Below are 136,501 nucleotides of genomic sequence, written 5' to 3' on the forward strand. Positions count from 1 at the left end.
ATTAAATTTGAAAATTCCCTGATAATTATTTAAACCCATTCCCAGTTTCGCATGTTTTCTAAGTTGTTGCAGTAAATCAGTCATGTAATGGCCTCCCTTCTCTCCATAACGCCATCTTTTCCTCACCTATACAGAAAGAGGTTGATTCAAGGCAATCCTAGTACATATCATTAAATTACAATGGATGTTGTTTTGATATGCAACAAAATATAACAGAGTCTGACTGACTACCGTGCTTTCGACTTATGGGCCGATAAAATTGCCTGATTTTTCCCTCATTTGAGGCATTTTCCCTTGATTTGAGGTATTTTTTTATCGAATTCCCTGATTTTTCCCTGACAGGAAAAAAGTAAAATAATTTTCCCTGATGGGCTGGGAACCCTGTTTTTTCAAGACATTTGGAATGGTCATATTGCACATCCAATCGAAGAGCCAATCACAACTCTATGAATGGAAATAGCAGTGACACAGCTTGGAAATCACTATTTTGCAAGAAAAGTAGAGGCGCAAGGCCAATATGGGAGACACTCTCCAATTGATATGAGTGACAATCTCCCATATTGGAGACTTGCTTTGCAAAAGGACAAAAGAAAGAACACAAACAAGAATGTAATTCTTTCCCCTCAAAATTTTGTCTCACTGAGCCTGAGGTCAGAACTTCTCAGAAGCCCATTTGTTTTGTGTGTGGATGACAAAAATTCTAATGAAAATAGCAGGAGATGAATTTTTAAAGTATGGCTACATGTAAGTGTGGGTGAAAAGGGGTAATTGTTCATGAGTAATCTGCTCATCACATTTCCATTTGCCGCCAAGGCAATCATTTTGCAGCAAATGTAAACAAAGGAAATTGGTCTCCCGAACTGGAGACTGTCGGATGTCCCAAATTCGTTACAAAAGTCTCTGATATTGGAGATAATCTCTCACACAAGGCAGACAGTCAGTCTCCCATATTGGCCGTGCGCCTCTGTTTGAAGATCGAAGAATGGTTTTTAAGACAAATTTCATTTCATTCATCATAACCTTGTTAATTGAATGAGTGTCGGACGATTCAAATCTTCTTCGCCATCAAGATAAAAATAATTACCATTAAATTAAATACAATTACAAAGAAGAAAAGTGTGGCTTCATATTGTAAATTTCATAGGAAACATTAAAGTCATTTACAGTTCATTATCTAGTGTCTAAATAATGAAAAATTCCATGGAGTTTTGCGAGTGTTGTGCCTTGTGTACCTACATGTAGATGCTCGACTCGAGTTGGAGCCTTTGGCTTTGACGGCTTTGTCACTCTAGTCCACTCCTAGTACCAATGAGGTCCAAACATTACATGTATGGACCTCATAGGCGACATCTGTAGTATTTTGTGTCAGAAATCTTTGTGAAGATGATTATTTGTGTATTATAACACAAGTACGAGCTATCGTACTGTCTATTCATTAAATTTTTGTTTAAGAAAGTTAAAGCATTGTTAGCAATAAAAAAAAATTGAAAGAAATGAAGGGGAACTTCCATTTTGACGACTTTTTCCAGATTTTATTGCCAGTTGCTCTTCACTTCTGACTCGCGATCGAAGCTGATATGCAGATCACGTGATACGCGTTCTCGTCAGCTGATCGGTTGGTTATTCTTTTCGCCAGACGTTGATAATTACATATTTCATAATGCTAGCATTCATCGCAAATTTAGGTGAAAGAGATTGAATTTAAACAGCGCAAGCTTTAATTTTCTCAAAAATAACATTTAATTGATTGCACAAGTTTCGCCTTGGAACAAGTAGGATCATTTGGTCCCATGTTTGCGTAACTACGGGGGGGGGGGGGGGGGGGGGTGGGGACGGGGTGTCCCTACCACTATACACCCACTAGCCAGCAATTATCGTTTTTTTCTCTTTTTTTTAAACCAAAATACCTCCCCCCCCAAAAAAAAAAAAAAAAAAAAAAAAATAGGGTTAAAGAGAAAGAGAATTGAGGAACACAATATGCTTTATTTTTTCTTCTTTTACTGTTTAACGAGACTTGTAATCAAATATTAAATGGGGCTTAATTAGAACAGCCTTTTTTTAAGTCAATTAATAAAAAATATTCCTCCTCGGGATTTGAGCTTTCATGAAATATGAATCTTTTTCATGACTACCGAAAGCGCTAAAAATGTCCACATTTTTAATTGGTATATAAAGCTTTAGCTCATGCGTTGCGCCCGTCTTATTTTAATGTTATACAATTTTATGCTTTTAATGAATTTCTAATTCTCAGATCTTGTCGCAATCCGATTGGTAACTATAATGAATGATTATTATGTTTCATGAATTGTTCAAAATGTGTCTCTCTATCAGTTTTGAATATTAAAAAAAATGTCAGCTCATGCTTTTTGCTCGCAATATTTTGATTAGTAAGAATTTCTTCTCTTGTATATGCGAGTTTGAGTAAATAACTAGAGAGAGAGAGGGGGGGGGGGTCCCTCACCTACTTGTCCTCGCTTATTCCCAATTTTTTTTTATATTATACTCGTGTTCAGAGTGTTTCAAAGTCTTTTCTGATTTTTTTTACACTTTTTATTGTCTCGGAGCTTCCCTCTATTTCTTTTAACTATGATGTAGCCCTTTTAACTATGATGTAGCCCTTTTAACTATGATGTAGCCCTTTTTACTTGTTTCAATTCTTTTATGTCTCATTTCATTGAAAACATAATTATTAAACTGACTGACTTTATTACAAAATTTTGATATTATTTTGTCTTGTTTGTTTGGCTTTCTTTTTTTCTTCTTATCCTTCTTCTTACTTTTTCCATTTCCTTATTTTCTCTTTTATTTCATTTCATGAGGCATCCGCCAACTTATATACAACAACAACAAACATATTTATTTGGTGGTGTGCCCCTCTAAAAAGGGAGGAAAATAGGAAGGAAAAAAAGAAGAAGGGAAGGGGAAAAAAAAAGAAAAAAAAAGAAAGATGATGATGATGAAAATTATCTTGGTGATGATGATGGTGGTGGTGATGGTGGCGGTGATGATGATGATGATGATGATGATAATGATGGTGGTAGTGGTGATGATGATGAGAATGAAGTTGGTGATGATGGTGATGATGAAGACTAGATGTAATTTTGTTATTTTGTCTTTGAAAAAATTAAGTATTGCATAGGTGAATTTATTTAAAGTTAATTATGAAAATAGCAGAAAAAATAATTTGAAAAATTGGTATGCGTTCAGGAAAAATCCATCCCTCACCAAAAAAAAATTAAAGGTGAGATTTTTTAAATAATTATTTGTGACGGCGTAGGCCTTTGCGAGCAGCTATATCGGATATAATTATGGTAAAAAGTAAATGAAATGTCAAGAAATACGTGATAATGACTTTTATTGTACATTCAGTATATCAATAGATAACTTCATACTCTCTCCAAAAAGAAAAAAGTGGGTCATTACGGACCATTAAAAATGGGAAATTTTTGCATTTTGTATTACATAGAATATTGAGCAACTGCTCGTTTATGACGTCACAAATCAAGCATTCGAAATTCTACTAACTCCATTTTTTTAAAATAACACCTTCACCGATGTTTTGAAATTATTTTTCTTTGGCCTATATTTTCACAATCTTTTTATCAAGGTGAAATTCCCCTTTACAAAACAGTATCCGCATGATCAGTGTGTAGCGGTAAATTATTCACTATCTATAATTCATGCGGCTATGTTTAATAATATATTGCTGTGAATAGAATGAATGTCATTAAAAACATAATCTCACTGATCACTAATGCCAGCTCGACGCGCGAACTGAAAAAATATATTTTCTGCCCCGATAATTTGATAACCCTAACCTAACCCAATTTCTAAGTATTTTTATCATAAACAGGATAACTATAGACAATTAATTGAAAACTTGATATTCTTTTGCGAAAATGAATATGAAGGACAACTTTTTAATAAAGAACACAGTTTTAGAGCGTGATTTATATATACAACCGCTTAATCCTGTCACTGTCGGTATGACATGAAGCAGTTGGAACTTTCTGATTCCATCAGCTTAATAATTTTTGCAACAGGCGCCAGTCCAACAAACAGACAGACATTTGCCCAAACAGACAACATCTCAACCTCTGCTCATTTCTTTTTGCACGGACACATAAAATCTCGACCTACCCATCACTTTTCTCACTATTTTCTCCTCCCTTTTATTTTCCATTAATTTTTCTTTCGTTCACTTTTTTTCTGTCCTCTTTTTCCTTCTATTTTTTTTTCTTGTCTCACCGCTTTTCCTCAACCCCCAGCCCCCGACGCCCACGCAGATTCGCAAACAATATCAAGTGTACTGTTAGGCAAGGGCGGAAATCTCTCCCTTAAGGTAGCCGGGACCAGGGGCTGGAAAATTTGACAAGAAAAAAACAAACAAACAAAAACAAAAAAGAAGGTTTATCACCCCAAAAAGAAGGTCATCTTGACCAAAAGAAATTTGATAAGCAAACAAGCAAAAAAAAAGGGCACCCCAAAAGTAAGATCGTCTCTTCCAAAATACATATTTTATTTCGATTTTGAATGAAAAGACCCAAAATAGTAGGGGGATGACATTTCATAATGTGTCCCCCTACTATTCTAGGTGAGGGGGACATGTCCCCCTGGAATTTGCACCCCTGTGGGTGGGGGGTGTTGCGCTTCCCTTTCGGAATCATTATGGAAGAGTGTAAATACTCGCTGTGATTTCGATCTCATACCTATAAAAAAAAATAGAACAGCTACGCCTTGAACACAGGCCAAAATGCCTAACGATTTCTCCGCGGCATTAACAACTATCGTAAAGGGCGCTCCATTTATCAATAAAGATGGATGTTAAGCTGTCTATGGCGACAAGATTTGCCTCAAATATTTACGAAGAATTGTGAGAAATGGTCTGAAAATGCAACAAAAGAACCGGTGAGTACCGATTAAACATTATCAATTTATTTAATAGAACTAAGCTTGTAACCGATTTTGCAATCGGCAACCGATTCCATTCGATTTCACCACAATCGGCAATCACTTGCCGATCTTCGATCATGCCACTTGAAGGAAAAAATCGAAAATAAAAAATCGGCGTAGATCTGGTTACAGTGCGTGATCGCTCAGAACATATTTCAAGATTGTTTTTGAGGTGCTAGCTATTTAGAGGTCGCATTATTCAGGGAGAAAGACGCAGTATTATCTATGGCGATGTTTAAGAGGATAGATGTGGGCAATTCCAGCGTAACGGACATGACGTTCAGACAAATTTTTGTAATTCAAAGGTTTATACAGTAGAATTAGCAGTCTTTTGATAATTGCTACTGAGCTTATCAGACACATTTAAGTATCAGTTACATACACATGAAATTTCAAATCGTTTCGTTGAACAGTTGCGGAGAAATTGTACTCTTTGTGAGCGTAACGGACATGACACGAAATGGACGAAGCATTTTTACCTCCTATTGCTTATCAAAATTCCTGTGAATTCTTAGATTGCATGCACCCGACGCTGGTGTTAATTTAACCTTAAGATCATGCTCTATCCATAAAATGGTGTTTAACAAAAGTTTTACAGTGCATTCTGTATTCATAGCTCAAAATGTAGCGTAACGGACATGACACATGAAGCGTAACGGACATGACAGTTTCGTCCACTTTTTGTAAGCGAATATAATTATTTTATTACAAGATATGGTACAAGTCTAATTGGTTACTTGTTAAGGCTAGAGGTTAGAGACACACATCATAACTGGTAATCTGTAATATCTCCTATTATTTTGCAATTTGAGAGGGGGGCTTTGCGTACAATATTTATAAAACAAAAAAATATTTGGAAAAATTTCTTTTACACCAGTTAACAACAGTTAATGATTATTTTCCAGTTACTACCATCCGCCACATCTAATTAAAAGAGAAAAAGTTGATAGTAAAGATTATTTTTTATTCATGGCTTACTTTTTGACAATATACACTAGCGTAACGGACATGACACCCTTCCGAAGTGAACTTCATCAGCACTTCTTAGTTGCAAAATGAAAGAAATATGAATAATGAATGTAATTATGTAACAGCAAAGTACCTTTACTAACATTCTTAAGAAAAAAATGTAGATATTATTGGCACTTTTGGCAGGTATTATTAATTTAATAGCTATAGCCCACATGATAATTTTATATAGAATACAATGCTTTAATAGTACCATAGGCACACTGAGAAGAGCAAATCAGATTTTTTGTGAGAAGAAAACAAAATGTACCAGACCTGATTAAATCCAAGATGAACATACACCTGTATTATAAAATGTATTTTATGATAAAGAATATGTACTAGTATTAATGTCAATTTCAAGATTAAAAAAATGATATTAAAAAGTATTTTAAATTTTAATAGCAGTACCTGGAAACCAGTCTTTCATTATCGATTATGTACGAGTTATAAGGTAATCGGAATGTTTGTAAATCGCTTCTGAGATTTTTTTCATTCAAAATAAAGATCCTTGGTATAATCATCCTTTCATCAAATCTTGGATGTACGAAATCTTACGATCTTGCTTGCTGACAAATGTGGCTGTATCTAATTTCATTGTATTGTCTGCGCTGCTTGTGTACAAACGAAGATACATCATTCAAATCATGATTATGGCTGACCAAAATACTATGATGACATAATTTATTGATTGCGCCACATTCCTTCCACAGCCTCTTTGCTTTGTGATATGAAGAAGTGCCACTGTAGATTCATGGATTCATAGAGCTACATCATGTAACACAGATATCTGAATATTTACAAACTTGTTTTAAATGTGAGCCAGTGCCATCACTGAAGAAGTTGAGGGTTGGTGAAAGTCAGATACTTTGAAGCAATGTCATCAAAGATCTCATGAATTCACAAGTTGGAGTTTTATCATGCTCCAAACTGTCAGTGCAAACACCTAAGATAATCAATTATTGTTCAAACACAAATGATGCAGATTGTGATCTGAGTATGTTTTAGCTGCATCTTATCCTAATATTATGTGGCATACCGTTAATTCTCAGAAAAATATACCAGAACAAGAGCTGAACTTTCATCATTTACCAACTTCTAAAAATAGCTAGAATGACATGCAGATTCTAGGAGTTATTACATCCAGCTATCCTCAAGCAATTGAGACTGACCACAGTCTGTGACACTGAGCCTAATATTTTGTTTTTGTGAATGCTGCCTTTTGTCATATATTAGGTGTCATGTCCGTTACGCGAATTGTCATGTCCGTTACGCCATTTTTATGAAAATTAGAAGTGGTCAGGGAAAATGATTGCTACACATGGTAGGGGGTTTAATTCTAACATAGAATCTGAATCTGCAGTACCTTCAGACAAATTTCCTGTAAGCTGTGAAAACTTTAAGTGAAAAACGTAACGGACATGACACTGATAACGGTAAAGAAATCACATTAATCTGAAGATCGATTTCTCTAAAATTGATGAATGGCATGAAATATAACAATGATTTTCTGTTGATTTAAACATTAATCATCGATACAAAAGTTAAAAGAGACCTGTGGGACCTTATTTGCTTTTAGTAGAGACAGGAAAGATGAATTGTTTAAAAATAGCCACATTTTTTAGATTTTGCAATTTATTATTTTATTTTTTTGATGATGGAAAAAAACACAAAATTTTATCAATATTGTGATTTTTCTATTGGAAATTGAAACTTTATAGATTACTTTTTAAGAAAATTTGACTGCTTAAGTGAAATCTGAAACTTCATTTTTTCTCGAAAGTGAACATTTTCCATGGAATTGCCCATATCTTCTCTTCCAACTCATGGTGATAGCGGATGCCGCCGTGAACTTTGAAAGGTCGTATTACCGACGGAGCTCACTGCGTTACTCTCTTACATCGTTTATGATTATATACAATTTATTTTCAACCTCATGGTGATAGCGGATGCCGCCGTGAACTTTGAAAGGTCGTATTACCGACGGAGCTCACTGCGCTACTCTCTTACCCCCTTTATAATGATATAAATCTTCTCTTCAACCTTGTGGTGATAGCGGACCCCGCCATAAACTTTTAAAGACTGTACTATTGACGGAGCTTATTGCGTTACTCTCTTACATCGTTTATGATGATATACATTTTATTTTCAACCTCGTGATGATAGCGGACCCCGCCGTGAACTTTTAAAGATTGTGCTACTGACGGAGCTCATTGCGTTACTCTCTTACATCGTTTATAATGATATAAATCTTCTCTTCAACCTCGGGGTGATAGCGGACCCCGCCATAAACTTTTAAAGACTGTACTATTGACGGAGCTTATTGCGTTGCTCTCTTACATCGTTTATGATGATATTCATTTTATTTTCAACCTCGTGGTGATAGCGGATGCCGCCGTGAACTTTGAAAGGTCGTATTACCGCCGGAGCTCACTGCGCTACTCTCTTACCCCCTTTATAATGATATAAATCTTCTCTTCAACCTCGTGGTGATATCGGACCCCGCCATAAACTTTTAAAGACTGTACTATTGACGGAGCTTATTGCGTTACTCTCTTACATCGTTTATGATGATATACATTTTATTTTCAACCTCGTGATGATAGCGGACCCCGCCGTGAACTTTTAAAGATTGTGCTACTGACGGAGTTCATTGCGTTACTCTCTTACATCGTTTATAATGATATAAATCTTCTCTTCAACCTCGTGGTGATAGCGGACCCCGCCATAAACTTTTAAAGACTGTACTATTGACGGAGCTTATTGCGTTGCTCTCTTACATCGTTTATGATGATATTCATTTTATTTTCAACCTCGTGGTGATAGCGGATGCCGCCGTGAACTTTGAAAGGTCGTATTACCGACGGAACTCACTGCGCTACTCTCTTACCCCCTTTATAATGATATAAATCTTCTCTTCAACCTCGTGGTGATAGCGGACCCCGCCATAAACTTTTAAAGACTGTACTATTGACGGAGCTTATTGCGTTACTCTCTTACATCGTTTATGATGATATACATTTTATTTTCAACCTCGTGGTGATAGCGGACCCCGCCGTGAACTTTTAAAGATCGTGCTACTGACGGAGCTCATTGCATTACTCTCTTACATCGTTTATAATGATATAAATCTTCTCTTCAACCTCGTGGTGATAGCGGACCTCGCCATAAACTTTTAAAGACTGTACTATTGACGGAGCTTATTGCGTTGCTCTCTTACATCGTTTATGATGATATTCATTTTATTTTCAACCTCGTGGTGATAGCGGAAGCCGCCGTGAACTTTGAAAGGTCGTATTACCGACGGAGCTCACTGCGCTACTCTCTTACCCCCTTTATAATGATATAAATCTTCTCTTCAACCTCGTGGTGATAGCGGACCCCGCCATAAACTTTTAAAGACTGTACTATTGACGGAGCTTATTGCGTTACTCTCTTACATCGTTTATGATGATATACATATTTTCAACCTCATGGTGATAGCGGACCCCGCCGTGAACTTTTAAAGATCGTGCTACTGACGGAGCTCATTGCGTTACTCTCTTACATCGTTTATAATGATATAAATCTTCTCTTCAACCTCGTGGTGATAGCGGACCCCGCCATAAACTTTTAAAGACTGTACTATTGACGGAGCTTATTGCGTTGCTCTCTTACATCGTTTATGACGATATTCATTTTATTTTCAACCTCGTGGTGATAGCGGAAGCCGCCGTGAACTTTGAAAGGTCGTATTACCGACGGAGCTCACTGCGCTACTCTCTTACCCCCTTTATAATGATATAAATCTTCTCTTCAACCTCGTGGTGATAGCGGACCCCGCCATAAACTTTTAAAGACTGTACTATTGACGGAGCTTATTGCGTTACTCTCTTACATCGTTTATGATGATATACATTTTATTTTCAACCTCATGGTGATAGCGGACCCCGCCGTGAACTTTTAAAGATCGTGCTACTGACGGTGCTCATTGCGTTACTCTCTTACATCGTTTATAATGATATAAATCTTCTCTTCAACCTCGTGGTGATAGCGGACCCCGCCATAAACTTTTAAAGACTGTACTATTGACGGAGCTTATTGTGTTACTCTCTTACATCATTTATGATGATATACATTTTATTTTCAACCTCGTGGTGATAGCGGGTGCCGCCGTGAACTTTGAAAGGTCGTATTACCGACGGAGCTCACTGCGCTACTCTCTTACCCCCTTTATGATATAAATCTTATCTTCAACCTCGTGGTGATAGCGGACCCCGCCATAAACTTTTAAAGACTGTACTATTGACGGAGCTTATTGTGTTACTCTCTTACATCATTTATGATGATATACATTTTATTTTCAACCTCGTGGTGATAGCGGATGCCGCGGTGAACTTTGAAAGGTCGTATTACCGACGGAGCTCACTGCGCTACTCTCTTACCCCCTTTATGATGATAGACATCTTCTCTTCAACCTCGTGGTGATAGCGGACCCCGCCGTGAACTTCAAATTGATTTGAAAATGCTAGCTACCCAAAACATTTTAATAACATATTTCAAATCATCGTGCGTGCTTGCGTCTTCTACTTCATTTTAATTGCACTTGCGACTTTAAGATGATGCGTCGTAAGAGATCATTCCAATAATTCTAAATCGCTAGCACCTAAAAATACTTCTAAAAGATGTCCCGCCGATCGTTCATTAACCTGTGATCTATGAGAAATATTTTCATTTGATTTTCCTTTGCGCCTTTGCTCGGAAGATGCGTCTTTCGTTTATCTTTCTAATAAAAATCACTCGGTTTATTTTAAAGCAATGAATAACACCTCAAAACCCCTGGCTTTAAAACATGTTCCAAACGATCGCGCATGTTGGCGACTTCCATTCCAATGCATTCGTCTTTGTGACTTTGTCAGGAAGATGCGCGCGACCGCGAACAACATTTTGATGTATTCCTTTGTTTTTAAACATCGCCGATTCGATTTTCGATTCGATTTCGATTTTAGAAGCTTAACTGCCGATCCGATTTTCGATCGGATTTTTGATCCGATTTACAACATTAAATAGAACATATTTCATGACTACAATTCAACAATTTCTAGATAATATTGCTTAGTTCTAAGCTAGGGCGGCCCAAATGCGCGTGAGTGGAGTCCCAGTTTATTAGCACGGGTAAGTATTGGGGTGTCGCCTAGACTGCTAGAGTGCTCTAGTCTGGGCTTGAGACTTTTTGAGTGCCCCCGCCCGGGCATAAAAACGAGAACACTTAAATTTCACCAGAAATTGATGGAAGAAATGTCACAAAAGTTTATACAAATAATTTCTTTATTCATGCAGTGTAAGGCCTTATCGTGAAATTAGTCACCTCTCTTCTCATGTGTCTCAGTGTGTGTGCACTTGTTGTGTACTACAAAGTCAATCACTCAATTATCAATATATTATAGGCCTAGGCCTATGTGGAGTTGAAAGAAGTCACCAGCACTGTCACTGACGAAATAAACGGCAATGAATGGACTGGTGACTTAAACCAGGATAATGCCCAGACTCCAGGGGCCGATTGCACGAAAGGGTCTTTCCAAGGACCGTCTTTCGTGTCGCCCATCTTTTATGATGCGCTATAAGCGGGGTGTTTCTGAAATTTATGATAAACAAATAAAATTCGTAAGCTTGCTTTTAAATCAAATTTTATACAATTTCATGTAATATCATATCATTTTATAAACAAATATTTTGTTTATTTTAACGGACAAATAAAATATATTTGCAGATAATTTATTTGAAATGCGTTTCACATGGCGTATCATAAAAGATGGGCGACACGAAAGACGGTCCTCGGAAAGACCCTTTCGTGAAATCGGCCCCAGAGTAATATGAGATTACTTTAAACAGAATTTAGTTGCTATGATCACTATAGATCTATCCCTTTAACTTACCGCCATAGCCCACAATATCCACGTCGAATTCTTCTGCGGCCAGCGAGAGCGCGTGATACTGCATGCGGGGACTTCTCCCGATATCTCCCAGCACCAAAACGCAAGCTCGGCTCCCAGTTCTCGTTGTCCGATAACCTGACGCCATGTACACGAAAAGTAGAGAAACTAACATGACGCTGTAAAGTTCTTGATAATACAGATATACTTCCATAAACACCACCAAACCCCCTTGGGTCAAGAGGTCTAAATTTATCGACGTGGGGCTCGACATTATGAAATTTCAATATTTCAACCACAAAATTTCCAAAGGACCAAGTGCATATGCGCACGTAGACAATTTATGGCAAGCCATGCGAACCAAATTCCTGAAAAAATTTAATTGAATCTAAATTCATTTTTATATCTACACCTTCATTAAAACAAATATGAGGGGATTGGGATCACTGAGCCCCCCCCCCAAAAAAAAAGTTCAAAACCAAGGGGAAAATACAAAAAGAAAAGAAGGATAAGAGGGGAAAGATAAAATGAGATTTATGTCAAAATCTATGATCGAAGCTGGCTGCATTCATAATCATCATTACCATCATGGCCTTGGGCCATGTGAACGATTTTTGATATGGGGTGCTGGTTAAAATTTGACCAGCAAAAAATCAATAAATAAATTAAAAAAGAACGAAAAAATTATTTTGGTTCAATATAGCATAACCCTAACCCCAACCCTTGGAGCGCAGCTGGCTTGTGAAAGTGAATTAGACCGTTTTTTTTTTTTTTCTTGACAAATTTTTCCTCGGAAAAATGTGCCCCCCTTTTGGAAAAGCCTGGAGCTGCCCCTGACCCTCACCCTAATTTTGGAGGGTGCTTCAATCATCATTCCCAGCAACCCTGCTTCCCAGGCTAGGGCCATGATGATGATCATCATCATATCATCATCGGCACCCTCATTATTTTCTTCTTCTTTTTATTATTATCATTATCATCATCATTGTTTTTGGCTGCAACCATCGTCAATTATCACCACCATCATCATCATCCTCCTCCTCCTCCACCTGGAGGATGATTATTTTGCAAGCTATAGATTTTTAAATGAAAACCCATGTAATATGTTGCCATGGTAACCAAATATACAGATAATAATTTTTACAAATTCTGGATGTATACACTGCTGGAAGTTGTGTGCAGTCATGGAAATTCATGGGGTTGCGATGAGATTGACCACGTGAGAGAATATTTTAATACCCCTACATGCACCCAAACTGACAAATATTATTTGAGGAGGGGGGGGGGGGGGTGGAGGAATTTCACAGCCATGGAATGAGTAACTTTTGAAGTTGAATTTAAAGGACAAGTTCACCCCCAACAAAAGTTGATTTGAATCAAAAGAGAAAAATCCAACAAGCACAACACTGAAATTTTCATCAAAATCAGACATAAAATAAAAAAGTTATGACATTTTAAAGTTTCGCTTAATCTCACAAAACAGATATATGCACATCCTGGTCAGTATGCGAATGAGGGAATTAATGACGCATCCACTCAATATTTCTTTTGTATTTCATTATGTGAAATATGAAATATTCAAATTGTCTATTTATTGTCATGTCAAACATAGATTTATTCTTTCCTGAGCATGTGGAATTACCAATGTTTTAACATTTTTTGTTTCAGTCAAGTTGGACCTATAATTCAAACAATAAAAAACAAAAGAAGAACATGTAGTGAGTGAGGGACATTATCGACACTCTCATTTGCACGTCACTGAGTTGTGCCTACAAATACAATGTATAACTGTTTTGTGAAAAATAAGTAAATGCGATAAAATTCTTATTTTACATCCGATTTTGATGACATTTTCAGCGTCATGCTTTTTTAAATTTTTCTGAATTGATACACATCAACATTTTTCTGGGGTGGACTTGACCTTTAAAGTTATCTCTTCTACTTGATTTTGTTTGCAAGATGAAATTGAAAGCTGAGTCAAAAGAACAATGGCACATGACAAACTAAATTACAAGATGATACATCCAAGATTAAAAAGAGCTAAATTTAGCTAACTATTGGTGAGAGACAAAAAATTACAATTCACAAGTTCAGAAAAGGATTAAATGTATGTGTCAAAGAGAACATTTTATTACAATGGTATATCTATACGAAGGAAACAAAGAATGAAAATAGAACACTGAGCAAAAACATTATACAGAATCTGTATATAAAATATTATTATCACTAAAAACATTGCATAAATTTGTTAACAGTATACATAATCTGTAGACCCTATATAAAATATTATCATTAAAAAACATTGCATAAATTTGTAATTGCATTTTGAACAAATGACTTATTTCCATAATTGAATGCATAATATTTCATTTGCTACATATATAATTTCATATCCTTAATTGCTATATTTTTCTGGTCCCTTAAAACAATTTATTGCTTCTTCCTGAGATTCAGCATCTTGTCCAAGGTACAATGTAATTATGCAATGATAATATGGATTATAAATAAGTACAATTACAATGTTGACCCAATTTTTGTTTGTGTGTTTTCCTTCAGCAAGACATTTACCCACATTGTGCTGCACTCAACCCAGGTGAGGTAAATGGGTACCCAGTAGGAAGAAATTCCTCGAATGCCAGCTAGAGCACCTGTAGGCAGTACGGCTATAGCTGGGGTAATACTAGCAGCGCTTTAAAAATCCAGCTATTATTATTAAGATGAGGATCATTGCTGGATCTCTAGGTACATTAATGTAGAAAGCTAGCTTGCATCTGATTTCAAATGTTGGCTTGGAGAAAATTATGCAGCAAGATTGATAACATTAAATATTACGATATTCCCCTGATCAGGGCCCTGTTTCACAAAACACAATTCTGACTGGTTTCTGGTCAGTGTTTGAAAGCAACGAGCGTGTAATCTTGACCGGCACTGCCTATAGGGATTGATCGTAAACCTTTTATGCAGCCCTGGGTTCCGCAGCACAAAGGTTAGTGATTAATCATACGCTTGATTTTCACAATTGATTGTACACTGTAGTCATTGCAATCAATCATTAAAAAAATGTTGCACGCTGATTGCTAAGCTTTATGTTATTGGCCCAGGGGTCCGTTGCAGAAAGAGTTGCGTTTAAACGCAAGTCAAAAAATCAATCGCAAGTCCCAAATGCGCGCTGTTGATTGGTTGAAAATCAAGTTGCGCATGATTTTTAGAGTTGCGATTGATCGCAACTCTTTCTGCAACGGGCCCCAGATCTTTTCATCTTTCTTTCCTGTTATAATAATGACATCTATTTACGAATTTCCCCATCCCTTAATTTTTTATTTCAGACTTCTTTGTGAAAAATTTGAAATTCTGTTTATTTTTCAATTTTTATCACCCTTTCTCAATAATGTTTAGAGTCTTCTGTAAATGCGCATTTTGAGCTTGCATTTCACATGAGTGGGTATCAGACTGATGGAGACAAATATTGCATCCTGAAATTTCCAGCCCATTAGGTATATATGTGTGGGCATGTATATAAAAATATACAGATAATATTCATGTAGAATTGCAAAATTTACCTTGAAAAGCAGAATTTTATGTCATAATCCTCTACATCATAATTGTTTTAGGGCATGAGCATTCATATTACCTAGTAATGAAGTGAAATTGTGACATGCACTTTTGTGATATTAACTAACAATAAAAATATGATTTAAATATATAAAAAAGGAAATTTCTGTTATTGCACTAAATACCAACAACTAATAGAAACAAATACATACATTTATCAACAATGTAACCTAAACCCGACACACTAAAAATAAAACATTGTGATTAACTGGTATAATCATAGTTTTTTTTAATATAATATGAGAAAGGTATCCACTCTTATGACAAATACAAGTTTACATCAATGGATTTATGAATAAAGTTGGTACAACTTTTTCAAGAAACTTCTTAAAATTTCTAAAAATACAATTCTTCTCAAATAAAAGTTCTCAAAATATTTACACAAAATATGTTAGTATTAGGTAAACAACGTTAGCTTGGCACCAAGACAAATAATAGAGAACAACTATTTATAAACAGCAACATGTTCATGATTACTGTTACATATTCAATATTCATGCAAAAAAATTGATCCCAATAGCAGAATTGGTCAAAGAAACAAAATTGCTACTCCTGATTTTACAACTATGATAGTAAAATTTGGTCACTGAATTCTTTTCAAAAACATCATCTTGCACTAAACACAACTTGCTTGCCCTCTCTCTCTCTCTTACCTTTTAATCCCCATTTCAAATCATCATCTCTCTTCTACTCTCAGTAAATATATGACAATAACCTAGTACGTGGGTGTTTCATAAAGCTGTTCTTAAGATATGAGCAACTTTACGAATGACTACCGACCCATTGTCAGCAACTAAATCAGCGCAAATGGAAATCTGGGGGGGGGGGGGTGTTTCACAAAGTGACTTAAAGTCATGCTTAGTGCTGATGCGCACATGATATATAACACACAATTTTATTGATTAATACGCAGGAGCGCACGCCCTACTACCATGATTTGACCAATGCAGTGATGACCTGAACAGCACGCAACTAGAAATTAAAGTATGACTCTAAGTCATACATAACTCTTTCAGAAACACTGCCCTGGTATATATCATTAACACTTGAAAGGATCACCTGTTGTTCATAAAGTCGCTTGTAACTTATGAACACCTTTATGAAACACGCATCCAAATTCATTTTTGCTCATAATGTGCATAGTACAGATGTACTTTTCTTCTTCAGTATTATTCATATAAAAAGGCCACAGTTTGCTCCTCATATACATGTAGGTATACAACATACTAGTATTTGACTTTGAGTATTAATATACCAATAAAATTATGCTTATCATAATAAAGATATGTCATCAAATCTATTTCAGTAATGTTCAATTATACAGTTATGCAATCAGATAAACATATGAATATATAATATCATGTTACAATTTAAGAAAATGCATACTTCATGTAAATTGGAAGTCATGTTTTGATCAAAGCAAGGTGAGTTCACAGTCACTTTTTATGATATCAAGTGAGCACCAATCAAAGTATTAAAGCTGTGGCATAGTAAGAATCAACACATCACATTTTCTCAACAGTTAGTATAACCAGGTCCTCATCTACTTTCTTCACTAGCTTAATGGAAACCAGTTTAGATGAAACCAGTTTTACGTGTAATGGGAAAGCTTGAAGTGGTCTTGGAAGAGAAAGTGGTCTTCCAAACCTTCTTCCTCTTCTCCTTCTCCTCCTCCACCTCCATCAACTCGTTTCTCTCATCAAAACAATTCAAACTATAATTACAATATTGATTAATATCACAATGGATTCATGATTAAAAAGCCAGCCATTTCCTGTGCCCGATGATATGAAGTTCTAATGCTGTGCGATGAGTGACCCATCGCTGACCTTTCACTTTTCTTTCTTCACAAGATGGTACAGGTCTTACTGGGTGAGGCCTCTCCGTCATAAATTGGCACAGAAACCAGATACTGCATAAATTATACAAAGATAAAAAGGATTCAAAAACAAGGTTATGACTATTAAAATCATTTCTCTGCATGTTTTCTGAAGTCCAGTTTAACTTAGGCCATGGCCTAACTTTGTGTCAAAATTATGGGAACCCCAAAAACTCAAAACGGCATATAACTTTTTATGTTCCCAATGGTAACTTGGCTCTATCCTCATTGAAAAACGATAACTATTCCAGTAATTATTCCCAGTCTGTTATGAATGATTTGAGTGTTAAATGAGCTGACAAACTGAACTTGTACTGTTAGAGATACCAGAAAAAAATTGGCTTTCCACAGAGCAAGAGTTTGAATTAAACTGGAGTTCAAAATACAGGTTGTAGTGTATTGGTACAGCAACCAAACATGATAAAAAAAAAAAAGTGAAAATGCACTAAAATTTTGACTAAGGGGTAATCTATTCATGACTGCAGATTGGCGCGGTGACCTTGGTTATGAATTCCCTGTTTCCAATTGAACGTGACAGGGCCACTGCTGTCCCATTTCTCTTGTTTCTCTGTCTTATGACCCTACACACTCTCGGATGGCCTTTTCCTCCAAGTTCAGCCAAGGCTAGACTCAGAAGCTTTGCTTCTTTTATCCCTGGCCACAACATTACCTTTCTATACTTCTACCGCTACCCCGACTGATTACTCGAGGCAGGAAAGTAAGGGTAATATCATAAATGGCAAATTTGAGCATCTCTGAAGTAGCTCTATACTCTGACACTGAAATTTAGGGTTGACTATAGGGGTCTCAATCGTGGCACACAACGACGATTTGCACTGATCAATGCTCCAAGAACCATCATCACGCAGCTGTATTTGAAGGGAGCGACACATGTTTAAGAATGGCACAACAGATAACAAAAATCAAACTCATTATTGAATATGTTTAAAAAATCCTAACTTTCATCTTAACAATCTTTGCCAAAGTAGTATCACTAACCTGATCTAATGTTGATGTGCATTCAGAATCTTCTTTGAGAGTTGCAAGCTCATTCTGTAGTTTGGCAGTGTTCACAAGAGCTGGCCGAACACGAGGTGGATCTTCTATGGTGATATTCCTATGATGAAAAAAAAGTAACCAAATACAAATGAAAAATTAAGGTTCAATGATGATGATGATGATCCACAGCATTTACATTGCGCCATATTTCTGTTAAAACCATTCATAGGTGCAGGTTCACCCAATTAAGCTAATTATTTATACACATCTGCTGAAATAAGTGAGTTTGGTACATGTTTCATCAGTGGTACTGGATCGTTTTCATCAGACAAACACTAGGAGGGTCAAACCATTGTTTACACACAATGGCCCATATTCTGAACTCGCGTTTAATTCCAGCTCTGGTTTAAAGGTGCGGTTTAGTTATGGATAGCCAATTGTGACACAAATCTCTATAAAATAAAAAGGGTTTGTTACTTTAGCCAATCTGTCACTCAGGTTACTCATAACTGTCAGAGGACAATAACTGAATTGGTTTTCTGAGCCATGATTGCATGATGATACAGTACTGTGAATATTAGAAACATACATTGTTAACAGAACTTTTTTGGCACCTCATAACTTTATTTTGGCTCCTCATAACTTTAACACAGAGTTTAATAGACCATGGCCTAAAGGCCACCGCACACCTTACGACTGTTCGCGATCCGATTTTGGAACAAATCGCATTTTGCTAATTTTATGAAAATGTAAACGGAACATATCATTTTATTTGAGGTTAAAATTAATTGCAAGAATACTAATATATTAAACCATTTTGAAAGATTGCAAACCTTTATTTTGGAGTAAAGACCAAATTAGTTTCAAATAATAGCCAATCGTACGACAGCTATGACGTCATTACGACTAGATATTAAATTCGCTTTTATTCTATTAAAGAAGGATGACAGCATAGTCACAAATTTGAACATAGGTATTCGTACGATGATTTAGAACATTGCACAGTAAGATATTCCAATTCTCAATATTAGCATCAAATTCTACTACATTTTATTCTGAAATCGGGTCGCAGACCAATCGTAAGGTGTGCGGTCGCCTTAAGTTACACCAGACTTCAGAATACGGGCAAATGGTTCACCTATTGTGTCACCACAGGGCTGTTTTTCCAGATTTATAGACGGCTATCAAGTAAAAGATTTCCATTAAGTTGCAATTTAAATATAACATTTGTTTATTATTGCTATTCCATTAGGTTTAATACAGGGATACATTCTCAAACAATAACATAAATATGATTACAATCACAAAAAAGATAATTAAATGTATTTTACTTGGTCAAGCATAATCATCTTGAAATAATCTTCCAAAATAATGATAATACAGTCAGACCTGTGTTAGTGGCCACCTGTCTATAGTGACCACTAAAACTGATTCCCATGGAGGCAGATTGCGTGTATAAGAACCTGTCTATAGCAGCCACCTGCCTATAGTGACCACTAAAACAGATTCCCATGGAGGCAGATTGTATGGGTAAGAACCAGTCTCTAGCAGCCACATGCATATAGTGAATACTAAAACTGATTCCCATGGATGCAGATTGTGTAAGTAAGTTCCTGTCTATGGCACCCACCTTTCTGTAGTGACCACTAAAACTGACTCTCATGGAGGCAGATTGTGTGTGTAAGAACATAGCAGCCACCTGCCTATTAAGGCCATATTTTGTGCTTCTTTTGTGTGGCCACTATAGACAGGTTTCACTGTAAAAAAAAAAAAAAAAAAAAAAAAAAAAAAAAAAAAAAAAAAATCAAATTTTTGAGTGTGCTTATTGAACAATCTACTCACCTCCTTGATTTGATCGAGGATATGACAACCTGAGCAGCTTCAGTCAGAGGGTGTAGCTCATCTGGGGACACCTTTGGCAAGTTGTCTTTACCAATATCATTGCGTATTTTGTCAATTCCCTCAGGTGATCTGATGTCCTGAATCCCCAAGAGATCAGCCCACATGGTGTCCCAGGTGTTGACTGGGTACCCCACCAGCTGGAAGTAGGTGGGCCGCTTTGGCAGGAGGGCCACCTGGACAGGGACAAGGAGAGGCGCTTCCTCAGGGCTCACACGCTGCCTCCAAAGACCTATGTGGAACTCCTCGACATGCTGAGGTGACTCGATGTACTGCGGCGACAGGAGAGCGATGATAGCATCTGCTTCCTCAAGGCTATCAAGTCTCATCTGCTCTGTCTTAAATTCAGACTTGAGAACAAGGTTAGGGACATACGTCTTGAAGAGCTTCTTGAGGAAGTGGACGAACTTGATGTCAGTCTGGTGGTAGCTTATGACAACAGTTTCCGACTTGGAACTGTTGGAAGTCTTCTCTGATTTTGTTGCACTTCCAGCACCGCTGTGTGTGAATGCAGATTCAACGGCCGTGTCTGCTTTCTCAGCAACACCAACATTCACCAACGGCTTTTCCAGTTCATCAGGCAGTGCTTCATTTTCTTCATCTTTCACTGTGTCCTTCTCTCCATCTTTCACCTCAAGACCCTGAAGATCTTTGCAGATATTCCTTGTTTCTTCTCCACCCTCTACACCTCCTTCACTACAAGTAACTTCCTTCATTTCATCTTCCTTGTTCTTTTTACCTCCCTCTGTATCTTCATAATTTTCTTTGGCCGTGGTCCTATCTTCATCATCTTCTAACTTATCCAACGTAGGTGGGAATATCTTCACGGATATTATGGTTTTCCTGTATTCTGCCCAGAACCGTGCTGCTCGCAGTTTCTCCATCATTTCTGGGACGTTCACTTGATTGTCCTACAGAAAAAAGGAAACAAATCTCTTAGTAGAATCATTATATACATATAGGTGGTAGTCTCAATACTAAACCTACAACTACGAACAGAAAAATCTATTTTTGTTATAAATACTTGGGTACTCGAGATTGGACATTGATATATGGAAGCTCTCTTTCCCAAAGCTAACGTATCATAGAGGGCATCCTCACTCCCAATCTCTAGCCCAGTGAGGGTAGATGAGCAGGGTTCCCAGCTTTCCAAGAAATCAAAATTCCCTGATTTTTCCCTGATGAAGTTTAAAAATTCTCTGATAATTATTTAAACCCATTCCCAGTTTTGCATGTTTTCTAAGTTGTTGCAGTGAATTACATGTAAGAAAACTCCACCATAATCAGTCATTCAATGGATGTTGTTTTGATTGCAACAAAATATAAAAGAGTCTGACTGACTACCGTGCTTTCGACTTTTGAGCCGATCAAAATTCCCTGATTTTTTCCCCCATTTTTAATCAAATATCCTGATTTTTCCCTGACTGGAAAAAAGTAAAATAATTTTCCCTGATGGGCTGGGAACCCTGATGAGGTGAGTCAGCACTGGGCTAGAGATAAAAAGTCACGAGGCCCTCTATGTTAGCTTGGGGAAATAGAGCTTTCATTCATCAATGTCCAATCTGGACTAACACTTGGGCGGCTACAAATCTCTCATTCACAATTCATAACAATAAAATGTCAAAAAGACTTTATTTCAGTCAATATTTATTCCTATACTTTCTTGTCCTGTCATTGCTTAATATTTTTTGGACATATTTTATTCATGGCCGCTCCAATGCTAATGGCTAGTTGTTCTAAAAAAGGGATGAATAGATCGATGAAAATGTGATTGCTATCAGTCAATAATACAAAAGATAAAGTTAATCCAAGGCCATCGAAGGCCATGATGATGGATGCCCTATTGACTTCACTTCATGCCTGTGGCCTGTATTCTGAAGACAGGGTTTGATTCACTCTGGTGTAAAGTTGAGGTTTAACTATGGATAGCCAATTGTCACATAAATCTCTAACAGTAGAGGCTCATAGTATCAGCTCATTTGACTCTCAAATTATTCTTAACTGTCTGGGAAGGATAAATAGATATTTGTTTTCACCATCAAAGAATTATAAGAGCACAGTAAACATAAGAAACATACCATGTAAACAAATTTTGACATGTTTGGCTTCCCATAATTTTAGCAGAGAGTTAGACCACAGTTAAACCTGACTTCAGAATACGAGCCTCTCTTATCGGCCTTGATGATTTGTTGTGTGTTTCAATTTTTCCCCATTTGTGCTAGAATAAAAAAACATACTCAATAGAAAAGTTGCATTGCCATGAAGTTATTCAAGTCTATGGTTTACATACCGCAAATGACATCTGCAGTTGTTATTTTCAATCGCTTTTCCATATTGTTCTTTTCAAGCAGTTTTTATCAAGGCAAGTTCTGGAAATGTTCATCAAAGAAAACATAATGGCTCAAATTTACAATGGTGGTTTCAATTGTACAAAGGTAAAAAAAATGGACTATGCTTCCTTCTTGTATTATCACACTTCATTCAAACATGAATTTATTGGGGGGGGGGGGCAAAAGCATGCATTGATGATTGGACTTTATGCATAGTCCATGGTTTTGTACCAAGGTAAAAACGAAACCACCTTTGTAATGATAGAAGAAAACTAACTGGCTTCTTGTTGAGTAGTGTGTCAAGGTGTAGGAATGAGCTTGTCTCGAGCCAGGACACCACAGCAGAGCAGATGCTGTTGACAGCGTCGTCATAGGCACCAGGGCGAGCATCTAACATGGGGATGTGGGATATCTTAGCAAAGTCCTCCTCGATGCCGTCGCAGATACAGACGGGTATCAGGTGAAGAGGATCCTGTGGGTGATAATGAATCGTTCAAAGTTTCTGAGGACTGGAAATGAAAGTCCATTTAAGTTTTAAGGGGGTGATTCATCCATATTTTGTCTTGTCAACCTTTAGCAAAACATTTTTGCGCAATGCATCGGTGCAAAGGCGCCCTCATGCAATGCACTTTATATGCATGCTGCTAAGGGCGTTTCTGCCCACATGAAAACTAAATGGTCAACAATTTGCATGTTTAATAATTCACGCACCACCAATGTTTATTACGGGCCAGTTTACTGGGTCAACAAGTTACATGTATATGAGGTATGTGTAAATAGAACACACCACGGGTGAGAATTGAAATATTTAAGAAATATATATTTTAAAGGAATTATGTCACAACAATTTACGACTCTTAACACAAAACTTACTTGTGAGAGATGTTTGACTTGGGCTAGACTATACTCCTCCATACACACAGCTGATTTGAGATACTTGGGTGAAATGAGAGCGATCATGCAGGATGACCCGTCAATAGAGTGGTACAGTGTCCGTTGCCATTCATGACCTGTACAGATGAAACACGATATAGAGGTGTTGTAGCTCAGTCTCCGGACTTTGAACCACAAGGTCCGGGGATCAAATCCCAGCACAGCACTCGCGTCCTTTGGCGAGGCGTTTATCTACGTTTGCCACTCTCCACCCAGGTGTAGTAAATGGGTACCCAATAGGAAGGTATTCCTTGAATGCCCGAGCGTCCAATCAGGATAGCCATGCTAAAGCCAGGGTAATAGTATGCAGCGCTTAGAGACATTTGTACTGATCGCTATATAAATGTCAAATATTATTATCCATCTTCCTTCAGCTAGAAATTGATCCACAATGTGCTGCACTCAACCCATTGAGATAAATGGGTACCGACAGGAAGTTGTTCCTAAAAGCTATCTGAGTTCCGGCATTGGTAGATTACATGTCAGGGGCCGCGGAACGATTTTCAAAGTGGGGGGGCTGACCATGCTAAAAATCACAATTATATGGTAATTTTTACGTTTTTGTACACGGTTTTGGAAAAAAGTGGGGGGGCTGAAGCCCCCCCAGCCCCCCCGGTTCCGCGGCCCCTGCATGTAGCCTAGCCGGTGTACATGTAATTAGGAGGGCCTTGATTTCCTAACAAGGAGGATAGGTGTGCTATTTTTTTGTCTATTATTATGAACAAATTTGGTTCTTTCTATCTACATGTACTAAGTATTTGATTTTGAGTTTACTTTGTGTTCGCCTTCAGATTTTCAAGCTTCATAAATGTACTAGTGGCTTTATACCAAACTCTGGCTGCTCCACAATTAACAACCCAGATTTTCCATAGCTGTCGATAAGGAGCTTTAGCATTTAAAGGAATAAATTAGGGCTGAGTAGCCATTTATCCCAAGTAGACTGAGTATAGAAAATATGTAGAACAATGCCTTGCCAAAGGATGTTAACAGCACATTGGGATTCAAACTTGAACTTTGTGATCTACAGTCCAGAGACATATCAACTAGACCATACCACCCCTAAATATATGGATTCTTTGTCTATTGGAGGCATAGGAGAACAGGGGCAAGGGGGGAGGAGCATTTCATGAAACTGTTATAAGCTACTGAAATCCTTGCACCGGATTGGCTCGGGATGAATACGTCTGAAAATCAATAATCATTTACTTCATGAAACACTCCCTGGATCCCCCCATATTTTAACGTCTCGCATTAGTGGTTTGCACAAAATTACGTATAAAAAAAATTATTGCTCAAATAATATCATGTCTCTATTTGTCAAAAGTTAACATGAATATTGCACCAATTTCAGACACTTTGTATGCAAATAGTATCATAGAGTATCAATATACTTTCTTGAACCTCCACCCTCTGGTATGAATTACATATTTGAAAAATCTCATTTTAAGACGAGATTACAAAAAAATATCCAAACTAACTACTTATAATATCCAAGGTTTCTGACACAGCCACTTAATCTCTTGATCCTATTACACAAACAGAATACAGAATAGAGACATCAAATTCAATGTTTCATCAAAAATACAATACACCACAAGACATGTCTATATTAAATTGATAACTCATGAAAAAAGGAAATGCATAGGGTTATGACATTTGAAGTAAATGCACATGTGCATACAACAATGCAGGGTAGGGAATAATTTTTGTTTGTTAGGGGCTATTTTTTTTTCCAAAATGGGGCAATTGCAGAATTTTATACAGATTGCCTACCTAGAGTTTGAATATAACATTTCCTCTCCCTGACGGAGTTATATTTTTCCCAAGGGATTATATTTTGCCCGAAGTGCGCAGCGCTGAGGAAAAATATTCTCCCGAGCGAAAAATATAGCTTCGGAGGGGAATTGAAATGTTATTTATTAAAAAGATAGACCAGGCAATATCTGTTATATTATTTAGTCTATGTGGATTCGCCATCAGAGATTGCATTCATCATCTAGATCTTTGATTTACCCAAAATTCTTGCTGCAGCTCTGATCCATTTACGTAATAATAGAGAAAAAATTTGGAAAATACATCAAACGTGTTCTTCATGAAATTGACGCGTTAATGCGTACATCAAATAAACTACCTGATTACGCAACTTGTAAGCAGCGAGTGACGTCACCTTGTGAATATAACGCCTCAATTGACAATACAACGCAGTTATATTTACTGAGGTGACGTCAAAACCTAGAATATAACAAATGCGATCCTCGCAGCTATGGTCACGTGATGGCGTATTGACCTATCACTGATTCAAATCTACATAGCCTATGTAATATTGGGGGCTATTTCATTCATTTTAAGGGCAACAAGCAATTATGCAGTAAATGAAAATACATTATTCTGCCATACATGTAGTAAGAATATAATCTTGAATATTGTTTTTGACCCTCTATGTACTTCCTATGCTGCAATAGTGTGATGTAATCTAGGTACAATGCATTGATGATATACCAAGACATCTGGGCGGTGTTTCATAAAACTGTTTGTAAAGTTACGCACAACTTTACGCATGACTGAAACCCGTTCTTACATGTAGGCGCTAAATCAGTTTCATAAGGAGATCATTTAGCACAAGAAATGGCCACCAGTCGTGCGTAAAGTCATTCGTAACTTACGAACAGCTTTATGAAACTGGCCCTGCTTTTTTAAAATTAATATATGAGAATGAGAAAGTCAGAGAGAGAGAGAGAGAAAGAGTGAGAGAGGGAGAGAGAGCACCTCCCTCCTGTTTAAGATAAAAGAAAATGGATTAATTTCATGTTTAAAAGCAATTACACGTAAGCAACATAATGCATTATCATGCACATGGGTCTTGTAACACAGGGCTTAGCGAGTATTCATACAATTGATTTTAACAATGATGATTGTACATTCGAGTCAATACAATCAATTGGAAAATGCTTTCTTCAGTGAATCACTAACATTTGTGATAAAGTGCTGAGAGGAAGAAGAAGGCCTAGGGATCTTTAAAAAATATATGCAATGTATTAAATTACATTTCTATTATTTCTCATAGAATATTGCATCACCAATGGTTGTGCCTTGTGGAAAAAAAGACTGATCATGAAAAAGACAAATGGAGAGAAAGACAATTTCAGAATTGGCGGCAACACGCATGAAAAGAGAAAGGGGAAAATATCCACAAACTTACAGATGGATTAGATGTGCATGTGCAAGAAAACAAACTCCACTTTGAAAGACAGAGTCAACAACAGTTATTGCAGTTGGTGAAGACAGCTGGACAAAAGCTGTGATACAGGCATACAGTGTATATGTAGAATTGCATTAAAGGAGCATTGAAAATGTACACCGAGCAGTATAAAAAGTATACAAGGCTGAACTCAAAGGCCCGTATTCTGAAGTCAGGTTTAACTTAAACCATGGTCTAACTCTGTGCTAAAATTATGGGAAGCCAAATGTGTCAAAATTTTGAATAAGTTGTATGTTTCTTATGTTTACTGTGCTCTTTCCTGATTCATCAATGGTGAAGACAATTATCTATTTATACTTCCTAGACAATTATGAATGATTTGAGAGCCAAATGAGCTGAAATATGATATCTCTACCGATAGTGACTTACATGTATGTAACAATTGGCTTTCCATACTTAAACCACAACTTTAAACCTGAGTTTAAGTTAAACCCAATTTCAGAATACGGGCCAATGACAAGTTAAGTATATCATGTGCATTAGGAACACGAAGAGTGAGCAAGTGTAATGTAGTCTAGATAGAATGCAAATGGAAAGACTGAAGTAGAAATGCGGTATTAACATGGGTTATGTTTGACATGATATAGTGAGAGAGGAAAGTGCAGTGGAGGGAGCCCTCACCAGTCTTCAGCTCTTGTATGTCATAAAATATCTTAAGCTTAGGGTTTAGCTTCTGCAAGCGGTTGACGAGGGGCGTGGCCCGGTCTGTGTCGGCATGGCAATACGACACAAAGACATCGTAGTGGTAGGGATCCGTAGAGGCAACCTTGACCACTTTGTCTGTGGCCGTGAGTGATTTGACCAATTGTCTGCATGCCTGAGCAATGCTAGAGTCCATGTTTTCCCTGTATTGTGCAATGTCATAGTCGGGCCACAGAATGAAAACAAAACAAACAAAACAAAAAACAGCTTTAAACGAAAAATATGACTTTCTCCTATGGGTGCTAAAAAGCACAGAATTTGGCATGCAATTTTGAAGGAAAATAAAAAGAAACCAGTCATTAAAAGGCACAATATTTTAACAGACTACATAGTCAGAAATAAAAGTGCATATAAATAATTTTTCTATTGAAAAAAAAGTATGAGGGTAGGGGGCAGGGAAGTGGCATAATAAGCACAATAATACATCATCGATGGTGCAATATACACACAAATATCTCACTACACCGATGCACTTATTTGTCAAACAATCCAATTTTTTTGTATCAAAAGACTGCACTATCAAAGGGGATCCCATTTGTATTTATTTATGAAAATGATGATTACATGAAAATAATTCACCTTCAAAATTACAGGCCATGGACAAGGCATAACATCACTAATAGTGGAAGGCAGAAGGGTATGGATTTATCATGTGTAGATCATCTGATCACCTTTTTTCCACTCTTAACTATAACTGAACAGCCAAATAAAAATGTAATCTTAATTTGCAAAAATTAATGTGCATCAATTGTAGGGTTTGAAAAATAACAATATTTTGTTTTAAAATGCATGCGACATTGATTCACATTGATTTGAAAGGTTTTAAATTAAAATGGTTTAAAAGGTTAAAAACAAAATGCATTAAAAAAGTTTTATATCCCAACCGTGATTGACACTAAAACACATATACCTGCAGTCTGCGTACTGCACAAGACCCATGTAAGTCGGGAGGGTCACTGTCTCCACAAAAAACGGCGCCAGAAGATTGCGGTGCGCCTGTCTGTTACAACAGAGGGCTATATTGTACTGTTCCAAACAGGATTCCGAAGCCAGGTAGTTGGAGCTGAGGACTTTGGGGGTGAAACGAGAGGAACATGCAAGCAAATTACGGTGAATAGGTTTGAGCTGCAATGGAACAATGTATGAGAGTATAATATTTGTTTCAAGGAGCGAGCATGCATTAATTAATGTAATATGCGATTCATACATAATGGGGGTTTCTTATCATTTCGAATCTACCAGAATTAAGTGTACATGTATGAATAATCTTCATCATCTGAAAATCATTGATTTTTGACATTTTCTTTAAAGGACAAGTCCATCCCAAGAAAAAGTTGATTTGAATAAAAAGAGAAAAATCCAACAAGCATAACACTGAAAATTTCATCAAAATCGGATGTAAAATAAGAAAGTTATGACATTTTAAAGTTTCGCTTAATTTCACGAAACAGTTATATGCACATCCTGGCTGGTATGCAAATGAGGGGACTGATGATGTCATCCACTCACTATTTCTTTTGTATTTTATTATATGAAATATTCTAATTTTCTCCTCATTGTCAAGTGAAACAACGATTAATTCCTCCCTGAATATGTGGAATTAGCATTGTTTAATACTATATAGTTCAGTCAAGTTGGTCCGTATTGTCAAATCTGTAAAAAATGAAATATTGTATAATTCAAACAATAAAAAACAAAAGAAATAGTGAGTGATGGACATCATCGACTGACTCATTTGCATGTAACTGAGTTGTGCATATCAATGTTTTGTGAAAAATAAGCAAAACTTTAAAATGCCATAACTTTCTTATTTCATATCCAATTTTAATGAAATTTTCAGCACTACGCTAGTTTGATTTTTCTCTATTTATTCGAATCAACATTTTCCTGGGGTGGAATTGACCTTCAAAGAGAAAAGTGGGTCTCTAAAATTCTAATAGAATCTCAAACAATAACATAGGTAAAAAAATTAAAGAAATTTTTATCCACAAAACTTATTTATATGAATAAACCACATATAAAACTCACAACATGGGCAAAGTAACTATACCTGACCATCTCTTTGTCCTTCCTGAAATCATTTGTCTCTGTGTTTAAGTTTATATGAAAATCTGTTACGTTTTCAGATTTTCATGACTTGAGCAATTCATAAAGTAAAGAAAAACTGGAGAAACTTGGGTATTATACTTTAAAAAAAATTATTTTATGGGATATTTACCTTGTTAACTATTTAACCTTTACTTATTGTAATGCGCCTTTGAGTATGTACAAACAGAAATTGTGCAATATAAATATACAATTATTATCAGTTGACCTGATAAATGAATTATTTGTGATTCAGTTCCAGCCCATCTGACACCTCATAAGATTGTTTTTCAGTCTAGGTACATGAACGTGTACACATGTGTACCTGACATCTTAGAATATAAGTACCAGCAATAATCAGAAATTAATAAAGCGTAAAAGATATATATTTCAACTTACAGATTTCCCAAGGCCTAAGACTTGAACAAGTGGTTATTAATGCTGGTATACATGTATGCAGCTTTCTGGTGAAATATCAAGTGCCTGGTGGAACCTAACTTGCAATTATGTACTATGCTACTTTATTTTGCTTATCTAACAATTTCCCACAATAAATGGCTGAGAAGCAATTTTCAAATTTATATATTCATTTTTAAAAATTCATGATGATATGATGATAACCCAGCGTGGAAACCTGCAACCCGTTTTCGCCTTCCACCACTATTGGACACATGAGATTGCAGTAAGCCTAAAGGCCACCGCACACCTTCAACACGACCCCACTCGTCTACGACTGGCTTGCGACTGAGTGAGGGGGAGATGCGACGTCACAGCTCTTGTCAGCTTGAGAGTCGCAGACCGTTCAGAGACAAATGGGAAGGAAAATTGTAAGGATTTGACATGTTGAATCCTTACAAGCTCAATCCATCTTCCAGCCAATCAGACAGCAGAATACCGATGCGTACATGATATGCAACGCGCATACGTAATAGTAAGCGTCATTTTTCTCAGTTGCTACGGCAAAAAGCAAAAGGCACATGCGTGAGTCGCAGACAGCATGGTAGTCGGATCGCACCTCACTCAGTCGCAGACCAGTTGTAGACCAGTCGGGTCATAAGGTGTGCGGTGGCCTTAAAGCAATCACAGATGCTGTGCTATGTAATCCCCCCTCCATGAGAAGTGACCATGACAGCGAAAGAGAGAAATAAGCATGATTGAGCGAGAGAGCATCCATGCTCACAGCAAGCTCTCCATGTGCCCAGCACATATCGCAATTTATTTCTATTACGAAAAATGATGAAAATCCATATTTTATTGTTCGAAATATGAAATGAAATACTCCGAAAATTTGCTTTGCCCAATTGATTGTGGGCCCGGCAGCCGCTGTGCAGCGCCAGATCAACAAGGCTCTACATGTATCTCTTTAATTGTTGAACGCCCAACAGGGTAGCAGCAACTCCCATCTTTTAACGTCTTTTGGTCTGACGCGGCCGGGGTTTGAACCCCCGACCTCCCAGTTGTGAGACAGATGCTGTACCAACTGAGCCAACACACCGGTATAATAAATATGTAAATCTACACATGAAAATTCAAATAGAAGATGGCTATACTAGATAATTGCATGAAGAAATGTAATTATCTAGTATCTAGGACCCTCTACATACTGACACCCCAGGGTGACTCTCACCTGTGAGGACTCTGGCTGACTTGGAGACCCGCTCGTACATCTGCTCCTGCCAGAAGACCTCTGTATCTACCTTCTGTCTGGCGGTGAAGATACGGATGTCTGGTTTCTCCTCCAGGAGCTGGGCCTGGATCTTATCAGCAATCTCCTGGTCCTTGTCACTGAAGGACAGGTAGACATCGTACTCCAAGGTCACTTCCTGCACACATTGAAATATCAACATTTCAATCATGGCCTGTATCATGAAGTCAAGTTCAACTTAGACCATGGTCTAATTAAGAGCTAAAATTATGGGAAGCTGACAGATGTCACAACTTAGTTTACATTGTAAACAAAACAAAATTGCTATTGCTTCAAGCAGCTTTGCGCTTATAAGAGGTGGCCCCTGTATTTAACCCAACTTTACTTTATCATATGTTACATGTATATGTATAACGTAATTATCAGTCTTGGTCAGTATTATTTATCTCTTCGACTCTTATATTTACAATGTATTCATTTATAATTTTGTAATATGAAGATGTTAAGTCATTAATTGATTTATGAATAAAATGCAAAAACTCCTGCAAAAAAAAAACCAGTTTACAGAATGGGAACTCTTTGGCAGCTGATAAGAGGGTAAATGTCCGAAAGTCCCTTGCTTATTCGTTTTGAGTCTTAAAACCTTGTTTAAAATACATGTAGAGGGGAAATGGTGAAAAAAGACAAGTGTTGTAATCACTTTCTTAAGCATACATGTACCTGTGGGATAAGATTAGCAGACTCATATTTCGACTTGAGCTCTTCAAACTTGTCCAGGATGTCGCGATCCGCCCCTCGGAGGAAGTTGATCTCTCCGTCATCTTTGATGGTCGCGTAGACGACGATCTTGAGGAGCCTGATGGGAAGACCGGCCTTGACCCAGCTGATCGCTGCTTGGATCATCCCCTCCAACATCACCCGCGGGTCATAGCCCTGTCAAGGGATGGAGTGACGTAAAGCAACTTGTCAAAAGTCTATACATGTAGATGCAAAACCTTTCAGCATGAATCCTGCCTTAAACAAGATGGGCGACTTTTCTTGGACATTTTCCTGAAAATCGACATTACTTTGTCTATGACGAAATGTGAGTGGAAATGAAAAGCCGCTTGCAGGATTCCTGCAGATAAAAGTGGCCCTGACTTTTGAAAAGGTGCCATACAGGGGTGTGCAAGGCTATCAAATACACTAGAGTATGGCAGACTAAATTAACTAAGCTATTATATCAAGTCATATTCATGTAAGGAATTATTTTAATGATATGGACAGAAAAATACAGAGAAGAGGGAGCAAACGAGACAGAGAGAGACTGACAAAGATTTTAAAAAGATAGAGATACAATTCAAAGGATTTAGGTATTGGGTGAGAAAGAAGGATAACTATATACTTGAAGGATATAAGAAGTACAAAATGACAGAAGAAAAAGAGATAGTGGAAATTTGGGAAAGATAGAGCCAAGCAGGAGGGGGGTGTGGAGAAAGAAAGACAGAGAAGGAAAAACATCACAATTTCCCAACACACTAAATATACATGTATTTGATGAGCGATTATTCACTTCTTCTGGTCTACACATGGCTTTAATTCATTTTACTCAAGGAGATGTTGATTCCGTTTCCTTCATCTATTTTTTATTTATTTATGGTTGTTTTATTTTTTGCGGGATCATATTGATTTGTCTAAAGAATATTTTCAAATGTACATCACTCTGAAAACCAACACTGGAACAGGATAACATGCATCACCATGACACATGCATAATAATGACCTTCATCTCAATTATCATTATGGTTTCAGAATGAATCATTTCCTGCAATTTTGTGACTCTTCTTTAAACGGGAGGTCTCTTAAGATGTTACATGTAAATCAAATAACGTACAGTAGCCTACATGTACATGTACTATATACTATAAATACATCCTGAGCCAGCTTACATGTACATGTACATACGCGCTAGCATTAAAACAAGCATAAAATTGTCTCAATGGATTTTTTTGTTCAATTGGATTTAAAAAAAAATCAAAATTCTTCTTATAGAGACGTATTAATATCATTTCTTCGTTTGTGGTTCTCAATGCGGAATAAAAAGCATATAATCACCTCTTGATTTCAGGTGACAAGGCAAACTATCACTTCCTCAGCAAGCTGGATGTACTCGATAGCTAAATGTACATCCAGCTTGCCTCGAAAGTAATAGTTTGCCCATCTCCTTCCCCGATGCTGATTATTTGCTTTAATACTATCATTCATTTGATATGAAGTGCTGGTGTTGTGTAAGAAATTGTGTCTTTATTGGACACTTATAATTATTTGTTTGATAAATCACTGATTTTAGATTGCATTTGTGTTTTTATTTGTCATTGTGGTAAACAGTCAGATTGCAGGTCCCAAGAAAGTGGCTTCTTTCATCCAAGTGATATTCATGACTTGAGATGTTTTGCATATTTAATGAGCTTGATGCGGACCAAAACACCTCTTTTCATTCGGTCATTGCTGCTCTAATTATGCATCGAATTTCATGAATTTGGTACCATTGTAAAGAAGAAGAATCATTATTTTAGGTCATGTGTTTGGATTTATTCAAAGATTTTGTAATATAGGTTAAAATTTTGATCTAAAATATGCTACAAAATAAATATTTTCACCTGACAAAAGCTGCTATTTTCACACTTTATTTTTGTTTGAGCCCAAATGATATTTATATCATGATAAAGCTGAATATGTATGCTTTGAAATGATATAGGTTTCAAAATAAGAATTGGTTTAATCGGGTCAAGATCACACTTTTTATTTGCCAAGTACATAAAGCAGCTTGAAAACAAGTATACTGCACTCTGATTGGTCAAAAAGACCACACAATGGCAAATTCCAACGGTTCCAGTGCCTGGGTTCGTGGGAAGGTCACACTTCCCATGTGGTAATCTCCTCAAATACCCCGCGCCTGTTGTTCTGTGAACCTTATCCAGCCAATCAGAACTCTGGATTTCATGCAAGTACACAATTTCAGAAATCTCGTCTTGTACCTTGGTGGGAAAAGTGTGATCTTGACCCGATTAAAAGGTGCCGCATATCAAGAGTGGCATTGTGAGAAAGTACAGAAGTTCAGCTTTATGGTGATATAGATATAATTGAGGCTCAAAATAAAAAGTTTTGCACAATTTGCAAAAGAAAACAGAGGAAGAAAATTCAGTTTTGAGGCACAATTTCAGGCTAGAAATTTACTTATTTAACAAAATATTGTATACAAAATAAATGACCAATATGAAAGAGTAACTTTTACTCTATCTGATGGTGCAATAATATTTCATTTAACTTGAGATTAAAACAGGTAAATTCTTAGAGAAAGAAAATCTCACGAATCACGAGATTTTGCAAGGAGGAGGATTCAGCCACGAGATGATTTGGAAGAATCTGGCCTTTTTGCTCATTAGCATAAGGACCTGCGGTCTGACTGTAAAGCAAGTGATTATTAGAGACCATGCACACAATAAATCTAGGACTAGTGGGTCAGACAGGAGCTTATAATACAATCACATTCACAATTCACATACTAACATTCACATATTCACATACTATACATCAACATCCTGTACACCATTATACATTGTAGCTTTGATTGCCTTTGTCTGCTAGCCAGATACGTGCACTGTTTACTTATTCTTAATCAACGCCTTGATCGCACGTCCTGAGCCAGGAAATAACCTGGAAATGAGCACTACTGAACACAAGGTACTCATTCAGGTCATTCAAATGTGCTTAAACACAGCACTGGCTTCATAACCTTTCTTTGAATTCTTCAGCAAACTTTTGAGACATACTGTGCGTTGCCCGTGTATGCTGTTCCAAAGTTATGCAACAGCTTTAAAAGTTTGTCGGACTTTATACTAAATAGCTCAAAAACATGATTTCATACATGTTCAATTCCAAATGCGATTTAAAAATTGATCATAAAAAGTAATTACTTTTGCTCATGATTGAAATAGTATGGCTGACAATTGTCATTGAAAAAACCCCGATATATTATAAAAATTGAAAACAAATAAATATTTTAAAAATCAATATGATACATAAAACATTTTGATCAGAATCCCCAAAAGAGTCTCTTTATAAAATTTGTAGTTTGTGGCCTTGATTACAGATTTACAGCCAAATTTCAAAATTCACATACTATTGATCCAATAATGAATTTAGCTGTGCAGCCCCAAAGATTGCATTATTTTCTACTATCATGCAAATTTGTTGAAAACATGCAAGTTGAGGCCGATACCCCCCCCCCCCCACCCGGTGGAAAAACAAGACTAAAATACCTGATTGCCAGTGCTGAGTAAGGGAGTGATGACACTTGCATCTTTGTTCTTTAGGATAGGGACCAGGCATCGGAAGGCATGGCCGACTAACTCTTGAGGGCGCCCTGCACGACGTCTGATAACAAAAACGAAGGAAAATGCATAAACCTTGGTAAAACCATTGACTTCTATAAATTATGTCTGTCAGCCCTTAGATACAAAATTGAAAGAACATCAAAAAGACAATAATACTCTACCATTAACTGAAAACTAAAATGATTTGTATTTGAATGAAATGAAATTTAATAAAAATATAGGCCCTTATTCTGAACTCCAGTTAAATTTAATTTTCTGGTCTAAGTTTGGGCTTTACCTATGACGAGGCATATTTGACAAAAGTCTCTATATATTTCACATTTAGTATAAACTACCATAAAATATGTTGTAGTTTTCTTCAATATTGAAGCATGAGGAAATAACAATGTAAATATGTTTCTTAAATATGTTAAAAATGTTTGAATGTATTCAGCATCCCACAATTTTTTTTGCCACATATAATAGGACATGGCCAAAAGAAATCATACTTCAAAATATGGGCCAAAATATTCATTGACAATTTGGATTGCTGAATTGTATTTAATTATATATTTCATTTCTTCATGCCATCTGCAATCTGCACTCAGAATCAGACTGTTGTCCTTTTTTATGAGAAAAAGCAACCATGATGATGATGATGATGATGATGATAGTGGTGGTGATGATAACGATAGTGGTGATGGTGGTGATGATAATGATGGTAGCGATTATGATGATGACGATGATGACGATAGTAGTGATAATGATGATGATGGTGGTGGTGATATTGATACTCTCCTTGGGTATACTAAAAACACTCCGCAAAAATAACAATTATGATGATGTGGATGATAGTAATGAAAAAGATAGGGATAACTGATGTTCATGATGATTAAGTTGATAATGATGGTGATGGTGATGTAGTAGGATTAGGCAGAGATAGTTTCACTGCTTTATGTTACCAATAATACAAAAGACTATTACCTCCTGCTTTCAAAGCAAAGAAGTCTGTTGTAGGGTGTCTTTGAAGGTAGTGGTTTGGACCACCAGCATGAATAAAGAGTTCTGAGATCTTCTTCCTTATTGTCAGCTAGCTTCTTTACATCAATGCCCAAGTTTTCATACAAAGCACCAATAACGGTGCCTGTCATCTTATCATAGTTATCTAGTCATTATGAAAATATAAAAACATAAAATAACCAAGGAGATAAGAAAATATAATAATAATACCAACATGGTTATATAGCGCATATCACTGCCAAATGCGTCCCTATGCGCTTTTAAAGGAGACAGAAAAGGCAAAGAAAAAATAAGAAATTTGCTGGAAAATTGTGGCACTAACTCATTTAAAAGTCTTTTTGAATAAATATGTTTTCAAAGTGGATTTAAACTTGGGTGGAGAAGAGTTCTTTACATATGATGGGGTGGTATTCCAAAGTGAAGGGGCAGCATGGGCAAAGGATCGTTCTCCATAAAACTTGGTCTGAACACAAATATGACTGAATGATTTTATAATATTGACATCCTGCAATGATGCGAACCATTATCAATAGTAAATGGACCAATAGATAACATGGAGGTTCAGCACTGCCACTAGCTGCAAGTACATGTACAAAAGTACAGTATAAAAATATAACTGGACTAGAAGTTGCAAATTCGAAACATTGTTTTATTTTTTAAATTTCTTTTACGCAGGGCTCGACATTAGCAGTGGCCCAGGGCAACCAAAAAAAGAGAGTCGGGCCACCAATCTTCTGTAAAAGCCCACACTTGGTGGTCCAGTTGGGCTACCAAAGTTTTGATAAATTGTAATGTTTTCTATTGTTTTAGGACCACCCTATTTGCTTTACGGGCCACCAAAAATATGAAATTTATGATTTTTGTGGACTGATTGGGCCACCATGAAAATAAGTCAGTATCGAGCCTTGTTTTAAGTACATGTATCATACAAATAATGATTTGTGATATTTATTGAATTTTTGGGCTAAAAGTTTAAGACTGTAATAAAAAAATAAAAGCTAATGTTGAAATAAGTTCTGATTTTCGAACAAAGATGATCAAGAGTCTGCAAGCAATTTGAATCACTGATAATCAGGACTTCACTTTTTATATAAATTACATTAATGGCAAGGGTGCATTCAAAATCATCATAATAAATCTAACATTCTTCTTCTTCTTGTTATTATAGTCATATTACATATAAATTCACAAAACCTTTTTTCTTAGTTTTGACTTTTGCAGATAAAATCTACATTTGAATTGGATAGTAATCATAAAAATCTATAGAAAAATGTCATAAAATAAATACACTATTAAGATTTATTAGAGAGATCCTGAGATGTACTCGTCTTCATCTGCTTGAATTACCACAACAAACATCACTTTGACAAAACCTCTGTTACACCATGAATAACATATTTTGGTAACAATTTATAAATAATACTCACTCCCAAAAGAAGACACAAAAATGACATCCACTTTATCCTCTTGCTTGAGTTTTGTGATGTCCCCAAAACAGAGCTGAATGCTGCAGTCACCGCTTTGGGTTTTCACCGAGATTGTGTCATGAAGGATCAGTCCTTGCCGCCGCTTCGGCATGATGCACACTTTTTCTTTTCACTACGTGTCTGATGCAAATCTACGGATCAAATTTGAGAGGATCACCTTTTTAAAAGAAGGTACTCTTATATTTTCCCTTTTCTTGGCTTTGTGTTGGTAAATTATAAGTAAATTGTGTACAAGTCCTTTTACTGTGGTATGGATAATGGTATTTAGGGATTAGACCTCGATAGGCCAATGGCTTTCTGTCTTTCCCCCTCATCCGCCTTACAGCGGTGATCATTGTTCATTATTCTGCGGTATAAGTAAGTGCTCATTTCATTTGTATTTTGGTATTTTTGTGCATTTTCAAAGAGATGTGAAATAAATGAATTTGAATCTGAATATTACGGCACATATGCTTTATATCTTAATTTAATGAATCTAAATATTATTTGTAATACAGTAGACACAGCATAAGTCGACCTTCCCAAGTCAAATAATCGCCTTAACTGGAAGTATGATTTCAGACCAGAATACATGTATACAAAATAATTGAGTTCTTAACATCTCCTAAGTCAAACTGGGGCCTGCTTCATAAAAACTTGTTAAAATGCAATAACAGTTAAAAGCTACTGAAATACTTAAATCTGATTGGCTGATAGTAAATTTGTTTGTAGAATCTATTGCAACGTGCACAAAGTCAATTGATTTCCGGGTTTCGGAGCATCGCATGAATATGCATGAAATTTCTGAATCTCAATAATTTTTTATCTATACCGAGTGATCCAATCACGAACCGAGACCATTTCATGTACATAAGACTGGATATCGTTCTCGGTAGCGATATACTTCCGCACACGGCCTGAATGAATTATTTTGGTGACCATGTGGTCATGACGTAATCTGTGCGATAGACCAATCAGTGCTTTAAAATGTATGCAAATATTCATGAGTGATATATTATATTTTTTTAGTAAGATTTAAGAAATTCCTTTGGAAATTACATGAATATTGAAAATAGTACAAGGGTTGGTAATGAAATTGTTTTCTTATCGGCAGACACTGAAAAGTTGTCATCGAAATCTAAATTGAACTATTGAATACTTAATCAGTGTATAATTTCCATATATTTGCAAGAATGATGAAAAGACCAAGATTAATGACTAAAACAATTAACATATTACGTGTGTCAAATATTTAGATTATGAGCAGTCCAACAGGAAAACACAAAATATTTGGGACCCAATTTTTCAGGTACTTGTTGGTGGTTCTCATGTTAGATGCCCCAAGGAAGACCGGGCAAGGTGGCTCAATGGTAGAGCGTCCGCCTCATGAACGGGAGGTCGTGGGTTCGATCCCTGACCGAGTCATACCAAAGACTTATAACAAGTGGAATGCCTCTGGCCGTCTCACCTGCATCACGCGATTCAATATAGCAGCAGTGCTGATTTTGAAAACTACTATAACTCGCACAAGATGTTCAGTGATACTTGGTTACTCGTATTTCCACGTTTTATGAACTAGACCAATACACTTATAGAGATATGATGGCTATTCAACAAATACCCCCAACGTGGCCAAAGTTCTTTGACCTTACATGACCTTTGACCTTGATCATGTGACCTGAAACTCGCACAGGATGTTCAGTGATACTTGATTACTCTTATGTCCAAGTTTTATGAACTAGACCAACACACTTTCAAATTTATGGCTGTAATTCAACAAATACCCCAATTTGGCCAAAGTTCATTGACCCTAAATGACCTTTGACCTTGATCATGTGACCTGAAACTTGCACAGGATGTTCAGTAATACTTGATTACTATTATGTCCAAGTTTCATGAATCAGATCCATAAACTTTCAAAGTTAAGATGGTAATTCAACAGATACCCCCAATTCGGCCAAAGTTCATTGACCCTAAATGACCTTTGACCTTGGTCATGTGACGTGAAACTCATGCAGGATGTTCAGTGATACTTGATTAACCTTATGTATAAGTTTCATGAACTAGGTCCATATATTTTCTAAGTTATGATGACATTTCAAAAACTTAACCTTAGGTTAAGATTTTGATGTTGATTCCCCCAACATGGTCTAAGTTCATTGACCCTAAATGACCTTTGACCTTGGTCATGTGACATGAAACTCAGGCAGGATGTTCAGTAATACTTGATTAACCTTATGGCCAAGTTTCATGAACTAGGTCCATATACTTTCTAAGTTATGCTGTCATTTCAAAAACTTAACCTCAGGTTAAGATTTGGTGTTGACGCCGCCGTCGCCGTCGCCGTCGGAAAAGCGGCGCCTATAGTCTCACTCTGCTATGCAGGTGAGACAAAAATGGAACCTTCTGCCTTCTTGCTAGGCGCTCAGCATTTAGATTGGAGAAGGGTAATAATAACATATTATGTTATGCAGGGCCCGCTTGTAGAGCAGTTTCCTAACTGATGATGTGGCTACCCTGGGTAAATAAAACGTTATTATTATTATTATTACTCTACACTTAATCAAGATTTAAAATAGGCAGTTAACAAAATGGCAAAAACACATTTTTGCCATTTTGACCATTCTCTGGCAGAAAATCGCCCTTTTCTGGAAATTTGAATCGGCTGTATCTTGGCAACCACTGGTCAGATTTTGACCATCTTGGTGTCATTTTAAATCATTTTCAAAGGCCTTTTCACTGGCAATCTTGAACATCTGAATAATATAATTTGAATTTTCAGGTCGACATCCCTAATATGACTTAGGCCTATATGAGTCATCACAAGATGAGATTTAGATCTAATCAATGAACTAAAACATATTTCAACTTTCATCAAATTAATTGAGACTGTGTCGTCAGTTGCACTATCATAATCTTTAGCAGTCAAGTTATGAGTATATGACATGCTCAATGGGCTGGCCATTTTGTTGTTGTTCTTCCTGTTGGCTAATGAAGATCTAACCGGTAACCAGGGAGCTCCGGCCCGCGAACTCCCTGGGTACGGTTAATGAAGATATGACTGAGTCAACATAAACTCAATCACAGTCAATCACATCTCAGAATCATTAATAGATCTAACTTAGACCCAAAGTCCAAACAAAGAAATTTATTATTTTCAACTAAGGCCAAAGTAAGGGTATTATTATTAAGGCCATTCCTCAACTTCCAAATATCTCCACTCGTACTTCTCCCAATAGAGATTTATATAGTCACGTATTGTATTACCGGACACTATTATGATTCCGGACGCGCATATTACTGCGTTCTAAAACAAATTCGTACCGTAAGACTTCCGCAATTAAATTTCACAGAGCAATACATAGAACAAGATTGCAAAAACCAGGCGAAAAATCCAACTTTTACCTAATTATCTCTAAAAATGACAGAAAATGCTTAAAATATCATATAACATAGTTTTGTATTAACAATTGATATATTTTCTAACGGAAATATGGGCCTGATTTGCCGAATTTCAATCTCGTCCACTCCTTCGATCGAATGATGAGGTGTGGTGTATTGTGGGTGATCGTCGACGGCTAGTTCTCAAGGTACCCGTGCGCGAGGTTTACCGTGACTCGTGAGTCGAGCCGTCGATCGGGAGCGCATCGACAGAACTTGATGAGCGTCACGTTACGAACGCGAGCATATTATTATTGGAAAGTGCCATGGAACATCAAATGCAGCTAACAAGACAAAATAAAATAAGTTATCAAACACGAATTTATTACCAACATCTGCTCAGATTCGATATAAAAAAGCAAATAATAGTATACTTAGAATTTACTCATGATATGATATAAGAAGAAAAAAATCACAAAAAATTGTTCTTACATCATTATAATCAAGGATATCTTTACCCGTCCGGCGCGCGTCCGGAATCATGATGTAATTTGTCGCGCACGAAAATAATTGTTTTTCGTGGAGGGGTATGCGGCAAGTGCGATGCAAAGAAAATGGTTGGTAAATATAAAATAATTTTATCATATTCATAATTTTCATAATATTTGGAATAGCAAGTGTGAATTTTTCTTGATTGTATTTCCTCTACTAGTTGTCATTTTTAAAGCACTGAAATAAAGGTGTCCGGCAATAGGATACACTGCCATACCTCCAGCTCTTCTTTCTCTATTGTCGGCGTGTGCAATTTATTTATGTACACAGGTACTCTTAAGATTTCATGAAAAATGTATTCAAATTGCACATGAATGAAATCGCCGAACCTCGCAATATGTGCATCAAATCAATTCCGCTGATCAAGACAATAGTCCAGTCTTCGCACTAAGTTCAGTCAACACAGACGGACACTCGTCACTCGACTACAGTCCAGAGGCAGAGCAGAGGATTGTCAGAAAAGTCAGGCAAATCATTTGTTAGGCCTATAATTCAATCTATGAAATGACGGAGTACAAGCCGAAAAGACACTTACTTGATGAAGTCGATGCAATGTTGATATCACCAGGTCCTTTCAAACAAGTTTCCGAAAGAACTATTGATCAGAGTACCGTAATTAATATAGCTTCGGCTTGATACGATTTTTCTTGCTGCTGTGCGTAATGTAATTTCCGTATTTTTATGCGTACAAAATACGTCATACATGTATTAGGGGAATCACCCTGTCTGAAATTTGATAGCGGGAGCCATTCATCGATTCAAAGATTCTTTTATTGGTCACGTCAATGTACGCCATAGAGATATATTAGTATATATCTCTATGATGTAAGCATACAAAGAAATTTGGTTTCCAATGGCTTTAATTATAAGTATACACAAAAATTAAAAGTAGAATACATCATACAAGAATATTGAAAACTTTACATAAACAAACACAGTAAATTAACTTACGGCAATTACCTTATTCATAATGCATGCGGATGATGACAAAAGGTCTGTATGCTGCTATAACACCCCCCTCCTGGTAGGCCCTATATGCAGAATATATTCAACATTAAATTTCAAACACAATTAATGTAGAAGAAATTCATAACATAACACAAGTACAAGACAATGGTGAAAGTAAGTTAGAGAGAAGGAGAGGAAAACAGAGGAAGAGAAAAAGTAAGTTAGAGAGGAGAGGAAAGCAGATGAAGAAGAAATAAGAAGAAAAAGAAGGTGATAAGAAAGAAGTAGAAAAAGAAGGAGGAGGAGGGGGAAGAAGAAGGAGGAGGAGGAGAAGAAGAAAAAGAAGAAGAAGGAGAAGAAGGAGTAGAAGAAGGAGAAGAAGGAGAATTAAGGAGGAAGAGGAAGAAGAAGAAGGTGAGAAGAAAAGGAAGAAGATTAAAGAAGAGAGAAGAAAAAGGAGGAAGAAGAATAAGGAGAAAGAAGAAGGAAGGAAAAGATGAGACGAAAAGTGTTGAGATGATCGACGGAACAGGAAATTACCCAATGAAACATGTATTTAGTAGATGGCACATAATTGAGTGAACCCAACGTTTTCTCTATTCGTCAGATGGGGCGATAAGAGGAGTCAGGGGATGTGCCGGGGGAGGGGGGGGGGGGTGATCTGATTGAATTCCTCCATTAATAAGCCATACAATGATTAAGCCGTGTAATTTTCATAATGAAAATCATTCAGCTCACAAACAAAATATTCTACAAAATTATGGAGTTAAATTTACTACAAATTATCATGCAGGGAATAAGAATTCATCAACAGAAAACAATAAAGGTCCTAATAATAATAACAATAATAATATTAATGATAAAAATAACATGTTTAAAGTATGCCTTCTATCTATTCAGAGGCGCATCACAGAGAAGGGGATTATTTAAAATATGAGAATAAATCAGTCTTAGATTTGAATTGAATGACTACAGACTTCGCATAGCTTAGTGTCAAAGAGAGTTCATTCCGGGAGTGCATTACAGAGTGGGAGCACTATAAGCAAAAGCTAATAAACCATGCTAATGGTCTAGAAAGTCTTTGTGATAAGATGATTACTTCAATGCATTCATTACATTTTTTTTGCCGTTCATTTATATTTTTACCTTTCAAATTGTGCCTTATTAAAAAATGTAGAATATTATGTGTATTGCTCCCTTGCATGCCAGTATATAAAAAGTTGTACGATCGGAACATTGTCTCGACCAAATATATATTTTTTCAGTACCATGTACTTCCCCGATGAAAATAACATTATTTTACTGTGCTATAGGGGGGGATGGGGGTGAGAATGAGAGAGGATGAAAAATTCCTTGGGGTGGGGGGGGGGGGGCAAAAATGGTAGTACGTAGCAAGAAAAGTGGAATCCCGAACAGAAACTAATCCAACAGCAGAATATAGAAATCAAAATCCACGATGTGGAATTTATTGCAATCTTTAAATAAATGTAAATATCATATTTTGCAAACCAAGGGAAGAAAACTTGTGACAGAAATAATCTTGTAATACATATAAATACAATGACCCTATTAAAGACCACATCAATTGGTCAATCATCACAAAAGATAAACATGACTATCAAGCACGCTCATTACTGTTATAAAAGTACTTCATTTATATTTTCCTTGCTCTCAGAACCACACAGAAAAGGATAAAAAAAGGTTAGGTGATAAAATTTATGTGTTTTGAGATTCTTTGTGGTTAACTCTTGTCATACCAAGAAGCCAATGAAATACCACACAGCCCGTTAATTCTACTGTAAGGCAATGCTTCTGTCACAACGAAACAGCCAACTCCAGAATGACAAATGGCATGTCATTTCATCAGTCTCTGGTTGGATTTTTTTGGTGAGACATTGAAACAAGAATTAGATCAAAGTCCACCCAATCAAGAAGGGGCTTTGACTACCAGTATTAAAAGAAAACCAAAAGTAAAAACAAAACCAAACAAAAATACATTTAACACAATAAAAATCAACGTAATTGGAAGTAGGGTGTTTTTTTTTTATATAATGTTTGTTATTTAAAGGTCAAGTCCACCCCAGAAAAAAGTTTATTTAAATAAATAGAGAAATATCAAACATGAATAACGCTGAAAACTTCATCAAAATTGGATGTAAAATAAGAAAGTTATGACATTTCAAAGTTTCGCTTATTTTTCACAAAACAGTTCTATGCTCAACTCAGTGATATGCAAATGAGAGAGTCGATGATGTCACTCACTCACTATTTCTTTTGTTTTTTATTGTTTGAATTATACAATATTTCAATTTTCACGAATTTGACGATTAGGACCCCCTTGTTTGAACCACAAAAAGTTAAAATAATGTAATTCCACGTGTTCAGGGAGGAATGAAACTATGTTCACATGACAATGACGAGAAAATAAAGATATTTCATATTTCATATAATAAAATACAAAAGAAATAGTGAGTGGGTGATGTCATCGGTCCCCTCATTTGCATACCGAACAGGATGTGCATATAACTGTATTGAGAAAATAGGCGAAACTTTAAAATGTTATAACTTTATTATTTTACATCCGATTTTGATGAAATTTTCAGTGTTATGCTTATTTGATTTTCCTGTTTTTATTCAAATCGGCTTTTTGTTGGGGTGGACTTGTCCTTTAACAAAAATAACATGCACATTCTGGTCTGAGCTGATCAGGTCATGCACTCAATATTTCTTCCACTATTTCTCATTTACAATATCAAATATTCTTATTTTCTTTAGCCGAGGTGGTAAAACAGCTCTCAATCGATTCACAATGAATTTTAATACTGATGACTTTTCATGTTCCATGAGAACTTAAACAGTGTCACATTATTGAAAGAAAATAATGAAATATCTGATATGTGAAATAGTAAGATACAAAAGATATACTGGGTGTGTGGAATCATAGCCTTCCTCATTTGCATTCGACCCATGCAGACTGATAGAAAAAATCAAAAAAAAATTGAACGTGCCTTCACTTTCTTATTCTAAATATGTTTTTGATGGAATTTTCACTGTCATGATTTTCTTCTGTTGATTCAACTTCAACACAACTTTTTGTTTGGGTGGACTTGAACTTTGAAATAACTTCATAATGATTTTGACCTCAAATTAGATGGATCAGCCTTAGTACTAGCATGGAGGTATATGTCTCAATATATTTCATGAGACAATTAAAATCAAACATGAACGCATACTCAATGTTCATAGAATTTGAAACAAATGAAACAATCAACCATCAATAATTATATCCTGTTGTCGACATGTCTTGATCATTGTGACAAAGTAAATGAACATCTGAAATATTTAATAAGTGATAAGCATCTTGTCCTTACTGATAAGGATATATCCTTTCCTTATCAGTTTATGAAGTATGAAGATGTTTAAGAACAAAAATATTTTGTTTTCACTCAGCAACTTACAGAAGATTCAATATCAGAGGAATGCATTGTGAATGCTAATCACAAAATGAAGGATGCCAAAGAATTCATTAACAAAAAAATAGTGAAATGGAACCGCAATTTTGTCCTAAATTCAGACCAGACAAAAAAATTGAAAATGCATCAATTCACCCTAAATCTAGTACAAAAAAGCTTTTCCGGTTCACAAATTTTTGACAATTCTCTTTGGCGTTCTTTGTCATTGACAGGGCATTCGACAGTACATTTCTTTGTTTTTGAATCCTCTGCAGGTCACTAAGCGAAAACTCTAAAACAATATATAAACATTACAAGTTTTACATGAAAGAATGCACAGCATCTGATTAAAAAAATAATATACAAGCAAATTGTTCTACATGTAAAATACAAAAAAAATATAACAAGAGTTTTTTATGGATGGAAAATTGAGTGAGTGAGCCTTACTTCTTTCCATTGCAAAAAAAAGATATTTTGTATAACTACATCATAATACCTCAAAGTGCATTTTTCTTGATCTTGGATCGTTCCGCACTCAAGATAATTTTTCTCAAGGTTCGTTACTCAATCATTATGCAATAGAAAACACAAAACTCTATGTGATTTGAATGTTCAATAAATAAATGCCATGTACATAATTATACTAGTACAGCATAAAGAAAAAGTACAAAGGTAAGCATGATTTTCATTTAAAAAATGAAATATTTTCTTTTGCAAATAGCTTTTTAAAAAACAAAAGATACTTTGACCTAAAGTCATAGGTAATGAATTTCCCTTTACAAACTCATATGATTGCGATTTGAACTCATATTTATAATAATAATAGAATAATAATAATATAGGTATATTTACCCAGGGTAGCCACTTCAGTTTCGAAAACTGTTCTACCAGCGGGCCCTGCTATTATCATTACCCCGGCTTTAGCTGAGCTGCCTAGGCGATCAAGCATTCAAGGAATTTCTTCCTACCGGGTACCCATTCACCTCACCTGGGTTGAGTGCAGCACAATGTATAATGCCAAACATTTTCAAAATACCACATTGATTGGTGTACAGGCATGTTTAGTTTGTATCCCAATACAAACAATTTTATCTAGACATGAGGAGATATCACAATACCCAAATCTTGAAATAAAAGAATTTGATTTAAATGCAACTGTGTCTTCATAAGTCTATCCATAAGTCCATTTTTATTCAACACTATTCAATAAGTCAATCAATATTTCTTTCATATTTCTTACTTATCCTCTTCCCCAATTTCTCATATCAATATACATAAATAATTCTAAATTCAATATGATTTTCACTTCAATAAAAAAAAAGAAACAATCATGTACAATTGTTGACAAAATCAATTGTGATTTTTAAGAAAACTACACTGAGTTATTGCACCTACTGATTTCCATATACTCTCCAACCTATGAAAAATTCAAATCAAGCACCAAGAATGCCCTTCATCATCAAACCATTGTTTTCTAAAATGCAATCCACAAATGAAAAATGAATAAAGAAAATATTGATTTTAACCATATTCTGTCCTATTGGCGCGGTAGTAATAGTAACAGAGATTAGAGGCCAATAAAAGTGGTAGTTATTTACCATATTGGCAAAGTTTATTTACCATATTGGCAATGAACCCGCATGAATGTGGGCCGGAGTCTATGGAAAACATGGGTTATATAGCAAAATCATTCAGTCTCTAACGGGAAGAGCAGCTTTTTTTAAAGCTTAAATTCAATATCCACAAAAAATAATGTGGCTGTTCTCCTTTTTTTTCACACTGCTTCCAATCTACTGGTATTTGGCATTTTGAAATGTTACCATTCGTGAAATGAAATATATGTAGTGAATTCTTGAGCTGCTACCTACAATGTAGTGAATATGTTTTCTCCTATTCTGCCACTTACCAAAAAATTGCTATGAAAGGAAGCAGCGAATAAACTTTTGTGCCACTACGTGCATGGAGATTATCAAAACGAACTCTTCTGCTGTTACCTTGTGAAAGTTGTCCTCTAAGACCTTGCTGAAGCTCCTATTAACAGAAGAAAATCAACTTTTGTGCTGCTACCTTGTGAAAGTCGTCCTCTTGTACTCTCCATCATCCCTATTAAAGCGTACATGCACTGAAGAAGAAAATCACATTTAGTGCTGTGCTACCTTGTGAAAGTCATCTTCTGAAACTTGGCACCTTCCTCGGCGAAGCTCTTAAGCGCGTAAAATCAATGTTTTACATCATGAAAGCAATCTCTGTACATTCTTTGATGATGCAGCAAGTTAAACAGTTTTGAGTTGCTTTGTTGTGACAGTAACTGTCTAATACTTAGCACCTGGCTTGAACAGTCCCCATCCGTGGAAGCAGCGGATGAACTTCCAGGGTTCCTTCCCCTTCTTAACTGCAGAAAATTTACGAGGGGCATCTGGCTCCTTGTTCTTCATATGCTGAACATATACCTGAAAGCCAAATACAAATGATTTCATATAAAATAATAATGGATAATTTATATAACGACATCTATCTACAAGTAATCATTTCAGCACATTGTCATTATTATAATTATTATTACAATAATAACTAAATAATAATAATATTAAGCATTAATATAGCACCATCTATCTAGAAGTAATCATTCCATATTCTGTCTCTTACTACTTTCAACATAATAAATTATGTAAACATAGCTTATGATATGTATATCCACACTGTTTAAAGAACATGTTTAAAGTGGACAAAATCTCTGAAACTTTAGAAAAATATTTGAACTCGACTGATGAACGTCCATGATCTCACGAAATATTTTGAGTTCCTAACAGATTGATACCAAATTCAGGTTGTAGATATTTTTTTCATCACGCTCTGCTGAGAAATGGTATAAAAAACCCAGCTATTTTGAAAAAAAAAACTTTTGATGACTTCATTGCTTCAATACCGTATACAATGGGATAAAAATGGAAAAAAAAAAAAAAACTTTACCTGTGAGCTTTTGTAGGCAAGTTTTTTCTCCACATCACTACAGCTTGGTCCTAGCCATAGATAGACCTCATGACCATTATCAAGAATCATCACATCATCATCAGCAAGATCATCCTGGCAATAAATATCAAAGATTAATCAATTTTAAACCATTACACATGAAAATCTAGCACACTAACATATACATGTATGCAGATCAGGCAAAAATTGGTAAATGGTAGTGATTTTTTACCTGACTGCTAAGAAAGCATGAATGCTTGTTAGCAAGCAACCAGAGGACCGACGGCTTAAGGTCCTCTCTGAGGGACCTGGTAATGAGGATTTAAATGCCTTACCAAAGGGCACTAGTGCACCAATTTGGGAATCGAACCCCGGTCACCGGAATACGAAACCCCTTTTCTACCGACTGAGCTATCACGCCTCCTAACTTTGATATTTTATTTCCGGGCTACTTTTCACAACCTACTGCCTAAATCTACAACCTTGCATAAGCTCTATATAACATTGCAGTAAAAGGGGATTTTAGGGTTCTTTGTTTTATTTTCAAGGGCTATTTTGAGCATATGAGCCCCTGTCAATTTCTTCCCTGATGCAGAGCTACAGAAATAACAAAATAGATATTTATTTCATTTCATTTCTATTTTCAGTTTTATGTAATCATCACAAACTGCTGTCCTTGAGGGCCCTGAGATAAAAAAATCAATATATACAATATTTACAAAGAATACTTAAATCAAAATGGCATATACAGGTACATGTATTACAGTATTACTAAAAAAAACCAGATTGATATAATAAACATTAACATGCAATCAAATAAAATATAAAAATTGAATTGCCAGAAAAGGTTACTACAAAGTTAAGACAAAAGGAAACCGCTAAATATGATTTATCAGGAAAAGGAAGGATGACTGGTAACAAAGTTTTGTTCAATTGGTTGAGAAATAATTTGAGATAGAAGCTGAGAATGCTTTGTCCAGGGAAATACCTCATTTTGAACAATCTATAAAGCTAAAACATCACACACTTTATTTTAGTTATTTATAATTGGGAAGCAACACTGTAAAAGGTGGGCTATTTTCATAATTAAACATGATGGGCAGGGTAGATGGATGATCCTCAACCGGAGACACAACATATGCTCCTGCAACATTTGCTCCGGCCTTGATAAGTCAGAGGGCATAGGATTAGAGTTAGGGTTGTAATAGAGTTTTGGGTTCAGCATAATATGAAGATTACGATGAGGGTTTATTTAGTTTTGGAGGTTAGGTTTTATGTTGGCAGATTTTCTATCGGAGCAATTGTGGCCAGAGCAAATGTCATGGAACACCTCAATCCCTCAGATATCAGCCATTGACTGAGTGGTACTCAAAAATTAGTGAACCCCACCAGAAAATGAACATATTTAAATGGTTTTAAGTTCTGACATGTTTTAGATATTTAATTGTGAAGTCAGGGGCCCATTGCATAAAACTTTTGCCATAAAAAACTCTGGTAAATGAACAATGGGCCCAAGGTGATAAAATAGTACATTTAAAATAAAGTTTGTTTCTCTGGGCTCGCCGAACATTGTAGCGTTGTTGTCTACTTACAACACTCGGCATGAAGGAGTGCATTTTTGTGGTGGGGGTTCACCAACTTTCGAGCACAACTGTATATATAGGACATCACAATCCTACAGAATGAAAGTGATGCACAAATGGAAATTTTTAAAACACAACTTCAGCTAACCTGGCAAAAGTCTGAGCACTTCTCCGACACGGTGAAGAATCCCTTCTCATTGGAACACCTGAATAGCCTGGCCTTGTTCATGTAGTCAGCCTCTTGGTCATAATTCCTCTTACCACCCAGAGCCACCCACCAGAAGTTCTCTGGTTCGGAACCCTCAGAGAGAAGCTGATGGCTGTACATGTCCTAGGGGGGGGGGGGGGGGTGAATCACAAAGAGATACGATCAATATTTACAATCGATTCTAACATTTTGTACATGGAATGCTGTAGTCTTACAGTTAAGATTAATTACACAACTGATCATATCTCTCATGTTAAATGGCCCTGGTATGCAAAAATGAATTAAACTTTATTTCAATTATTAGAAATAAACATGATATACATATAATATAATATAACTGTATGTATACAGAATAACTGCTATTAAAATATACGATATGGGGGGGGGGGGGTCCAAGAGGGCATAAAACCTTATACAAATTGATTAAATGATTTACAATTCAATAAATAATGTAAGACAAAAATATCAATAGGAGCAAATAGTTTCAATATAAGTTATTTCTATATTTTGCTTAATTTACGATACATTTTTTAAAAGCACTAGATACATGTAAATATACCAAATTTAAGTTGAAGAGATAATAATACGAATATTACTCAAGATAGTGTAAAAATAGTGATGGAGAAAGAAATACAGATTTAAAGGTGTAAATTCACTTTGTTCTGAATTTAAATATTCTCTTGAAAATAGGCTAAAAATTAGGTTTATAGTGCAAAGATATCAGTCAAAATATTTCAAAGCATTGTATCGACAGGAGAATTAAATAGGCCGAGTAATACAGTAATCTATAAATACTTATCCTTAATATCTATTTATAATATATTAATAAAGGAGCCTGGATAAATGATGACTAACTAAATAATGAAGATTTGTCTTACGTCAAACATTTCATATGCAAGTTCCTCGGCTATCCTGGCCATGTCCGCATCACTCCTTGAACCAATCCACGTGTAGACAATACCTTTACTATCTTGACTATCAAAAGGAACCTCTAATAAGTAGCTGAAAAAAAAAGAATGATGAAACAAAACATGATGAAATATTCATGGTAGTTCAAGTTAAAAAAATTATAAATTAGGCGCAATTTCATGAAAACGCCTTTGCAAAGACCATCATTCGTATTGCAGATAATTCATGCTGCCCAGTTTGACAATGATATTGTAGTATCAATTGGTATTAATACATTTTTATATAGTGTGTCCCCCAATAAGTTATAAATAACAGTGCATAATTACAATTGAATTTGATATCAAATTACAACAAGCTGTCTTCTATGGCATATGTCCTGATGAATTGTGTGAAAATGTACCATGCAAAATTATTTCATGAAACACATGGAACAAAAACATTTCCCTCTTGTACCTCACACTTATTAAGATCACCATATTCAATACTATGTGTTTTCTGTGATACTAATACTATCTTACATATTCAAGTTGACAATAGTTATAATATTGAAATGGAATCTTCTTTAGATTTACCAAAAGAATACAAAGGCACTTTGTGGTGGAACTTTGTGGGGGCAGTATATGGGGGGGGGGGGGGGGGGGCCTTTAAGGGGGCACCTTATGGGGACACTTTATTGGAGTGCTTTATAGGGGCACTATATGAGGGCACTCACCAGAATTCTGGGTTGAGCCACTGCGCAGTGGGATGGACCTGAATACAGCGGGTGCACAGGGGACCTCCATTGGCTCTCACATGGAAGAGTTTGGGATTCAAGTCCTTGGGCTGCTCTGCATCAGGTGACGCATTGGGGAGAGGGCGGCGCCCACGGTAGATGGTGAACTTCTTCTTGAAGTGAGAAAGGAACTTGAGGTTCTCTTGTTGCTGAGGATGGAGAATAGAAGGTTTGTAAGAATTCATTGTTACCATGACAACTCTTTGCCTCTCTCTCATATCTGGCAAGGTTGATTTACCCACAATGCAACATTCTGAGCAGAGTAGCCTTGTAATTCAGACCACCTGAATGATAGCATGATAATCCACTTCTCAGTACATTCATATCACAATAATTATGATACAGAAACACATACTTGTGCTCTCCTTAAAAGAAAATAGTTTCTTTACACAAATAAAATTATAAGCTACATGTACCGCTAGTTTATTCCCTGGATTACTAACAATTATCTCAAAATGTATATTTTAAGGTTATCTAAATTATATATAACACATTCAATGAGAGAACACTTTAAAACATCCATGAATTCCCTCTACATTCCTAGTATTTCCTCCTCCTATTCTTATTTTGCCCTCTTTCCATTGCCCTCCATCCCTTCTTAAACAATGTTTAAAAATATATTTCTCATATTATTTTTATCACTTCCTGCATTTTACAAATTCATATTATGATAATTTAGGGAAAAGCGAAGACAATCATATTTTTCTTTTGTTAGCCCCCTCCATGTGCTTTTTTCTATTTTATGTTCTTTTGTGGTCTTTTTCTTGTATTTTATGAAAATTTACTTCTGACTGTATTTTGAAGTCTTTCACTAGTGCTGGAATTAAAATGAAATTGAAACTGAAAATGAAATAGGAATTGAAATTGCAATTGAAATTAGAATTGAAAATGAAATTGAAATTAAACTTGAAAGAGGAATAGGAATTGAAATTAGAAATGAAATTGGAATTGAAAATAATATTGAAATCAAAATAGGAATTGAAATTAGAATTGAAATTTCTTCCCATCTCACTTCCTCCATGTCACTCCATACCTGACACAATCTGACCACCTCCAGCTTATCACCAAACAGCGACTCAAACTTCTTCTGAAGACTGAAGGTGAACGTCAGCCACCCCATGTTGCTCGCATCCCGGCCCTGCCAGAAATAAACGGTGCACTGGAAGTCTTCTTCGGTATCTTCCTCCTCGTTCTGCTCTTCTTCTTCCTCCTCCTCTCCCTCCGGTAGGTCTTTGGGTACCCAGTAACGGCAGAGGAACACATAGCAGTCCCCGCTGTAGAAGTGTCCTGTCATTGAGATGAATTCAAAAAGGATTCTTCAATTTTAATTTCAATAGTATTTCAGATTTCATCAATACATTTACATTAAAAATGACATATTGGTACATGTACATGCATACATACAACAGCAACAGTAGCATGAATATAGAGGATAAACGTAAAAATACATCTATACGTGAGAAAGAAAATAATTTTAACTAAACAGCATAACAAGTGGAATGCCTATGGCAGTCTCACCTGCATTATGCAATTCAATATATCAACAGTGCTGAGTTTGAAAATAGCTATTGAATAATTATTCATTAAAGAAAACTCAAATGATAATAAAATAATACTGTGTGTGTCCATTGACCCTACATGACCTTTGACCATAAACATGTGACCTTAGACATGTGCAAAAACATACTTGATAACCCTTACATGTATGTCTATGTTTCATGAACTACGTGTGTAGATCCATAAAACATCTAAATTATGATGCCAATTCAACAAATACCCCCAACACGGCCAAAGTTCATTAACCTAAATGACCTTTGATCTTGGTCATGTGACCTGAAATGCACACAGGACATTCAGGCATACATGGTTACTCTTATGTCCAAGTTTCATGAACTAGATCCATACAATTCCCAAGATTTCCCAACATTATCAAAGTTTGTTGACCCTAAATGACCTTTGACCTTGGTCATGTGACCTGAAACTTGCACAGGATGTTCAGGGATACTTAATTGCTCTTATGTCTAAGTTTCATTAACTAGATCCATGAAATTTCAAAGTTATGACAATTCTACAAATACCCCCACCATGGTCAAAGTTTGTTGACCCTAGGTCTATATACTTTCTAAGTTAAGATGACATTTCGATATCGATTCCCCCAACATGGTCCAAGTTCATTGACCCTAAATGACCTTTGACCTTGATCATGTGACCTAAATCTTGGGCAGGATATTCAGTAATACTTGATTAACCTTATGTCCAAGTTTCATGAACTAGGTCCATATACTTTCTAAGTTATGACGACATTAAAAAAACTCAATCTTGCTTAAGATTTTCATGTTGACGATGACACCGCCGCCTCCGCCGTCAGAACGGCGAATAAGAATGTTCAGGTTCCACTAGACCAAATCAAAATTTACTTAGGTTCCTGTCTCAGCTTTTAAGACAATTTTTTATCTAGAAATCTAGTAGCGCCTTGTGTGGATCATCTTATCTCTTCTTGAATAAGAAAAATCTGGGGAGTGTTTCATCAACAATTCTGTCCGAGTTGTTGGATCAGACAATCTTCCTTGATGTTGATTGGCTGAGAAGCAATGTTACTATTGTATCTGTCAGATAAAATGGAACTTGTCAGATAAAATGCCCTTTCAAGAACTGGATCAAAACAAATTTGTTTCAGTTCCAACTGTAAAGAAGCTTAATCTTTACTCAGAAAGGTAGAGATCTTCAAATTTTTACCCTTCTCATTCTCGGGAAGTCTGGCAAACTTGCGTCCCTCCAAAACAAATGCTTCCATGCCATCCAAATCATCGTTCCATTCTTCCATCAGTTGATCCTATAGAAAAAGAAGTAAAAAAAAAATATATCAATCTATACCTTGCGATAAATGAGAGCCACATATTTTGTGTGGGAATCCCGAAAGTGGAATTTCATTACCGATTCTCACATTTCATCAAAACGGTGATTTTGGGCGGTCCTTTCCACAACCAACACATGCCCACAAAAGAATACATGGGCCCGTATTCTGAAGTCGGGTTTAACTTACACCATGGTCTAACTCTGTGCTAAAATTATGGGAAGCCAAAAGTGTCAAAATTTTTATTACGTTGTATGTTTCTTATGTTTACTGTGCTCTTTCCTGATTCATCGATGGTGAAGACAATCATCTATTTATACTTCCTAGACAATTATGAATGATTTGAGAGCCAAATGAGTTGAAATGCATATCTCTACCATTAGTGATTTATGTAACAATTGGCTATCCATACCTAAACCACAACTTTAAACCTGAAATTAAGTTAAACCCGACTTCAGAATACGGGCCATGGTGTACCACGAAACTTCGACACTCTTTCTTCGCCATGGAAACCTTCAGAGGAATGCTTCATTCAAACAGTTTTAGGTCCACTGCCTGGAACATGGTACGAGGATTAACACCTTTCAAGACAACTGCTCTACCAGAGAGAACCCTAAAACCAAAATTTGTTTGATATAGAATCCTATGAAGTTTGTTGACACAAATTACCTCTGACCTCAACTAAGAAACTTACAATTCATTTCATATCAATTTGTGATAACAAGAATTGTTTAAACAGTTGTTTAACAAATTTCACTTCAATTGCATGGTATACAAATAAATATTCAAAATGACTGGACAACCTGCCCCAAAACGTTCAGTGTTTTCTCTTGCTCCTGCTCTACAACTCCACTTGCGACTTTCCAGTTTTCTACCATCTCTCCCATTCAAACCAGGGCCCCATTTTACAAAGAGTTACAATTGATCCGATCAATCGCAACTCTTTGTAAGTTTGGACCCAGCTTTCTCTCAACTCTCCAACTCAAGCCAGCCTCCTCTCATCTCTACAACTACTCAAGCTTCTTCTAAAATCTTTCTGATTTACAATCCTTTCAAGGACTACATTCACTTCCGAAAGATACTCTAATTTCCAACCTCCACTCTTATACCTCTCCATTTTACTTCTACTTCTATCCACCTTATCTCAGTCCTTTCTGTGATTTCACACATACATGTAGTGTACTTTAAACCACTTCCATGATTGTCCATTCCACCACACAAACCTTCCAAGATCACCTGGGGGCCGTTTCATAAAGCTGTTCGTAAATTAAGAGCGACTGGTGAACCTTTCTTACACGCTAAACCATCGCCAATGAATATACCGTTTACCACAAGAAAGGATCACCAGTCGTTCTTAAAGTCGCTCTTATCTTACGAACAGCTTTATGAAACACCCACCAGAACAGAAATAATCATAACTTAAAATATAGCCTAGCAAAGCAGGTATAAAAAGTATCAAATGGTTATGTACTTACAGCTTCTGTGAGAGGCATGGCAGGCTGTCTGGGCATGAACAATGCGGACAGGTCAGTCTTCAACTCCTCCTTCTCTTGTACATCCTTTTAAAGTATAAAATCAAATTGAATTTCTGAATCAAACATTCATCACAGCTGCCTCCATTGCAATTGTAAAATCTGTAGTTCTTAATCGATGAAATGTAATCAATACTTTAAAATATAATCATGAAGATAATGGAGCATTGGACTGTGTAGTATTGTACAAAAATAAAATTAGTTAGCGACCAGGTTCACAAAGATTTTCAATAAGTGTAACTTTGATATTATGGTAACTACTATGCTAACAAGGCTCAGCAGCCAATCACATTCAAGGTTTCCAAGGAAATTACAACAATGGCAAAGTTAGAATAGTTGTAAGTCTTTATGAAATGGGTCCCTGAAGAAACAAACAAATGCACCCCCCCCCAAAAAAAAAATATTTTGGATTGATTTATGCCATTCTTCAATGTTACAGTATGAATTAAGACTGATAAATAAAAAATTCACAATATTACCATAATCTAATATTTTCTCGGCCCAAATAATGTCGTGCTAGCAAGTAGTTTTGTATCCGTATCACCTTCTGAATTGAAGGTTTCTTTTCTTTATTTCATTCTGATTTATTACAGAACATGTATGAATAAAAAATTAAGTGTACATAATACTCCTATTGACCCCCTATCTAATTGAATCAGTGCAATAGTGCAATATTTTTGGACCTTCCCTTTTCTGTTACCACATTATGTTCCAATGATAATATCCATGTTTCTTAGATCAATCAGATGCCATGTCCGTCATACACTGATATTTTAAATCTTTATTTTAATTGTGCACTTTGCGACGTTGATACTGACTTGATATTTAATCCACCCTATACAATTCAAATCAAGTAATCAACATTTCTGCACATCCTACCCCCATTTTTGATATTCTTACGTCACTTCAAGTAATTTATAATTCAGACTCGGGCTGCAAGGATTCATTTTATTGTATCAATAAAGACCATTAAACTGGATTCTTCCCTCTTTTTGAAATCAAGTTTTACTCCAACTGACCTTCTGAATGGCAGGCTTCTTGTGGATCTGATCAGCTCGTTTGGTGTAATCCACAGCCAATACATCATCCCAACCAGGGAATTTAGATTTGAACACATGACTCTCATTTCTACAGACAGAAAGAGGAGAGGATAAATGACAGACCATTATAAGAGGATGAATAGTGGGGGTAGAGGGGGGGGGGGCAAAGAGTATAAACAGAAAATAGAAGATATATAAGAGGCAGAAGAGAGATGAAAGAGATACGATGATAGACATATAGGCACAGGGGAAAAGATGGGATGAAAAACAAAGAAGAAGAAAAGAAGGAGAAGAAAAAGAAGATGAAGAAGAAGGGGGAAGAGGAGGATGAGATGGAGAAGAAAAAGAAGAAGAAGAAGGAGGAGGAGAAGGAGGTGGAGAAGAAGAAGAAGGAGGTGGAGGAGAAGAAGGAGGAGGAGAAGAAGAAGAAGGAGAAGAAGGAGAAGAAGAAGAAGAAGAAGAAGAAGAAGAAGAAGAAGAAGAAGAAGAAGAAGAAGAAGAAGAAGAAGAAGAAGAAGAAGAAGAAGAAGAAGAAGAAGAAGAAGAAGAAGAAGAAGAAGAAGAAGAAGAAGAAGAAGAAGAAGAAGAAGAAGAAGAAGAAGAAGAAGAAGAAGAAGAAGAAGAAGAAGAAGAAGAAGAAGAAGAAGAAGAAGAAGAAGAAGAAGAAGAAGAAGAAGAAGAAGAAGAAGAAGAAGAAGAAGAAGAAGAAGAAGAAGAAGAAGAAGAAGGAGAAGAAGAGCAACAACAACAACAAAAATGAAAAGTTAGGAATTTTGTTCACTGTTACAAATCTCATAAAAAATATTTTAAATCACTTTCTATGTAATCATTGTATTATTTTTCATTTTTCCAGTAAGTTTAACAAGTATACCATAAATGAAAAATTTACATTTCGAAACATGTTATGTACATACAACTTGCAAATTTTCAATGATATTTAAAAAAAAAAAAATCCAGTATAAACATTTTTATACAGCATATATACCTGCTGCACGAACATTAAATATAAACTCTCACAAATTTTTCAACAATCAGCAGTAACTCAAAAAATATGTTATGTACATGTATACAGGCAAAACAATACTGAGGACTACTACAAGTATGAATACATACATCATTTTATAATCATTAATCATTACATAATTATATACGTTTATAAAGATTTCTGCAGCTACAATGAAAATGTTAGTAACACAGCAAATCAAATACAAGAATCCTGCAGGAAAAAAAAAAAGTGGAAAAAGTCATCGGTTAGTGGGGGTCGGTAGGACAATATGGTTTAACAAATATCACAAATTGTTATGACATTTAATACAATAAATCAACACACTATTAGTCCTGACATGCTTTTTATCCAGAAAGGCAATGTCAAAAGTGATTCAAAGAAGTTTTATAATCAATTATTTTTTTTAGTTTCTCAATAATACAGGACATTAAAGGACAATTATTGCATTTAATCATTTTCATTCATGATCTATGATGATCTTATGGATGACTCTTCACATTCACTAAACTTCATATTTATTCAATGTAAGTGTACTAAAATGCAATCCAAAATCCGAAGTTTGAGCTTTGATCTGGCATGCTGTAGTCAGCTCCATAAGTACATGTATAACATTCTATTTGCACTTTTTTTTAAACCTCCCTGAAGTTTACAGGGATCCACGGATACACCCTACTGACTGAAAATGAAAAATGTCAGTCATTGGCTTTGCAACATTCTTTAAAAAAGGGGAAAAATTTCCACTTTTAAAACAAATGGATTCAACTATCACCTGGACGTAACCAGTATGTATGCAAATATATATAATCCATGTATGCTACCCTTTGATCTGACAAACACAAACATAGCCAACATGACTGACACTGTACAGCCACTGGAGTCAGTTATCCTTTTAATCTAGAAAACGTACAGTGTAATCAATCTAATAAACTTAATAAATATTGTTTGTCTGCCATCTTTATCACTTGGTCGGAAGTTGTCACTGAAAAGACTACCGTTGGATTTGCACACATGAATTACAAGATTTTCAGCATGCACAAGGTGTACTTGTTTAAGTCAGCATCACCTTTATCTACATGTATGAGTTGAACCAACTCTATCCTGCACTCAGTTACAATGGTACACTGCAAACTTTTTAATCTTGTATAAAAACATGCATTAAACATTGTTTTGGAAAATATATTGTTTTTCACCCTTCTACTTCTGAAAAATGGATATTTAGAATATGATTAAATGCAAAAACTGGAATAATTGCAGATTAGTTTGCTATTCTGATATAACATAACATTCACAAAATCAGTTCGACAAACATTCTGAATGAATCCGATGAAATGTATGTCAACATGTACATTCACAGACGATAAAACAATGGGAGATTAAGACTTGGAGGGGTGTGGGAGGGGAGCTGATTCAACCCCCTCAAAATATTTTGCGAGAAACCTGTAATGCAAACAATGTGAGCCAAACCATTTCATGACTAATTTCTGTTTCAGTCTACCATATGCGATTCCAAAAATATGCAACATTCTTTTAAATGCACATAAGACCCCAAATTGCTCAAACACATAAATATTTACAAACCCAACATAAATTAAGTTTCCATCCAAAATTCATAAATGTATCAGTATTTTATCTATACTGATTAAACCAAATTTATTTCATGTTGCATATGATTGGAAAAGCGTCAATGATAATTTCCAATGAAAATATTATCAAAAACAAAACTGAAAAAAAAATGTTTTTAGCTTTTACTTCGTTAATTAGATCAAACCTTTTATTTTAAGCATAATTAATAAGCAATGACATTTTCCTAAAGATCTCTGGGGATTGGAGAGGGGGAGGGGGAGGGTTGAATCAGAAACCCACATCTTATTAGGATCTTGGCAGGGTTAAACTGAGAAAATAATATGTAGGTCAACCATCTATTACATCCTTTTTCTTCGATGAGATATACAGTATGTTTGAGCCAGGGAGTATACCTGATGCCTCAAAAAGCCTACAGGAATTACAGAACTCTGTATTTAATGGGTTAATGAACTTGATGCAACACATTTAACGCACTGTATACATGTAGGTACTATTCATAAACAACAAGCATGGACGATGCAGAACCTCTGATGATGCTGGTGACGATGCAATGATAGCAAGCATTGGCAGGCAGCAGACTTTTCCTCAGTAATAAAGGAAGAAAAAAAATCACAACCGGGATGCTCAACACTTTTGGTCTCGTCACGACCCCGAGTGACCCCTGCCTTACCCCTGACCTCCTCCGGGTGGCAGCCGACAGGGCGACGCCTGACGGGACCCGTGTCGCGATCCCGGGCCGCGCTGCCCGTACTGCGTGATCATGGTCTTGATCACCGCCTCGGCAGTGCGGGTGTAGTCGACGGCTAGGATCTCATCCCAGGATTCAAAGTACTGTTTGAACATCTGAGGCTCGTAACTTTGGAGGGGGAAGAAAATCTCACTTTTTAGAACGAGGGTCCTTCAATTACACAGAGGTTAAATGTACAAGGGTGTGAATAAAAAACAAATAAAACTGGAACAAAAAGCTACATGTATCAAAGGGATACAAGGATTTCATTAGATAAATCAATACTTCTAATTGCAAAACACTATAATACATGACAAATAAAAGAATGGCAACTTAAAATATAAGTTTCAAAGATTTCATCTTTCAATCTGAATGACATAAACGACAACAAATCACACAATATAAGCAGAAATATCCGGAAAAGAAAGGGCAAAAGAGGAAAAAAAATAACAGGCTATGATGAGTTACTTGAAGTCATATGTAAATCCAATTACTCATTATAATTTCAACAATTAACAAATCGTACACTGATAAAAAAGGAGGCCAAAGAGCTATTAATCAAATTATTTGAATGCACAAATGATTGAAAATAAAAATGTAATATTAATGACATTGGCATTATCTTTAATTGATATAACAATTAAAGAAAGTGGGAAGGATCCCTTTTTCAATCAACAATAATTTGCCTCAGAAGAAATATTTGAGCGCTGCCTGCCAATGTCACTTCAAAGAAAAGAAAAACTTAATATCATATGCACAAAAATTACAAACACGTAATGAATGGATGAAAGGGAAAAGAAATGATCTATTCTGAGTCATTCTTCATTGTATTAAAAGTGGGAGGGAACTCACTATAGTGTGTGAAGTCTTTCATTGACTGTGTGTTATAAATAGCTAGTAGCTTCAAATATACCTTTTGAGGTAAATTTTTATACTACAGAGAATAAATTAGCCTATAATTAACAACTTAAATGTTTTGAGAACAAAGTACTTGCTTCGCTGCTCAATGAAATAATTAGTGCGGTATGAATGTATTGAGTAGCGAATTTGTGTGCTCTCATTCAGGTGGGCATATACTGTATGTACATGTATATTACAGGACTACACTGCTTTAGGGGTTATAAATCAGGCCAGATTTGAGCAGTTGAGGACTCGAGACTCTGTTCCGAATGCAGGAATGCCATGATGATTATTTTGCTAATTTCCTTTGCAATTATGGATTTTCTATCTGATTCAATCGGGACATAATGCTTATTGATAAATACATATTTTCTGAACCCATTTTGAGATCATTTTCATAACTAGAATTTATTTTTAAGGGAACATAAATGATCCACAGAATTCTCCTATAAACCTTCATATCAACAACAAATTACCGGCAAGTAGACCCATGAGAGTAGCTTAGCCCAGATTTCAAATGCTTGTTATTGAATCTTGATAACAACAAAATGTTGATAAATACCCAAATAAAATTTTTAGCAGCAATTGGTTTCACTAGTTATTTCATTAGATAATTAGTCAGTTTTGGCGATAATCAAGGAAATTAATTGCTTTTATACTTAAATTAGGGTTGATTTGTTTGGAAGTGATTTGAAAGTGTGATCGTGGCTGCATGGAAAGTGCAAATGGAAAAAAATGATAAGTGTACAACCCAATGAAATAAAAACACAGCAAATGAAATAAGAGTAGGAAACTGCTGAAAGAAAACTTAAAATGTATTTCAGAATCATTTTCATTTGCTGGTTCCAAAGCATGAATGCAAATTGAAAGAAAATAGCAGTCTCAGAGTAAAAAATAATTATTATATTTTTGTTTTTTTCAGTTGATGTTACACTGGGTCAAAACCATGAAAGTATACATGTTGGACCACAATAATGCCAATATTTGTAGTCCCATAAGTAGACTTTCATGGTGTTGACTGAGTGTAACATCATAAAATGATATTTCACAGTCAAGAAAGAAGTGAATTATTTTCTTGATAGTTTCCTACAAAATTTCAAAAGAGGGCGAGTTCATGGATGTAAAGGTGCAAAATGTGAAATTTCAGCAACTTTTGGTGATTATCAGTATCATTTAAACCCTAAAAGTAAACCCTTAAAAGCAAACGTAATGATCCACATACTTTCTCACGAAATAATTGATTTCTGCAACTACATTCTTTACCTTTAAAAGGATGCTCTGGGCTCAAAATATAGAGTAAATAGAGCAAAATTCACAGAGCAAAATGCTGAAAATTTTATTAAAATCGGATAACAAATAACAAAGTTATTGAATTTTAAATATTTGCATTATTCCGATGAAACAGTTCTATGCATGTCTTCATGAATATTCATTAGGTGGGCTGATGATGTCACATCCCCACTTTCCTTTTTCTTATGTTATTACATGAAATCATAATTGTTCCATTTTTTTCATAAATGAGTAAATGATCTCCATTATTATAAAATAAGTTGCAGCAAGAAATAACTAATGCACTTAATCAGTTATCAATCAAATTGTTTAAGTTCTTGATAGAATTTTTTTTTGAACAAACCTAAGTTCATATAATAAAATGCAAAAGAACAAGTGGGGATATGACATCATCAGCCTACCTAATGAATATTCATAAAGACATGCCTAGAACTGTTTCACCCGAATAATGCAAATCTTTAAAATTCAACAACTTCAATATTTAATATCCGATTTTGATGAATTTTTTAGTATTTTGCTCTGTGAATTTTACTCTATATATTGAGATATAAATATCTTCAGCCAGGAGCATCCCTTTAATCAAGAGAAATAAAATCAATCAAGTGTGCTGCCACACTTAACTCTTGTGAAACACCTGTGTAGCAATATACATGCATGGTAAAACAATGATTCATGGAGCAAGAAACATATCCCGAGAAAGGAACTAAGTGCATGCATATGCCATGAACAAGAAGTCATATGCAGTAGATTTCAAAAGTAATATCCTGGGCTCCGTTGCATAAAAGTTACTTTAATAGTAACTTTGCAATCCAATGGTAACTACCACAGTTTCAATGCTCATCAGCCAATCAAAATCAAGGACTCCATAAAAGTTACCATTGGATGACAAAGTTACCACAATATTAACATTTACGCACGGGGCTTACAAAGAATATTTCATAAGGCATCAACATGAATTCAACAATCACGAAAAAATATGTGTCAAAATGTATCTGAAAACCAACATTATTTACTAAAAGACTGTAAAATATAAAGATTTCCAGAGAGAAAAGAAAGAAAGAGGCTTCATAAATGCGGTCTGGTGGTTATGACTCTCATCCTTCATATAGGAGGCCATGGTTCAAATCCCAAACATGTTGTGTTTTCCTTCAGCAAGAATTTTTTTTCCATTTTGTGCTGCACTCAACCCAGGTGAGGTGAATGGCAGAATCAATTCCTGAAATGCACAGAGCCATGGAGCCAGCAGCTCTAGCTAAAGCATGGGCAGTAGCACAAGAGCACATAAGGATAAATATTCCTAGAAATACATGTATGGTACAATAAAAATTCCTGTAATTACTGCAAATGGAAAATTGCTAATGGGATCTCTTTCAGCATCTATGATGGTATCTTGAAGAATGTTGGATGTAACCTCACACATGCTACCCCTACTACAATGACTGACGGAAAATCAGAATGAATGAATGTTCAATAACATGTCACACAAAGTAAGATTAGTCTGCAGGCACAGACCTTTGGTTTTCGCAATTTGCATTGTGCACAGTGCAAAGTCTGGAGTAGTAAGACTAGATTCAATATATACTGTTGCTGCATCTACCTTTTGGTATAGAGAAGAGAGAGAGAGAGTTTGGAGTCTAGTCTTCACTCTAAGAGATAATATAATTGGTAAAAGAGCCAAATTTGAGTCTGTCCTTGCAGACTACAAAATGTCATGTTCTGGGGATAGTTTATAAATCTTATTGTAAAGTTATGCATGAATTCACAAAAAGCTTGTGAACGAATAAGAAGTATCAAAATGTTTTTTCTTCTTCTTCTGATGCTTTTGAGAAGTATGACAAAGTTGCATGGGATCGTTAAATTAATGTGATTAAAAATCATTGTGGATCCGGTCCCTCTTGGCTTTCCATAATCAAGTTGTTTTTAAAGTCATGCATAACTTTATGAAGAGTTTTATGAAACAGTCCCCCTGGAATGTATACCTACCCTTCCAGTATCCTGATGACTGTAGCGTTGATAGGCCTGTTGAGCATAGAGCACAGTTCCTGGGATAGTTTCAGTGCAGCAGCTCGCCATAGACGACTCGACTTCCTCCCGATCCTGTCATTGCAAGCAAGATATGTTACATGACAAATCTGTTTCGTGTCTCTTAATCAGAGGATTATGGGTTGAAATCCTTCCCCAAGAATCAATTGTGGCAACGTTAAAAAAGCCCAGCGCACACTATCCGTTGCCACACGACTTTTGAACAAATCGCATTTTAAATATACATTAAATATGTAAGTCCCAAGAAGTAAAATCATTTAATTTGTAGTTCGGCGTAATGCTAAGAATACTAAAATTAAACTTCTCCTTCGCTGCAGGCCTTGTGGTCAGAGTAAAATCCAAATTGGATTCCAGTCGCAGCCGATGATGACGTCACTACGATTTGAAATTGGATTTGCTTTAATCTCTACAGGGAGGCTAGATATAGACTGGAATTTCGTTTTTAATATTCATTCGACTATTCAGAACTTTGATGGTAGTGATTTCAAAGGGAGAAATGTTTATGCCAAATGCTATTACAATTTAATTGAAAATCGAATCGCAACGGACGGTGCACGTGTGTGCTGGGCTTAAGGCTAATATCTGAAAGTGTCATAGTGTAGAGTTTCTGAATTGTAGATCTTAATCAGAGGGTCATGGGTTCAATTCTATCCCTAGGAACTAATTGCTGGATTATTGTTGCGCAATCAGAGATGTCTTCTAGCGTAAGTTATTGATATTTATACATGAATATGAACATGCATGATTATCATTCCCATAATACATGTATGATTATTACAATGATGTTAGTATGATTATCACATATACCATCAGACCTGCCAACCTCTGGGAATGAAAAACTGTATTCTGTGATTAAAAAAAATGTATTTTTCCCAAAAAAAGTGTATTTCATAATAAAATGCTTGGCGCACTCGCTAGTCGCGGCGCTCAAGCTGCATGCAAGCTAAAATGCGCACTGGTCTTGCAGATGAAAAAAACAAACATTGAAACATGAGTATATCTTCACCCTGGTTTGAACAAAATGATTGAAAAAAAAAACAAGTTACCTGAAATTACATTGATCTAATAACCACATTTGTGCACGTTTTATGAAATAGAGACATATAGAGATTATTTTTCTCAATAAATTATGATTTAGTTAAAAAAAAAAAAAAAAAACACGTATTTTTCAAAGAAAAAACGTACTGCCGTATTTTGGTTACAAAAACGTACTAAATACGGCTAAAACGTACTGGTTGGCAGGTCTGTACCATGACACAATGCTAACTAATCTGGTACATGTATGTATGGTGAAAATATATAGTATAATATACAAAAATGAGGACCTGCTTAATCTGATCTTACTTCATTCTTTTGCTTGATTAAAAACCATCTTCAGGGTTTAACTTCCACTCACTATATTACTTCATGGTAGTTTCTGCCATTGATATGTGGCATTGCATTTGTTGATTTATACATGTAATACCCTGTACCTTATTTATCAATGGTATACATATATATCATGGGCTTTATATATTAATGAAACTTACCTTTAACAATATCATTAAAGCTTGAATTCTATTAGAATGTCATCAACTTGTCTATAACTAAAATCACTGTACCAATACTTACTTGTACATTCTTGGATATATAATAGATTATCATCTTAATAATAATTACCATACTATCAACAAAGCAAATTCTCACCAAACATATCAATTAATATTAAAAAAAAAACCAAGGAAGATGGATTAGAACAAATTATAAATGATGAGCTCACCATATAAATACATCAGCATTGCAATCCAAGATGTAGACATTCTTGGTTTCAAGGAGTGTTTGGTGTGGTTTTCCCTTCGGTAATTCCACTGAAAGTTAAAAACAAACGAATAATGATTAGAATTTTGGTGATTGTCTTGAGTGTGGGGGTGTCGGACCACTCCTATCCAATGGGGGCAAAGCCAGATTTACATGAAACTTTGGACTTGACTGGTGCAGTGTGGAAATTAAATTGGTGAAGACAAAAATGGTGACTATGATGATAATGTGATAGTGACAGTGATGATGATCATGATGGAGGAGATGATGTGATGATAATGATAACAATCATGACTATGATGATAATGGGATGGCAATGATGGTGATGATGATGACGATGAGGATGACGATGAAGATGTGATGATAATGATAACAATGACAACTATAATGATGTGATGATGGTGATAATAATGATGACTATGATGATAATGTCATGACGATGATGGTGATGATGATTGATGATGATGAAGTTGATGAAGTTGATGACTATGATAAAGATGTGATGATAATGATAACAATGATGAATATGATGATTGATGATGATGTAACCATGATAATAATAATGATGATGATCTGAAGAACATTCAGAGGTGCTACATAATTCATATCATTCCCAAATGTGTTATTAAACATAAGTAATTAGTTCAAATTTGATATGTCAAATTATCAGAGCTGATAAAGTTTAAGAAGTGGAAAAGGAAAAAATAGATCTGTTGAACAACCATTAAATACATGTAGGCTCTTCTCAACACTCTGGGATGATGAAAATACAGCAACACACATAAGCCTTCAGTGATACCAAGGCTGATTTAATATGATTATTACATACCTTGGGGTAGTTCCAAGTATCCAGTTCCAAGACCAACTTTGTACAGTCTTGGTTTCTCAGGGACGAAAGATTTTAACCAGTCCTGTAATGTAATGAAATGATATAAAAAGTGACGAGAGAACACCAAAAATCATATCTCCCTCTTTCTCTCATCACCCTTCTCCTACCCCTTCAGTTTTGCTTCCTCCATCTCTCCTTCTTCTCTGTAAATCTGTGATCTTCCCTTCCTTCTCTATCAACGATGAATTTTGCTCTTTTCCCTCATCCTTTTAATGAGTGATCTCCCTTCCAAAGATCTATCGTTCCTCTACTTTTCTATCCCCCACTAACCCTCCAGTACAGTCTTCCTTGTAGTGTCCAAGAGGTGCACCAAACTCACTAAGCCCTCCCTTTCTAGATCTTCTCTTCCTTTCTCTATCTTTTCTATCCCCAGCTAAGACTGTGGTAGAAAGTATTCCCTGTGGCTTCAGAGAGGGCCCTCAAAACTTACAACATGTAAGCCCTCCCCTTCCTAGATCTGATCATCCTTTACATGTACCTTTTCCTATCTACCCATTAATCCTTACATGTGGTACAAAGAATTCCTTATAGCCTCTCAGAGTCACCCAATAGCCTCTCAGAGTCACCCAGAACCCACTGACCGCCTCCCCCTCCAAGATCTACCCTTCCTCAACATTTTCTGTCCATCCCATTAATACACATCTTTGATACAGAGTCTTCCCTGTAACCTCCCAGAGTCTCCTCACAACCCAGTAAACCCTCCCCTTCCTAGATCTAAACCTCCCTACATTTAAATCCCCCACTAACCCTTACCTGTGGTAAGTCTTCCCTATAGCCTCCTAGAGGTTCCCACATTTAAATCCCCCACTAACCCTTACCTGTGGTACAAAGTCTTCCCTGTAGCCTCCTAGAGGTTCCCACATTTAAATCCCCCACTAACCCTTACCTGTGGTACAAAGTCTTCCCTGTAGCCTCCTAGAGGTTCCCAGAAATCCTCCACCTCACTACCTTGGTACATCATGGTGATCTTGGCATTGTTCTTGCGCTCCATCTTGTTGATTTTCTCACACATCAACCTGTACATAGATGAACAGGAAAGGGGGTGGACATTACAGGCTGTTGGTCACTTTAATATGGGTTCAAAGTAAAAATCACTTTCCTAGCTACTGTACTCTTAATCGTAATCCATCGTATTCAAAGAATGACCTCCGTGAACTTTGACCTTGTAACCCCACAATCTTATCAATTCATTCTCATTTCATAAGCAGACATACATGTAAGCAAGGTAAGAATTCGATCATCCCTTAAACAGTTATTTGGTTTAAAGCAATAATAAACAGAAGCCTTAATAGCGCCACCACAAGTCCTCATATACTCACATCTGGCCAGCATAAATGCAGCATTCTGAGCTGTGTAGTCTTGTAATATAGGCCCACTTGAATGATAAAACGCCAATTCACCATTCAATACCACACTTATTATGTTACCAAATAGCCATCATAGCAAATAGCAAAGTACATTCCTCTCAAAAACATTTTAGTTTCTCAGCATGAACAAATTTATAGGCTAATTCATTCTCTGTATTATTGATGGTTATCTCAAAATGTTTATTTTTCTAGACTAGTTATCTATAACACACAGTCAATGAAAGACAACACAAAATGTTGGTCAGTTTGGTCCCCCTTTAATCATAATCATCACATTCAAATAATGACCTCTGTGAGCTTTGACCTTGTAACCCCCAAATTTAATCAGTTCATTGTCATTCCAAATGAAGATGTAAGCCAAGTAGGAATTTGATCAATCCTCAAACAGTTATTTGGGATTAATATCAATATCGGGAGTATATTATTACCTCTAACCTTTGATCACATGATTCCAAAATCTACTCAGATAATTGTGACCCCTCCATGCATACTTGAAGCAAGTTTGCAGTTGAGCCATAAAAATAGTTATTTAGTTATCACAAGAACGAAAACAAAACAGATGGATGAACAGAAAACCCCCAAAACATAACCGCCTAGGTTTGGGGTTAAATAGCATAACTCTTTAATTCTTTGATTGATTTTGGTGAAAATTCCATTGATCCGTTCCTCCCCTACATTTTCAGTAGAACTTACTTGATCTTGGGGTGGAGAGGTCCCTTTTAGCATTTGTTTCACTTTTTCATTTAATCTCATTTAATCTTAGATTGACATACCTGGCCTTCGACCTTGTGATGGGATTTGATTTCTGACCGTACCAGATGTAGATGTCCATCCCATTATCCAGCACAAACACATATTTGGTGTCTAATGATTCATGATCCATTGGAACCTGAGATGAAGGATAAAATGAAATTATCAAGAACATGACATGATGGTTTTAATACAAGGGTAAACAATCAATATGGAATTACAATGACCAAACATGTACTAGGTTTGGAGAGTCATATATTTCCAGATGAATGGTGATATGAAAATTCAATCTTAGATGGTAAAAATATGACTATATACAGAGCTGCCAATCTGAACAAAAACATTTACATGTAGGTATTTTAAAATCTGAAAATCAGTATTTTGGTAAGGAAATCATTTTTTTTCTTCAAAAAAATACCATAGGACAACACATAAACTGAATGTTAGAAATCATTATTTTGCATGAAACCATCAGTATTCTTCTCATTTTCCAGTACTACATGTAAATACTGAAAATCAGTTACAGTTGGAAGTTCTAAAAAATCAGTATTTTGCATGAAACCATCAGTATTCTTCTCATTTTTAGTACTAAACACTGAAAATCAGTACTAGTCGGAAGCACTGTATATATAGATATATAATCCATTGGAACCTGAGATGAAGGATAAAATGAGATTATCATTGTCATTGTCATTGTCATTGTCATTGCCAATAATAAACTTTATTGGCAATGAAAGCATTATCTTCAGCATTATTTTGTTACCTTACAGAAGCCAATACGTGAATCTTTTAGATATATAAATATATATACTTTGGAAAAGCATCGCCTGTAGACAAAAACTGAGGTCTCTAGTCTTACCGCTTCAAGGTGCAGACTCTGTGTGCCCGACGCCCTGTACATTCTAGCAATGTAGGTATTCTCTTCCACAGAGTAGAAGCCGCTGGCTGTTCCGCCCTCGATGTAGGCGATGTCGTGATCGAAGAGCTCCATGAATTCATCGCTCTCGTCCCCCATCTCCTCGCGGATGGAGCGTGTCCTGGTTCCCAGCATGTTACGCAGGTTGACAGCATGCATGGCGGAGCAGGCCTTCTTGTCAAGCTGCAGCAGGAAATCAAAATCAGACGGCTCAATCATAAATGGGCAAAAAATATTTTTAATCCCTCTTGTTATGCAGCACAATCATCAACATAAGCTCAATAATAAATTATATTGATTTCTGACAAGAGAGATGTACTTTTTAACCTCTTTATAATCCATCTGGTTGTCAGGAATCAAAATTAAACAGCTCGATTTTTAATGGGCAAAGATAATCATAAAAATAAAAATTAGACAGCTCAATCATAAATGGGCCAAAAATATTTTGAATCTCTCTGGTTAAGCAGCACCAAAATCAAACTGAGACAGCTCGATTTGAAATGATACTGATTTCTGACAAGAGAAGTGTACTTGTTTACTCCTTTAAAATCCAGCCGTCTGATTGTCAGACATCAAAATTACACAGCTTGAGATTTAAGGGGCAAACATAACCATCTCTCTTGTCACACTGCACCAGAAATCAATATTAAACATTTCGATTATAAAACAATTGCAGCTCTCTTGTTAATTGGACGGCTTGACTTTAAATGAGCAAACAATTCCATCTATCCTGTAAAGTTAATAATAATATTTAAAGGGCACTTTATACGGGTGTTTCAAAGCGCACAGTTGGGCTGACTAATGTAAACAATGAATCCATAATATAACACAAAAAAACTAACACGATGCCAGTGTTGAAAAAAGGTGAGTTTTAAGTGAGGATTTGAAGATTTCAATAGTCCGAGCATTTGGGTTGGGAGCTTGTTCCACAGAGCAGGGGCAACAACAGAAAACGCAACGATCACCGTATCTGGTCTTCGTGCGAGGGCCATGGTTTAAATTGCAAGAGAAATAAAAATTAGACAGCTCCATCATAAACTGGGCAAACAATTACATCTCTCTTTATCACCTATTAAACAAAATTAGCTTTATCCCATTTTCCATCACAGGTAGGGAGGAGGGATAATATGGTCTTTTGCCTGTTCAAATATATTGGTTTTTTTCTTTCTCAACAAGATCTAAGTGACTGATTGATATCTTTACGAAATAAACGACATTAAAATCTCACCGATGAGGATTGTCCAATCCAGTAATAGATCTGCCAGTTCAAATTCTTGGAGCTATCAAGGAAGGTCTGGAGGATGATATAGCAGTCAGCTTCGTAAAACTTACCATACAAGGCTACACCAGAGAGAGAGAGAGAGAGAGAGAGAGCAGATTTAAGAGCAAGTCTATGTCATACACTCACTATTTCTATTTAATACTATGACCAATTTTAATTTGATAAGAAAGAAGCTCTTAGTTAATCATAATTACCAATAGTGATTTCATAAGTTTATAGAGTAGTCAAATTTAATTTTTATTACTTGTCCTAATTCTCTCGATTAATTTGTAAGTTTTTTGCTGATTATCTTGTTATATATTCAATATATACTTAATTATAAAATAAATATTTTTCAAATTGAAAGAGGAGAGAAAGCGAAAAATTTCACTCATTTGCATATAACCTTTGATACGAAAAGTGTTACATGACATTAGAAAAAAACTTTTAAATGATATCAAATTCACAAAAAAAATATCAATAAGGCAAATTTTTCATGTCAAGAAATAATTTTGTGTTCTTGATAAAAGGCAGTTCTTATTATTATCAAGGAAAGGGACTTATTGAGAAAATGTCTTGGCATACGTATGTCAGCATATGCTGGCTATTAAAAACATCCTGTACTAGCCGCAAAGAAACGTTAACGCTAACAATGCACTAAAAGAGGTTGTGGCACCCCGGAATGTTGCAGCGATGCCCAATGTCACAACAACATGTTATTTCAATACATCTTGGATTAATGTTTAACATCACAATTCAAAAGATGTAACTGGGCCTACTGTTAGGGCTATGTCAGCACTAACAATGATTCCGTGCAGCAGGTACAGGGCCCTGTCTTACAAAGAGTTACGATTGATCCAATCAACCTCAACTGTATGGTTATCCATCAACACCATAATTCCTTCTACAAGAAATTTACACAATGCACTTTGTAAACAAAGCAAAGCACACTTAATTGTTAAAGTACAAGTCCACCCCAACAAAAAGTTGATTTGAAAAAAAGGAGAAAAATCCAACAAGCAAAACACTGAAAATTTCATCAAAATCGGATCTAAAATAAGAAAGTTATGACATTTTAAAGTTTTGCTTAATTTCACAAAACAGTTATATGTACATCCTGGTCGGTATGCAAATTGGCAGACTGATGACGTCACCCACTCACTATTTCTTTTGTATTTTATTATATGAAATATGAAATATTCTAATTTTCTCCTCCTTGTCAAGTGAAACAAAGTTTCATTTCTCCCTGAACATGTTGAATTACCATTATTTTAACAGCTTATGGTTAAGTTAAGTTGGTCCTTCTTGTCAAATGTGTCATTACGTCTTACCCCCGTTTGGGAACGGACCGCAGTTCGGATTGCAAACTGCGGTATTTCACCCCATTTTGCGTTTGAAAATCTAAAACATCATTTCCAAGCCCTGGGGGTCGTTTCATAAAGCTGTTCGTAAGTTAAGAGCGACTTTAACAACGACTGGTGATCATCGCCAATTGTACCATTTACCGCAAGACATGATCACCAGTCGCTCTTAACTTACGAACAGCTTTATGAAACACCCGCCTGATCAACCCCGCTTGGCCAGGTAATCCCCAAAGGCCAGATTATGAGCGTTGAGCCAAGGACGAAATGATAACAACAGATGTGCTATTACGTAAGTCTTCTCTGCCTGTAGAAGGACCTTCGGAATTAAATTATTGTATTCGATATTTAATCACGTTTTCAAAGGCATACTGTATTCAGAAATTCAATGCTAGCCCATTTTCAATTTCGAACAAAGAAAATCAACCTCGAAATAAGGAAAGTAAGTGAATAAAAAATGGCGACATGTTTTCCCGGACCGCACTCGGGCTGTTGTGTTATCTTCGGACCGAGGTCAAGAAACAGGTGTTTTGATACTTACATTGCATGCCTGGGGCAGTAGGGTTTTCGTACTTGGAGAAGAGGGGTATAGTGTTATCAAACGGAGCTCTTTCGTCATGTAAAAATTGAAATATTGTATTATTCAAACAATAAAAAACAAAAGAAATAGTGAGTGATGGACATCATGGACTCTTTCATTTGCATATCACTGAGTTGTGCATTTAACTCTTTTGTGAAAAATAAGCGAAACTTAAAAATGTCATAACTTTCTTATTTTACATCCGATTTCGATGAAATTTGCAGCGTTATGTTTGTTTGATTTTTCTCTATCAATTCAAATCAACAATTTTCTGGGGTGGACTTGATCTTTAAGAAACAACAAATTTATGAATACACATCCTATCTAGAAAATATCTTAAAAGAAGATGCATTTTAGACGGTAACGTTGCTGGCTTTCCATAGTGAGGGATTATTGGATCAATGGCACCTCTTTGTAAGATGGAACCCTGGACCCGTCTTACAAAAAGTTACGATTGATCCAATCAATCGCAACTCTATGGAAATCCATCAGTGTCATAATTTTTTCTACAGGGAACTCGCACAATCTCCTTAAAACAAAGAGAATCACACTGAATCTTCAAGAGAACGATAAATGTATAAATGTACATCCTATCTAGAAGATATCTTAAAAGAAGATGCATTTTAGATGGTAACGTTGCTGGCTTTCCATAGTGAGGGATGATTGGATCAATTGCACCTCTTTGTATGATGGAACCCTGGACCTGTCTTACAAAAAGTTACGATTGATCCAATCCATCGCAACTCTATGGAAATCCATCAGTGTCATAATTTTTTCTACAGGGAACTCGCACAATCTCCTTAAAACAAAGAGAATCACACTGAATCTTCAAGAGAACGATAAATGTATGAATGTACATCCTATCTAGAAAACATTATGAAGAAGATGCATTTTAGATGGTAACATTGCTGGCTTTCCATAGTTACAGATGATTGGATCAATCGCAACTCTTTGTACGACAGGGCCCCGGAGTGACTGCCCCTTACAAAATCTTTTAAAACCAAACATATCCCACTTTGGTTTCAACTTACCTTCATCTACCTGTATTGGGATAAAGTTCTCAATTTGCCAGATATGTAGACCTGGTTCGGTTCCACAATTGGCTGCAAAGAAGTCAGTGTAATCTAGCTGTGGCTTCGCCAAGGCGTCCATCCAGCTCTTGGGCCTAAACAAGGATGAAAATATGCAATTAAAAATGGAATTATTTATATAAAAATAGAAAATTTATATACATCTTGTGTTCTTAGGAAAAATTATAAACATGGCACAATCGCATGTTCATGTAGATGTATACATAGGAAAAGAGATACACTGCAGTGCAATTTCCATCTTAATAAAATACTCACGGTCCTTCAGAGCAAAAAAATGACTGAATTTTATATACATTTATTTTGTATATGAATGTGAATAGATTGAACTAGGATTCTGCAGAAAACAAATCACATATTTATTCTAAATATTCTCACAAGGTTTGAAATAAGTTTTGCAGCAATTAATGTACACATATATTGATATTTTCAATTAATTTATACACAAAGCCCCCCCCCATGTAAAGGTTGCACAGTAATTACAAATTTATGCAGGGGGGGGGTGAAACCCCTCTCTTTGGTTTCGGGTTAATCCTATTCCCTACAAAAATATGTTTTGTGAACCTCACTGTCTATCTAAAATATTCTGAAACATCAGACGTGATGCTCTTTTAGCACTAAAGATTGCCCGTGTGAGGCAAATGCTTTTAGTATATTACAATACAATTTATCATGCAGTTTGGCAAGTACTGTCATGCAAGTATACAATATTGACCAGTATACATGTGGAATAATCACAAAAGTGGCACAAATATACAATACAAAAAGTACAATGCAAAATGCATTGTTTTAAAATGAAAGCAACAACAACATACATACATGAAAGCTGGAAATGCTTTCTGAAAAAAATAATAATGAAAAAATAAATAAAAAAATACAGATAATTCTTATACAAAAGTATACATTTATTTATTTTTTTGCCTTATCATGCATCATAATCCCTGCAATTGTCATTGTATTTTTCTTTATGCTATATTTTACCAGTATTCCCAGTGCATCAGTTGGTTGGGCAGAGGGACCATCAGGTCACAGTGATTAAGTTTGCTCACCTCTTCCCTGGCCACCAACTGATGCACTGGGCAAACTGCTATCAAATATTGCACGTACATGTACCTGTATAATTTTTTGTGTCATTTTATTGAATGATTGATAATGCTTTGTAATCTTGAATATGTTTGAGGAGCCGGATAAATAATAAATAAATAAATACAGTATGTAGCTGATTAAAAATACAAGACATGTATACATACAATTACAAAAGGAGAAAAAAACAACAATATATCACATACACTTACACAGAAGTCTTGCATACATTCAAAATTTGCTCATGAATCTCAATTCAAACAACTTATTTTACAATAAAGGTACATCGAGCAATTTGCAACATTTAGAAGGGATGCCAATTGTATTTCATCACCCTTGCAAATATATATTTCGGACTGACCGAAAGTAAATAGTTTAGGCACCAACACAACTTGGCCATTTTCATTTTGTGGAAAAACCCTGTACAACACAAGGCTGCACGATATTGCAAGGCTGCACAAAATTTGCAATATGTATTTATTCATTATCACCAGTTGTAATATCGAGAAAAATGTGATAGATGTATTATCCTCCAAGAATAAAATTTGTAAAAGCAATGCCACTCTTTTTAAAGCAAAACCTAAAAAAAAAAGGGAAATGTACTGAGATAATGAGTTAGGTTGACAAAATTTTGAACTTTCTTTCTTGTCTTAAACATATTTTTCAAATTCTTTGAGAGGTGACACAGCGCCCAATATCGTTGTGTCGGTGTAAAAACGCCCTTAACACCATACTTTCGGGCATCGTGCGTGCACAAAACACCCTTAGCAGCACGCATAACGTCATTGCGTAAGGGTGTTTTGGCACCGATGCAGTGCGTGAAAATGTTTCCTTAGGGTGCTCTTTCACTGACAGGACAATAACTGGTATTCTGTAATAAAGATTCCTCCATATTTCAGTATCATTCTCATATCGTGCAGCCTTAGTACAAGATAATGACTAGCTAGTATCTCTTTGTGCAGGTGTGCAAATATTTGAAAATATTTCAAGCTCCACTGTGGAACAAACTATACACTTTCATGCATATTAGTTACCTTCTGAAAACTACAACCTGCTCTGAGCGTCTTCTTCGCATCCTTGTGAAGGATTGGTAGATTATTCGGAAAGCGACAGAATTACATGTACAGTGATAAACTCATTACAAAGTAAAAAAAGCACAAACTCACAATGAAGAATACACTTGAGTAATCCTGAATATCCTTTGACAATTTATGTGTTTCATAATACACATGTGCAAAATGCGCCCTTTTATGTGATATTATTCATTCATCTTTATCCTGAGAAGCTGGTCGACCACATTGTACTAATAACCATGCAGCAATCACAGTACAGGGACTAATTTTGCTTACCAAAGTTTACTTGTATTTGTGATAAAAAAATAAAAGCTCTCAACTACGTTCTATAGTCCTATTTAAAAATAAACATCTACTCTACAAAAGACTATTTGTGTAGTATTCTTTAAAAAATGTGGAGCAAATTCGGGAAAATTATTCCCTGCAGTGTTGCTCTTTCAAAGTGATTAAAAACCATATTTTAATGCACGTTTTCCAGGATTCTCACTTTAATATATTTCTACTGATTCTACTGAATCCTCATTCTTCCTTGCTCTTGGGATTCCTTTTTAGGTGGTCTGTCATGAATATGACAGATCACCTATTATATTCGTCAGAATTTACTTTATTTATTTTTATTGCCAAATTTTGTTCCCACTTTATCTCAAAATCGGGCTTGTCAAATTTCTTGATTTTCATGTCATGTATGGAAATTATTATGGAATCGCGAAACGAAACTTTTCAAGGTTATCAAATCATGATGACGTCATCTAGGCGCCATTTTGTAAAAATGAATTATTGATCATATCACCGCAACTAATCATAAACAAGTGGAATGCCTCTGGCCGTCTCACCTGCATCACGCAATTCAATATAGCAGCAGTGCTGATTTTGAAAACTACTATAACTCGCACAAGATGTTCAGTGATACTTGGTTACTCTTATTTCCACGTTTTATGAACTAGACCAATACACTTATAGAGATATGATGGCAATTCAACAAATACCCCATACGTGGCCAAAGTTCTTTGACCTTACATGACCTTTGACCTTGATCATGTGAACTGAAACTCGCACAGGATGTTCAGTGATACTTGATTACTATTATGTCCAAGTTTTATGAACTAGACCAACACACTTTCAAATTTATGGCTGTAATTCAACAAATACCCCAATTTGGCCAAAGTTCATTGACCCTAAATGACCTTTGACCTTGATCATGTGACCTGAAACTTGCACAGGATGTTCAGTAATACTTGATTACTATTATGTCCAAGTTTCATGAATCAGATCCATAAACTTTCAAAGTTATGATGGTAATTCAACAGATACCCCCAATTCGGCCAAAGTTCATTGACCCTAAATGACCTTTGACCTTGGTCATGTGATGTGAAACTCATGCAGGATGTTCGGTGATACTTGATTAACCTTATGTATAAGTTTCATGAACTAGGTCCATATATTTTCTAAGTTATGATGACATTTCAAAAACTTAACCTTAGGTTAAGATTTTGATGTTGATTCCCCCAACATGGTCTAAGTTCATTGACCCTAAATGACCTTTGACCTTGGTCATGTGACATGAAACTCAGGCAGGATGTTCAGTAATACTTGATTAACCTTATGGCCAAGTTTCATGAACTAGGTCCATATACTTTCTAAGTTATGCTGTCATTTCAAAAACTTAACCTCAGGTTAAGATTTGGTGTTGACGCCGCCGTCGCCGCCGCCGCCGCCGCCGTCGCCGTCGGAAAAGCGGCGCCTATAGTCTCACTCTGCTATGCAGGTGAGACAAAAATCATCCATATTTGCATCATATCAAGTTCAGGTGACAGGTCATCAGGACATGTCATCAGAGGTCATGCAAAGGTCACGACGCGCACGTACGCGCGCGTCAAAATTTAAAAATTCCCCAAATCATCCGTGGTCAAGTTTGGGTACGTTTCAGGTCATTTTGAGCATGTCAAGAATTTGCGCGCGCACAGGTATGCGTGCGCGTTCTTGCACCTACCATCGGTATGCATCTTCGAGTCATCATTTATTTTATGTCTGTCCATTGTCCATTAGCTTCTGATTAATTTGATACCTCATTCAGCCTCTTACGGCCAATAATACGGGAATGCGCGTCCATTCAAATTTGCATTACACGCGCGTGCAAACTCGCAAAATAAGTCATAAGTGGGCAAAAATATGCCTATATAAAATTCACTGTAGCTCTTCAGGGAGTCCGTTGACCCCCAATTTTTTTTTCCTATTCGAATAGAGTATGAAAAGGAGATATGATTTCATGCCACATTTGACCCTTAAAAACATTGTGACGTCATCAAAATGGCGTCGGAACTAAAAATTAACGTTTTCTGTTTCATGATGTCACCACACTCATGTAAATTGATTCTAATTCCGTAAATATTGGTTATTTCTCGCCAAATTTTCAATATCTTTTAGCTTAGAATGTACCCTTTAGACAATATGTCCATTGTATCATTTTAAAGCTTGTGCTATTCTCAAAACTAGAACTTGTAGAGGTTTGTCATCATGCCAATTTTCTACTTGCAAAAATTTACATTGACAATATGTTTCCTGTTTTGCATTTGCCGTCTGTCGGAAACATTGTGGTCGACTGGATAACGCACCTGACTAGTAAAGCTGGGGTCGGTGGTTCAAACCTTGCCTGCCTTTTTTTTTTTTTTTTTTTTTCCTTTTTAGGTGGTCTGTCATGAATATGACAGATCACCTATTATATTCGTCAGAATTTACTTTATTTTTATTGCCAAATTTTGTTCCCACTTTATCTCAAAATCGGGCTTGTCAAATTTCTTGATTTTCATGTCATGTATGGAAATTATTATGGAATCGCGAAACGAAACTTTTCAAGGTTATCAAATCATGATGACGTCATCTAGGCGCCATTTTGTAAAAATGAATTATTGATCATATCACCGCAACTAATCATAAACAAGTGGAATGCCTCTGGCCGTCTCACCTGCATCACGCGATTCAATATAGCAGCAGTGCTGATTTTGAAAACTACTATAACTCGCACAAGATGTTCAGTGATACTTGGTTACTCTTATTTCCACGTTTTATGAACTAGACCAATACACTTATAGAGATATGATGGCAATTCAACAAATACCCCCAACGTGGCCAAAGTTCTTTGACCTTACATGACCTTTGACCTTGATCATGTGACCTGAAACTCGCACAGGATGTTCAGTGATACTTGATTACTATTATGTCCAAGTTTTATGAACTAGACCAACACACTTTCAAATTTATGGCTGTAATTCAACAAATACCCCAATTTGGCCAAAGTTCATTTACCCTAAATGACCTTTGACCTTGATCATGTGACCTGAAACTTGCACAGGATGTTCAGTAATACTTGATTACTATTATGTCCAAGTTTCATGAATCAGATCCATAAACTTTCAAAGTTATGATGGTAATTCAACAGATACCCCCAATTCGGCCAAAGTTCATTGACCCTAAATGACCTTTGACCTTGGTCATGTGACGTGAAACTCATGCAGGATGTTCAGTGATACTTGATTAACCTTATGTATAAGTTTCATGAACTAGGTCCATATATTTTCTAAGTTATGATGACATTTCAAAAACTTAACCTTAGGTTAAGATTTTGATGTTGATTCCCCCAACATGGTCTAAGTTCATTGACCCTAAATGACCTTTGACCTTGGTCATGTGACATGAAACTCAGGCAGGATGTTCAGTAATACTTGATTAACCTTATGGCCAAGTTTCATGAACTAGGTCCATATACTTTTTAAGTTATGCTGTCATTTCAAAAACTTAACCTCAGGTTAAGATTTGGTGTTGACGCCGCCGCCGCCGTCGGAAAAGCGGCGCCTATAGTCTCACTCTGCTATGCAGGTGAGACAAAAATCATCCATATTTGCATCATATCAAGTTCAGGTGACAGGTCATCAGGACATGTCATCAGAGGTCATGCAAAGGTCACGACGCGCACGTACGCGCGCGTCAAAATTTAAAAATTCCCCAAATCAACCGTGGTCAAGTTTGGGTACGTTTCAGGTCATTTTGAGCATGTCAAGAATTTGCGCGCGCACAGGTATGCGTGCGCGTTCTTGCACCTACCATCGGTATGCATCTTCGAGTCATCATTTATTTTATGTCTGTCCATTGTCCATTAGCTTCTGATTAATTTGATACCTCATTCAGCCTCTTACGGCCAATAATACGGGAATGCGCGTCCATTCAAATTTGCATTACACGCGCGTGCAAACTCGCAAAATAAGTCATAAGTGGGCAAAAATATGCCTATATAAAATTCACTGTAGCTCTTCAGGGAGTCCGTTGACCCCCTACTTTTCCTCACTCTTGGATATAGTCAAAATATCATCTGGAGATTGCGTAATAACGTCAAAATTACGTTAGAAGTGAAAATTAAACTTTTTCGCAATTACGTCAACGTATTTATGCATATTTGACCATTTCTTCGTTATTACTAGTCAATCTTCTCTCAATGAAATTTTGATATGATGTAGTGAAAACAATCCTCTACAAATAATGTGTGAATGATTTTCACTTTCAACCACAGCATTAGTGTGTTATTACCTGTTTAAGTTTTTGTAAATTTTTTCTGGACCTAATTTTTGAGAATTTTTTTATGAAAATGCTTTATTAATCAATTGTACGGTCTTGCTGAAAATATCAAGCCCACTTGCTTTGCGTTTTTTTATGTAGGACATTTTTTTTAATATTGCCGGAACTTTTTAAGATGTAGTTTTAACATTGTAAAACATCATTTATGCATTGAAACGCTATTTGGTTGATTAATTTCATTCTAGACATTTTGCGGAAAATCCTGGATTTATTTCTATTTGGTTATTTTTTCTAAATAAATTTTCAGATACCTTCTGTGAAATTAAAAATAGTGCAATTTAGTAAAATACTAATTTTCCCGAAATTTTGCGGGAAAATTGCCAGTATTTGATTCTTTTACCTGACTTTTTCAGTAAAATCATCAAGAAAGAATTTTCAAGTAAATGTTAAAGTCATACACAATTAATAAATGGATATTGAAAAGGAAAAATAATTTTCAAGTAAATGTTAAAGTCATACACAATTAATAAATGGATATTGAAAATTCTTGACGGAAAATATTATGTGAAATGTTTAGGAATTTGCAGAAATTTTGCAAATATTTCCCCTCAAAAAATTCTACTTAATTCTTTTATCAAATACACCACTGATGATGAGTTTTGAAGTGAATGCTGTGAAAATGTATCATTGCGAAACTTCTCATTAAAAATAATTGAAATTCAGCAGAAATTTTGAATAAAAATATTTAAGATATTTTAGTTTTAAAAAAGTATCACCTAAGAATTTTCAAGCACTCTGTGAAATTGATACCCACTGACATTGTGGAAATTCTTGCTTGAAATCTTAAAAGAAAAATTGCTGACAGTAGAAAGAAATTTTAAAAAGATTTTGCATAAAAAATATGAAACTGTCCATTAAAAATTAACTGCTCTGAAAATGAAGGCGCCTTTTATTGCGCAATTTTGGAAAGCCAATTTCGGTAAATCGTCTGAAATTTTTGAGAAGTTTTTAAGGCATTTTACGTGCTCCAAACTTAATTTTGTATTTACCGTATTGCATTATCACCACCATCATTATAATCATCACGGTTGTCATCACCACATTAATAATCACATTTAGCAATGGTCAAAATGCATTCCTATGATGTCTATGATCAAGATTATCAATCATATCTAAATGATTCATTTCATACAACATTAGCCGACACTGAATGAAAAATCATGACAGACCACCTAATTCGTCCTCATGACGAATTAAAATCTAGTTTTACTTTAAAATTTTCACTTCTCACTCATGGCCCATACTATCTTGTATGTCTTAGGATAAAAGTGGTCAACCACAAGCCTCTCAAGATAATTAATGAACGTTGATGGCATATGTACGGTATTATGAAACAGAAACCTATTTGAAATCTAAAAATAGAATTAATTTTGTCAAAACAGATTTTTTGCCAGATGTGTACAAGATACCCCCTGTGCCACTTTTAAACAAGATTGTATGGTAGCGCTATGGGGTTCTCCGTAACTTTTGATTTCTTCACTGTATTGACAAAATTTGCAAAATGATATTTGTAGAGAAATCAATAATCTTGCCAATAGTATACATGTACTTGATGCTATTGGGTATAAAGAGATACAGTTCGACATTTTAACTATACATTCTGTATCCAAGCTTTTGTTTCGAAGGGTATAAATTTCATCCTACCTCATCAGAATATTTTCAAAAGCAGGTAAAAAAAACTAAGTTTTTCTGGAAAAACCTTGATATAAACAGTGCCAGAGATAGCAGTCTGATGGACATTGTATGTCAAAACAATTGTATTTGTGTGCGTACAATAGATTTAAATAGATTCCATGTGCATTAGAAATAAAATGTGACTTGAGTCACAGTTGGATGTCAGAATTGTCAGTCTACTCTATGTTCTGCTAGTCAAACAAAGCAGGGCAAAGAGTTAAAACATCTGCTCATAATTGAGAAAAAATCTTGGAAACAGCTTTTTTCTACAGGAAATCTTCCAAACTTTTATCATATTTTTACAGATTTCACTAGCATTGAATCGTGTCATACATGCAAGGTACATGTAAGGTCATCTCCTGCGTATGTACACTGTACGTAGGCAGATTTTTTTCAGCCAAAAGTAAATAAGTCAGAATTAATATATACCACTGGTAAAACACCAAACACCTGCATGGAGAAAACATTGAATATAAATACATGTAAATGCATGTTGGAGATGTTTAATTCTTGTTAATACAGAGTAATGTTAGGATGAAGCATATAAAATGTTAGGATTGAACTCACTTGACTTCTGATTCCTCCCCATCTGCCGCAGGTCCTTCATTCTTCTCCTTTGCAAGGTCACTCATACCCTACATGTACAAACATAAATGTCAAAGATTAATGTACTATACAAGACTACAGAATTTATCCCTTCAATCTATTCAAATGAAATGATAGTAAAATATGAATACAAAAAAAAAGAAGAGCGAATAAAAAATTGTCTGCATTCTGATCTTCTGAGTTTGAATTTTAAAGTGCATAGGTTGTAACTCTCGTAACAGGGGACTGTAAACAATTGCATCCTGTCCGATGGCAGGGTGTTTCCCAGCAGCATTCACACCTGTACTGAATACACCAACGAGGCACGCTTTATTATGTAACGCTTTTAGTATCGTTTTTTTGTGTGATACATCTTTCGCCATGAGCGGGACTCAAACCCACTCACGTTGAGACTATACAACCTTATCCAAAACACACGCTCTGACCATGGACCTATGAAAAGATGGACGATTAACGCGAGCATTTCTTTGACCCAATGATAGTCACCGTCACCTGGTTATGCGCATCTTAATGAGAACATACAGGTGTTGTAACAATAGCAATTACCATGACTACCAAGGGTATCTGATCACTCAAAGACGGAACAGTTTCCCGGTCTTGATTTTTGTTGGCTGATCCCCTGTTTCAGTATGTGCCTTTCAGTCAATATGCTTCATATATGGATCAGCAAACTTGAGAAGCAGACGATTTTTATGATATAAAATATGATATTATTCGATCCGCTAACTACCGCTAACACATAAGGACCTCAATAACATTGAAAGATACACGATCTACACATGTTATGTGCCACGTATATCTGGAATATTATGGAGAAACTTGGGAAAATTGAATTTTAAATAGTAAACAATCAATCACGATATTGCCTCTATATTAAAATATGCAGACATTTCCCCAAATAAAACACATGGAACTAAGATTAACAAAGGTAAACAAAAACTGCACATCGATTATCCATTATTTCATTGATTTTCTATCAACTGCGCATATAATTTGTGAAATATAAATGTCCAATCACGAACTAATTCAGTCCCTTCTCACGGTGACGATCATAGGACCAAAGAAGACTAGTATGAAGAGAATGTTATTCAGATGACAATTACCGTCACCTGTTAGTGAATTCATTATCTAAGCGATGAATGTCCATCTCTTCATAGGTCCATGCTCTGACCAAGTGAGCTACGCCACTGTCTTAAAATTGTGGTTTGCCAAAAAATGTTGAAACTTTGTTGATTCCTACGTGTATGTTTAACACTTGCCTTCTGACAGGTCTGTGAAATCCAAAATCACACATTAACACAATTCAATCACAATCACCCAACAAAGTTCAAGCTCACCAGCATGTACAAACCTCGATATTCCAGCAGTGAAATAATTTTTCATATCACACTCGTGCAGAATCCCAAATTGCCCATGAACAGGTAATCACTCATATACCACCCAAGCTCACCTTCATCCTGTACAAACTTCAATATTCCAGTAGTGAAATAGTTTTTTATATCACACTCTTATCTTTCAGCTTTCTCAAGACAATTTTTCATATCACATTCGTGCAGAATCCCAAATTGCCCATGAACAGGTAATCACTCATAAACCACCCAAGCTCACCTTCATACTGTACAAACTTCAATATTCCAGTAGTGAAATAGAAATAGTTTTCATATCACACTCCTATCTTTCAGATTAAACTTGAGATATGAAAAAAAGCTTCCATTCCCTGCAGTCAGCTTTCTCAAGACAAACAATGATTTAGACTCAGAGTGCTTCTAGTTATCCTTGGGTTTGAGATGAATAGATCAAGGATTAGGTGTCACCATTGAACACCTCATTTAGGGATACTCTTGATAACAATGGACCCAGCGGCTTTTGAAATTGAGGGATCCCTTGATTGTTATCCCTGGAGAGCTACATGTATGTGTAAAGTAGCAAATTCAGCCTCAATGGGTTGTCTGTACTGAGTAAAGGATTAATTCCTCATCCCATAACTGACTGAAACTAGGTTATTCCTGTACAGAGCTCATGGTTATCATATAATTAATTGGTAAACATATAAGTCCACTGTCTACTGGGAAAATTGTGGTAAAATTATTCTTTTTTTAATATAGTATTAATAAAATCCAACAAAACACAATTGCCACAATCATCATATGAGGTAACCAAATTTAAAAAGAAAGTTGCAGATGGAATACATTTTTGTTGTTGTTGGTGTTAGCTAATGATGTAATTCCAAATAAAGGTTAAGAAATATATGTCACAAGCTTGTTTTTAGAAAACTTTCTCTTCCATTTTAGATAAGTCATAGGATTAGTAATACCCCATTCTGTTACACAATGCATGAAATATGTTGAACTTTGTTAAAGGGGTATTTTAGGCTTTAAAAATATGATTTGAACGGATAAAATTAAATCAGACAAACAATAACAGTTTATGGCATTTTACAGTTTTGCATTATTTCGGTGAAACAGGTCTATGCATGTCTTCATGTGAATATTCAATGAGCAAGCTGATGACCTCATATCCCCACTTATTCTTTTGAATTTTGTTATATGAAAATGACTTTTTTTGTTCAAATTTTCTCCATCAAGAATGAAAAAAAAAAAATGGATTGACAACTGATTTAATTGATAATTGTTTCTGCAACATATTCTGTTACAAGGGAGGCATATCATACACACATGTATGAAAATATTGAATTATGATTTCCTGTAATAAGAAAAGGATAAGAGGAGACACAACAACATTAGCCTACCTATTGAATATTCATGATGGTGTGCATACAACTCTTTTCACAAAATACTGCTAAACTTTAAAATTCAATTACTTCATTATTTACTATCAGAGTTTTATGAAATTTTTAGCATTCTGCTCAAGATCAGTCTGTCTCACCATGACTGAGCAAGCCAGTCACTAACGGGATGAAGATTATCATTCATTTAGTTTGAATTCAACATATTGACAGTTATAAATCATAAATCAGAACTGACTTTCAACCACGTTTCGACATCAGTCTTCATAGGGCAGTTGAAAAGTTTTGCGTCAGGCTTTGGAGACTTATGTCACCCCAAACAGTATAAGAAAAGGAGAATCCAACCCAATTAAAAAGTTGTTTTTAGAGGAAAAGGAAAAATCAGACAAGTAGACAGGTTGCACTTTGAACAATATCGGATAAATATTAAGAAAATTATAAATTTTCAAAAGTTGTAAAAAATTTGTAATCACTATACCAATGAAGACTTCAAATTGGCTGCATTGGTAATGTAAGGCACGGACAACTCTTCCATTTACTCCAATACATAACTATCGGAGTAGACAATTGGCATCTGACAAAGCTAAACAATTTGTCAGAAGTGTGAGATAGATTGAAAACAAGTCCACTTTTTTTTTATCAAGTTAGTGATTTTTTGTGCTTTCTATGATTGCTTCTTTAATCCTGTCGAAATGTTGTGAATTGGTAACAGAAGCAAGTTCAGATTTTATTCATTCATAACTCCCCATTCGTTAAACAAATCATCCCTCACCTTGAGCACTTGATCTTGTTTGGCCTGTTCAGCTTTTGCAGCTTGTGCCTTGGCAGTCTGCATCTGTATTCTTTTCTCTCTCAGTCTCCGCTTGCGTGCAAGAGCGTCTTTAGCAGCTGCAACACATCACAATATTGGACAAAAAAAAGCTAACTGTTAAAGATAAATGAAAGTAGCTGCAATAAACATTGAATTCACAAGAAAATTTTTAAAATCAAGCTCAACTGTCACAATATTATCATATATCTAGACCTGGGGAGCGTTTCATGAAGAACTTGTTGGATGTTTTATCAGACAAGTCCTGTTTTACCCGACAGTTTCCAGAGTAACAGTGCCTCTCAGCCAATCAAAATCTAGGAAAGATGTCAGATCTGACAACTTGTCAGACAAAAATATTGATGAAATGCTCCCCTTGGTATATTGAGGTAAATTTAACTTTGTGAAAACATGAAACCTGAACTGAAATCAGAAAATCATAAAAGCAGAAAAGCATATGTGGGACAGTGTATCAGTATTGGTTGGAAAAATGGAATGTCATGATTACTTTGTTAATTTCATAGCAATTACACATTTTCTTCCAGAGCCAGTTGATACATGTTTCTTTATTTTTCAATACAAACACTTTGGTGGTATTTTTTTGAATTCTGTTCAAACTTATTTTGAGATCGGTACCACAACTGGCATTTAACTTTCAGTTGTGGGATAGGTAGAAAACAAGTTTTGTGAACTTTCAAATTATTACGCATCATTCTACTGCCAAGGATTGCTCTTTGAATGCCTTCATATTAATCACATGACAAAACACAACTGACGAACACATATGCAGGCTAAAACTTTGTAAGCAGTCATGACTACATAATTAGAAAAAAATTGTTTTTGAACAGATATATAGTACTATTACACGTAAGTAATTCTCTTACTGCATGAAATAGAAATTTATGATTTATGCCTCCACCATTGCCAGATCAGGAATACATTAACTTAATTTTCAAATAATGGCCCTTTGACCTTTGACCCCCAAATCTTATCAGATCATTGCTATTCCTACATACAAGAATATGAATCTTTACATATGGTTATCTCTGATCTCGAAAGCGATACATTTTCTGGTATATGATCTCTGTGACCTTGGACCTCGATACCAAAATTAAATACAAATTCACTGTTTTACTCCTGTAGGAGTTCCATCATATGGTTCTTTATACATGGAAAGACTATAAACGGGACAGAGGAACTAAAGGAAAACCCCAAAATGGATAAAAATGCTGTTTTACCTGGTGAGTTTCCTGCTTGTGAAGGAGGCACTACGCCAACAAGCCTCAGCTGGTGGCTCAAGGAGAAGTCAATGTTGTAGTACTCTGCTCCGCTTCCTATCTGCTGTGGAATAGGCTTCGGGGGCATCACCAGGTCAGGGTTGTCCCTGACATCCAGTGTCTGTTTAGAACATGGCATCCATGCAGAAATGTAAGTTTATATCAGTTTATATATGTAAAATATGCCACAAAAAATAACATGTTTAAGAAATGGTATACATGAATTAATTGACTTTGTTGAAACAACTAATTTGCCAGTGAAATAGCCTGGCACTTCAAGAATATTTAGTAAAAATTACAAGAAAGTGGCACAATTGTCTATCTTATAAAGAAATAGTAGCTTTCAAGACCCCCTTCTTGTTGACAATAAATCTTCCCCTGCATCTTTCAAAGGGAAACTCACTTCAAGATCTGTAATAAAGTGTATCGCCTCAGGTAGAGTATAGAGATGGTTCTTGGTCAAGATCAACTTCTTAATCTTGGGGCAGCGACAGATCCCCTCGGGTACGGACTCCAGACGGTTATCTGCGGCAATGAACTGCTCCAGAGCGATCAACTTGCTGATTCCCGTGGGAAGGCCATCAAAGTCTATCTGGTTGCCGCTGATGATGAGACGCTTCATGCAGATGAGCTTGCACAGGGAAGGAGGGAGGGACTTCAGCTTGTTGCGAGCAACATTGAGGGTTTCCAGCCTCGTCCACGAGTCTGTGCAACCCCAAGAGAGCAAAGATAGAAAGAGATCACGATAATAGAAGGATTGAAAATATGAAGAAGAAAATATCAACAATTTTTTTTTATACATCCAGAAAAAAAGACAGGAAATAGGTGCTTGGTATGATAAAAATTTGATTATAGGGAAGGGATCCCTACTTTTGTATGAAAATTGTAATTCCTGATACAAGCGATAGGAAATTGTGTCATTGTCCCTGTTGGAACAAGAGAAGACTGACACTTGAGCAAATTGCATCTGTAGAGAGCTTTGCTGTTAGGGATAATAGATTGGAAAATAATCAGTGAGGGGCTACCTCACCTGGGTCGAGTGCGGCACAATGTCAGTAAATTTTTTGCTGAAGGAAAACATGCCGTGGCTGGAATTTCAACCCACGTCCCTCTGATTGAAAGACATTTTTGTTACAAACAGAAAATAATTAAAGGCATCCTTTTAATACCTAGCACCGACAGCTCTGTGATGCAGTTATTACTGAGGTTGAGTCTCTTCAGAGAGGAGAGGGCATAGAAAGCATCAGGTACGCTCTCAAGGTCGTTGAAAGAAAGGTCAACATCAGCCAGGTTAACCAGACCATCAAGCACCGGTGGGATGTTGGTCAGGTTCCGTTGGGTGTTGCGAAGGTGAAGAGTCTGAAGTTGGGTCATGGACATCAATTGCCTGAGAGAGGCAATATTAGAAAATGAATACTTTATGAGTGGTCGTTTAGAGGATAGTGATCACTTGCATATTTAGCAGAAATCACTTTAGGCAACTTGTCATAAGTCTGTGCCGTGTCTGTTTGCAGGAATCCCGCGATGAGGGCGCTATGCATCTTTTCATTGCAACTTTCCTGCATTCTCTGGTACTTTGTACAATGAAATGTGAGGAATGGTACTGAAAAGCTGCTTGCAGGATTCCTGCAGGAAAGATGCCACTTTGACAAGATACCTTAATACTACTACATGTATAGTGTACAAGTATCAATGTGCAGGGACTTGGGATGTACGTGTATGTACAGCTAAACGTGCATCAGTCGACCATTCAAAGTCGGACATTCGTCCAAGTGGAAGGAATTCTTCACACCAGATTATGCAAAATGAGTTATTTACTCTTGGAAAGTCAAATTTTTCTGAAGTCAATTATTTTTGTGGTCTAAATAGATTTGACTTAGGCAAAGATACCAGGCCCCCCCCCGTCTTACAAAGAGTTGCGATTGATCCGATCAATCACAACTATGGACGGCCAGCAACGTCAACATTGAAAATGCAAATTTGTTCAAAATATTTTCTAGATATAATGTATATTGATACATTCATCATTCTCTTGAAGATTAAGTGTGATTCTCTTTGTTTACTAAGGAGATTGTGCAAATTTCCTGTAAAACAATTATGGTATGGATGGATTTCCATATAGTTGGGATTGATCGAATCAATCGTAACTCTTCGGAAGACGGGCCCTGATGGGTGTTTCACAAAGCTGTTTGTAAGTTAAGCGACTTTGTGAATGACTGGTGTTCCTTTCTTAGAAACTAAATCAACACCAATGGAAAACTGGTGTGTATCATTTACCACAAAAATGGATCACCAGTCGTTCACAAAGTCGCTTAACTTACAAACAACTTTATGAAACAACCACCTGTACATACCATATAATCATAGCTGCATGCTGTTTCATAAAGCCGTTTGGAAGTTAAGAGTGACTTTAAGAACGACTAGTGATCCTTTCTTGTGGTAAATAATATTCACCATTAAATGTTCATTGGTGATTATTTTAGCACACAAGAAAGGTTCAACAGCTTACGAACAGATTTATGAATTGCCACAGGAAGTTAACCACAAAAAAATTGACATTCAACCAACACAAATTTCTCACCTGAGTTGTGAATGAAGCAGCGGATTATTATTGAGGATCAGAGTCTGGATGTTGGTCAGCCTTCGCATCTGAGGTGGTAGAATTTCTGAAATCAAAAGGCAGAATCACAAACAGTAAGGTATCTTCAGGAAAAAAAAACCCAGGTGATTTAAAAAGCGATTTAGAGGAATCACCTGACAACGCAAAACACCGCAGAGTGATGATCTAATTCTATGTTTTTATCATAACTAGAGGTGTATCTTTCACAATAATGATATGGAGGAAGGAAATCAAGTATCATGACAAGGACTTCCCCTTTGTAAGTCTCGCCCTTTGATTTCCTGTTCTAATTCAGAGGTTTGGCAAGCCAATACTTTCTCAAATACCCATCAACTTCCCCCAAATTTTTTACCAACAGTGATGGTAATCGTTCACCATAAAGGGGATTTAATGGTAATATTATCAGAGGCATTGCCAATGAGGGCTATCAATATCGGAAAACACAATATTCTGAAAATGAATAACAGAACTGAATAAAAATGTATCTACATTTCAATCTAATTCTAAATATTGTTTACATTTCTTCTCTAATTTGATTCGGATCCTTTTACATCCCTATAGATGCACAAGGAAAAATAAAATAACAAAATCATTATGAGCATTGTGTGAAAGACCTGAATATCCTTTGATTGAAAGCATGTAAAAAAATCACAAACATAACAAATAATTAAATGCTGTATAGCTCAAATTGCTTAAAAGTGTATTTAAAACCAAACTGAAGGTCAATTCTGAAAAAGGAAAGTAAGGTGTGAAGTTTTAAATAAGCAAAAAAGCAAAACCCTGAGAGATTTCACTAACAAAATCATTAAAAAATAGCAAATTCCCATCTTTAAAAAAAGTCTACAAGAAGTTTTTGATATCCAGAGAGAGATCATATATATGTAACATTTATAATGGTTCATTGCAAGAAACTTGCAATCAATTGCAGGTCTATTTTGGGTCACGAAATCAATCATAAGTTTTGTAATTAATTGCAAATCTACATTTTGAAACAAGAAGATCAAATTGATTTGCTATCGTGAAAATTGATCTATCACTTTTAAATTTGCAAGAGAAAACTTTACAATTGATTGCAAATACTTTCTTGCAACACCCTGTAAATGTGTGATTGAGCAGACATTGGGGAGTTGAAAGTGTGAACTCACCCAGTTTGTTGTCGCTGAAATTGATGTAGATAAGGTCGGTCAGGTTCATGAACAACTGGGAAGGGATTTCCTTGATGCTGTGGATCGAGAGAAAGATTGATCAGTCAGAGTACTTTTACTCACGTGACAGCGAGGGGGAAAGTCCAGGGTAGAAAATATTTTTCTATTTTTTAGGGGCTACATTTTTCTCCACAATGGGGGCGATTGCAGAATTCTGGGGGCTATTTCTTTCATTTTAAGGACTACTTATTAGGCATTACAAGCAATTATGCAGTAAAAGCAAATATCAATATTCTGCCATAGTTAGAATATTGATTTTCTAAATAACCTTGAATATAGTTTATGACAGATCTTGGGGCAACTCTAGAAAGAATGGTCGCCCCAAAGAATGAATTTTGGGGAAATTTTAGGGGCGATTGGGCTGTCATGAGGAAAAAATCACCCATATGCATCATGCATTTCCTATGCTGGGAAAGTCCCATTTTAATAATTATTCACCTTGGCATAGCACCGATGCAGGAAAACACTATATTATACAAATACCAACTGCTCAAGAGGATAACTGCGTAAAATATCATTCCTGAAATTCTGTTGATACAATCCCTTCCATCGAGGGGTGACAGAGGGGCATGGTATGAAAAGCACCGAGGGAGTGATGGTTTCCACTGTCATCTAAATACAGAATAGTCCATATTTGTTTTATAGACATTATCTTTAAACACAAAACCTGTCATCCACCCTCTTTGTTACTTTTTTTTCTATGTTGACAAAGCATCTAATAGAATGGTGGGCCGGCAATTCGTCCCCCTGCATAAAAATCTTGATTACAGCAACTTTATCTTATACATGTAAGTCTCACACATCTCTTTTTTGCAACAAGTTTGTGAAAATCGGACAAGGGGGGTTGCTATGTCAAGGCACAAATTGGAGGCCAAATATAAGCATTTTTCAGGAATGAGTTAAAAAAAAAATTAAAACATGAATGAATTTTGAATGATTGTTGAATATTACTATAAAAAGGAAAGCATATATTAGTGACTCAATATATGAGGCAACTAAATGTTGTGAAAATCGGACAAGGGAGGTTGCAACTTCAAGGCATAATTTGGACCTGCATGGAGGCCAAATAAAGTATTTCTCAGGAATGAGTTGAAAAAAAAATGAAAACATTAATGAATTTAGATTTATTGCTGAATATTATAATAATATTAATAATGTGACTTATAAAGCGCCAAATCCACTCAAAAATCGTAATGTAAGGAAAGCATATTTTAATGACTTAATCTATGAGGCAACTTAATGTGACTACTTACTTATTAAAGCTGAGATTAAGGACAAGAAGAGATTTGGCCTTCTCCATATCCTCTGGTATGGCTGATAACTGATTGTGGCTAAAATCCTGCAAAAAACAAACAAACAAACATGATTGCGATCTACAGAATTTCTGAAGGCTAAATATGCATTTTACTATTTAAAGGACAAGTCCACCCCAACAAAATGTTGATATGAATGAAAAGAGAAAAATCATACAAGCATAACACTGAAAATTTCATCAAAATCGGATGTAAAATAAGAAAGTTATGACATGTTAAAGTTTCGCTTAATTTCACAAAACAGTTATATGCACATCCTGGCTGGTATGCAAATGAGGAGACTATGACGTCATCCACTCACTATTTCTTTTGTATTATATTATATGAAATTTTCAGCACTATGCAATTTTGATTTTTCTCTATTTATTCAAATCAGCATTTTTCTGGGGTGGACTTGACCTTTAAAGGTTTGTAATAGTAAGGGCTGCATAATAACACACACACACACACATACATGGCTACATGATTATTACAAAATCTTTTCTCACAAAAAAGGCAATGTTATTGTCCCATGCAATTTATCAGATGACCACGTACAGAGATCTGTTTTCTTTGTTCATCTGCTCTACTTACCTACATCGCGACAAAAGAAATAGGAAATTAAGACTAATCTAAAAAAAAAAAAAAAGCCCGATATTGAAGGGTTTCTGGGGATTTCTTCATGGATTAACAACAAATTGAAACAAATTTGTAGCTGAAATATATAGCAACACTTGACTTGAAAGAGGGATTATTGTTTTGCAAAAATGGGGAAGGGGTGTGTAGGTAATAACGGTCCCCGGGCCTCCTCTCCCAATGAACTGGTATTGTGGCAAAGACCACACCTTCGTTTCAGAAAGATTCTGACAATTACACAGCCCAGCATAGTAGGATTCAGCTTGAATATTGAAAGACTTAATATTGGTACGTATACATATATCTCTTTCTAAAACTAACATACAGTTTATCTGAAAATAGTCAAATGAACCCCATATCATAGGTTCCATGTGAGGTTAAGCAGCCTGATCACTCTGAACTACAAAACCATTATCATTTGAGACATTATGTTAACACTTTATGAAAAATTGGCTCTCGGCCTATCATTTCCCCATTTCAGGAGCTCAAAACTGTAGACAGTACTTTTCAATTGTTTAAACCTTGGCACATAACTTACAACAACAGTCATGTCTTCTAGGATGAAGATATCATTGGGAATCCCAGAGTTGCGGATCTTGTTGTGACGCAGGTTCAAGGTGCGCAGGCATTGCATTGTGGGAAGGTCTCCGTGGATCTGGATCAGGTTATTCCTCGACATGTGGAGGTGTTCCTGATGAGATGTGAGAGAGAATTCGAGATGCAAGGCAATGTTAAAACAAATATTTGGGGTACAAAATACTCTGTGGACTGACCTGCAAACACCTCTGCACACTTTCTTGTAAAAAAAAGTAAATGTACATGGAGTGGTTTGCACCAGATAACTGTTATATCTTATTTCAAGAAATAAATGTATGAGCAAAATATCATGATTAAGAGCATTGTTACAATTAAAAAGGATGCAACTTGGTAGTATCCACCAATATCCTCAAAGCATTTATAAGCTCACTGATGGAATTTAGACCTTGGGGTAAACTGTCTTTGAACTGCTATTGAAACAGAAGGATTTCTAAAGCATGATCTCAGAATGCTGAAAGAATTCATCACACCTACGTACGTACATGATGCATATGGAAAACACATGGCTTTAAAAGGTTTAATAGAAAGGCTGTTGATCATATTTTTGAGCTGGTCTCAAAGCCTTCGGTGGGAACCAGGGTCCTCTGTGACTTGTAGACTGGCTAGTTAATACATACCAGTTTATTGAGTTGTGACAATTCATCTGGAAGCATTTCAAGGTTGGTCTGGTTGAGTCGTAGCCAGCGAAGGCCAGACATGTCGGCCACAGCATTTGGAAAGACATCTCCCTGCAAGCAAATCATTAGTGAAAAATAACATGTACTGCACTTAATGGCCATATTATCAATCACAGAAAAGTACACACATGAGTAGTCAGAAATATGGATTGTTGCAAGGAACTTGCAATTGATTGCAAGTCAATATCCATCATAAATCTTGCTATTAATTACAAATTTGCAACTGATTGCTAGTCCACTTCTTGTATCAATAATTAAACTGGGTTCCAAAAGAAACTTCTCAAATTTACAAGGGCACTGCACAAATTCTTCTTGGTCAAAATGAACAATATTTTTAAACGGGTACGCCATATTCAAGTAGCGGGCGAATGTATCCTTTGTAGATCAAGAAAAGATCTTTGATTGGTAGTTTGAATGGAATCAATGATCTCAGGATGTACATTCTTTTATTGGCTTTGCGAATCATATTGTTCACTTGGGAATCCCACTTCAAAGTCTGACTGGATGAGGATACCTAGGATTTTCATCAGAGATACCTCACTCAACGTTTGGTTATCTAGAGACATTTGCACTGGGACATGATCATATTTCTCAAAGTCTACCAGCATAACAAAACACTTCCCAGGATTGAGTTTCATTGTACTACTCGTGCACCAGTTTGATAGCGAATTCAGGGTAGACTGAACTTCACTGGCCACACCCCGCTTTCTAGATTCTGCCAGTGTCATGTCATCTACATATTTCCAGTACCTTAGGCTGCTGTCTGAGAAGGCACCATTTGAAAGCACAAGAAACAATATGGGGCCAAGTTTTGTGCCCTGTGGCATGCCCGCCTTCAGTGTTGTCTCCTAAGACAGGTGACCATGGTATCGGGTGCGATGGGTACGCCCAGTGAGAAAGTTGGTTATCCACTGCACAATGTATTTCTTAGGGTTCATTGCTATCGATGAGCGAATTAAGAAAATGGGTGGCCTAAAAGTACTCAGATTGATTTGGCATATGATTTCGTAATGATAACTGATTATGTCTCATTATTATTATTGTTGTCTCAATAATATCACTCTTATTGTCTCATTATTACCATTGTTGTCTCAATAATTATTATACCGGTAATAATTATTGTTGTCTCAACAATTATCATTATAATCATGATTATTATTATAATTATTTTTAATAATAATTATTATTGTAATAACAATAATTATTGTTGTCTCAATAACATTATTATCATTGTCTCATTGTCATTATTGTTGTTGTCTCAATAATTATTAGGTCTATAATTATGATTATTATAATTATTTTCATAATAATGATTATTACAATAATAATAATAATTTCTGTGGTCCATTATTATTGTCTAGCTATTATTATTATTGTCTCATTATAGTCTATATCTCAAAATTTCATAATATCATCAAAATAATAATTAACACAACAAAGGTCCATTATCAGACATAAAATTCATGAAACATATCTCAAACATGTATTTTTAAATTAAATATCATGAATCTTACATGTACCTTCAATTTAGGTAAGATTCATGAAATTTATCAGCCGATGCAAGTATTTTTTAAAATCTAAGTTAGCACTGCTCATGATATTGTTGCCCTCTACAAAGACGGCAAGATGGCGACAATAACAGACTGAGTAAACGCTCCTCTGCTTTTCTATAATTTTATGTTTAATGATCACACTATTAAAAAATATGTCTCTTTAGTGTCAGAAGCTTACAAAAGTAGTCAGTTTAGTCACTCACACTAGTACGAGGTTAGTATGCTATGCAAGCCTCGTACACCAAACCGTGTTTGGCCCTGGATTTCTATTCTAGTCGGCAAACATCCCTTCATTACAGAAGTAATATTTGCCGAAACTCCTTCTCGCTACTCACCAGGGCTCTTTCCGGTGAGTAGCCATACAATCATATTTCTTTTTAATTCAAAAATAAAAATCATACAAAACAGAGCAAATTTGCTAACCTCGGCCTGGAAAGTGACTTCGCATGTCTCTTCTACGGAAATAAAAGGAAGCCTGATGGTGGCGCTAATAAATTTCATAGCCTTGATTCAGCTCCTTGGTAGTTTTATAACTGTGTCTAAATTCTTTGAATGCGCAATTCTTACGATTACTTGATTAAATATGGGCACCAATAAATGAAATACCTTCTAAAACATAATTTAAGATTACACCTTTTAGCAAATAATTTAAAACGATGACTAATTAAAAAATAAATAGAAAAAAATCTACATACCTTATCAATAATACGGTCTACCAATGTCTATACAACCAAAAGATTGGACACTTCACGGACTTTGCATTTCTGGCCCGTTCCCCCTTTTGAGATTCATAGGCAATATTTTGGATGTAAATATGTCGTTCATACAAAGTTATGTGCCCCCCCTCCCTTATGAGAATCACAGCAATATTTGTAATGGGGATATTGCGTTCATATTCTTTTGTTTTTGGCTTTTTTTTTTGCTTGTCCAATTTTACCAGGGAACAACAGGACTTACTATCATTTTTAGTGACAAACTTTTTATGGGGTTGGGGGCTTGCCAAATATTACGTGGGACAAAATGACCTTCTTTTTTTGGTGACCTTTTTTTTTCATTTGTCAAAATTTACGCAAGACAAAGTGGGTGATTTCAAGTACGGTGTTCGGCGTTGAGAGCATGAAAACGCTGCTGAACCGAGCTCCAACACCAAGCTGAGTTCAGAGGAGCGATACCGATTGCGTTATCGATAGCACATGGCGTTACGCCTCTGCGCTGTGCTGCTGATCATCTCAAATTTACGCGAGAAATTCTTGACGAAAGTGAAATCGGGGAGAAATTGCAATAAAATCTTATCGTACACAATGCAAAGTATAAAATCACTGCGAGAATCAGAAAGCGTAAATATTATTTTTCATTAAAATGTATAAAACTCTAATGATTTGGGCTCACAGGGATGTTGTGTTCGCCGCCTGTTCGGGAGCTACAGTTCATCAACACCAACACCCTTCTGGCTTCATTCAATGTAACGTTAGAAGTAGACCAAAAGCTTCGAACTCTGTTGTTATACAGAGACCGAAGTTCTAGCTCGATCTGTACAGGGACTCAATGGCCATATGTTTATGTATTAAATTTGAATAAAACAGAGAAGTGAAGTTGCACGACAGCTGAAGTAAGTCACTGTTTTTTCCCCTTTTAATTCTATTTCCCACCATTTTGGTGCATTTCAGGCCAAAACGGAATAATATTATCTTAATTATTTTTGGTACACTGTATAGGTGACTATCGCGCGATGTGATCTCAATACCGCGGCACCGGCAGCAGTTTCAGAACGAGTTTGGGTTGCTCTGTAAGGAGTGGCTTTAAATGGGTGTAGATTTGGCGGTTTCTCGCCAATTTGGCTTATTTTCACTGATGACGTAGCTGAGAAAAATCCCCTTCGCCTCGATGTCAAATTTTGAAGGACCCCAAAACCTGAAACTTTCACCCCCGAGATTTCTACTTTCCTTTTAAAAGATCTAGCTCTAAATCATGTACATGGGATAAAACTTCATTTCTGACATTTCTACGCTCTCGTTGTTATTTTTAAACAAGAATTCATCAAAAAAATGAGAAAAATATTGTGAAAAGACGGAAGAGACTTGCCCGATGTTTACGCCGCCATCTTGTTTCTTATTGTACTTCCCCAACGTTACGGACGCGAGCGTCATTTTTTGATGAATTCTTGTTTAAAAATAACGAGAGCGTAGAAATGTCGGAAATTAAGTTTTATCCCGATTCCCATGTACATGATTTATGGCTAGATCATGTTTTAGAAGGAAAGTAGAAATCTTGAGGGCGAAAATTTCAGTGTTTTTTGCGGTACACGCAGATGAATAGGAAGGACTCCCTGGCTTCATTGAGAGTAAGCCTACGTTAGTAAATGATTTTTACTCTCAAGAAGCCGCCTGGGCCCTGGCTTACTAGCGCCCCTAGTGTAGTGCCTAGTAGTGGCCCTACACTGTATTATGTACAGTTCTTTTTATATATTTTTATGAAATAAAGACAAAAATCGATGAGCCCCGTCGGGGGGATTTTGCATTGTTAACCCCCTAATAATGGTGGCTGCACGATAGCGAGCCATCTGTGTACGAGGAGAAATTAAAAAAAAAAAATTCAAAAACACCTCGAAATAGGCACTTCAGGTGAAAATTAGGAAAGGCTGTTCCAGCATATTTGATAGGCTCACAATGAGGCTCAATATCTACGATTCACAAAACTGTTTGAATTTTCAAATTCCGATATCTAGAAGTCGAGTTATTGTCATCTTTGTGATGAAAAAACAGGGCTTTTTGTGGACAAAAGAAGATTGCGAAATCTTATTATTCTCTTTGTTTTGGGCATGGCACATTTATAATACGTAGCTTATGGGGAATTGTACAACAAGCTTTTTATTCAAATCTTTAAGTACTCAGATTGATTTGACATATTGGCATATGATTTCTTTGGTTCAAGGGCAACTACCCCTGGACGATAACCCCCCACCCCCCTCCCCCGGACAATTCCCCTCCCCCCACCCCCCCACCCTGAACAATTACCCCCCCCCCCCCGGACAACTACACTGTACCCCTATCCAAAAATCTACACCTAACCTAACCCTATTTCGGGGGTAATTGCCGTGGTAGGTTTGTGCACAGGGTAAACATGACTTGATATTGATTTTCTTTGCTTGAACATTAGAAATTAAGTTTTCAATGAATATAATTTGTAATCAAAGAAAGAGAATTAAAATAATAATCTTAGGATTTCTAGAAAAAAATAAAAACAGATTGATTTCAATTGACTATTATCTCATTATTGTCTTGTTATTGTGGTCTCAATAAAATTGTTGATATTATTATTGTCTCATCATCGTTTCATTATTGTCCCAATTATTATCATAATTATAATTATAATAATTATTATCATAATTATTTTTGTTTCATTAATATTATTTTCTAAATAATTATTACAATTATAATTACTATCATTATAGTAATTATCATTATAATTATTTTATGATAATTATTATTATTGTAATAATGGTTATAATTGTCTCAATAATAACAAGGCCTGTAATTATAATTATGATTATTTTTATAATCATAATAATTTTTATAATAATTATTGATGACCTTTCAATATTACTGTCTCAGTAATTATTACAATTATAATTACTTTCATTATAATTGTTATCATTATAATTAATTTATAATAATTATTATTATTGTAATAATAGTTATTATTGTCTCAATAATTATAAGGCCTATAATTATAATTACTATAATTATAATTATTTCTACAATTATATTTATTTTGATTATAAGTATTATTATTATAATGATTATTATTGATATCTCATTAATATTATTGTCTCAGTAATTATTACAATTAAAATTACATCATTATCATTACAATTATTTTATTATAATAATGATTACTGTAATAATTATTATTGTCAATAAATACTAGAATAGATGTCTCATTAACATTGTCTCAATAATTATTACAATTATAATTATTATCATTATAATTATAATTGTTATCATTATAATCATAATAATTATTATTGTAATAATAATTATTCTAATTGTCTCAATATTTATTGTCTCATTATTCTTAATGTCTCATCATCACTGTTGCCTCATTATTGTCTTCTCTTATTTTTTCATAATATCTTCAAAATAATAATCAACACCATAACAAAGGTCCATAAATTATCAGATATCAAATTCATGAAACACATCTCATGCATGTAAACCTATTTCTAAATTAAATTCATGAAAGGAGCTTTCTGTGCCATTCAAAAATACGACTTTCATTAACAATACCATATTCTAGACATTCAGACGCATTCCAACAAAAAATCACTTATCAAACAAAATTCTTGAAGTTTACTTGCAGTTTTGCTCTTAATACTTATTTCACACGAATTCTACAAAATTATTTTCAAAATAACAATTTGATTTTCATAATTAACAGAGCTCAAATTGTAATTTAAAAAAATATACAACGGCTGAAACATACTGTGTCTGAATACCAAGACTAATCTCAAGCCAACGCAGTGGGGATGACGTCACTCACAGCGGTTCGTATACGCTCAAAACAACCCTGCTCGATCGGTCGAGTCAGATTCACAAACACCTCATGACACTCAAAACTGAAGCTCATATCCGCAGGCTCTCTACGGACCAAATTTGATTAGAATTTAACAAAATGTTCTTTAATATACAATTTTATTACTAGGCACTTCAGGTGAAAATTAGGAAAGGCTGTTCCAGCATATTTGATGGGCTCACAATGATGCTCAATATCTACGATTCACAAAACTGTTTGAATTTTCAAATTCCGATATCGAGAAGTCGAGTTATTGTCATCTTTGTGATGAAATAACAGGCCTTTTTGTGGACAAAAGAAGATTGCGAAATCTTATTATTCTCTTTGTTTTGGGCATGGCACATTTATAATACATAGCTTATGGGGAATTGTACAAGCTTTTTATTTAAATCTTAAAGTACTCAGATTGATTTGACATATTGGCATATGATTTCTTTGGTTCAAGGGCAACTACCCCTGGACGATAACCCCCCACCCCCCCACCCTCGGACAATTCCCCTCCCCCCACCCCACACCCACCCTGGACAATTACCCCCCCCCCCCCCGGACAACTACACTGTACCCCTATCCAAAAATCTACACCTAACCTAACCCTATTTTGGGGGTAATTGCCCTGTGGTAGGTTTGTGCACAGGGTAAACATGACTTGATATTGATTTTCTTTGCTTGAACATTAGAAATTAAGTTTTCAATGAATATAATTTGTAATCAAAGAAAGAGAATTAAAATAATAATCTTAGGATTTCTAGAAAAAAATAAAAACAGATTGATTTCAATTGTCTATTATCTCATTATTGTCTTGTTATTATGGTCTCAATAAAATTGTTGATATTATTATTGTCTCATCATCGTTTCATTATTGTCCCAATTAGTATTATAATTATAATAATTATTATTATGATAATTATTTTTGTTTCATTAATATTATTTTCTAAATAATTATTACAACTATAATTACTATCATAGTAATTATTGTTATAATTATTTCATAATAATAATTATTATTGAAATAATAATTATTATTGTCTCAATAATTATAAGGCCTATAATTATAATTATGATTATTTTTATGATTATAATTATAATTATAATTTTTATAATAATAATAATTATTGACGACTTATCAATATTACTGTCTCAGTAATTATTACAAGTACAATTACTTTCATTATAATTGTTATCATTATAATTATTTTATAATTATTATTATTGTAATAATAGTTATTTGTCTAAATAATTATAAGGCCTTTTATTATAATTATGATTATTTTTATAATCATAATAATTTTTATAATAATTATTGATGACCTTTCAATATTACTGTCTCAGTAATTATTACAATTATAATTACTTTCATTATAATTGTTATCATTATAATTATTTTATAATAATTAGTATTATTGTAATAATAGTTATTATTGTCTCATTAATTATAAGGCCTATAATTATAATTACTATAATTATAATTGTTTCTACAATTATATTTATTTTAATTATAAGTATTATTATTATAATGATTATTATTGATATCTCATTAATATTATTGTCTCAGTAATTATTACAATTCAAAGTACATCATTATAATTGTTATCATTACAATTATTTTATTATAATAATAGGAGTGGGCTATACATGGGTCAAAAATACTTTTTTTGTAATTTCAATATGACAACAGTTTTTTTTTATTCCTTGTAATGTATCTCAACATGAAATGACAATATTTTTTGTCTCGGGTCCGAGAAAAAAGTGTGCCGGGCCAAAATCCAAAATGGCCGCCAAAACCCCCCAAAATCACAGTTTTGGCCACAACTTTTTTATTTGGTGGTCAATTTCTCTGGTTTTTGGTGTCTATTCATATGTTTTGGGGGGCAGGCAATTTGTTTTTCCTATAATTAGTACTTTTAAACCATTATTTGTAGAGTTAAAAGGTAATTATACCTAAATTTTCCCATTTTTGTAGCCTTTTTTCAGCCAAAAAGTAGGTTTTATCATCCTAGGGTTCTGGGATATTAGATGGTACGAGGTCAACAATAGCAAGCAGCTTCATATAGCTATATTGCTTTCATTCCTCCACTTTGGGTTTTACGGATATTTGTGAAATATATCTAATTAAATAAAAAAATGTCAATTATCCATTGGGGCTATACAGTATACATATGTACAATGTACTGTACATACACACTGCACTGCATAAATGCATTGGCCACCATGACAGATAACAAGGCTTGTATAAACTATAGTGTCATAGAAATGAGCTCTCAGGTTTAGAATTAGATGCCTCAGAAATTGAAGATATGTTTTGTCTCAGAAATTGAGGACATGTTTTGTCAAATATGCTAATTCAGGGGGCGGAGAGAGGTAATTTACACTGTAGCTATTCTGGGCCCAGTTGCATAAAAATTTACCATTATGTTAACTTAACTTAATGGTAACTTGTATGCAATCCTTTATTCTGATTGGCTGTTGATCAGCGTTACCATGATACTAGTAGTTACCTGACCCCATAAACATAGGCCAGTTAGAAACCAGAACCAGGTTAAATAAAGCCTCCAAATGAAGAAGATATGGCTAAAAATGTGATGTACGTATATATACATGGATGTGATATTTACATGTAAGTGTAATTTACATTGCTGGTTTCACCATGTACATCAGCTGACAAGAAATCAAATTCACAATCTAATTCTAAACCTTTGAAGCTCATTTCTATGACACTATAGTTTATATACAGGCCTTGTCATATGCCATGGTGGTCAATGCATGGATATATGCAGTGTAGTATGTACAGTGCATTGTACACCGTATAGCCCCTATGGATAAATGACATTTTCTTTTATTTGAAATGATATATTTCACAAATATCCGTAAAACCCAAAGTGGAGGAATAAAAGCAATATAGCTACATGTACACGATGCTGCTTGCTATTGTTGACCTCGTACCATCTAATATCCCAGAACCCCAGGATGATAAAACCCACTTTTTGGCTGAAAAAAGGCTACAAAAATTGGAAAATTTAGGTATAATTACCTTTTAACTCTACAAATAATGGTTTAAAAGTACTAATTATAGGAAAAACAAATTACCTGCCCCCCAAAACATATAAATAGACACCAAAACCAGAGAAAATGACCACCAAATAAAAAAGTTGTGGCCAAAACTGTGATTTTGGGGGGTTTTGGCGGCCATTTTGGATTTTGGCCCGGCACACTTTTTTCTCGGACCCGAGACAAAAAATATTGTCATTTCATGTTGAGATAAGGTAAAAGGAACACAAAAAAACTGTTCCCACAGTAAAACCAAAAATCACCCATTTATAGCCAACTCCTAATAATAATGATTACTGTAATAATTATTATTGTCAATAAATACTAGAATTGATGTCTCAATAATTATTACAATTATAATTATTATCATTATAATTATAATTGTTATCATTATAATCATAATAATTATTGTCTCAATGTTTATTGTCTCATATTATTAATGTCTCATCATCACTGTTAATTGCCTCATTATTGTCTTCTCTTACTTTTTCATAATATCTTCAAATTAATAATTAACACCATAACAAAGGTCCATAAATCAGATATCAAATTCATGAAACACATCTCATGTATGTAAACCTATTTCTAAATTAAATTCATGCAAGGAGCTTTCTGTGCCATTCAAAAATACGACTTTCATTAACAATACCATATTCTAGACATTCAGATGCATTCCAACAAAAAATCACATATCAAACAAAATTCTTGAAGTTTACTTGCAGTTTTGCTCTTAATACTTATTTCACACGAATTCTACAAAATTATTTTCAAAATAACAATTTGAATTTCATAATTAACAGAGCTCAAATCGTAATTAAAAAAAATATACAACGGCTGAAACATACTGTGTCTGAATACCAAGACTAATCTCAGGCCCAACGCAGTGGGGATGACGTCACTCACAGCTGTTCGTATACGCTCAAAACAACCCTGCTCGATCGGCCGAGTCAGATTCACAAACACCTCATGACACTCAAAACTGAAGCTCATATTCGCAAACTCTCTACGGACCAAATTTGATTAGAATTTCACAAAATGTTCTCAAATATACAATTTTATTACTGACCGAGTTTACAAGGGATCCGATGATTACAAGAAGGTGAATTCAAGCAAAGAAAAATAAATACCTGAATATTAGGTCCTTCCCTCGCATGAAGGTAAGTTAAACTCCGTCTTGTATATTTCCGATGTTTACCGAAGATGTACGAAGCAACCGCGGGAATTTTTGACCAATCAAAATCAGCGGAATAAAGGAAGAAACTGACTCTGTCTTTTCGAGCAATGCCGAATGCAACTCCAGCGCTCGGCCAAAGTGCCGAGCGGAGCGAACTGTGTGTGTTAGATAGGCGCTCGCCATTTACTGCAATGCAAAAATCTACGTCTAGCGCTGTGTCCGCGCGATCGCCCGCCCGACTGAAGTGCCTTTTATTACTGACCGAGTTTACAAGGGATTCGATGATTACGAGAAGGTGATTTCAAGCAAAGAAAAATAAATACCTATATATATTAGGTCCTTCCCTTGCATGAAGGTAAGGGAAACTCCGTCTTGTATATTTCCGATGTTTACCGAAGATGTACGAAGAAACCGCGGGAATTTTTGACCAATCAAAATCAGCGGAATAAAGAAAGAAACTGACTCTGTCTTTTCGAGCAATGCCGAATGCAACTCCAGCGCTCGGCCAAAGTGCCGAGCGGAGCGAACTGTGTGTGTTAGATATGCGCCCGCCATTCACTGCAATGCAAAAATCTACGTCTAGCACTGTGTCCGCGCGATCGCCCGCCCGGCCCGGCTGAAGTGTCTACTCGAAACAGACGGCTGCCAGCTGTCTACGTTAGAAGCTAACGTTAACTTTAGCATGTGGGACTACACAAGGTAATTTGATCTCGAATGTTAGACCATTATCACGAGCGATACTTCATGTCCTCACGATGAATCTTACTAAATCGTAATACCAAACAACAAAATATATTGTCGACAAATACTAGTTTTTATATAAATGTGATCAAAGAACAATAACATACCCGAAAATCGTTTCGACTGAGATCCACACCCCTCACAAACGGAAGTACACCGGTCTGCGCCATGTTGAATACCGATGGCATCATGAGGTTACTGAACTTGAGGCCGATCTCGGCTACCGGCTCGCTCTGGAAGTTCTCCTCAAATAGCTTGCCAGAATAAGAGGATCGAGGAGAGGATGAGAAGCTCTTAGCTCCTCCTCTTCTTCTTTTTCTTTTCTTCTTCTGCTTAATTCTTCTTCTTCTTCTTCTTCTCCCTCTCCTTTTCCTTAATTCTTCTTCAACTTCTTCTCCTCCTTCTTTTTCTCTTATTGTTGTATATCCCCGGCCAGATCATGGCTCTTTTAGAGGCTCTGAATTGAGTCCCTTTTACCTCCTCTCATGCCACAGGTGGAATCATGGGCGGAAATCCCAGGGGGACGTGTCCCCCTACTCTAAATAGTAGGGGGGGGGGACACAATATCAAATGTCCCCCTATAGGCTATTTTTGGTCTTTTATGATGATAAGAAATCCCAGTTTACGTTCGTCTTTAGTAGATCTAGATCATAGAGATATATCACTAGCGTTACCGGTATATATATCTTTATGATCTAGATCTAGTCGATCCATCACGTTATAGTATTATAATAAACAATTAAGAATAGATCTATAACCCATTCATAAAAGAATAACATAACGTCCCTGGTCATACCAACAAATTGACGGAATGTCATCTTCCATGATAGAGAGTGAGCAAATTACAAGCAATTCGGAATTTGACCCCGGATGATGACCGCGTCAAGAGTTGCTGCGCTCAGCTCAGCTAACTTGATATGCACACATGTTGTGTGCGGATAGCGGTGGTGCATGCATGGTACTATCATAGGCGGATCCAGGGGGGCGAGGGGCCCGCACCCCCCCCCCCCCTATTGGCGGAGGAAAAAAAGGAAAGAAAAAAAAAGGCGGAAAGGGAGGAAAAAGAGAGGAGGAAAAAAGAAGAGGAGAAAGACGAGTGAATATAAGAAGAGGGGAATACTTGGAAAATAAAATGAATCATTCATGTCACTATAAAATTTGCCATCTTAACAGGCACAAAACTACCTCACCAAATTGGGCTTCTCAAGGGCACCAAAAAGCCACCAAAATTTACGACCTCTCCGGGCAAAATTCATAATAATCATTATTGATCTTCCTGGGCAGTTACGCTCCAAACAAAATTTTGCTTACTATAGCGTCACGACGTGACGGCAGATGTTAAAATGTGAAATAAACATTACCCCAAATTTCATGTTATATCACACTTTGCTAAACATATTCAGTGGGGGGTTTGCAAAAGTCTCTCACAGATTTCCAGAGTAATTTTGGTCACAATCTCTGTTTTTTTCACCTGGATTGACTTGTCGCAACAAGATAATAAAAATTGAATTGAAAAATGATAATACCTTATAAGACCCATAAATAAGACTTGTTATAACACCATGATAATAAAAGGTGCATGAAAATAACACCAAAAAAACATAAATGGTACATCAAAATCAATATAACACCATGATTTGGTAAATGGTGCATAAATATCAAAGCTGGCACAAAAGCCAATCAAATTTTATTTTTCAGGCATTAAAGCCAAATAAAAATTTAAGTTATTAGCTGGCACAAATAGTCAAATTGACTTACGTGCCAATAAAAATAAAATAAATATAGATCTCGTCACTTCGACGCTGGCTAAGGTCGGAGTCGGACGAAGAACTCCCTGCGCTCCTCTCCATCTGGACTACATCAAGAAAAGGTTTGGAAATGAACATTGCTCGCTTAATTTCTACTACTGCAAATACAATTCTGGATAATTGGTGACGGTGTTAATGGTGATAACATGTAAGAGATGCTGAATGTATAATTAAATTATGACCGTTGTCATAAACTACATTTATTCATCGTCTCCAACCTGTGTGATCTATGGAATCCAATTGACTACTACAGTATAAGCCTTCCCATAGAGATTATACAGCTCCAATAGAAATCACCTATAATTATCGTCCATATTCCCTCTCAACACTCCACCCCCATATATTTTGGGAAAACGGAACACGCCCGGGTCTCTACATAACGCCATATATACAGATATAAGGTGATAGAGGCAAGGGACAGGCCGGCCCCCCAGCATCCAGGACCCGTTCCAAGAGTTCAAGTTCAAGTTCAAGTTTATTTATTCAAAACCAAAAACATCACATCATAATCAAAATGGATATACATACAATGTAAATGAGTACATAAACATACATCAATTAGATTATAGCATAGACGAATTGGTTTTAGGACCCCTTTAAAAGCAAAGCTTGTGAGTAGGGCCCTGAAATACTTATGATTATTAACATACAACATAGGATATATACTAATCTACAAGATACAAAAGGAGAGACAAAAATATATATATAAGGTTAAGATGCTAAAAATAGAATGGAAACTGTTACAGACACACATATATACACACACACACACACCCACACACAACCACATTCACCCACATATGCACATACTAAACATAAATTCTGAGTAGGTCATCAAATTAAACATGTTAAATGCAAATACATCAACTTAAAATACACATTGAAGGAAAATAATCATAATCTGTCAAGAAAGTAAGTTTTGGATAATCTTTTGATCATGAAAAGAGTTTTACTATTTTTTATATCAACAGGTAAATTGTTCCACTCTTTAATACATGATATATGAAAGGAGGTCAGAGTGACATTTGTTCTCGCAAATGGCTGACGAATAAGATCCTTTTGACGTGTATTATAACTATGTATTTGTGAATTCTGAAGAAATAATTTTTTTAAAGTACATTCTTGGGGCATCGATTGTAGTTTGAACATGAACAATGCACAATTGAACGACACAAGTTCACTAAGTGGTAGCATTTTCAGACGAAGAAATAACGGAGTACTTGGATGTATATAATTAGAATTTGTTATAAGTCGTATCGCCCTTTTCTGCAATACTCTCAATTTATCAAGATAAGACTTAAAAGTGTTTCCCCAGGCAACATTACAATATGTCAGATAAGGTAGAACAATACTATTGTATATTGTTATCAGTATCATTTCAGGTAAAATTGATTTTAACCTATAAATAACACCTACACTGCGAGACACCTTTGTGCAGACAGCATCTAGATGATTTTTCCAGGATAGGTGCTCATCGATATATAACCCAAGAAACACGGAGGGCCGCCACACAAATGGTGTCAGGAGTGGGATGGAGAACGAGTGGACATCTGGAACAGATGGCAGCAATTCTACTTCAGGGGATGAATCAGTTTCTACCCATTCCGGAATCAGGTTCTCTCCCAGTAGGAGGAGGCAGAAGACCGAGGCTCTGATGGAGATCGCCGAGATGATGAAACATCAAGCCAAAGCCCAGGAGGAAATGACGAAATACCAATCGAAGGCTCAGGAAGAGATGATGAAACATCAGTCCAAGGTTCAGGAGGAAATGATGAAACATCAAGCCAATGCTAATGACGAAATGAAACAGCAAGCCAAGGCCCAGGTTATGATGATGCAACAGGCTAAATCTATGCAAGCACAGATGGAGAAGCTGCTTTTATCATTCTCTAATGAGCAGAGTAAGCCTACCAAACGGAGACGAAGAAAACTGAATACTCGGGGAAGCACAGATAGGTCTAGCCAAACAGCATCAACCACTGAGGAGGAAGTGCCATCCAATACTACGTGGCAGCAGAGGCGTCGATCATGGGGGGGGGGGGGGGCAGGGGGGGCAACCGCCCCACCAATGAAAATATTGGGGGGGCAAACATATCGTTTTGCCCCCCCAATAATTCCGCATGTGCAAAAAATAAAATAAGATTGTAATGTTACATAGAAATCAGCAAGCGGGATTGAGATACACAACTTGTTCTTCATCTAAAATCGTGCTCAAAATGTCCGGTTTTCAGATTAGAATATAAAAAAATTTCAGCTCGCGCTTCGCGCTCGCATCATTTCTGTAGCAAAAACCCATACTTTTCATGATTGAATAGGTGAATAGAATGTCCCGTTTTCAGTTCTATACCTCAAAAGAACTCCCACTTCGATTTGCAATAATCTTTTGTTGGATATATTTCTTGTTCTTTATTAAAAACGTCAATTAAACTCTTTTTTTTAAAGATCAAAATATCAAAATTTTCAGCTCGCGCTTCGCGCTCGCATCTATTATTTTTTATTAATTTTTTTATTTAATTTGTTGGTGAGATGTGTGTGTGTGTGTGTATATATATATATATATATATATATAGACAAAATGGGCCCCGTCTTATATATATATATATATATATATATATATATATATATCTAAATATATATACATAAAGGCATATGTGTGTGTGTGTGTTTGAGTCTGTTTGTTTTGTGTGATCGAGCGCCTTTGGAAAGTTGATTCATGATTTTGCCCCCCAATCTGAAAAATGGATCGACGCCCCTGCGTGGCAGAATAGGAGAGGCATTCATATTGAATCGCCAGTACGAAATACTATCAGGGAAACGGCATCACCTGTGCAACCAACTGCTGTGCGAGACCCTCCAATAGATGACAGTAGGCTCCAGGCCATAATCCATTAAGCATTGGAAAATACACTCCAACATGGGCAGAACTCAAAACCAAGGTCATCACAGGACGCCCAACAGAAGCCTAGGGGTACCCACTTTATCAAGCCAGACAAATATGATGGACGTTTATCATGGATTGATTACAGCCAACATTTCGACTCATGCCGAGCAGTGAATGGCTGGGATGATGAAGAAGCAGGGAGGATCCTGGCATCATGCTTAAGAGGTCAGGCACTAAGGCTGATACGTGAACAAAGGCAAACAGTAGGCTCCAGTGATCTAAAGAGAATGCTGGCCAATCGATTCTCAGATAATAAACAGGCCGAGAATCATCTACTGGAGCTGAAGCAAAGACAGAGACAGGAGGGAGAGACCCTCAAGGAGCTTGCACAAAGCATCAGAGAGCTCACCGCATTGGCCTACCCAGAGCTGGACTTTGATGTCCGTGACAGATTGGCGAAGGGACACTTCATGGATGCCCTTGTGAAACCCAAGGAAGTGTTCAACAACCAATGTAAGACATTGGATGATATGGTACATGCTGCAGTGGTAGCCGAGGCCTTCCATCATTCTGAGGACCAGCGGAGCAGCAGGAAATCTAAGTACAGCAGGGCGATGACAAGGGAGAGAGAGGAAGATAAAGCAACTTCTGAATCAATCTCTGAAGTAAAAGCCATGATAGCTAGCTTGGAGGAAAAATTGGCGGAGGCCATCAGGACCGCACTACAGCCACAACTTCAGACAGTGGTACCTAGTGACAAGCAACATAAGCAGCAGGGAAATTCAGATAAGTTTGATGATAGCTGCTACTACTGTGGGAAGAAAGGCCACATGAAGAGGAAGTGCAAAAAGGGGATAAGAGATGAGGCTCAGATTCACCAAGCCGAGCAACAACATCAGGGCTCAACAAACGAAGTAAGGTCGACCCAGGGGGGGGGGGGGCGTGGCGCGGCCGAGGAACCTGGAAGCACCAGCCCCTCAACACTAAATACCACACAGCCAATAGTTACAACCAGGTACAATAGAGAAATCAGCAAAGGAATTCTGAAGGGCATGTATGTGCCAGTCACCATCAGTGGGGTACAGCTGTGTTTTCTGGTAGACACAGGAGCAATGGATACATACATCGCCAAGGAAGGATATGCGAAACTACAAGAGAAACCTGCGATTCAAATTACTACAGAGAAGGTTATGCTTGCAGACGGCTCACACCGAGAGGTGGATGGAAAGATCCACACAGAAGTGATAATAGGCCAGGGGAAGGCAAGGATCACCCTGATTGTCGCTGATATCTGTAGCGATGGAGTCTTGGGCATGGATAATCTTCTGCAGTTAGGAGCAAGGCTTAACTTGGAGACTGCTACAATGGAAACCAAGTGGGGTTCAGTTCAGTGTCGCCATGAAGACAACACTAGAACTTGCTTCCGCATCATAGCTACTGAGATGTACACCATACCGGCAGGCCGAGAAGGCATCATTACAGGAAAAGTACTGGACGGGGTTTCAGATGACATTACAGGCATGGTCGAAGCATCTAATGATAGACTTCAACCTACACAGAAAGGCATCATCTTGGCCAGGACCCTCGTCAGAACTAGTAATGGAGCAGTCCCAGTTAGAGTGTACAACCCTACAGGATCACAACGTGTGATAAAGAAAGGGACGGAACTAGGACATCTTACATCAGTATCAGATCCAGATATCCAGGCATCTCAGCTTTTCAGTGAGGAGATTGATCTACCAGAATACTTGACTAATTTGTACGAGCGGAGTATACTAGAGGTGCCAGAGCAGTACCATGCACCTATTGCTAAGCTACTGACTACATACCAGGATGTCTTTTCCAAAGGAGACTATGACTTGCGGAAAACCAACCTGGTGAAACATACAGTTGACACCGGACAGACCATGCTAATCAAACAGAGGCCACGGAAACATTCATTTGGACAGCGAAAAGAAATCAGTAAGCATGTCAACGATCTTCTGGACAGGGAACTTATCGAGCCTTCAGACAGTCCGTAGGCAGCCAACATCGTCTTAGTCAGGAAGAAAGACGGCTTCCAACGCTTCTGCGTTGATTACAGGCAACTAAATAGTGTTACCATTGAAGGATGCATATCCTCTCCCTCGTATCGACGAGACCCTTGACGCACTCTCTGGAGCCAAATGGTTTTCAACGTTGGACCTTGCTAGTGGGTAATGGCAGGTAGAGCTTGACTCGGATGCTAAGAGGAAGTCAGCTTTCCTAGCAGATGGGGGACTGTATACCTGGAAGGTCATGCCTTTTGGCATGTGCAACGCCCCAGCAACGTTTGAAAGACTCATGGACCAGGTACTGAGAGGACTGCACTGGGAGACGCTATTGGTCTACTTGGATGACGTTCGGGAAATCCATTGATGAGGAGATGGCGAGGCTGCAGCAGGTGTTTGAACGTCTAAGACAGACAGGGCTGAAGTTGAAGCCGAAGAAGTGCAACCTGTTCAAGACGTCTGTTTCTTACCTCGGGCACGTCGTCTCTGCAGAAGGCATATCCACTGAGAAGGACAAAACAGAAACAATCAGGACATGGCCCAGACCCGAGTCAGTGAGGGAGGTCCGAGGATTCTTAGGCCTTGCATCTCATTACCGTCGCTTCGTTGAAGGCTTTGCCAGAATTGCTAGACCTCTGCACCAACTGACAGAGAAAGGACGGAAGTTTGAGTGGAACCAGGACTGCCAATAAGCCTTCGAGGAACTGAAGCACAGACTAGTCACAGCTCCAATACTGGTATGCCCTACTGTGGAGGGAAGGTCCATTCTGGACACAGACGCCAGCAATGATGGTATCGGCGGTGCACTCTCTCAGATACAGAATGGACAGGAACGGGTAATTGCCTATGGAAGCCGAGTCCTAAGCAAACCAGAAAGGAACTACTGTGTAACCCGCAAGGAACTACTTGCTCTAGTAGTGTACCTCAAACACTACAAGCAGTATTTGTATGGTCGCCACATCCAGGTGAGGACTGATCACGGAGCTCTGAGATGGCTGATGAATTTCCGGCAACCTGAAGGTCAGCTGGCACGCTGGCTAGAAGTCATAGCAAGCTACGACATTGAAATTATACATAGAGCTGGAAGGAATTAACAGCAACGCTGACGCTCTATCTCGAAGACCATGCAGACAGTGTAAGCGAGAAGGAGGTTGCATCTATGAAGGAGACACTGGGAATATCAACGTCATTACGTTGAGGAATGACAATCTAGCTGACATCCAAGAGGCCCAGCAGGAAGATCCTAACATAAATCCAGTCTGGAATGCACTGGTGGAAGGGAGGAAGCCATCCCGGGAAGAGGCGACGGCATATCTTTTTAAGATCAAGGTTCTCCTGGATCACTGGGACCAGCTAGAGTTCAAAGATGGTGTTCTCTACAGGAGATGGGAATCAGGAGATGGACGTGATGTCAGCCGGCGTTATGTGCTACATAAAGCTCTGATACCGGAGGTACTACAGGATCTACACTCCTCTCCCATAGCAGGACATCTTGGTATGACGAAGACTCTACACTAGATACAGGAACGTTTCTACTGGGTATAGGAATGAAGGAAGATGTCAGATCCTTCATTAGGCAATGTCCAGACTGCGCTCACCGACAGAAGGCAGGGCCAGGGAAAAGAGCTCCGCTACAGCAGAGGCAGAGTGGATATCCGATGGAGAGGATCGCCCTGGACATTATGGGACCATTGCCAGTGACTGAAGACGGGAACAAGTACATTATTGTGGTAGCTGACTACTATACCAAGTATGTTTAGGCCTATGCAATACCAGATGAAAAGGCTGAAACAGTGGCATGGAAGCTTGTGGACGAATTCTTCTGCCGCTATGGAGTTCCTAATGAGATACATAGTGACCAGGGCAGGAACTTCGAGTCCAACGTCTTCCAAGAAGTTTGTAAACTACTGTGTGTCAGAAAGACAAGGACGACACCGTACAACCCAAAGAGTGATGGGAGGATTGAAAGGTTCAACCGGACACTGATCAACATTCTTGCTACTCTACTGGATCCAGAGGTTGTTAGAGGTTGTCAACAAACACATGCCTTTGAAAACCAAGCGTGTGAGAAAGAAACATTCCCCTTGGCTTAATGATTCAATATTTGAACTTATAAAATCTCGTGATAAAATGAAAAATAAGGCAAGGCACAAAAAACAGGATGTTTACTGGAATGAATATAGACGCTTAAGAAATAAAGTCACATTAGAGATTAGAAAAAATAAAAAGAAGTATTATTCTGAGAAATTAAGTGAATGTAAGGACCGAAACAAATCTTGGAAAATTTTGAAATCTTTTGTACCTAACAGAAGCTCCTCTCCACCTCTTATAAGTATTGCACATGATAATATCACTCTAGCAAATGATTTTAACAGTCACTTTGCAAGTATTGCTGAAAAATTAAGGTCTGGTGCTGAAAACTTTAATGACGATATAGAAACTTATTGCAATGGAAATACAGGTACATTTCGTGAAACTTTTGTTCTATCTCCAGTGTCAGAAATCGATGTGTTGAAATTAATTTATTCTTTAAAAAATAAAAAATCTGTTGGCATTGATGACATTAGTTCATTCATTTTGAAAGCAGCTGCTCCAGTAGTGCTTAGATCTTTGACATTTCTGATAAATGAATCCATTACAGAAGGTATAGTCCCTAAACGTTGGAAAGTAGCCAAGATAATACCATTATTTAAAAAAGGTGATAAAACACAACCGGACAATTATAGACCAATTTCGCTACTGCCATGTGTCTCTAAACTTTTGGAAAAGATAATTCAACAGCAAACAATTCATTATCTTCATGCAAATAATATTTTAACAAAAGAACAATCAGGATTTAGATCTAAGCACTCGACATGCACTGCCCTGATTAAGGTTACAGATGAATGGCTCAGATCTCTTGATAACAAAATGTACACTGGAACTGTTTTTGTAGACCTGCAAAAAGCATTCGACACTGTGGATCATAAGATCCTCTTGCATATAAAGCTTGAGAGAATTGGGATTACTGATATAGCACTTAACTGGTTTAAAAGTTACTTATCAGGTAGAGCAATTATCACATCAGTAAATGATGCAATGTCAGAGGAACAGCCTCTCAAATTTGGTGTTCCAGAAGGGTCCTTATTAGGTCCACTGTTGTTCCTTATATTTATAAACGATTTGCCCAAATGTTTCAACAAATGTTCTGTACATTTATATGCAGACGATTCTGTGGTATATTTTTCACATGAAGAACCACAAGTTTTACAAAGAACAATGAATAAGGAATTGAAAGTACTTGAATCGTGGATGAAGAAAAACAAGTTAAGAATAAATTGTGACAAAACTGTTTGTATGTTGATAGGCTCGAAAAAAATGCTTACTAAGAATGGTTCTATAGATTTAAACTTAAATGGTGTTCGCTTAACACAAGTTAAAAGTTTCAAATATCTCGGTGTTCTTGTTGACTCAGAATTGAAATGGAATCTGCAGGTAGATAACATGTGTAAGAAGATAGGAAAAATGATAAATTTCTTATGTAGACTTAAACACTTTATGAGTAGTTCAAACTTGAACATAATATACAACACTGTTGTTTTACCTCATTTTGACTATGCTGATGTAGTCTGGCAATCCACCAGTATGAATTTGTTACAACAACTTCAAAAACTCCAAAACAGAGCATCTAGAATAATTTTAGGCATAAATCCATATGAACATAAATCTATTTCTGAACTTCATAATCTGCTGAACTGGGAACAACTATGTAAGCGAAGAAAGAGACACATGTTATCATTTATGTATAAAATAATACATGATTTGGCTCCTGGGTATATACCCAGGAGCCAAATCATGCATTATCATGAAGGAGAACTTTGTTATTAAGGAAAACAAATATAATTTCAGAACATCAGGCCTGTTGGCTCTTCCTAAACCGCGAACCAACTATTGCAAACGAACTTTTATGTATCGTGCAACTGTGTTATACAATGAATTACCGATAAGAATACGCCAATCTGGCACACTTAAGGAATTCAATAGACTAATAGTTGAATACTTGGTTGATGTATAAACCCCATTTGTTAGCATCTCTATTGCTGCTCACATAGGGGGGGGGGGGTGATAAAGTAGGTTCTGGTTTGATAATTTGTATCGTTGGTGGGGGGGGGGGTGTTAATTGATACATTCAATTATACATATGTTATATATATATTTTTTTTTTCTATTTCACACTTTTCTTTTTAATCAAATTTTCCTTGTATTGCAATGTAAACTATTTTAATATATCTTTTTATGGACCCCATGGAAGACCAGAGTAATTTATGTCAATAACTCTGAAATGGGCTATCCTTTCGATTATTGTATTGTATCTATTCATTTGCAATTCATTTTGTTTATTTCTATTTATGCCATTTATGTCATGTACTTATGTAATATATATTTCATGTTTTTTTAATAATCGAATAATAAATAAACAAACAAACAAACAAGAGAAGCACCAGCGGGACTGGGACAGGTATATACCCTACGCCACAGCTGCATACAGAAGCTCCACGCACGACACAATCAAGGAGACACCAAACATGATGATGTTTGGCCGAGAGGTTTCACTGCCGATCGATTTGAAGTTCTCCAAACAGGATGGAAGTGAGTGGACGGACTATGCACAGCAGCTAAGGGAAAGAATGGAAGAGACGTACCAAAGGGCCCAGGAACGTAAGGGTGTTGAACTGCGACGCCAGAAGAGGAACTATGATCGGAAATCAGATGGGAAACTCTACGAAGCTGGACAGTTTGTTTGGCTCCGCAACAATGCCAGGAAGAAAGGAGTCAGTCCCAAATTGGCACCTAAATGAGAAGGTCACTACCAGGTGGTGTCCAGACTTTCCGACGTGACCTATCGTATCCTGAGATCCCCCAAGGTGCAAACTGAGAGTAGTCCACTTCGACCGCCTGAAGCTTTACAACGGATCTGATGTACCGGAGGCCTGGAGGACTCAGCCAGTCGACCTAACAGACGAAGTGACAACCGATCGTGAACCAGATGTTGTGAATGATGGACAACCTACTCAGGCTTCTACTGAGATTACAGTAGAACCAGGAATTCCATTACCTGATGATTCTAGTGACTCAGACGTCAACCCTTCACGCTATCCTAGGAGGCAGAGAAGACCTCCAGACTATTTCTATTGAACACTCATAACTTTCCATTTGTAGATAGATGTGGAACTGTACTGTAGCTGTTTCTATAACTGACAAACTGTTAATATATATCGATCTATGGATCTACTGTGTGGCATAACAGAAGACACAATTAGGATTCTGACTGTTAAAGAATTAACTAATCAGATAGAAGCACTAATCCACACGAACTGTTGAACCAATGTGAAAAACAACTCAATGTCTACTGGACTTACATATGTATATAAATGTTTCGCCATATTCATGTCGTAGTGTAAGCCAATTATTTGTTTTGTAAAACACCACACCATTATCTTTTCGGATAATAACGTTCAAGGAGGTGTCCTAGATGTACAAATATTACTTAATATAGAAGTACTCGCTGTAATGTTTATATTCAGAGTTAATGTCCACAGAATGAACACGTTTCATATAGCTAATGAGAATGATGATAATGTTGCTATTAATGAGAGCTTACAGAAATAAGTTATGGAAGATGCAGAGAGATTGATTGTACATAGTATTCATATAAGGAGTGTATATAAAGAGGACATAACTCTCAGTATGATTAATACAGCGATGCATATAATTCAATACATTTTGGTTGCTTTGTCAAATTGTTTGGAATCCCTCTGTTAATGTGAGGACACATTCCTTGAAGAGGGGGCTGTGTAACGAACCCGTCCGCTTCGGTTTTGGTTATAATGCAGTAAACGTAGATGGCGCTATAGCTGTGGCGCGTTAGAACTCAATGGTCGACGGACGCAACGCACTGCGTAAGGCAGCTCTCGGAGACTATAAATAGCGGAGTTACGCAGTGATCTCGTCACAACTGGGCGTTGTGGCGTGCGCCTGTAATCCAAGCTACGTGGGGAAGTTACAAATTGATGCAGAGGTTCGAGGTTCGAACCCTGGTCACGTCTTTCGGATGGTGACGTTAAAGGTCGGTCCCAGACGTAAATAATCATATCTGATTGATACACGTCTGACAAAAACTCAAATACACACACACGATCTCGTCACTTCGACGCTGATGGCTAAGGTCGGAGTCGGACGAAGAACTCCCTGCGCTCCTCTCCATCTGGGCTGCATTAAGAAAAGGTTTGGAAACGAACATTGCTCGCTTAATTTCTACTACTGCAAATACAATTCTGGATAATTGGTGACGGTTTTAATGGTGATAACATGTAAGAGATGCTGAATGTATAATTAAATTATGACCGTTGTCATAAACTAAGTTTATTCATCGTCTCCAACCTGTGTGATCTATGGAATCCAATTGACTACTACAGTATAAGCCTTCCCATATAGATTATACAGCTCCAATAGAAATCACCTATAATTATCGTCCATATTCCCTCTCAACACTCCACCCCCATATATTTTGGGAAAACGGAACACGCCCGGGTCTCGACATAACGCCATATAATACAGATATAAGGAAACCGCTCGCAGTTAAGATGGCTAGTAATTTATCAACGGATGAAGGTGATCGAGGCAAGGGACAGGCCGGCCCCCCAGCATCCAGGACCCGTTCCAAGACGGAAGGCCGCCACAATATGCACGCTCGCATTTTGATTGGCGAGTTATGTATGTCTCAATATTGATTATACAACAAACTACTTAAAATCCCCTTTTCATTACAGTTTATCAAAAAAATTGGCTCGCGATTTGCGCCCGCATTAATGGTTAAAATATATAAATTTGATGCATCCTATCTATAATAACAAAAATGCTTGAAATGTCCAGTTTTCAGGCCATAATATCATCAGATTTCGCGCCCTCATTAGGCATTAATGAATAAGATATTAATTTAATAATTAAATTGTCCCTTTTGTTTCATCTCGCACTCAGCAAGAGGAATAGGAAGATAGTCCTCATTTTCATATGCATGTCCTAAAGATGTCCCGGTCCTATGTTAAAACTCAAAGTAATAATAAAAACTATAAGCTCTTTATTAAGTGCGATCCATATCCACCTCACAATTTTCCTACAAAGTGCTAAAATATAGAGCTGAAATTGACTCCTTTTTTAGATCGGAATATCAAATAATTTAAGCTCGTGCTTAGTGCTCGCATTGATTTTCATGATAAAAGATGTATTTAGAATGCCTAGATTCTAGGTCTAAATATGAAACACGCGCGCGCATGTTTATTCAGATAGTCAACTTGCTCTCTATTTAAATCATTATCCAGTTTCAGATCACAACTTTTATCAAAAAATTTCTGCTCGCGCTTTGTGCTCGCATTATTAATGTAGGAAGATCCCTTATTACTCATTCTTTTCATGATTTACAAAACATTAATAAAGTGTCCCGTTTTTGTCTCACCTGCATTAGTAGACCGGCCAAAAGTCAAAAAGTGCTCTAGATAAGGATTCGACGGCAAAATTTGTTAATGCTTGGCATCCCAGCTAAAAGTCTTGCAAAAATACCCAGGAATAGCGTACGGCCGGATGCCAAGCGCAATTTTGCGTGAAAGTGTCATTTTTAGCGTAAAAACTGAAAGAATGTTGAAAATCACGCATTTTGATTTTTTGACGGATTATTTTAATATTTTTGATTACCTTTGATATGAAATTATTTTTCTTCAGAGTTTCAAATTATAAGTCTCATAAATATGCATTTCAAATTTGAATATTGCACACACACATATGGCACAGGGAAACATAAAACCGCGATTTCCTCAAAATAAAAGTTTGTGAAAACTATCAATAGTTTGAAGTTTTTTTTTCGCAGCTTAAATTCTTCGATTCAACTGCGTTTATCCATCAAATGTATAGTAAATGTCCTAATGTCACAAATATTAAAAGAATTTTCAAGTAAGATGGAAGATATCTCACTTTATGTTATCTGAAATGAGACAATGTGCATTCTACCAGGTGCGCATTTTGAAAGAAAAATTGAAAATACCGTACATTATGTATATAATTACATGTACATACTAAAGCGAGTTTTTAATTACATGTATAAGTGCATTCTAAAGCGAGTTTTTAATTGGATAGCACAATTTGTCAATTCTTTGCATCCCAGCTAAAAGTCTTGCGGAAATCCTGAGGAATAACGTACGGGTGGATGCCAAGTGCACTTTTGCGTGAAAGTATCATTTTTTGCGTAAAATTTGAAAGACTGTTGAAAATCACGCATTTTGATATTTTGACGGATTATCATCATATTTTTGGTTATCTTTGATATGGAATTATTTTTATTCAGAGTTTTAAATCAAAAGTCTAGTAAATATGCATTTCAATTTGGAATATTACACACACATATATGGCAATATGAAATATAAAATCGTGATTTACTAAAAATAGTAGTTTGTGAAAACTATCAATAGTATAATGTTTGTGTTCCGCATCTCAATTTCGTCAATTTTAGCGCTAACCGAATAAATACATAATAATTGTTGTCATGGCACATATAGTGAAAACAAATGTTGAAAGAAGATGCAAGATATATCATTTTATGTTATATATGCGAAAGATAACAATGTACAATTATCGGATGCGCATTTCTGATAAAATACAAACAGCGCACAATATTACATCTATATTGCACATACTAATATTAATCAGTGCGATACTCGTCATATTATATCGGATTATGTTTACTTTTGTAGAGTTCGATCTTCTTGCTATTTCCGCGAATTAATTGGTGCTGAACGTAAATCTACCTGTGGCGATATTCATAAATAGGTCTGATATCTAATTTGCCCTTACCATGGTAACATTGATTTTGTAGGAATATCTATATCCAAAATCATAGAAACAGTAGCGTACCTACGATTTTCCACAGGAGGGGGGGGGGGTGGCAAAACCGTCGGCCAAAAAATTTGACAAGCAAAAAAAAAGGTCTTCAAGCTCGTCAGGGGGGGGGGGGCAAAAAAGGTCTTCAAGCTCGTCGGGGGGGGGGGCATGGATACGTCTTTTGCATGGGTTGGGACTCGTCAGGAGTGGGCAGACTGCCCCCTCTGCCCCCACCCCCCGTAGGTACGCTAGTGCATATAAAATATACATGTATGAATAAAACGATCGAATTGGCATTTTTAAACTACTCTGTCAATCTGCATTTTACTTCAATTATTGGATTATTAAAGTCTAAAAAAGTATGGCCGTTGCCACGGCAATACCTATTTTTTGTCTCGCCTGCATGCATAGCAGAGCAGGACTAAAGGAACCACTTTTCCGGCGGAGGCGACGGTAGTTTTGATATAACAGCGTCATATCAACCTTGAAATCTTAACCAAGGTTACGTTTTCGAAATTTCGTTATAACCTTGAACGTATATAGGAAAAAAAAATTAATGACACTTATAACAGTATTCAGGTATTACTGATCGTCTTGCACAAGTTTTAGATCACATGATTAAGGTCAAAGGTCATTTAGAGTCACTGAACTTTGGCCATATATATGGGGGTATTTTTTTCTTAATGTCATCATAACTTTTGAATTTCATTGATCCAGTTCATGATTAAACTTGAATATAAGGGTATTAAAGTATGATGGATCATTTTGCACACATTTCAGTTCACATGATCAAGGTTATACGTCATTTAGGTTCGATGAGCTTATTATTTTATTATCACATGAATGGCGCTTTTGTGAATAATTATTAGTTTCAGTTGTTTCCAATGTTCTGCTGCTATAATTATTATGTGAAAATATGAATAATAAATGTTATTTGGTCTTTTGCATTGCAAGTTATAATTTTCATTCAATTCATTTTGCTTCACTACAGTTTTCGCGTTTGCTATTATCATAGGTCCATGCTGTTATATATCGTAGTCGGACAGCCCGACCCTGCATATGGGCAGCCTGGACATACATGTATGTATTGCCAATGCCAATTTGGGAAATGCAATCTATATATTACAATATCTGCGCTGGACGCTGGTCATTAGCCTTTAGATTTGTTTGTCATAATGGTCGTGCGACTGCATTTCCCAACATGGTAATACATGTGATGAAATGAGCTTTAAGAATTAAAATGTGAACTTAAAGAACCTACTCTTTTAGTATTTCAAACATCATTCTCCACAGATGAAAACTCTTAGCTCATGCAAATGGTTATTGACCGATCTATTTTAATTTTTGGTCTAATGAACTGTTCAATTAACTGATCAAAGAGACCGCAGTTGCATGAAACAACGCCTTCTACATTCTAAAATTGGGAAAATGAGCTACGGACACTGACATAAGCCTTTTGATAGAAGATGCATGGAAGTGAGGGGGAGGGGAAACTTGCCCCCCCCCCCAAATGAACTGTTCAATTAACTGATCAAAGAGACCGCAGTTGCATGAAACAACGCCTTCTACATTCTAAAATTGGGAAAATGAGCTACGGACACTGACATAAGCCTTTTGATAGAAGATGCATGGAAGTGAGGGGGAGGGGAAACTTGCCCCCCCCCCCAAAAAAAAAAAAAAAAAAAAAAAAAAAATCAAGAAAAAGCATAAAACAACAGAAGCAAAATAATAGAAAGCTTGCTGGGGAGGGGGTTATTTAGTTATTTATTTATTTATTTATTTATTCTTTTATTTATATATTTCTACATATTTATTATAACCTCAATTGAATGTAGATATTGTAATTTTAAACATATTTTTTTAATTAATAAACACAAATTCTTCCCTAAATTAAGGCTTTTGCTTAAAAGACTTGGTCAGTCAGCTCACTCTCCAGCAGCGTAGCTAGGATTTTGTCAGCAGAGAAGCACGGGGGCGGGGCTTGGTATTTTGCAGATGGTACCAAAATAGATTAATTCATATGCCATGAAATTTAGAGTTGAAAGTTAGAAAGTTACACAATTCGTAAGTGTAATCATGAACATTATTGTAATGTTAAAAATTTCAGAAATTTTTAATATTCTGACGTGAAAACGGAGCATTTAATACATTTTTTTTTTAATGATATATAGGCTATTGATGCGAGCGCGAAACGCAATCTGATTTTTATATTCCAATCCGTAAACTGGACATTTTTATGACGTTTTGAAATAAAGAATGTTATGTATCTGTTTTAAAAAAAAATCCAGCACAAGCCGAGCTGGCTTTTTTTTAATTAGAAACGAAACATTCTAAGGCGCGATATATAGCTCAATCGGTAGTGAGGGGGTTTCGGATTCCGGTGGCCTGGGTTCGATTCCCACTTGGTGCGCTAGTGCCAAGTAAGGCATTTAAATGGTAGTAAGACATTTTAATCCTATAGGTCCCTCGGAGAGTACCTTAAGCCATCGGTCATCTGGTTGCTTGCTTAGAAGCATTCACGCTTTCTAAGCAAATGAGGTAAAACAAAAATCGTGAAATCATGAACAATGATCAGTATTTAATTATAGCATTTGATGCGAGCGCGAAGCGTGAACTGAAAATGTCGAATTAAACGAAAGATTTTAAACATGTTTTTAATGAAGAAAAAGATGAATATCTTACTTAACAAAAAACGTTAGCGCAAAAGCGCGAGCTAAAATTGGGAGAGAAGAGCTAAAGATTGGACATACAGTATTCACATTTATTTAATAATGGACTGGATGCGACTGGATTCTGAGAAGTTGACACTTCAAGCAAGGTTTTTTTTTAAACAGATAGCAAGTTGTTTATCTCATATATTAATGCCGGCGCGAAGCTCGAGTCGAAGATTTATTTGCCATCTTTTTGTAATCCCGTGTAGGGTGCCTATCTCGCTAAACCACAATAAAATATACACTCGTATCACGAGCAGAATACTTTGGGTATATTACAGCGGCGTGGGGGGAGGGCAGTCTGCCCCCCCCTTTACGCTAGTGGTTTATTATCTTGAAAACGGGATACTTTCAGCTCCATGTAATCCTTTCGGACACTACACATGACCTTAGGCAGCGGGGGGGGGGGGGGGGGGGGGAAGAGGCAGTTGCGGCCAGAAATTGTGTAACTCGTTTTAAGTATGTACTTATTCATGTAATTATGTCAATAATTTACAGTATCTTCAATTTTACATTCAAAATGCCCCCCCCCCTCCCCGCTAAATTTTGCATGCCCCCTTTCGGAAAATATTTCTTCCATCTTACTTGAAAATTCTTTTAATATTTGTGACATTAGAAACGATCGATATTCAATAGATGAACCAATTTAAATCGAAGAATTTAAGTTGTAAAAAAACTTAGAACTATTGATAGTGTTCACAAACTTCTATTTTGAGTAAATCACGATTTTTATGTCATATTGCCATATATGTGTGTGCAATATTCCACATTGAAATGCATATTTAGTAGACTTATAATTTGAAACTCTGAATAAAAATAATTCCATATCAAAGATAATAAAAAATATGATGATAATCCGTCAAAATATCAAAATGCGTGATTTTCGACATTCTTTCAGATTTCACGCTAAAAATGATACTTTCATGCAAAAGTGCACTTGGCATCCGCCCGTACGTTATTCCTCAGTATTTCCGCAAGAATTTGAGCTGGGATGCAAAGAATTGACAAATTGTGCTATTCAATTAAAAACTCGCTTTAGTGTGTATTTATACATGTAATTAAAAACTCGCTTTAGTATGTACTTATACAAGTAATTATGTACATAATGTACGGTATTTTCAATTTTTCTTTCAAAATGCGCACCTGGTAAAATGCACAGTGTCTCCTTTCGGATAACATAAAATGAGATATATTCCATCTTACTTGAAAATTCTTTTAATATTTGTGGCATTAGGACATTTACTATACATTCGATTGAGAAACGCATTTAAATCGAAGAATTTAAGTTGCGTAAAAAACTTTAAACTATTGATAGTTTTCACAAACTTTTATTTTGAGGAAATCGCGGTTTTATGTTTCCTGTGCCATATGTTTGTGAGTAATATTCAAATTTGAAATGCATATTTATGAGACTTATAATTTGAAACTCTGAATAAGAGTAATTGCATATCAAAGATAATCAAAAATATTAAAACAATCCGTCAAAATATCAAAATGCGTGATTTTCGACATTCTTTCAGATTTTACGCTAAAAATGACACTTTCAAGCAAAATTGCGCTTGGCATCCGGCCGTACGCTATTCCTGGGTATTTTTGCAAGACTATTAGCTGGGATGCCAAGCATTAGCAAGTATTAACAAATTTTGCCGTCCAAAGTATAAAAAATCGTTTTGGCCGGTCTACTACATAGCAGAGTGAGACTATACGCGCCGCTTTTCCGACGGCGGCGGCGTTAACACCAAATCTTAACCGAAGGTTACGTTTTTTAAATGTCAGCATAACTTAGAAAGTATATAGACCTAGTTCATGAAACTTGGCCATAAGGTTAATCAAGAATTACTAAATACCCTGCCTGAGTTTCAGGTCACATAATTAAGGTCAAAGGTCATTTAGGGTCAATGAACTTAGACCATGTTGGGGGAATCAACATCAAAATCTTAACCTAAGGTTAAGTTTTTGAAACTTCATCATAACTTCAAACGTTTATGGATCTGATTCATATAACTTAGACATAAGAGTAATCAAGTATCACTCAAATTCCTGTGCAAGTGTCAGGTCACATGAGCAAGGTCAAAGGTCATTTAGGGTCAATGAACTTTGGCCAAATTGGGGTATCTGTTGAATTACCATCATACCTTTGAAAGTTTATGGATCTGATTCATGAAACTTGGACATAAGAGTAATCAAGTATCACTGAACATAATTTGCGAGTTTCAGGTCACATGATCAAGGTCAAAGGTCATGTAAGGTCAATGAACTTTGGCCAAGTTGGGGGGTATTTGTTGAATTGCCATCATAACTCTGAAAGTTTATTGGTCTAGTTCATAAAACTTGGAAATAAGAGTAATCAAGTATCACTGAACATCCTGTGCGAATTTCAGGTCACATGACCAACGTCAAAGGTCAATGAACTTTGTCCATGTGGGGAATCTGTGGAATTACCATCATAACTTTGAAAGTTTATGGATCTGATTCATAAAACTTGGACATAAAAGTAATCAAGTATCATTAACAAGTTTTAGGTCACAAGATCAAGGTCAAATGTCAATGAACGTAGTATTGTATCATTAAATGAATGTTTTTTTTTGGGGAATAATTATTTTATAGTAGTTTTCAAAGTCAGAACTGCTGCTATATTGAATCGCGTGATGCAGGTGAGACCGCCAGAGGCATTCCACTTGTTAGGTCTAAATCTAGGATTTTTTTCCGCTCGCGCTCCGCGCTTGCAATTGTTTAGCTATTTACCTAATCTGTTCACGATTACAAAAATTGATTAAAATTTTACATTCTTTATGTATAATTGTCAAAAATTCCAGCTCGGGCTTCGCGCTCGCATTATTTGATTGTTGAATACGTAACGTCTTCATGGCTAATTGCAAGCAATCTATTTAACAATACCTTTTCCATCAGTTCATTTCTGCTCGCAGTTCACATTCGTAGTAATTATTCATTTGCATACACATCTTTTTCAGGATAACAAACATTGCCCAGAATGTTCAAAATTTTAGGAAAAAATAAATAAGATTTCCCCAAAAAATTTAGCTCGCGCTTCGCGATCTCATTATATAAATAAGGATTATGGTATTATATATTCATGTTTATTCATGAGAATAAAGCTAAGAAGTGACTATTAGGACTACCCCTTCAAAGAAACCAAAACCCCGGCAAAAATTATCTTCGAGCGTCCGATCGGGGAAAATATGCCTGAAAAAAATTCCGGCCCCCCCCCCCCTATTGGCGAAGGCTGGATCCGCCCCTGACTATGGTGCGGACTTTTGAGTCTCGCGCCTGACTTTGCATCCAGGCAGTGGCGTAACTACGGGGGGGGGGGGGATGGGGGCACGTGCCCCCCCCCCCCATCGGCTTGCAAAAAAAATCGCGGAAAAGCAGAAAAAGAGGGAGAAAGGAAGAGAAACGTAGTGGGAAAGAAGAAATTATTGTTTATTATAATCATAATTATGTTATGTTATATTACATAAGAAACATTTTTTTCCTAACTGTATGAAGCATAATTCGCCCAGGGCCTATGTCTTCATTGTTCCTGGTGCTCGCATTGTCTGAGATATATAATCCTGTTGTACTAAAACCTCCCGTTTTCAAGTCAATAACACCAAATATATTTCCTCGCACTTTTGGAGTTTTTATTTAAGTGTCATACTGGAACTGGCCAGGAACATTCATGCACTCCAATCCATACAACGACAGTCCTAACTAATATGGGCATAACATCACTGCAATGGTCTTTCACCGAGCTCGATCTTTCACCATATCTCTCTCCTCACGAGGGTTAGGGAGAAAATGGAATGAACTGGTCTGATATTAATGATTCTTCCATCTCAATTAGGCTCGGTGGGTCACTCAGCATGATAATGCAGGATCTGACCCCGGATCTGACACCATGGTTGGATGATTGGTTGGAGGCAAATATCAGACCAGTATAGTCAGTTCTTTACAACACTATTTACAACAGACATTTATTAGGTTAGCTGCAACAACATCATTAGGCCACTGCTCCGACATCTTGGTAGCATGGGCGGAAATCTGTCTCGAAAGGTAGGGGGGACCACAGGGGCGGATCCAGCCTTCGCCAACGGGGGGGGGGGCAAAATTGTTTTTTCAGCCATATGTTAATCCCCGATCGGCCGCTCTAAGATGATTTTTGTTTGTTTCATTGAAGGGGTAGTCATCATGGTCACTTCTTAACTTTATTCTTATAAATCAACATAAATATATAATATCATAATCCTTGTTTATATAATGCGAAGCGCGAGCAAATTTTTTTGGTTGAAATTTTATTTATTTTTCCCTAAAATTTGAACATTCTGGGCTATGTTTGTTATCCTGAAAAAGATGTGTATGCAACTAATCAATTACTACGAACGCGAAGTGCGATCGAACAGAAAACTGTTGGAAAATGTACCTGTTAAAGACTGCTTGCAGTTAGCCATGAAGACGTTACATATTTCAACTATCAAATAATGGGAGCGCGAAGCGCGAGCTGAAATTCTTTGAAAATTTTACCTAAAGAATTGAATTTTTAAGCCCTTTTTGTAACTTAAACATTATAGTTATATAACTAAACAATTGATGTGAAAGCGAAGCACGAGCGGAAAATTTTGAGATTTAGATCTAAGAACGAGACACTCTATTCATGTTTTGTAAATCATGAAAAGGATGAGTAATTGGGGGTCTTCCTTACATTAATAATGCGAGTGCAAAGTGCAGCCAGAAAATGTTTATATACGTTTAATTTGAACTGATCGAAAGGTACTTGTAAAGGACTGCTTGCACTTAGCCATGAAGACGTTAACTATTTAAACAAACAATTAACGCTGGCGCGAATCGCGTGCTGAAAAATTTTGACATTTCTACAAAAAGAATCGAAAATTTTAATAAATTTTTGTAATCGCGAACAGGGTAGCTCTATAACTAAGCAATTAATGCAAGCGAAGCGCGAGCAGAAAAATTCGAGAGTGTAGACCTAAATCATGAAAAGGATGAGTAATATGGGATCTTTCTACATTAATAATGCGAGCAGAAAACGTTTGATATTGTGATCTGAAAGTGGATAATGATTTAAATAGAGAACAAGTTAAATATCTGAATAAACATGCACGTGTTTCAGATTTAGACCTAGAATTATTTTACGCATTTTACACATCTTTTATCATGAAAAATCAAAGCAAGCGCGAGCTTAAACTTTTTGATATCCGATCTGAAAAAAGAGTCAATTTCAGCTTTATATTTCAAGCACTTTGTAGGAAAATTGTGAGGTGGATATGGATCGCACTTAATAAAGAGTTGATATTTTTCATTATTATTTGAGTTTTGACATAGGACCGGGACATCCTTAGGACATGTCATATGAAAATGATTACTATCTTCCTATTCCTCTTGCTAAGCGCGAGATGAAACAAAAGGGACAATTTAATGATTAAATTAATATATTATTTATTAATGCCTAATGAGGGCGAGAAATCTGATGATATTATGGCCTGAAAACTGGACATTTCAAGCACTTTTGCAATTATGAATAAAATACATCAGTTAAAATATTTTTCAACCATTAATGCGAGCGCAAATCGCGAGCCAAAGTCTTTGATAAACTGTCATGAAAATCAATATTGAGAAATACATAACGCGCCAATCAAAATGCGAGCGAGTAGCGTTATCTTTTCCGCTTTGACAATCAGACTTGAAAAGGGATATTTGTCAAACTAAACACACAAAAATAATAGGTACTTAATAAATCGAAATTTGCGAGCACTCAGCGCGAGCAGAAAATGTCAATATTCAGATCATAAAGCTCTCATTTTTACAGAGCACTTTAAAAAAATCAGTTTGTAAATCACACAAAATAATGAAAGTTCGATTTCCGAGGTGAAATATGTAATGTATATTGACTTCCAAACTTGATATTTAAGCTCCATATTGAACAATCACCTAACAGGCAATGCGAGCGCGAAGAGCGAGCGAAATTTTATATAGTGACACGAAAGATTCTTTTTATTTTCCAAGTCTTCCCCTCATCTTATTTTTTCACTCTGGAAAATTTGACAAGCAAAAAAAGAAGAAAAAAAGTTTTCACCCGAAATATAAGGTCATTTAGTCCAAAATACATGTATTATTTCGAATGTGAATGATGTATTTTTCTCCATCATAAAATACCAAAAATAGTAGGGGGGACATTTGATATTGTGTCCCCCCTACTATTTTTGGTAGGGGGGACACGTCCCCCCTGTCCCCCCTGGGATTTCCGCCCATGCTTGGTAGCAACCATAGCTATACTTGGTAGAAGTGGTGCTTAATTGCAGACCTTTATCAGTTATCACCACAGCTCATATAATTTGGTGTGTATGATAGCATGGATCCCAGGAATTCTATTGATTTTGATGTCAAAATGTCAAATGTCAAGTCGCCATGTTCCACTTTTCTTTCTTGATCATAACTCCATTTTCCGCGTTACAGGCGGGCGTATTATGCGTATTATGTGCTCGCCCCAGCGACACTCTTGTTGAAGTCTTTACATATAACTCTTGCTACTGATTTTGGTTTTCCACAATGTTCATAAAGATTGTGGAGTAAACTGACAATTAGGTACCTACGCTAATTCACAGTTGATCTTGTTTGGTTGCCGAATTGACGTTGGTATATATATATTCTCAGCGATATATCCTCACGGAGCCATAGCTGCAAAGGTCTCATCAGCAAAACCTTGGCAAAGGTCATTTGTGAGAGAGATGGGTCGAAGATTGTTGTTAATAGGAGGGCTAGAGTTCGGGATTAGGGTTATTGTGAGGCTTTCCATTGTGATGTACACCACCCAGTCTGAACTTTTGGGATCATGATCAGTTAGGTCGGGGATCACTGTCTTTATTAGCTCAACTGAGGCAAACTCCTCTCAGGCGAATAGGTACAAGTCATTTGTAGTTCCTGCTTCATATAGTTTCAGATTACGTGCGATCGAGCTCGGGAATTGTTTAATATTCATGCAGACCTGAAAACGAGATATTTTAACTTTTAAATCATAAAGGTAGGACTATACTATTGTAGCATTGTGAAGATTAATGTCGAATGTGAACGCACCAGAATGCACCTGAATTCCAGAAAAAGGTAAATTTGAAGGTAAAGGGAAATAGGACCGACAAACAAATATTTTTTCACAGTTTTAAATGGTTTTGGAGACTGAATGGCAGAGCAAATGGAGAGATAATGTAGGTCGAGAATATTGAGCTGTTCTGGACAGAGAATTGATTTTTGTCAATTTTTATATTTGTTGATATTTTGAATAAGGGCAGGTGTCGGCCTGTCGCTAGTTAATTGACTCCGTAGGGCTCAAGCTGTCAGTAGGTTCTCGATAGCAGGGGATCGATAGAGAGAGTCTAGTGTACCCACGCTGACTGGAATAAGTCCTGCCCCTTTAAATGACCAATTAGGATGTAAGAATGATCTTGGAATTTTAAATGAGAAATTTGAGAGTTGTGTTAAAATATTTTGACCAATTGAAAAGGGTTTTGCCCTGTCCATCGAAACTGCGACAGTGGAGTTAGATCAGGTGACCAAAAGATTATTATGGGATGGAAAAATAATATCAAATAATAAAAAAATCTTCTGGAATAGAGGTGTGAGCTAGCTTGGCTGAGTGTGAATGCAGTATAAAACCTCATGTTTTCCCTTTCCTCTTTGCACTTGCACTTGCATAAATTTTATCCCCATCCCAGAGCATTTGCCACCCCCTCTTCTTTTTCTTTCTTTCTTTCTTTCTTTCTTCGTCTTCGTAACCGAATGGACTCCTGAAGAACATGTTATTAAAGTTATATCAAAGTTTGTCCTGCTACAGAAAAAAAACTTTCAAATTTTTGTCGTCTGTGTCTTCGATTTGCTGAGTGTTAAAGAGAGCAACAAAAGACTGTGATTTGGCGAAGCAATAATCTTCAGTTCAAAAGCCTCCAATTTTGTTCTCGAAATTTAAACAACTGGACATATGATGTATCTTCTTTACTCACAAGTTCAGCAACGATCTGCAACAAGTTAAAGCGCTCCAAGTGATAGAGAGGAATGAACACATTTTTGTTGATCCTGGTGGAAACCTGAGTGGAAAGAGCTGGTGAACCGACCGTCGATTGATTGAGATGGAGGAAACGTCCATTGCGTCGTAGCGAGGAACGTCGAGAGAGAGAATCCAGAAATCAGCTAATAGTACAAGTTTCTTCATATAAAAAGCCTCAATCATACAATACGACAGACATTAAAAACCTAGGGCCCACTGACAGTTAAAAACTCTTTCCTTTCTCCTTGTCCCTTTACCTTTTCCCTTACTACAGTTTCTAAGATGGTGTGAATGTACATGTCACTTGTTGAGCTCATAATTTACAGTGTATCTTGGATAATGCTAGAAAGTATATGTAAACCAGGGTTTTGAAGAAACCAAATTTTGAAGAAAAAAAAACAAAAAAAAATGTAAACATAAATTTTAGATATAATAAACAAACGACCAAATTAGACACTTAAATTTTTTTATTTGTCTTTTGCGTTTATGTTTAATGTCGTCTTTGTGTTAACTAACCTCCCCCAGCTCGGCATGGTGAGGCGGTGCTTCTCCCTATTAAAGATATAAACGGACCTTTCCCAAAAACCATTTCCCCGCCCGCCGTGATAAAGCCGCTGTCGAGGAGGGGTGGGGGAGCGTTAGACTACTAAGAAGAAGGAAAAGAAGATTTTTTTTTTTTCAAAATAAAACTTTATTGAAAATCGAAACTTTACAAATAAAAAGGTGTAATCAGGGGCGGCGATCCATGGGGCCAGGGGCACAGTGCCCCCTCCCACTTTTTGAAGCACTGAACAAGTACCCTTTTACGCGAGAAAAATGCCCCCTCATGGACGTGTTCTGTGCCCTTCACCTGAGAAGGACCTGTTTTATGTCTTAGCAAGTGCTCCCTTGCTTTATTGTAAGTGCCCTTTCTCGAATCAATGTCCCCTTTTACCCAAGAAAAGAGCCCCTCGATCATGAACATGTCCCCCTTTCACCCGAGAAGCCGTTTAAAGGTCAAGTCTACCCCAGAAAAATGTTGATATGAATGAATAAAGAAAAATCAAACTAGCATAACACTGAAAATTTCACCAAAATCGGATGTAAAATAAGAAAGCTATGACATTTGAAAGTTTCACATATTTTTCACAAAACATTTACATGCACAACTCAGTGCCAGGCAAATGAGACAGACGATGATGTCCATCACTCACTATTTCTTTTGTTTTTTATTGTTTGAATTATAGAATATTTCATTTGTTATAGATTTGACTATAAGGACCAACTTGACTGAACCATATAGTATTTAACAATGCTAATTCCACATGTTAAGTGATGAATTAATCGTTGTTTCACTTGGCAATGAGGAAAAAATTAGAATATTTCATATTTCATACAATAAAATACATAAGAAATAGTGAGTGGATGACATCATATCATTCACCTCATTTGCATACCGACCAGGATGTGCATATAACTGTTTTGTGAAATTAAGCCAAACTTTAAAATGTCGTAAACTTTCTTATTTTACATCCGATTTTGATGAAATTTTCAGTGTTATTCTTGTTGGATTTTTCTCTGTTAACCCTAATTCTCACGGGGGGGGGGGGCATTATGGCCCCCCCCCGACAATTTTTGCGATATATCTGCTGCGCAAAATTGTTTGACCTCGCCGCTCACAGACTTTTTACTTTCAAGTCTCACGCAAATTTTGAGACCAAATTTGTGACGCCCGGGTACGCGGTTACGACATTACGCAACATTATGTAAGTGCATGTCAGACCCAAAATTGCTAATAAACGTGATTACATGTATAAACATGTACAAATCCAATGCAAATTGTGTATTTGGCCAAAATTCATAAATGTATCATTATTTCTACTTTTAATGATCAAACTTAATTAATTTTGCCTTGTTTATGATTAGAATTAAGTCTGGAACGATTTCCATTGAAAAAAAAAAAAAAAAGTAAAAAAACAAAGAAATACATAAGAAATTTAAAAAACAATAAAATACATAAGAAATCGGTCTTGGTACCAGAATTTTTTCATTCACAATTGTTAGGAATGCTATAAAGAATATTTTCACCAAAAAATAGCATTCTAGGAGCTTTATTTAGTGAATCAGAGCAAAAAGTATGATTTCATGAATAAATTAGCATAATTAATTCATATAAAATAAAAATATATGAATTCAGTGAAATTTACCAATGCAACTGCGTAGATTACGTCATTCTCTACCATCATGCAAATTTTCGTTGTGATCGCGCAATCCACGGCTGAGATCTTAAGGGGGGCCATAATTTTTAGCAAG

The 136,501-nt window shown here is 36.3% G+C and overlaps 2 protein-coding genes across 5 annotated transcripts; both read right to left on the reverse strand.

Moving 5' to 3' along the window:
* Positions 1-14,912: 14,912 nt before the first annotated feature.
* Positions 14,913-42,786, reverse strand: LOC129269133 (uncharacterized). Of its 4 annotated transcripts, none has more exons than XM_064105360.1 (13): positions 42,526-42,786; positions 38,019-38,209; positions 36,556-36,736; positions 35,518-35,632; positions 31,937-32,149; positions 31,199-31,394; positions 28,397-28,556; positions 27,406-27,629; positions 23,466-23,602; positions 22,870-23,064; positions 20,206-21,173; positions 18,364-18,481; positions 14,913-17,397 (listed from the first exon to the last, which is right to left on the reverse strand). In XM_064105360.1, exons 2-13 carry the CDS (start codon positions 38,167-38,169, stop codon positions 17,332-17,334), a joined length of 2,724 nt encoding a protein of 907 aa, XP_063961430.1. In that variant the 5' UTR covers positions 38,170-38,209; positions 42,526-42,786; the 3' UTR covers positions 14,913-17,331. The 4 variants fall into 4 exon arrangements, with proteins under 4 accessions (XP_063961430.1, XP_063961431.1, XP_063961432.1 ...); XM_064105361.1 differs by lacking the exon at positions 42,526-42,786 and adding an exon at positions 42,320-42,401; XM_064105362.1 differs by lacking the exon at positions 42,526-42,786 and adding an exon at positions 42,208-42,266.
* A 4,736-nt stretch (positions 42,787-47,522) lies between these two features.
* LOC129270198 (protein flightless-1 homolog) lies at positions 47,523-96,963 on the reverse strand. Its single transcript, XM_064105365.1, has 27 exons — positions 96,678-96,963; positions 96,002-96,154; positions 94,789-94,874; positions 93,476-93,552; positions 92,292-92,376; positions 90,880-91,097; positions 90,114-90,415; positions 89,672-89,831; positions 88,398-88,513; positions 84,841-84,908; positions 75,761-75,894; positions 72,756-72,868; positions 71,471-71,710; positions 70,635-70,750; positions 69,381-69,510; positions 68,435-68,516; positions 67,568-67,655; positions 65,749-65,862; positions 58,238-58,346; positions 57,162-57,245; positions 55,569-55,665; positions 53,866-54,119; positions 52,773-52,981; positions 52,030-52,153; positions 51,092-51,274; positions 49,361-49,474; positions 47,523-48,840 (listed from the first exon to the last, which is right to left on the reverse strand). The coding sequence occupies exons 1-27, from the start codon at positions 96,837-96,839 to the stop codon at positions 48,703-48,705; spliced, it is 3,756 nt and encodes a 1,251-aa protein (XP_063961435.1). The 5' UTR covers positions 96,840-96,963; the 3' UTR covers positions 47,523-48,702.
* Between the last annotated feature and the right edge of the window lie 39,538 nt (positions 96,964-136,501).

Source organism: Lytechinus pictus, chromosome 10, assembly GCF_037042905.1.
Source record: "Lytechinus pictus isolate F3 Inbred chromosome 10, Lp3.0, whole genome shotgun sequence".
Lineage (NCBI taxonomy): Eukaryota > Metazoa > Echinodermata > Echinoidea > Temnopleuroida > Toxopneustidae > Lytechinus > Lytechinus pictus.

Coding starts and splice junctions, on each gene's coding strand:
- LOC129270198 (XM_064105365.1), bottom strand. CDS start 96,839: ATGGCCATTAAGTGCAGTACATGTTATTTTTCACTAATGATTTGCTTG. Junction 69,511..70,634: donor ATCACAAGGTCGAAGGCCAG/GTATGTCAATCT, acceptor ATCTATGTACAG/GTTGATGTGTGAGAAAATCA. Junction 51,275..52,029: donor TTGCATATGAAATGTTTGAC/GTAAGACAAATC, acceptor CCCCCCCCCTAG/GACATGTACAGCCATCAGCT.
- LOC129269133 (XM_064105360.1), bottom strand. CDS start 38,169: ATGCCGAAGCGGCGGCAAGGACTGATCCTTCATGACACAATCTCGGTG. Junction 28,557..31,198: donor GTCAGCCAGAGTCCTCACAG/GTGAGAGTCACC, acceptor TCACCCCCAAAG/TCCTCAGCTCCAACTACCTG. Junction 18,482..20,205: donor TCCTCGATCAAATCAAGGAG/GTGAGTAGATTG, acceptor TTTTCATCATAG/GAATATCACCATAGAAGATC.